General features: G+C 45.1%; 1 protein-coding gene across 1 annotated transcript; it reads right to left on the bottom strand.

Moving 5' to 3' along the window:
* Nucleotides 1-66,709: 66,709 nt before the first annotated feature.
* ATOH8 (atonal bHLH transcription factor 8) lies at nt 66,710-134,239 on the bottom strand. Its single transcript, XM_077816184.1, has 3 exons — nt 133,583-134,239; nt 117,939-118,130; nt 66,710-66,859 (listed from the first exon to the last, which is right to left on the bottom strand). The coding sequence occupies exons 1-3, from the start codon at nt 134,237-134,239 to the stop codon at nt 66,710-66,712; spliced, it is 999 nt and encodes a 332-aa protein (XP_077672310.1).
* Between the last annotated feature and the right edge of the window lie 9,940 nt (nt 134,240-144,179).

The following is a 144,179-nucleotide window of genomic DNA, read 5'->3' as shown; positions in this document are numbered from 1 at the left end:
AACCACAAGTAGAGACTTTGCCATTATCACTTGGTGAAGTTGTTCCAGTGGTCTATTACCCTAATTGTTAAAAATTTGCACCTTATGTCCAATGTTAATTCAACCTTACTTCTAATCTAGCTTCAGCCTCCCGTCTTTTTATCTGCTAGATTAATCAGCCCTCCTCTGTTAGAAACATTCTCTCCCAATGGGTACTTATAGACTGTGATCAAGTGACCTCTTAACCTTCTCTTGGATAAAATAAGTATTTTAGAGAACTGTGCTCCTTAATAAACCGTTGAACCCTACTTCTTATCCTCTGTTTAAAAACTCTTTTTGGAACTTGGTCATTTTAAATTTCGTGCCAGTCCGGTCTTTACGGATGCTATCTACTTGATAGATTTATTATTATTTCCTTATATGTTGCCATAGATGTATGTGATACTGAAGAGAGATGAAAGATTTCAATGATTTGGAAAGTTAATGATGTAATGTTGGGATAGACACCATGGGGCACCTATAGAACAAGTTTATATAGTATATATCTAGCTGTGTGTACACTATAATCAGTTATTGTGTTCTGTGACACAAAACACAACTGAATAAAGGCAGTTCATATACTTCAGAATATCGCATCTCATGATTCAACTTCATGTGAGAGTTTAAGCCTGGAAGATACCCTGGTATAAAAACAAGGGGTGGGATCTTCACAGGGGCCAAAGGGAGTTAGACTGCCCAACTCCCATTGAGATTTAATGGGAGTTGTATGACTGAATTACTTAGGTCCTTTGAAGATCCCAGTCTATCCCTCATATAATATCACCTGTTTCCCTCTCAAAATGAGATCTTGTCAGCAAGTCCTGGAATGTCACAACTTTGTTTTGTGTCCAGGTAATAATGCCAAGATTTCTGACGAGTCTGATACTTGATGGTACTTCTGTACAGTTGGTACTCAGTCCACCCTTAGCTCCATTTTGTGTGAGCTAACACTTTAAATCAAGGACATGCTTGAGTCCACCCTTGTGAGTTGAGAGGCCAGTCGCATGCCATCACACACTGACAGCACAAAAGACACCTGGTCTATACGATTCCTTTTAATCTCTTTCAGGAACAAGGGAATAAATGATAATAAACACTGTCTATAATACCCGTAGAGAGAAGTTCCTGTGGTGGGACCTAGCATTAGGGTTAGAGGGGCTATGGGCTGGTTTTTAAAAGGTTTAAGATAATTATTTGTAGTAACTGTTTAATAGTAACTAGAAAATTGTTACTCTTTTCCACATCCCGCATTAAAGGTACTGCTTTAGCTGGTGTCTGTGAGGAATGGAGGATAGAGGAACAAGAAGACAAAATACTGTTTAAAATACTTTCAAATGAATATAGGACAGTTGCATTATTTAAAATTATTTACAGTATAATATGCCACTCCACCTAAGTAAGGTAACAGTGCTCAGCTGACTGGTATCTCTTATCAGTTATGATATTCAGATAGTAGTTTCCAGTAATAATACCCAACATTCACATAGCCCTTTACCATGCTCAAACCATGGAGGAAACATTGATTAAAATGATTCTACGAATGCTGGCTCTTTAATCTGTGGCAGAAAGTTGGCTGTCTGGGTGGGTGTTTTTTTTAAATTTGGGATTATAAATCCTGCATTCTGGCCTTCAAGTAACCTAAAATAGATTTCAGGGCACCTAGCGGAGGTCTGAACAGCCAGTTATGGGATTTTAGGTGCTAAAGTTTGCAAACGGGACCCTCAACACCAAAAAATACTTTACAAATATTTTTAAACATGCTCTTTACATGAGTAATGTTTGTTTCGGTCAGTTTTAAGAGTGAAGTAAAACTGTTCGTTTTAAAGAAATCAAAAAGGCACGTTAGTAGAATCCATAAGATTATAGAGAGCAGTGATGTTTGATCCTGGGCACATTAAGGCCATGTAGTTTAAAATAACTGATACCAGCACAGAACCTGCTATGAAGCCAAAGCCTCTTTGAGCACCAGTCTCCATATTACAGCATTGAACCACTTTAGGACTACATTGCAAATAGCTTTAATGCGGGGGAGGGGGGCGGGAGGATGTGGCTCACAACAGTAGGACTGTGCAGTTGCTCACTTTGGGTTGCATATAAAGCATTTATTAAACTAGGTCATTTCTTGTCAGCTCCATGAAGGAATAGTTCAGAAATAACTCATCTGGTGGCTGTGGCTGGCTGCTTTAAAGATAATCGATGGCTCTTGTTCACTGTAGATATCTTTTCTTGTTTGCGGTTGGAGTGTGCATCCTTTATACCCAAAGTTAAGTTTTGGCCCTGAATAATGTGATGCAAAGAAAATGTCTACATGGGCCTTGAACAGATAAAGCATTGCTGTTCTTTACCTGTAGCTAACAAATATTACTGATATATTAAGTGGAGAGTTGGAAAAGTCACTGTAGGACTTATAGTGAGGGAGGTGCACGACGTGCAATGATTTTTGCATTGCTCTGTGCTCTGTTTTATACTGAGAGCTTGAGGTTTTTGGTTCCTGTTTTTTGTGGATCTAAAGAAACTCTAGAGTTTCAGGGGTAAAATACGGAAGGATGTAAATAATGGTTTGTGAAAGGTAACATTTGCAAACTCCGACATGATACTTGGCTTGAAAAAGGAGCAGTGTTAGAAGCAGCCAAAGCAGAGATAGTTGGAGGATTTCTACAGTTTTAATTGGACTTTCGTAGCCCTGTGCTGATTGGTTATTTGCTCCAAACCACCCCACCATCCCTTGCACTCTCTTCACCTCACTGACACTCCACACCTGTCCCCCCCTATGCTGTTCTCCCCTGCCCGGCCCCCAGTGTCCCTTCCCTTCAACGTCCCTTCTCCTATCACTTTTCTTTCCATTTAGCTGATCTTCTCCTAACTGACCCCTGCCAGTCAAAGCAAAATGGTCACACTAATATTGCTACAATCCCATTGTTTACTCTGTTTGCATGTTATCAACCTTTTCCTAACCCTTGTGTCTGTCTTGTCTATTTAGGTTGCAAGCTCTTGAGGGGAGGAACTGTCTGCTACTCTGTATTTGTCCAGCACCTAGCACAGTGGGGCCCCATTCTTGGTTGATCCTGAGGCAGTACCTTAACAAACATGATTGATAATTATGGGATTGCCCATTTGTACAATACAGCAAGTAAGTTGAGCAGGATATGGGCTTCCTCAGTGAAACAGCACATCAGAAACCAAATGGATGGAAATCGGATGAGAGATGTATAGAAGGAGGGAGAACCAGCAGATAATACCATAGATGCCAGCTTCCTCTGGGTCCCGGGGGTGCTCATTCCCCCCAATCCACCCCAGACCCCACTCCCACCCCATGCCTTCTCTCAAGCCCCCTCCCCTGCCTTCCCTCTTCCCGCCCAGTTCCAGCCCCTTCCCTGAGCATGCCCCCCCCAGCACTTCCTGCATGCTGAGGAACAGCTGATGGCAGCAGGTGGGAGGCACTGGGAGGGTAGGAGTTGATTGGTGGGGCTGCCAGTCGGCAGGAGGTGAGAGGGAGAAGGAAGGTGTCTGCCAGTGGGTGCTAAGCACCCACTAATTTTTTTCCATGGTTGTTCCAGGGCTGGAGCACCCACGGAGTCAGCGCCTATGGATAATACTTAGTCCTGCCCCAGTGCAGGGGACTGGACTAGATGACCTATCAAGGCCCCTTCCAGTCCTACATTTCTATGATAGCTAAGAGCAGAGGTGGGTATTAGTTTTCACTGGGAGGCTATGTATTGGCTATGAGTTGACCAGCCTCAAAGAGAGGCTCCTTCAGTGCCATCTGGGAGACGGCTAAGTTTTTAAAGTTGTTCTAAAAACTAAAACACAGTGCTTCCAATTAGAGAGTAACACAGAGATGCTGGCTCTCACCCTGGGAAAGAAAGAAGAGCGCAATTTTATGCAAAAGCATCTGTGCCTGCTTAGAATTTGTGGTGCTTGTAGAGCAATGGTTCTCATTGTGTAACCTGGGTTGCAGGGGCCAGGTGGCAGGGCAGCGGCAGCCCGGAGCTGACCCTGGACCCAACCCCCGTGGCGCGGAGCCAGCTGGCTGCTGGTCCAGGACTCCTGCCCTGCGGCTGCTGCGGCCCAGACCCTGGAGCTTGTGGGGCCACCGGCTGCTCTGGACCCTGGGACCCCTGCCACGTGGGGTGGGCCGGCTGCCCCAGACCCCGCGGGGTGGGCCGGCTGCTTGTCCTGGTCCACCGCCACATGGCTGCCCCAGCCCCCGGAGCTCACAGGGCCAGGCAGCTTCCCTGGACCCTGCGGGGCCGGCTGGCTGTCCTGACCCCAGACCTCTGCCCCGGTCCCCCACTGCATGGCTGCCCCAGCCCCCAGAGCTCACGGGGCCAGGCAGCTGCCCTGGGCCCCCCGACCCCACAGTGCTGGGCAATGGGGCAGCCCGGACCTCTCAGCACCAGGCAGCCAGGAACCTGGGACTCCGGCGTGGGCTGACACACTGTACCTCAGAATAACACCCTGTACCCCATGTTCACCACTTTTATGTGGTTATGAAATATATTTTGTACAAAGCATGCCTTGTGAGGTATAATTTGAAAACTCATGAGCTACTGAACATCATTATCTTGTTAATGTGCGTCTCATCATTGTCTATGGAGTTATGAGATTTTGCTATATGTTTACTACTCAAGCACGTTGTGAGTCTGGGGAACGGCCACGGACTAGTTCCTCAGAAATAAAAAAGGCCAATAACAAAGGTCACATACACAGAAGGTGCTAGCAAGAAATTTACAATTCACCCGAGAGATGCTTCCAATCTCATGTACACAGGAGACTGCTTTGTCTATACCCCAGCAGGAGGGTGTTCCTGAAGGAGAGGAGGAGAGTATAAAAATAAGAAACGATGGCTCCTTAAGCCCCTCCCCCCACTTCCCATCTTGACACCTGGAAGCAAGAGCATTTGGAAGACAAAGAGTAGCACCATTGAACTGCAGTAAGAGACGGTCCTAACTGCAAGGCTTTCTGGTCAGTATGAACTGTGAACTGCCCACAGCATCTGGTGGGGTGAAAAACAAAGTTTACTTAGCTTGGCAAAGTTTAGCATTTAGACTGTGATTTTATCATTTTATTTCTTTTTGTAACCAGTTCTAACCTTTTATGCCTGTATCACTTTATAATCACTTAAAATCTATCTTTCAATAGTTAATAAGCTTGTTTTATTCTTTTATGTAAACCAGTGTGTTTTGATTGACCTGTTTGGGGAAATCTCTGCTCAGGTTAACGAGGGCTGTGCATATTCATTTTCTTTGATAAAATGACCGACTTATGAGCTTGCACTGTCCAAGGGGATCTTAAGCAATGTAAGATGCACAGTTCTGAGGTGCAAGGCTGGGGCATTTGTGGGTGTCTCCCCATGTATAGTTCATGAGTGGCCGGGAGAGTATTCCTATAACTTTGTTGGGTGCTAATTGCTGTGAAAGCAAAGCCTCGAGGGGCTGCCTTTCACTAGCAGAGCCAGGTGAGAGGTATCCTGAGCTACAGAGTGAAGGAGGCACAGCGGTTGCACAGCCCAGATTGTACCCCGGGTGATGTCACACCTTCTCTTTCTCCATTATCCTTGTTGCTCTTCTCTGATCATTTTTTTTCACATCAGACTTGCATTTTTGACTCTCTCATATACTGCACAAATGTCTGTTTGTTTTCTAGTCTCCTCTGTTCCACTCCTCTTCTCCACCACCCTCCCCTTCTACTTTGTTCTTATTTTTATGAGCAGGGAACCGCCTTGTAAATCTCCTAATTTTTGAACAGTGATAAAATGGCACCTTTGCCATTACACTATACCAAATCTTCATTCTTCCCCCAGACCTTAGTTTGCAGGTAGCATTCTCTAAAAATGTGCGGGAGGAGCTTCTTTCAATGAGACAGATTGAAGTTGGTCCAATAAACTATATTACCTCCCCCACTTTCTGGCTCTAGTATCCTGGGACCGACGCGGCTACCACACTGCATGCAATGAGACAAATTAGCATTTAGTTGGCAAAGGCAGATTTGGCTAAAAGCTAGTATGGCAGGGTTTTATACTAGTAGGACGTCTTCATTTTAAGGAGAATTTGAGACTCCGGGCCAAACACCTTTTTAAAATATGGTTATAATGGGGCTTTTCATGACCGTGTAAACATAATGGTTCTAGATTAAGTTTAGTTCAAAGATAAAATGTTGTAAATCCTGTCTCGGCACTGGTGGCCAGGCTTTGTCTTTCCGGCTCATGCATTGCTGGCAGTAGTAGGTTTCTGCAATCGGAATTTAGGTGACGAGTTTGTTACTGATGTGTGGAGTGGAACAAAATGTCCCATCGTTGTACCGGTTGGGCACAGATAGCTTGCTTTTTAAAATAAAAGAACCATTCTGTCACAGACTGTAGCGAGCACCCTCTTCTAGCTACCGACAGGGCTGCTGTTAGGGGAATCCACGCCGCAGGACCAGATTGACCCCTGAGATATCCCAGTTACATAAACACACCTCTCTGCCAGAACTTTACCAAAAAAGAATGTAGCTTCTGGTTTACAGTGTTACACTCTCAGGGGCACTCAGTAACTGGACAGCAGTCAACACACACACACTTTGCACAGTCTAACACCTTTATGCTCTGTTATACTTAACCACGTAAAGCATGGGAGAGTACAGATCACATATGGGCTGGGGTCCATGTCTCTTGGGTTGTCCAGAGTCCTTGAGGCCATCTGGGTTCAGGAATGCGGTCAGGGTCCCACCCCCCTCCATGAGGCTCCCACATGCTAGGTGACCTCTCCCTCCTAGAGCCCCTTACCCTGCTTCTGTGATCTTGCTTTCTCCTGCCCCATTCTGCTTCTTCCTCCTGGCTCCTGTTCCTATGTGTTTCTTTATTGAAACTTCTCCTGGCAAATTTCCGCTCCTCCTACCTTCCCTCCTCCATCCAGAGGAATCAGCTAAATTGTTTTTTCTAAGACTGCAGCATCTATTTTGCATAACCTTTGTGAGGTCTAAATACCATCATTAACCTTAAGTATTTCCCTGTGTTTCTGTCTCTGGTGTACATGCTACAGGCTGTGTCCAGCAGTTTTTCATAAGACGACTTCACAACATCAATCAGAATTCTTAAGTTGTACAGGCGTAGCCCCATTCATCACACCAGATATGACTTGAAAGTATTCAGCAAGCAGACGACCGTTGTAAAAAGGTACCATTGTACATAGTAACTTGTCTGACTCCATCAGCACTCTAATTTAGTCTTAAAGGAAACTTCCACCTACAGGACGTAAAAGTTATTGCAAATACAGTGACACCTGTACTGTTCTGTTCTATAAAGGATTTTTATAACTCACTTGTCGGGGTTCCTTCCCCACTCTGAACTCTAGGGTAGAGATGTGGGGACCCGCATGAAAGACCCCCTAAGCTTATTCTTACCAGCTTAGGTTAAAAACTTCCCCAAGGTACAAACTTTGCCTTGTCCTTGAACAGTATGTTGCCACCACTAAGTGTTTTAAACAAAGAACAGGGAAAGAGACCACTTGGAGATGTCTTCCCCCAAAATATCCCCCAAGCCCTACACACCCCCTTTCCTGGGGAGGCTTGAGAATAATATCCTAACCAATTTGTTACAAAATCATCAAAGACCCAACCCCCTGGATCTTGGAACAATGGAAAAATCAGTCAGGTTCTTAAAAGAAGGATTTTATTAGGTAAAAATCATCTCTGTAAAATCAGGATGGAAAATACTTTACAGGGTATTCAGATTCAAAACACAGAGGATCCTGCTCTGGGCAAAACCTTAAAGTTATAGAAAACAGGAATAAATCTCCCTCTTAACACAAGGAAAATTCACATAAAACAAAAGATAAACTAATCTGCCTTGCCTGGCTTACCTATACTGGTTGAAATATTGGAGACTTGGATTAGGATGGGTTGGAGAAGATGAATTTCTGCCTGGCTTCTCTCAGTCCCAAGAGAGAACAACCACGTAAACAAAGAGCACAAAAAAAAAGTCTTCCCCTTCCCCCTCCCCCCCAAGATTTGAAAGTATCTTGTCCCCTCATTGGTCCTTTGGGTCAGGTGCCAGGCTGAGCTTCTTAACCCTTTACAGGTAACAGGATGTTGCCTCTGGCCAGGAGGGATTTTATAGCACTGTATACAGAAAGGTGGTTACCCTTCCCTTTATATTTATGACAACACTCATCACTCTAGTATCAGAGCGCCTTCCAGTAGCGTGTTAAATAATGTGACTTCACAGCTGTCATATGGTCTTAGTTCTCTCAGCCTCTCCCCAGAGGGAGAAGTGGGTGCAGTGGTGTGTGTCTTGTCTTGAGGGGTTCTTTTTTATTTATCTGTTAAAATATACCTGTTGCTATGTGTTTATATGAGAAGAAGCAAGGTCACAGAAATGTGCCTTGCACTGAAATGCAAGGTGGTGAGGTTTGTGATAGACCTTAATTCCTGGAGGAGTTTATTCCACAGGCTGGGACCAGACCTCTGTCATAAATATAAAGGGAAGGGTAAACACCTTTAAAATCCCTCCTGGCCGGAGGAAAAATCCTTTCACCTGTAAAGGGTTAAGAAGCTAGGATAACCTCGCTGGCACCTGACCAAAATGACCAATGAGGAGACAAGATACTTTCAAAAGCTGGGAGGAGGGAGAAAAACAAAGGGTCTGGTCTGTCTGTGTGATGCTTTTGCCGGAGACAGAACAGGAATGGAGTTTTAGAATTTAGTAACTAATCTAGCTGGATATGCATTAGATTATGATTTCTTTAAATGGCTGAGAAATTAAGCTGTGCTGAATAGAATGGATATTCCTGTCTGTGTGTCTTTTTGTAACTTAAGATTTTGTCTGGAGGGATTCTCTATGTTTTGAATCTAATTTCCCTGTAAGGTATTTACCATCCTGATTTTACAGAGGTGATTCTTTTTTACTTTTTACTTCTATTAAAATCCTTCTTTTCAGAAACGGAATGCTTTTTCATTGTTCTTAAGATCCAAGGGTTTGGGTCTGTGGTCACCTATGTAAATTGGTGAGGATTTTTACCAGACCTTCCCCAGGAAGTGGGGTGCAAGGGTTGGGAGGATTTGGGGGGGAAAGACATTTCCAAACAACGCTTTCCTAATAAATAAACCCAGATAAACGTTTGGTGGTGGCAGTGGAAGTCCAAGGGAAAAGGGTAAAATAGTTTGTACCTTGGGGAAGTTTTAACCTAAGCTGGTAAAAGTAAGCTTAGGAGGTTTTCATGCAGGTCCCCACATCTGTACCCTAGAGTTCAGAGTGGGGAAAGAACCTTGACAACCTCAAAACACACTCAGGACTACTCCTCAATCAGACAGCTCCCTGTTTTAACTGACCACTTTAAAATTTCCCATAGGTCAACATGACTGGTCAACATGACTGGTCTTCTTAAAAGCTACATCTTCTATTTTACCGATTTCTGGAGGTTTCCTGGGAAGTTGCTTCACACAGGATTTGCTGTATTTGTAATACTGAAAGCCACTAGCAGGTGTGACTGAAATTCTATATATTTTGGTGTTTCAGAGAGGACAAAAGTATGCCAAAAATACGTTGTAAAGAGAATGTCAACCTTTTTTGGTGAAAAAGATGGACAGATTATTTCCTGAGAAGTACAGCATGAACATATATCCCTTTGTAAAAGAAGACATAAGGAGGCATGAAACTGTGTTTATATACAGTCTCCCATTTGGATTTTGCACATACTCTGATAAACTTAAATTCAGGATCTCTTGGCACTCTTACCTGAGCATGATTTGCCAGAGAGTTTGGAGATGAAACACTGTAAACATTGTGGTGTTTCAGGAAGTGGTGGAACACGTCATGGATTCGAGCTAGACCATGTGCTGAATCAGTTTGTTACTGTTATTAGATATGCGTTTCTCTTCTGTCTGTTACAAGCTAGTTTAACATTTACATTGTTTGCAGGCAATGCTCCCTTTTTCTTTTGGGGAGTAATTAATTCATTAATTTATGAAGCTACATTTGAAAGTACTTATATCAAAATCACTTATGTGGCTTTACATAGTTAAAGTATGATGAATCAGAAAGCAAACTACTTATTTCAGTGAACCTTAGACACCAAATTCCATAGAACTTGGATAATAACAATAATGAGTTGAAAATTGCTGCAATGACAGATAGTGCTCAAAATACACATGAAATTGGTTCTGTACAAATACCTAAGGTAAATAGATTTTTGACCAGTCTAATCTAGGCTCTTGAAATAACCTGTTCCACCTCCTTGTTATCAGGGGGAGTTTATCAATAAAATTTGCTTTTCTAGTAGCAAGGATTTCAGGTGAAAAGATAAGTAGATATTTAGTGTTAAGGTATGTCCACACTTGCAGAGTTTTTGCGCTGTAAGTTTCACTGGTGATAGGGAACCAGTGAAAGTAAAACGCTAGTTTGTGTACTCACTTAATTCCTCAGGTTTCAGAGTAGCAGCCATGTTAGTCTGTATCCGCAAAAAGAAAAGGAGGACTTGTGGCACCTTCAAGACTAACCAATTTATTTGAGCATAAGCTTTCGTGAGCTACAGCTCATTTCATCGGATGCATGCTGTTGAAAATACAGCGGGGAGATTTTATATACACAGAGAACATGGAACAATGGGTGTTACCATACGCACTGTAACGAGAGTGATCAGGTAAAGTGAGCTATTACCAGCAGTGTTTTTCAAACCATGAGTCACGACCCACTACTGGATCGCCTTGATCTGGTCAGCACTGCTGACCAGGATGTTAAAAGTCCCATTGGCGGTGCTGCCCAGCTAAGGCAGGCTAGTGCCTACCTTTTCTGACACCGCGCTGTGCCCTGGAAGCAGCCAGCAGGAGGTGCAGCATCTAGGCAGGGGGGCCACGGGGCTTCGCTTGCTGCCCCTGCCCCAAGCACTGGCTCTGCACTCCCATTGGCCAACAACTGGCCAATGGGAACTGGGGGCGGTGGTGCCTGTGGGAAAGAGTTGTGCGAAGCCACTTGTGCACCTCCACCTAGGAGCTGGACCTGTTCCTGGCTGCTTCCAGGGCGCAGCACAGTCTGCAGTGCCACAACAGGTGGGAAGCCTGCCTCCGCATCCCGACTGCACCGCTGATGGGGAGCCGCCGGAGGTAAGTCCATGCCTCAACCCTACACCCCAATCCCCTGCCCCAGCCCTGAGCCCCCCACCAAACCTGGAATCCGTTCCTTCACCCCAAACCTCCCATCCCTGGCCTCTCCCACGAGCCTGCACTCCCAGCCCAGAGCCCTGACCCCCTCCTGCACCCCTGCCCCAGCCCAGAGCCCCCTCCTACACCCTGAACCCCTCATTCCAGCCCCACCCTGCAGCCCTCACCCCCGCACCCCAACCCTCTGCCCCAGCTCCGTTGGGTCATGGGCATCAACAATTTTCTTCAACTGGGTCCCCAGAAAAAGAGTTTGATGCTTCTAGGGTCTTTCGTTCCATAATCTCATAGGAATACTCTGGAAGGCAACGTGCTGCCCTATATGTGTACAAAACAGCTTTGAGTAAATTGGATTTTTTTTTTTACAGGGTCGAGGGAGAAAGGAGGAGAGGGCATGCGTATACTCCAATAACGGGCAAGCACCAGAAATGTGGTTTGGATTACTCCCTGCCCCGTCTGGATGCTCATCTGAAGCTCTGCATTTTCCCTCCCACTCCGATCCTCTCTCTTGCATTCCTCTTAGTGCCTTGGGAAAACATCAATAAATGATTCTTCTCTTTCCCATCCGCCATGCCCATTACTGAGGTTCTTGTTGTAATTGAGATTAAATGTGCTGCGTTTGGATGCATGGCCTTGTCTATCCAATACTTGTTTCTTGTGATCAAAGGGTCAGAGGGAAGCCTTCCCAGCTTTTGTGGGTTTTCAGTAACTTCTTGAATTGAGGAGGCAGCGGCCTATTGTGCTTTAAGGGCTTGAAGGTGAAGATGAGCCTAAACTTGGTGAAAGAAGAGGAGCCAGTGCAGGGTTTCATTACTGGAAGAATATGATTTTGTTGCGGATTGTGAGACATTCGCATGAATTCCAGAGATGCTGAAGCCAAAGAACATAAGAATGGTCATACTGGGCAGACCAATGATCCATCTAGTCCAGTGTCCTGTCTTCGGACACTGGCCAGTGCCAGATGCTTCAGAGGGGATGAACAGAACAGGGCAATTACTGAGTGATCAATCCCCTGTCATCCAGTCCAACTTCTGGCCGTCAGAGGTTTAGGGATGCCCAGAGTGTGGGGTTGCATCGCTGACCATCTAGGCTATTTGTCATTGATGGACCTATCCCCCATGAACCTATTCAATTCTTTTTTTGAATCCAGTTATACTTTTGGCCTTCATAACGTGCCTTGGCAATGTGTTCCACAAGTTGACCGTGCATTGTGTGAAGAAGGACTTCCTTTTGTTTGTTTTAAACCTGCTGTCTGTTAATTTCATTGGGTGACCCCTGGTTCTTTTGTTATGTGAAGGGGTAAATAACACTTCCCTATTCACTTTCTCCACACCAGTCATGATTTTATAGACCTCTAGCATGTCCCTCCTTAGTCATCTCTTTTCTAAGATGAACAGTCCCAGTCTTCTTAATCCCTCCTCGTACTGAAGCTGTTCCATACCCCTAATAATTTTTGTTGTCCTTCTCTGTACCTTTTCCAATTCTAATGTATCTTTTTTGAGATGGGGTGACCAGAACTGCAGGCAGTATTCAAGGTGTGGGTGTATCATGGATTTATATAGTGTCAAGATTTTAGTGATGAGCATAGATACAGGTCAGGAAGTCGAAGAGAATGGTGGCAAGGTTACCAGTCCAAGGGATGGGAAATATAAATGCCTTTTAAAAACATTAGGCACCATGTTAGCTCAACAGCTGTAAGCTGCAAAGCCACGTTCTACTGGGAGATGGCCTTGACATGTCTAATATTCATAGCACAACAGGGTTGCAGTCTAATGGAAGCCTCTAGGTGATACCATAATGATACTAATAAAATCTGAGCTAGCAGAAGCTGTTGGATTGCACTTGGTCTCAAAAAAGGAGAATGGGGTATATGCCATTGCTCTTTATTATTTCTCTCCCCTAGAAAAAAAGCGCTTGTGAAAAGCATTCGCATGGCGGCCTGGTGGTGAGAGAACAGGTACCGAATGGCCAGTAGCTGTGCAAGCTTCCTCCTGCAGCTCCACTAATGTGTATCAACCCTGTAATAGAGGGATCACCGATCTGGTCAAAGACTAGCTCAGTCTTCAGGCCCATTCAGTCACACGCATCTCCAACAAGAGTAAGGAGATTCCTAGTCTCTAGGGCCTAGATATATTTTAGACTTTTTTTTTTTAAGTGGATTGTTCCAAGGTGGCATTTAAAACCTTGTCAGTTCTTATACAAGACCCTGGGAGATGACCGTCCCATCTGGGCTGCAAGGAGATGGAGAAGAGCTATTAGACCATCCCGTGCAGGCTTAGCTGCTATGATCCTATGAAAAGAAAAGTGAAAGGAACTCCCAGATTTGTTTCGTGACACATTTTTCGAGCAGTTTCCCCCACCCCTCTTGTTTTCAAGATTGGCTGAAGGGGAGCAATTTGCCTATTTCTTTACTACTTTATAATGCAACAGGTGTGCCATTTAGTGGGGGCAGGGGTGGGCTCCTGCTTCCCTCCCCTCCCCCCGAGTTTCCGTACAGGAGGCCTGGGACGGGCACAAGTCCTAGACCCAGGCCGATCTTAATCTGCAGCGTAGCCCGTGTGTGGAATGTGAGTTCTGCAGAGGAGAGGTGCTGCTCCCAGCTTGTGCTCCTGGGGCAGGAAGTCAGCATTTTGTTGATAAACAGAGGCAGGGTGATTAAGATAAGATAAAGGGCTGGTAATTAAATTAAGGATCAGGAAGTCGTTAGATGAGCCTGTAAAACAGGAATCCCTCTGTGGGCAGTGGGGTGTTGATGACAGAATGCAGGGGACTCAGAAGAAATACAGCCAAGGTTACATTCAGGCTCTGTGTCAACCTATGTCACTCAGGGCTGTGAATAAACCACTCACTTGAGCGACATAAGTTACACCGACCGAAGCGCTCATGTGCACAGCTTCTCCCACTGCCCTAGCTTTTGCCGCTTGTAGAGGTGGTTTCATCTATCTGCTTTGGCAGAGAGTGTCTTCACCAGATGTGCTGCGGCCATGCCCCCGTATCGGTACGGCTGTGCCACGGAAAAGAGGCAAGAAAAGAGGGAGATGTGAGGCGGGTAGGTGAAAAGAAGGGGCCAAAACCCAGGGAAGGGAGGGCAGTGGTACAGAGAAGTTCCCACTCTACCTGTGGTGCTTACGTGTGATATCTGAGCGCCTCACAACGTCTAACCGATTTCTCCTCACAGCCCTCGCTGAGGTAGAGCAGTGCTGTTGTCCCCATTGTTCAGATGGGGCACTGAGGCACAGAGAGACTAACAGCCAAATTTTCAAAGGTATTTAGGCACCTAGTGGGATTTTCAAAAGCCCTTAGACGGTTAGGTGCTTTGTAAACCCCACTAGGTTCCCAGCTGCATCTTTGAGTGCCAAAAAAACCTTTGAAACTCTGTCCCTAAGGCACTGGCCTGAGGTCATACAGGAAGTCCGTGGGGGAAGTAGAACCCAGATCTCTGAGGGCTAGCTCCCTATCCACTGAACCAGCCTCTCTCTCTGCTACATGCTGCCAAAAAGGGGACTCTGTTAGTTGGGAGCAAAACCAAGAAGGCCAGTTCTCTTGAGACTCCAATAAACGGTCCAAGGAGGCTGGGAAGGAGGTCATGGTTGACAGCATGAAAAGCAGCACAAAGGTCAGGAAGGACGAAGAAAGAGAGAGAGAATGAGAGTCAGATGAGAGGAGATCACTAAACCCCCCAAGGGGTGGCAGGTTCTTCCCCATGGGGGGCTGTAGAGCAATGCCTGCTGTGCAATTTTACCTTTTAACTGAAAACTATTTTGTTTTGTCATTTTTTGTTCTGAGTTCCAGAAAAGGAAGGAATGAGAAAGTGTCGTATGACTATCAGATGTGTTTATGCCTCAAATTCTTAGGGTTTCCGCTGTAGTCAGGCCAATTCCAGAACAAAGAACAGAAATTGTCTCCACAGAGCCCATAAAGTTAACAATTATTGTCATGATTTGTATTATTCACTGGGCACCATCTGTGTGCTCAGCACTGTTCAGAATATATCAGAAAATCTAGTCCCTGAGCCAATGTGCATAAAATGTGTAGCCCTGGATAAGATGGCTCAGACATTTAAGTATGAAGCATATTGTTCATGAGCACATGTTAATATCTATGAGTGGAGGCACTGACAGCTGTAGAAGTTTTACCTGACTACACACTGGAAGATTTGACTCCCCAACTTTCTTTCAAGGGGAAGAGCTGCCCAAAGCTCCTGTGCCTGTTTGTTTTCCTTTCCTGTCTTCAGTGGCCCTGATATACATCAGAAGTCTCAATTTTTTTCTCAGTTTTCACATGTGGAGTTTTTTTAGTGTTTGGTTTTAAATATTCTTCTGTGAGAACTGCAACTCAATCACTGTAGTATTGTGTTTAACAGCCTTCTGAGTCTCACGATAATTGGTTTTCTTAAGGCCCCAGCTCCTGGAGTCAAGTGGATATGTGATGATTTCAGCCTTCATTCTTAAAGAAAAAATAAGTTCCTAGCCCTCATGGCTGTAGAGAAAGCTTCAAAATGTGGCCCCAGTGCACCCTAAAGGCTCAAAAAGCAGCAGGGAAATAAAACTAACACAAATCTATTATTTTTAAATAATCTCAGGATTTTTAAGCAAATTTCTTTTTTGATGAGCCTGATTCATTATTTTTGAACATTTGGGGTAGGCAACACTGTGAAAGTGACTTGAAAGTGTCAGTTTCACTCCTGTTTAAAGGCAGTTTCTAGTCTATTGTTTGTAGTGATGTAACACCCATAGAGCCCCAGGCAGGTGCAGTATAAACTCATGGGACCTTGCCCTAGCAGGATGGTTCCAAGAGTTAATGATCTAGTCCAAGCTTGTTGACTGCAAAAAGTAAGTAGCCTAAATGATAGAAAGTAATCTAGATTTGTTTTGGGGGGCAATTATTGTATTCAAGAGTTAGTAACAAAGTAAGAATATACTTTAAAATTTTAAACCTAACCAATGTCCTTTAAGAAGTGACTTGCCAAAAGATGTCAGAACATGTTAGTATTGGAGCTGAGTGGGTCTAATATTTATTTAATTTTCTTTCTATATATAGGAATTAGATACAGTGCTCCTGACAGATAATTTCTAAGTTATCTGAAAAAAAACCCCGACACCTAGAGTTTTCAGGTGCCTAAGTAGCCCCTGGAATCATTGTTAAAGTTGCCCCCCGTGAAAATCTGAAATGGTGCCCCTGTTCAAATTTCCTGGGCTGTAATGGAGATAAATCTGCTATATAACAGGACTGAAGACTCAATGCCTCATTTCAAAGCCCAGGGCTGTTATGTTTCTTGCAGTCCTGTCAAAGTGGAGAGTGTCAAGTGGTTCAGAGAACAAATTCCAAGTAGAACTCTGGAGAGTTAAGGCTCTTTAACTGGGCAGACCATGTTTTCCTCCTAACTGAGCCTCAGGCAAAGTAAAGGCATGTAATTCACAATTACGGGATTTAATGGTAATCGAAAGTGAATGCAGAGCACCACCCACTGCCTGACCTGAATACTGCTAAGAATTTTGTAACATGGGCGCAATATCTTCTTATACTGTCACTCACAATGTTAGCGAAGTAGGGCTGAGAAAAAGGAAATATGCTACAGATCAGGGGTTCAAAAACTAGATCAACAAATCCTTTTCTTACTCTTGCAAAATAGGCATGTGGCTATTACTTGCCACTTTGGCCACTGTCCTACTAGAAATTAGTCCTGAAGAGCTCTGTGAATCAACTGTTTGCACTTGCGTGAAGCCCAAAGTAGTGACAATGCAGCCCCAAGACTGACCGTGTATAGAATTAGTTCTAGCCCCATGCAGTACTCGGCAACCAACTCTTAACAGGAAAAACAAGGACAGGACCCAGGTTTGTAAATAACTTTCCATAGCCCACGTCTTGCACTTACCAACATGGGCCAAAGCATTTTGTTTTATCATGCTAGGGCCTTGCTTCATCTGTGTGAGTAAATATGGCTCACCGGGTGGCTCTGATTCCATCCTCCAGGGTCCACTCTCAGTCTAACACAATCTTTGTAATCAATACTGGAAAAAAGGGCAAAGAATCTTCTAAATGCTCTTGTAAAAGAAGCCATGCCTAGGTAGTTCAGGGCTCTGTGCGTGGGGATTCAGCCTCACAGCTGCCTTTATTAACAGTCAAGCTTATTAGTAACTAAGATTTCAATAGTGCCTTTCATCAACAGATATCAAAGTTTTCAACACCCTTCTGAAAGTTAGTTAGACAAAGGCTAAGATTTCCAAAAGCAAATAGTAATTTTGGGGGCCCCACTTAAGACACATTAAAGGGGGTTGGTATTTAGAAAGTGCTGAATATCCACCCTCTGAAAATCAGCCACCTTCAAGGTGTCTCAGGTTGGGTGTCCAAAAATCACTAGTTACTTTGGAAATGTTGGTCAAGAATCATTTCCCCCACCACTGACATGCAGCCTCCTCGGGGGTGGAAGACAAGACAAAGATAAAGCTGCTGAACAGAGGTTCTCAGATCTTTTTAGTGTGGCCCATCTTTAATTGGCAGTGTGGCTTGTGGACCCCTCCCTCATTTGTCATCAAACATGAACCTCCCTCCATCCCATGGGGTTCATCTACCTTCTCTGTGGCAACTGCTTACATGGAGAAAAGACACTAGGAAAGTATTTAATGTAGCATCTGGAAATGAAGAGGTGGACACTAGTACCCTTTGACCAGCCCGCTCTGCACAGCCAACATGCTTGTGTTCCCCAGACAATAAATAGTCAATGGGCCACACTATGGGAACCACTAAACTAGAAAATGTCCTTTAGGGACTAATCCTACACTGACTAGAAGATTGCCTGCATACTCCTATCAAGTCTTTTGCCATCTCCAATTTCTGGGAGGACAGCAGTTTAGGATGGGATGTGCAGAAGATACTGTATCCAAGGGCCAGCAGGTTAGTGAGAGGTTTGCCACTGTATCCCTGAAAACAGCAGACATGCGCTTGCTTCTCCATGTCTCCCACCAGCATCATGGTCCTTCATCCCATGCCATTCCTCCTGCAGGGAACTCCCAACCCAAGTTCCTCAGTAAAGCAACTACAATGTTGTTCAAATCCCACATCTGCTGATAAGTTGCCAGTCATTAATGGGTAGGCAGGTGGCTGGTAGAAATTACTGACTCCTAGTTTATTTAGACTTTTAAAAAAACAAAACCCTTTGATGTGAGCAGTGCTCATTGTCCCTTAGCTAGGATGTGTTCCTGTCATGGCTACCCCCTTCCTGGCAATAGTCCCTTTCACACTCTTGAGTCTGGTCTTTAACTTCTCTGGGCCAGGGACTGTCTTTTTATTTTGGAAGTTTTAACAGGTTTACAAATCATTGCCTTGTCAATATCAGAGCCAAAATGATAGGCAGTGAGCTTGTGTTAGCGAGAACGTAATAATCAGATCTCGCTAGGTCACAGTTTAAAAGAGTGAGCCTCTTTCCACTATCCGGGGCGTGTTGTTTCTGGTCATTTTATTAACCTGAGTGCAACTTCTGATTACACGTTGAGTAAACTGGGCATTTCTACCAAATGTTACTATTTAAAAAAATTGACACGTGTAGTGGGTTTTTTTTGCAGGTGAATGGACTTTGTCTGAGTATGAATAAATGTTAATCAAATATCTAAGTAGCTATTTGTCCTCTGGGGCTGCCTTTTAATGTGTATTTGTACAGCTCCTAGCACAATAGGGGCTGTAATCCTGATTGGGGTGCCTAGATGAAACTACGAATGAAACCATAGTGTCTATTACAAGCATGCTGTAATACTGACTAGATCTGAAGACTTGTAGTGTGTAAAATAAGCCAGACTTTGCCAATTCATCCTGTGTGAGCTATCAGGCAGACCGGTACCTGAAACCCTGATGCACAGAGATGTGATCTGAGCACAGGATCATCATTGCCTTTTCCCCAGATGGCATTCCCCCCCCCGCATCACTTTCCAATGTACTGTGAATTACATTCAATGCCTATGCTTAGAAAACAAAATCCTCAGCCTGCATCCTTGCATGTAGCTGTATGAGGAGACCGCATAGGCACTGACTCTGGAAAAAATAGTGGATGCTCAGCACCTACTGGCAGCCCCGCGGATCAGCTCCTTCCCTTCCCCCAGTGCATCCTGCCTGCCAGCAGCCTCACTGATCAGCTCCTACCCTTCCCTCCCAGTGCCTCCCACCCATTGCAATCAGTTGTTCAGCAGTGTGCAGGAGATGCTGGGAGGGGGAGGGGGAGGGGGAGGAGGAGGGAGAGGAGCCAGGACAGGAAGAGGCAGTGTAAAGGCGTAATGGGGCTGGGTTAGGAAGAAATGGGCAGAGGTGGGGGCTTGGGGGAAGGGGTGGAGTGGGGGTAGGGCCTGGGGCGGAGCCAGGGTTGAGCACCCCCTGGCAACTGGGGAAGTTGGTACCTTTGGGAGACAGGATTCCTGGGTTCTATCCCTGGCTCTGGGAAGGGAGTGAGGGTTTGGGAGTCATGATTCCTGAGTTCTGTCCCAGCTCTGGAAGGAGAGGAGGTTTTGGGAGCCAGGTAAGAGATGATTGTCCCCATAGTTAAACTCCCAAGAGAAGTGAGAGATTCTCCATCTCTTGATGTCTTCAAACTGAGACTGGATTCCTTTCTGGTCTAGTCCAGCACAAATCACTAGGTTTGGTTCAGGGGGAACTGGGTGAAATTCTCTGGCCTGTGGTATGCAGAAAGTCAGACTACATGATTTATTGGTCCCCTCTAGCCTTAAACTCCATGGAGCGCCCCTATCTGGGCGCACAGTTAGGTAGCTAGTTGGTGTTTTGTCTGACAATGTACATGCAGGCACATTGTCAACACGTAACAAATACACTAATTTGCTGTGATTATACAAGGAGTCAGGGTAAAAGTGCACACCCAGACAGCTGGATGCATATACAGCTATGGCATTTCCACATACAAATTAGGCTCACAAGCACATTTACCTCCTTTCACACACACAGCTGCACATGTATAGCTAGGAAGATCAGTCCCTTCATGTTCTTCATTTAACTTCTTGCTCAGTTTGGACTTTGTTTTATTATTTTTGCCAACTAGATGACTCGGTTTGCAACAAGGATCAGTAATAGAGCCCAGCAACCAAAAAGCAGGAGAGGTAATGCACTCCAGCTGAAGCCCCACCATTGCTGAGTAGAATGGGACAGTTACCTCCTGTGTCTTACATATGGCAGTCCTCCTAATCCCAGAATATTAGTCTTTTTTTGCAACTGTATTGCATTGTTGACTCATATTCCATTTGTGATCCACTATAACCCCCCGATCCTTTTCAGCATACTCCTAGCCAGTTATTCCCCCATTTTGTAGTTGTACATTTGATTTTTTTCCCAAGTGTAACACTTTGCATTTGTCTTCATTGAATTTCTTCTTGTTGATTTCAGACCAATTCTCCAATTTGTTAAGGTCACTTTGAATTCTAACTCTGTCTTCCAAAGTGCTAGTGACCTCTCCAAACTTGGTGTCATCTGTAAATTTTATAAGCATACTCTCCACTCCATTATCCAAGTCATTAATGAAAATCTAACCAGCATCATTGCATGTTTTGAGATGAACAATCTGAGCCTGTTAAAAAGAGATCCCAGGAGCTAAGGATCTCTTGTTCTCTCCCTGATACCTTTGCTCCAACATACTGTGACATTCCCCAAAGTACAACCTGGACTGCTGAACAGCTGTGTTCCCTCAATTCTCCAGACTGGGGTGCCCTTTAAACTGCTTTGCTGTGAGAGCAACCACTCCTTGTCTTATTTCAGAGTAACAGCCGTGTTAGTCTGTATTCGCAAAAAGAAAAGGAGTACTTGTGGCACCTTAGAGACTAACCAATTTATTTGAGCATGAGCTTTCGTGTCCTTGTCTTGCTCACACACATGTAGCATATACATTACTCCTGGCTGAGCTTTACTCTGAGGTTCTACTGTAACCACCCTCTAATTTACTCTCCTCTGGGAGCTCAAAAGTGAAGTAAAGGACTGGTGGGCCGTGGAAATGGAACTTCGCTTCCATCCCTAGAAGTGGCCTCTCCAACACAGCCGCACATTGGTGGGACGGAGATGTTGAAGCTTGCAATGGCACTGCTCATGAGAAAGAAACCAGACGCCAGCCCCAAGGCCTGCCAAGCCATCCCCTTCATCAGTCCTAAATTCCATTAGAAAAGCAATCAACCACCACAACCGTAAAGGCCCCCTGCCCCCATATTCTTAGGGACCTCATCCTTTTTCCACGTACTCATTTACCAGTAGCTGGTCCCTTATGCCAAATGCCCCTGGCTGGCTTTTTTGAAATCTGTGCACCTCGGTGAGTTTTTATGGCATTTGGAGACAGCTATGACAGCTGCCACTTACGTAGTTTACAGTGTGTGTTCTCAGGGCTTTACTGCTAGGCTGGTGCCACGATCCCTGCCAAGCCTGTGTGTGCGGTTAATCAGCACTCCCCGAACTAGGCTAGAAGGCCCAACTAATTGAAATCAGTGGCAATTAGGAGACTGAATACCTTGGTGGACCTGGGCTGAAGAATTTGGGCTGGATCCTGCAACCTGTTTCTTGTGAGAATCATCCTAATGTGAGAATCATCCTTTTTTCAATCCCATTCAGCTCAATTAGGGTTGCAGGATGAAGCCTAGAGTTTGTCCTAGTCCCTCCTTACAGTTCTATGCCTCCTGGGGGAAGGAGCTGGGTTGTGACCTGAGACCCTTAGATGGCAGATGCAGTGGCATTGCAAAGAATTATTAGGAACCAGTAAAGCCAAAGTCAAACAGCCTTAGAGCTGATCAGGAAAATGCCACTCAACTAGCAAAGCAGGGGCTTTTAGAGCTTGATTTACTACCATTATCCAATTGCAACTAATTCCCAAATCATTAATCCTTCCTGAGGCTCAGATTGATTTCTTCCTCTCTAGATAAGCTTATGTGACAGTCACCCTCTTAAACTGACACACCAGGAATTGAACCCACGATCTGCAGAGCAAAATGCGTGAGCTGCTACACTTGAGCTAAAGAGCCATAACACACCTGTCCTGTGTGGATTGGCACATGGGGGGACCTGTGGCACACACTGACCAGTGGTTACACTAAATCATGGCATAACTAGTTCTCTCTGGTTCAAGCCTGCATGCCTTACTCCAAGTGCAGACAGTGGGCGTTTGGGCTGAGCAGACTGCAGGCTTTGCCCAATAGCTCAATAGAAGCTGGCCCAGGCCCCAGTTTCACTGCACAGTTGAATTCACCCATGTGTCTTCCTTTAGGAAGGAGCCTTTCCTTGCTTGTTCAATCACAGGGACCTGAGGGCGCATGGTGTGAGATGACCTCTGCTCTCTATGGCCCCGATCCTGCAAGTGGGCTCCTGCACCAACATGGAGCCCTACTGAAATCACTGGGTTTACAGGATCAGGGAAGTGGGGAGTAGGGGCTGATTCACATATTGTTCAGCAGACAGTGCCTCCCAATAGCAGTCAGCTCTCCTGGCCAGGGAGTAGAGGGCCATTCCCCACAGGCAAAAGAGACTTGTTTAAAAAGAAAAGTCACAGGCAGGTTTGCTCTGGATGTCCATCAGGGCTTGGATTATGGAGGATACAAGCTCTTCTTCCTGTTCCTCCAAAGAGTGCTATAACTAAAAATCTGTAATAAATTTGATACCTGCCGCAGCAGACAACACCAAAGCAGCCCTTCCCCCCAGAAATCTTCTTTCTAATGACTTCATGCACTTTACTAACCCACCCCAGGGCAGGGCTATGCTTTGGAGGATTTTATTCCCAGCATGCTTTTCTGGGGCTGTCCCTTTAATTTTGGTAGAGTCAAGCAGCGCTGGCCCTTTAGCAGTGGTTTGGGGCTGTATTTGCCTCTCTTCGAGCTGGTAAGTACCTGTTGTGTTTTTCCTTTTTATCATTATCATCAAGGAGCTCCTATGTTCTCATAGAAGTTGGTTATGTAGCTATGGGGAGAGGCCAAAAAGGAAAGGGAGTTCCCCAAACTGAAAACTCTTACCAAGCTGTTAGAATCCAAACTGGGTTTACAGCCTTTGTTTCTGTGTGTCTGCCGGGAAATAGGGGACAGGGCTGAGCAATGGATGCGTGGCATTGAAGGTGTCCTACCCAGGTGTCTATCCTAGATAGCCTGAATCCGATGTGCGTCACAATACTGGGAAGACAGCTCAGGGCAGGCTATACAAGGCTGGCACAGACCCGGGGTACGGACTCCGGTTGCTAGGCCACACTGTGCTGTCTTGGATTCCAGTTAGCTTGGGCAGGCTAGCACCTACTCTGCTTTTGCTGTGTAAACATATCCTAAGGCTCAGGTAGGAATGGGCTTGCTCTGGATCTAAGATGCAACCTACAACGATTTTAGTTCAGATAAAGGAAAACAACAGTAACGTCTCCACGGGGGGGAAGGGCGTGTGTGTGGGGGGAGGATCACAGGCTGCGGCAGAGCTGAGAACCATTTGGCTGTACACAAGCAGAGTCCTTAGGAGCGTAAAAGCACAGGACACAAGCAAGGGCTTCGCAGCTAGGTAGCTACACTCATCTCAGCACTGTTGCTATTGTTCTTAAATTGCCATTTTTATCAGGGGAGGACACTGTGTTCCAGGGGTATGGGCACAACCCGCCATTGGTGTAGGGTCCTTAATGCACCCCAGCAGCAAAAAAGGGCCAGATTTCAGTTGAAAATCTGACCCCAGATATTTTTAAGCAGAAGTACTGGGTGCTGGGGTAATGGAAGAATGAGGGGTGGGGGCTTTAGGAAAGAGCAGTGCTTGGCTGTAATCTGCAAACTCAGCAGAACCAAAGGAGAGCGAAGAGTTAGAAACACAATTTCTGCTGCAGATGATGGAAACCTATACTCAGCATTTCCACTGATTTTTTTCTCCCCTCCTGTGTAAATAACATGTGAAACTTGGTGAAGCAGGCTCGAGGTGAAGTGTGAAATAGTCCCTGACATTGTAGAACATTTCCCACTAAATCCTGCCTGTACGGCCCATTGTCCTTTCTCAGAGGGAGTTTAGCTGACTCTGCCTCCTGCAGCAGCTGAGGCTGGGTGCTTTGAAGCTGAGAACATGTCAGACAGAGGGGCTCTTCTGGTGTGTCTGTATTTTTCAGTAGACGCAAGTACATCAAGTTGCTGCTACGAAGCGCTGCTGTTTTCTGGAGGACTAACACAGGCAACTGCAAACCAATGTACTGTGATTCCTGAGCTGGGGTAAATCCATGTAGCTCCACTGAAGTCAAGGGAGCTTCACTGATTTACATCGGATGAGGAACCGGCCCCACTGCATCTTTGGCAAGTCTCCCTTTTCTATCTATTACTGTCAGTGCTGCTGGGTCAGATGTCCCTGAAAAATTATTTTACTGAATGTGTTTAAAGTACCTCCTCCACTTCTTCTTCCTCCAACAATTCCCGAGTTTTCTGTATTATTTTAACATGTAATTGTTTAGGGGGAAGGAAGGCAAAGATCAGTGGTTAGGGTACTAAACACTGGGCCATCAGGGGGCCAGTTGGATTCTTTGTCCCAGCTACTCAAATATACAGTACAAGGTTTAATTAATTAGTGTAGGTAATGTGCTTTGCTTGCATGAACAGAATTTTCTGTGTGTGAGATATTGTATTATCATTATTTGTATTACAGTAGCATCTAATGGCCCCAGCTGAAATCTGCTCCCCATTGTGCTAGGAGCTGTACGTAGTATTTTGAATATTTCTGAAATAGGCCTGTATCAAAACCTCTGATCCGAACTGCATCCATATCCAAATTTTACAACTGCCCCTTATCTTTATAATGGGCCAAAATTCTGGATCCCAAACACCCCTTGAACTCTGAAGAGTTTGTGATCCAGGAGCTGGAGCAAGCCCTTTTCATATGGCCTTTGAGTGGAAATATAGGGTCTGATCCCATATTTTCAGTGACAGTTTGCATGCTAAGTTAATGATCATTATAAATCTGCATAGGGGTCAGGAAGGAAATACTTCCCCCGTCCCTCCCCCAGCCCCTGTGCACAGCACTGCAAATACAGCAAGTTGCAACAATAAGGTTTACATCTTCTATTGTAGCATTGGCCATCTGGCACCTCTGCTCAGGATGCTGGTCTTGATGGATCAATCTGACCTAGTCTAGCAAATGCAACTGCCTGTCCCTGGATTAATGCACCATTGCTGTATTGCCTTGTCATCATTAGTTAGACCAAGCCTGTGATGCTAAATTATACCATGACAACTGCATTTTTCAATAGAAAAAATATAATTTCAATTGTATATGATACTAACAATGACTTGTATATAGGGCATTCTGTTTGTAGAGGGAGGTAGATGGACAGAAGGCGGGACTGGTTTCTGGACTTTCATGTCTGATTAGAGCCAAGATAAATGAATTCCTCACAGAGGTGCCCTGCACAGGCCTAACTCATTTCCCCCAGCTCCAGTTAACAGGGTACTTTATATCAGTCGCAATCTCACATTTGTTCCTGATAATACAAGCTTGTCACCTGCCGGTCTCTGGAGGCCAATCTTGCTCCCATTAGAGCTGATGGTTGTTTTTTGCAATTGACTTCAATAGGAACAGAAGCAGGCCCATGTTAGTCTTAATCTTGCATGTGCCTATAATTAAAAAGGGGCTTTTCATCTGTATGTTAGTTAGCTCCTTAAATATGTCAATGCCAGGTGTCCGAGCTTTGTGATGATTTATGCTTCCATTTGGTTGCACCACCCTCATCTTTAATCCTCTGTGTGTGTATCTTTATCAGATCTCTCTCTTTCTAAGCTCTGTGCAGCTTTTGTTCCTGGCAAAGAGCCTGATCCACCTGGGAAGTGCTAGGTACCTTGCAGTGTTGGATCCAAAGTGACATTGCCTGTTTATCTCCTTCCCTGCTACCAAGCTGATTCCTGAGCACATGCAGCCCAGGCAGGGATAAAGACTCCAGGGGAAGAAGCCTGTTAAACTCTATGTGAAAAGGTTAATTATGAACAGTCTGGATTACCTCCCCGACCCCCCTACACACCCACACCCACATTCCACAACTAGATTCCAAGGGCTGGAATGTTACTGTCATTTCTCCGGTGACCCACAAAAGACAGTGCTGCCATAAACTGAGCACACCTGGTAGCCTAGAAACCACCCAGTGTCCCCATGAAGAGATTCTTATGTTCAGCCTAGCAGCTGACCGTAGTCAACATGCAGTGCTCCAGATGAAATGCATTCCTCTCTGAGGCTTTAGAGTCTTCCACAAAGACGTTTCCCAGTTTCACAGTGCTATGGAAAGGGTGAGCCAAGAACAGAACATTTCTCACCCAGCCATTGCGGAAAAGCTGCTGCAAAATACTGGGCAGTAGAATGCACCTGGAGTTATTTTTTATTCTGGCTCTGACTTTTCTCTCTGTCATACACTGGAATGTAGGACTTACCAAACTGGGTCAGAAATGAGGTCCATCTAGTCCCGTAGCTTGTGTCCGACACTGGCTAGCAGCAGCTGCTTCTGTGAAAGGTTCAAGAACTCTGCCGTAGCTGCCCCTCACACTGTAGTTACTAAGTGAGTCCAACCACCATTGCTTGGTGTCAGGGTTCAAAATGCAACATACTAGATGTAGAAGTCACACCTCACTGTGTTTGGTTTGGTTAGGTTAGCTCAGGTTCCTTCTGGATGTCCTGAAAGATATGAAAAATCTGGTTTAAGGTGTGCATTCTTTAAGGTCAGTGATTGTAAATCAGGCTAACTATCACCCAGGCAGCATCCATGGCAGGTGGGTTTAGTGTAATGTTTCTGTATGTGCTTTTGTATAAACAGCAGCGATCTGGTTTATTGATTGGTGGTCTGTAGATTCTTTTTAAAAAAATAAACAACCCAGACAGACAGCAAGTCCAGATCGATGGGGCTTTGTTAAAAGTGCCCCATGGCCCAGGGCAGTGGCGCCATTTGCTATGCAAGAGACCATAGATAGGTTCTTGGATATGGTTCTGTAGTTGGCAGGTGACTGAATGTTTCCTTCCCCAATCTTTAGTCATTAGAGGTGGGCTTAAGTCCTGAAGCATGAGGTTTAATGTCCTTCCAAAATTTGTCCTCATTAATTATGGTACCGATATGCTTGAGAGAGCGAGCCATGTGTTTATTTGCATTGCGGTAGTGCCTGGATGCTTTATTCAGGGATCAGGACCCTATTGTGCTGGGCTCTGGGTGCACACACACACACATACAAACCGAAGAGGTATCTCCTGCCCTAACGACTTCACCAACTGCGTCTATCGCTACGTTAGCACTTTCGTTGATAAAACTTTTGTCTGTCGGGGGTGTGAAAAAAACCACCCCCCTGAGCAATAGAAGTTTCACTGCCAGAAGCGCTGGTGTGGACAGTTCTATGTCTCCCACTGACGTAGCTACCACCACTCGTTGGGGTGGTTTAATTATGCCGATGGGAGAGCTTTCTCCTGCCGGCTCAGAGCAGTTACATGGGAGACCTCACAGCGGTGCAGCTGTAGTGCAGACGTAGCCGAAGAGTGAGTGGGACTCCAGGTGAGGTGGTAACCCCAGACAGACTGGCGGTGCACAAGGCAACCCTTGAATGATTGTAATGGTGTTAGCAGCAGCAGTCATGGAAATTTTAGACTGATTGAATGAATTTTAGATTTGAGAACTCCAGTCTTGGTTATATAGGGCAGTATCAGCTAGTGCTTTTGTAAGCACTTTAGTTAAGGGAAAGGGGACAGAGAACCTGACCTACGGTATTTTTGATTTCACTGAAAAACCCATATGTTTAAATTACAGCAGTGAACTTTCTCAGGGCCGAGTTTCACTTTAGCTTGAGGAATCCAGGGTTGTTTTTCGTTTTTGTTTAGATCGTCTCGTCTAGCAGTGAACAGGGAATCGTTTGTTGGGATCAGGTAGGTGTGTCCCTGAGTCACTTGGTATGTGCCTACTCACTTGTTTGGGGTTAAAGAACATCCTGCCTTCCCTTTCATTGTCTTCGATGTTGTATTTGCTATGTAACCAAGGTCACCAGGTAGATCTTTAGTGCCACTATCACTGTGGGGAGGCTGAGCATGCTGGGAAAAAGATGAGGTTTTAAAGCATGTTAGAAAGTTTGCTGCCTGCTTTTCAAAGCATTTTGAATGGGACATTAAAAAAGGCAAGAAATAAAGCCATAAACCCCTGATGCGCCTCATTTACAGCTGGCTCCATCTTTCCACTGGCCCCCCAATGATTAAGAGACATGAATTGATGATGATGATAGGAAAAGCATTTGAAGCAGGTTATTTTAAAGAGAGAATTTGGGGGAAACCTCAAACTCCCTAGAAGTTAATAAGAGATTCAAAGTTTTGCATAGAGGCTCCATCCTATAAAAGTTCCTTGGACAGGTTGTGGGATTTCTTTCCCATGGGCAGTGGGAGACCTTTTTCCCTTTTCTGTTTGCTGCTGTTGCTAGCATCCCCTGAGTGAGTGTTTCTTTTCCTTCAGACTTGGACATACCTTTCATTGTTTGATGCCCAAATCTGCGGCCTTTAGAATATGAGATGATGGACCCAAAATAAGGGACTTGCCAAAACAAACAATAGTGATGAAAGAGTAAAATGTTGTGAGTTTCTTTTCTTTAACAAATACAATGTGTTCCTTTTTCTCTGTTTATAAACTTTCTGGTCTCCGCTACACCAGTATAAATAGATTCATGATTCCTGATGTCAGTAATTTCCTTTTTGAAATGAAGTGACCAGTATTGCACAGGGTATCCTGGATGTCCCATTGATTTAAACAATGGCACTATAATATTTTCTGGATTGTTTTTCATCTCATTCCTTATACATCCTAACATTTGGTTTGCTTTTTCACACAATGTGTAGTTAGACTGTGGAACTCATTGCCACGGGATATCATTGAGGCCAAAAATTTAACATGAGTCAAAGGAAGATCACCCATTTCTATGGATAACAAGACCATCCTGATTTATGATAGTTAGTTAACAAAAGTTTTGGAAAGGAGATAAAACCTCATGCTTCCCTAATCATTAAGGATTAGGATGAGACCTTTTTTTGGGGGGGAACACGGGGGGCAGATTATCCCTTGACTGCTACTGTGGGGTTCTTGCACCCTCCTCTGAGATAGCTGGTAGTGACCAGGTGAGACAGGATACTAAACTTGGTGGACCTCAGGTCTGATCCAGGCTGGCAGCTCCTATATTCCTAATTTACAGGGCTAACCAGGTTGGTAGCTAACAATATGAAATGTGTACAGAGACCGGCTGGTCCATTGCTCATTAATAGATTAAGTATCATTATCTGTCAGTGAGGAGTGACCATTGCACACATTCCAGTGGCTATCTGATATGGGGTAGTTAAGAATCAGCAGCAGCAGGTTTGTGGGGGATGGATTTAATGGTGAGGCAGGTTCTCCGACAGGTGTTCTGTAGCAGTGAAGGTGTTAGGAGCCATGTTTTAGAGCTGGAGAAACTGAGGTACAGAGAGGTTAAGTGAATTTCCCCAGGCCACACAGATAGAGCTGGAATAGCACTCAAGGAGTTCCTGACTGCCAGCCCTGTGCCCAGGCCACAGAGCCCCTCTTACTGCAGTTCTCTGGAGTGGTCTATGGGCCATTCCCGATCTCTCTCTCTCTCCCAAAAAACCAGGTGAGCAAAACGGAGAGGATTAGAAAAGAATGGAAGGAAGGAAAGAAAGAAATTCTCATGGGCTAAACTGAAGGAGCACAACAAAGAGCCTTGCAGTAGCTGACTTGCAGTAGCTAAATGTTATTGACCCACAAATTCCCATCCCAGCAAAGTCCCAGCCTTGCATGATAAACTGGGTTCTCTGCAGTTTATTGTGCTGGGTCTTTCAGATAAAACCCATCTGGTTTCTGTCTGCTCTGCATGGATGCTCACGATCCCTGAAAGCAGGGTTTGGCCCTATGGTTGTGGGCAAGATTTCCCTTGGTACCATTGTGCTGGTGCCTGCTGGTTGTCTCCCTAGCTGCTGCCCTCCACCTCTGTTGTGCTGCACCTTGTGGAATTTGTAAAGCATATTGGGATCTTTGAAAATGAAGCAACAGAAATGTATTATTTTTATTATATGCACCTGGGCAGGAACAATCTATTCTGCCCAGCAGATGGCAGTGGTACACAGACACACAAGCTAGCGTACTCTCCATATAATAGTTTGTACATATCTAGCATCACCTCTTATCCAGGGACCTCAAGCCAGTTAAGCTTTAGCATAAGCCATATACTTAAATGCTTTGCTAGATTAGGCCAGAGGGTTTAGGAGCTTGCAGGATTGAGTCCTGTTTCTCATTTCCCCAGCTGATGAAGAAAATGACTGAGGCTTTGACCCATAAAATCAGAGCTCTGTGCAACTATTTGGCTAGGCTGGGATAGGTTGAAGGAGTTATTGCAGGCAGTTAACTTTCACACATCTGATTCAGGGAGCATCTGTCTTGACACAAGTGATTTTGGGGGAATGTTTTTGTGGAGTGAAAAAACAAGGTGAAATCCTAGAGTCCTTCCTCAGGTCTGATTCAGAACTTACTCTGGGGAAAGCTGCCAATGACATCAACAGGAGTTTGAAATCAACAGAGTGAAAACTGAGAAAGAACTCAGGGTTTTTCACCTAGACAGAGTTCTCCATAGGTGATGCCAGGAGAAAAACCACTGCTCTACAAAGTGCAGCGAGGTAAAGTTTCTTCACCAGTATCCTCCTTCTCCCTTTTGTGCCTTGCCGGTAACTAACTCCTCTACTTAAACTCTCCATAATGACCAAAACAAAGCAAAACCCATCTGATCTACCAGAGCAGGTATGAGAGTCTGTGTCTGAAGACCTGTGCTCAGTGTAAATTGAAAGACTGGGGGCTGAAATGAACTACCAAGGCTGTCTTAAAATAATCCATTAAAATATGAGAGCATCTATTTCTATACATTAGCATATTCGCTTGCAGCGTGCATTGCAAAATGTAAAGTAGTATCACTTTGCACTCCCGTCTCCTCAGATCTTGCAAGCTAAGTAGCAAGTAGGCTGTTTCAGATTTGGATGGGAGACCTCCAAGGATCTCAGGCTGTTGAAAAACTAGCGCTGGGAATTCAGTAAGTAGCCTTTCCTTCCTGCGTCAATGTTGAACGAATGTCCAGGAACAGGCGATGTCATTCTGGCACCCTTCAGCAGTAGAAATTTCAAAGAAAATATTGACAATAGTAGAGCCTGTAATCCTCTTTCCACAGAACAGGCCCAACACTGAGCACATGGTGTCAGCTGGCACAGGTTGCTCTTCTATTAGAAGTCAACCGTCTGCCATGGCTGTGTCTCCTCCAGAATGCTTCTAAGTGAAAGAACATGAGTGTCTGCTCCACCAGCAGACGATGTCATTGCTACTGTGGCCTGTAGATTCAGAGGGAAAGGAACTCTCTGCCCCCGCTCTGTCGGTGAACAGGGGGAAAGAATGGCCACAGAGCAGCTTCATTTGTATAAGTGTTCTACCCAGAATTCCTCCAGAGACCCTTTGGGAGCCCCCATAACTAGATGCAAACTCAGGGCTGGTCGAGAAGGTGGAGTTGATGAAAAAGGGGGTAAAAGCGTACCTAACTTGTGGCAAGGAATGCATCTGCAGGGAAAGCAGTCAGCTGACAGGTCTTATGTGCTACTGGTTCCCCTCCCCTGAGGATCCTGTGCTGTTGGGAGGGCTTCATGATTAGAGGACTTTGTGACCAGAGCTGACGCTGAGGTGGCTCCTTGACAAGGTGTAATGCAAAGAGGGTTCTTCGCTGAAGCCACAGAAGACAGCCGCAGAGTAGAGTGACCTCTGGTGAGCCCCTCTTACCCTGCCATAAATAAAGCTGAAATAACTCAAGCTGGGTTCAGTGGTGGACCCACAGGACACCAACAGGCCCAGACTGAAGAATTCTGGGGCCCTATGGAAACCGGGGGGACAAGAGGGGACCTTCCTTAAAATAGAAAGAGCATAGAATCATAGAATAGAATCATAGAATATCAGGGTTGGAAGGGACCTCAGAAGGTCATCTAGTCCAACCCCCTGCTCAAAGCAGGACCAATCCCCAATTAAATCATCCCAGCCAGGGCTTTGTCAAGCCTGACCTTAAAAACTTCTAAGGAAGGAGATTCTACCACCTCCCTAGGTAACGCATTTCAGCGTTTCACCACCCTCCTAGTGAAAAAGTTTTTCCTAATATCCAACCTAAACCTCCCCCACTGCAACTTGAGACCATTACTCCTTGTCCTGTCCTCTTCCACCACTGAGACTAGTCTAGAACCATCCTCTTTGGAACCACCTCTCAGATAGTTGAAAGCAGCTATCAAATCCCCCCTCATTCTTCTCTTCTGCAGACTAAACAATCCCAGTTCCCTCAGCCTCTCCTCATAAGTCATGTGTTCCAGACCCCTAATCATTTTTGTTGCCCTTCGCTGGACTCTCTCCAATTTATCCACATCCTTCTTGTAGTGTGGGGCCCAAAACTGGACACAGTACTCCAGATGAGGCCTCACCAATGCCGAATAGAGGGGGACGATCTCGTCCCTCGATCTGCTCGCTATGCCCCTACATATACATCCCAAAATGCCATTGGCCTTCTTGGCAACAAGGGCACACTCTTGACTCATATCCAGCTTCTCGTCCACTGTCACCCCTAGGTCCTTTTCCGCAGAACTGCTGCCTAGCCATTCGGTCCCTAGTCTGTAGCTGTGCATTGGATTCTTCCGTCCTAACTGCCGGACCCTGCACTTATCCTTATTGAATCTCATCAGATTTCTTTTGGCCCAATCCTCTAATTTGTCTAGGTCCCTCTGTATCCTATCCCTGCCCTCCAGCATATCTACCACTCCTCCCAGTTTAGTATCATCCGCAAATTTGCTGAGAGTGCAATCCACACCATCCTCCAGATCATTTATGAAGATATTGAACAAAACCGGCCCCAGGACCGACCCCTGGGGCACTCCACTTGACACCGGCTGCCAACTAGACATGGAGCCATTGATCACTACCTGTTGAGCCCGACAATCTAGCCAACTTTCTACCCACCTTATAGTGCATTCATCCACCCATACTTCTTTAACTTGCTGACAAGAATACTGTGTCAAAAGCTTTGCTAAAGTCAAGAAACAATACATCCACTGCTTTCCCTTCATCCACAGAACCAGTAATCTCATCATAGAAGGTGATTAGATTAGCATGTGATTTACAAGACAATAGCCATCTTCTTCCTTCCCCCTAGAACAGAGTGGGGCGGCTGGGCCCCCCTGGGAGGCATGCTGGACTTGTGGGGGCGTGTGGCCAGCCGTCTCATGGTTTGGTGGTTATGGCAGAAGTGTGGGGGGCCAAACACTAGATTGAAGCTCCATTCGTTCAGGTTTGACCCAACCTCCTCACCTTCATGATAGGGGATAGTCTGGCCAAATCTGACTGAGTGGCATTGGGTCATGGTGCATGGGGTCACAGTGCTGCTCAGGTTTGAATGGTGGGGCAGCCGGGCCAAATTCGAGGAGTGGCATTGAGACCTGGTATGGGGATTTTCAGCAATGTGCAAAAGGTTTTTCCTCCTGGTTTTGTTTTTCCAGTGGTCAGGGCCGCCCCTGAGATGGGAGCCCTGTGCAAGGGCACTGAGTGTAAATTGGGTAAGCCACACCGCACTTCCCGAAAGACTGGAGACAAGTCTGTCCAAGAGCACCTCAGGACTCTGGGACTGTGCTATCCACTGACACCAAACCCTCAGTGAAGTTTAGTGTGTGGTGAAGGCGGAAGTGAAGTGATAAAGAGACATTTGTGTATTGGATGTTAATGCCAGTGGGGAGGGAACCGAGTTTACAGACTGAGACAGATATATTGTTGCTGTCTATTTCCAAGTTGATTCTGTTCCCTTTCCCTCTAGTAAAGTTTTCCTTGCTTCATACACAGACTCGGTGCTTGCGAGAGGGGACTGGTGAGCCTGTCCAGGGACTGTATTTAGTGATCTCAGAAATTCTGAGTGGGTCTCAAGCTGGTGGTGTGTTTTAGTTTTAAGAGGGACCCTTAGCTATTTGAACTGGCCCACGTTGTTGCCGACAATGCCTGGCTGCCAGGTTACACTAGGATCAAGATTACTATTTGTTTCATTTTGAGTTGGAACGGGAGAGTGCTAGAAGCATTGGGTCAGTGACAGTGAGGTCTGGACTCCAGATGTGCAAAAACTGGCAATGCAAGATGGGAAGATTATTTGTAGAAGAAAATTTTGGAAGTTCAGTGCGGTGGGAAGTGGGATACTATCTTTAAAATTAAATTCTCAGCCAAAAAGGAAGGAATTTAGCTGTGGTCCCCATCAGGCCAGGCTCCTGCATAAATTGCTTCTGCCACCCGGCCAGGAGGATTATTGAGAAATCGGCTCCAACAGCAGAATTATCCAACATGGGGGAATTCTGTATTAGACCTGGTCTTGACAGCTAAAGAGGAACTAATCACAAAACTAAAAATTAATGGTAACTTAGATACATGTTATCATGATTTGATCACATTTATAATGTGCAAATGGAATAAAATCCAGACTAATGATACGTATACTTGGTGCTTTAAAAGGGCCAATTTCAAAAAGCTGACAACAATTATGAGCCAGATCATCTGGGAGGAAGAATTTAACACTAAAAAATGTGAATGATAATTGACACTTTACTAGATACCCAAAAAGCCACAATCAAGGAAGAAGGCTATATTTAAAGAAGTGACCCGGTCTAGAGTGGAAGTGACCTAATCGGGTAAAGAATGTGAGCAAAGCCAAACAGCAAAAATTAAGATGTTTATACACCAAAGTGAGGAGCCTAGGTAACAAAATGGAGGAACTAGAGCTACTGGTGCAGGAAGTGAAACCAGAAAACAGAAACATGGTGGAATAGTAGTCATGACTGGATAACAGGTATTGAAGGGTTTGTGCTGTTTAGGAAAGACAGAAATAAAGGCAATGGTGGTGGAGTAGCATTGTATATCAATGATGAGGTAGACTATAAAGAAATAAGAAGTGATGGAATGGATAAGACAGAATCTGTATGGGCAAAAATCACATTGGGGAAGAAAGCTACTAGAGCCTCCCCTGGGATAGTGCTTAGGGTGTGCTATAGACCATCGGGATCTGATTTGGATATGGATAGAGACCTCTTTAATGTTTTTAATGAAGTAAATACTAATGGGAATTGTGTTATCATAGGAGACTTTAACTTCCCAGATATAGACTGGAGGACAAGTGCTAGTAATAATAATAGGGCTCAGATTTTCCTGGATGTGATAGCTGATGGATTCCTTCACCAAGTAGTTGCTGAACCAACAAGAGGGGATGCCATTTTAAATTTGGTTTTGGTGAGTAGTGAAGACCTCATAGAAGAAATGGTTGTAGGGGACAACCTTGGTTCGAGCGATCATGAGCTAATTCAGTTCAAACTAAATGGAAGGATAAACAAAAATAGATCTGTGATTAGGGTTTTTGATTTCAAAAGAGCTAATGTTAAAATATTAAGGAAATTAGTTAGGGAAGTGGATTGGACTGAAGAACTTGTGGTTCCGAAGGCGAAGGAGGCCTGGAATTACTTCAAGTCAAAGTTGCAGAAACTATCAGAAGCCTGCATCCCAAGAAAGGGAAAAAATTCATAGGCAGGGGTTGTAGACCAAGTTGGATGAGCAAGCAACTCAGAGAGGTGATTAAGAAAAAGCAGAAAGCCTACAAGGAGTGGAAGATGGGAGGGATCAGCAAGGAAAGCTACGTTATTGAGGTCAGAACATGTAGGGATAAAGTGAGAAAGGCCAAAAGCCATGTAGAGTTGGACCTTGCAAAGGGAATTAAAACCAATAGTAAAAGGTTCTACAGCCATGTAAATAAGAAGAAAACAAAGAAAGAAGAAGTGGGACCGCAAAACACTGAGGATGAAGTGGAGGTTAAGGATAATCTAGGCATGGCCCAATATCTAAACAAATACTTTGCCTCAGTCATTAATGAGGCTAATGAGGAGCTTAGGGATAATGGCAGGACGACAAATGGGAATGAGGATATGGATGTAGATAGTACCACATCTGAGGTAGAAGCCAAACTCGAACAGCTTAATGAGACTAAATTGGGGGGCCCAGATAATCTTCATCCAAGAATACTAAAGGAACTGGCACATGAAATTGCAAGCCCATTAGCAAGAATTTTTAATGAATTTGTAAACTCAGGGGCTGTACCATATGACTGGAGAATTGCTAACATAGTTCCTATTTTTAAGAAAGGAAAATTACAGGCCTGTTAGTTTGACATCTGTAGTACGCAAGGTCTTGGAAAAATTTTTGAAGGAGAAGGTAGTTAAGGACATTGAGGTCAATGGTAATTGGGACAAAATACAACATGGTTTTACAAGAGGTAGCTCATGCCAAACCAACCTGATCTCCTTCTTTGAGAAGGTAACAGATTTTCTAGACAAAGGAAATGCAGTGGATCTAATTTATTAATTATTATTGGTACCAGATGACATTTTGATTAAAAAAATATAAAGATATAGACTTAACATGTTACATATTAAATGCATTAAAAACTGGCTAGCTGATTGATAGGCCTCAAAATGTAATTGTAAACATGGAATCATCATTGAATTGATATGTTTCTAGTGGGGTCCTCTAGGGATCGGTTCTGGTGTCTGTCTACAATTCAAGAAGGATGTTGATAAATTGGAGAGGGTTCAGAGAAGCGCCATGACAATGATTAAAGGATTAGAAAACATGGCTTATAGTGATAGACTCAAGGAGCTCAATCTATATTGCTTAACAAAGAGAAAGTTAAGGGGTGACTTGATTATAGTCTGTACGTATCTGCATGGGGAATAAATATTTAATAATGGGCTCTTCAGTTTAGCAGAGAAAGATATAACACAGTCCAATGGCTGGAAGTTGAAGCTAGACAAATTCAGACTGGAAATAAGGTGTAAATGTATAATGGTCAGAGTAATTAACCTGTGGAACAACTTATCAAGGTTTCATGGTGGATTCTCCATCACTGACAATTTTAAAATCAGGATTAGATGTTTTTCTAAAGTATCTGGTCTAGGAATTATTTTTGGGCAGTTTCAGGGCCTGTGCTATACAGGAGATCAGACTAGATGACCACAATGGTCCCTTCTGGCTTATGAGTCTATGTATCTATGAAGGTTGTGCATGTCAGGAATCATTATCACAGAGATAAGAGGGACAGACTGTGGCCAGTAAATGCAGGGCATCTGTTGTTTCTGAAAGCTTAGCCTTCCTAAGTGACTCACACAGATGAATGCAAAATTAGTAAGAAGTTCTGCAGCAAGTCAATGGGTAGATATTTAAATGTAAAAAGGGACTTCTTTTGTGCATAAGCATCATTGAACCACAAAACCAGATCCTCACATACAAATGGACTAAGGGCTTGTCTATGTTACCCCGCAGTTGACTGTGGGGTGTGATCTGCAACATGCTCCAGAGTGTTGAGTTGTAACTCCCCACAGTGGATGGTGCATGCATGACCCTATTCGAAGAGGATTGCATTCATGCAAACTAGGAATCTTTTAGTTTGTTCCCCCAGCATCCACACAGGGGAGTTACAGCGCAGCACTTCGGTGCGCACTTCTATTCACGTTCCCATAGTCTGAACTATGGGGCAGCGTAGACATGGTCTTAGATGGTGTTGGGTCTTTAGAATGGTATTCAAAACCTTTCGCCACAAAGTCACTTGTGTGTATATAGCCTGGGACAATAGTAGCTGAAAACTGCTGCCATTTGACAGGTGCTCAATGTCATGCATTGTCAAGATCCCCAAACTAGACTCTACTAAGGGGTATGGAAGAAAATGAAGGTCTACTCTAAAGTTAAAAGTTTTGCCAGCATAGCTGTGTTGGTTAGGAGAGTGTGTGTGTGTTTGTGGGGGGTGGGGAGAGAATCACATGATGTAGCTGGGCCAGCAAACGCCCCAGTGTAAATGCAGATATACTGTTAAAAAAGTCAGTTTTCTGGCACAGCTTATTTCATTTGGAGAGCTGGTATAAGCTATGCCAGCAAGCCCTTTCGAAGTGCAGACAAGGCCCAAGTATTTAACAGTCCCCCTAAGATAACTGCATGGTTTTTCTGCATGTTCTATGTGATATGCCCATAACTAAGGGTTGTCTTGATTCTTTGATGAGGGTAATAGCTGTAGATAGTAACCTTCTCTCTTCACATTGTTCTTCCCTGAACTGCAAAGACTAGACGCCAGGATGAAGAGAAATCAAGTTTATTTTTAGCTATATAGTACAAAAATTACTGGTAAAGTTCACACACACAAATGGAGAGGAGTAGAACTCCTGCAGAGATACAGCGGTCAGCACTATAGATAACCCATAGGTCAGTGGTTCCCAAACTTTAACAGACCGCAAACCCCTTTCACTAAATTGTGAAATCTCGTGAACCCCCTCCTAAAAATGAATATTTCCTGGGATTTAAGTTTAAATTTCCTCAGTGTGATGGATGGGCTTGCTTTGCTCTGCATAGCTCTTGGAAGTCCGGAACCACTGGAGAAAGATAAAGTCTCGGGTCTGGTTTGGCATCAAGTCTGTTTCTGTATTTGGTTTTCAGATGTGCATACAACGAAAACGCTTTCTCGCATAAGTATGTTGTTGAAAATGGTAACAAAACTGCAGCAGCTTTTTCTGCCGGAAGGGGGTACTCGTTTCTTAAACTCAGCCAAAAGTTGATCAGTGACAGATTTCTGAAACTCCTTTTCAGTTCGCAATCACAGGAGATCTCAGTCAATTTCTCCTTTTCCTCAGCGTTCAATATCTGTGTTGAGCAAGTGGTACCATCAAAATGGTTGCGAATCCAGTCATTATTGCCTGACATAGCTGGAAAGTGTTCCCTGAAAGTCCTTTTAGGTGTGCAATTATATTGGTTTTAGTGCACTGATACAACTGAAGTTTATGTGCTGCCAGGAAGTCATGAAGATTACTGAAACACTCAGTTTGATTGTTTTCCAAACAACTTTCCCAGAACTGCAACTTCTTTATCATGGATTCAACTCATTCTTGCACATTGAAAACTGTTATATTGAGGCCTTGAAGAGATAAATTTAGGTAATTAATTCTTGAGAAAATATCTGCTAAATAAGCTAGGCTCTGGAGCCAGACATTATTTTCCATACAGCTGGCAAGGTGGAAAAGGTGGCTGTTGAAAAAAACTAGGATTTCCATTCTAAGCTCAAACAAGCGCACAAGGATTTTGCCCCATGAGAGCCATCTAACTTCAGTATGGGTCAACAGACAATTGTGTACACTACCCATTTCTTCACAAAGTACGTGAAATATTCTGGAATTCGTTGGCCGTGATTTTATGAAATTCACCATTTTCACTGCATTGTCCAGCACTTCCTTCAGTCCCTCAGGCATGCGTTTTGTTGCGAGGGCTTGTCTTTGGATGCTGCAATGAGTCCAAGAGATTTCTGATGCAACCTTTTCTTGTTCGAGCTACAAATCCAGTATACTTCCTTGTCATTGATGTGGCCCCATCAGTGCAAATGCCTAGGCAACGAGACCAATCTCTTTCCTTTTCTTGAAAATATGCATTAGTCAGATTGAAGATATCTTCTCCAGTTGTACATTCTTTCAATGGTCAGCAAAACAACAAGTCTTCTTCAACCAGACCTTCATTCACATAACGTACAAACAGTAACAGAATAGCTAGATTAGCTACATCAGTTGATTCATCCAGCTGTATAGCATAATATGGACTATTTTTCACTCTATGTACAATTGTGGTCTCTACATTATTTAACATGTCATTAATTCTTCGTGACGACATATTATTGGACAAAGGTACCATGTCAATCCTTTTTGCAGCCTTTTCTCCGAGCATGCAATGAACTACGTCTTTTATACATGGACCAATCAAGCTCTCTACTATTGTATGGGCTTTTGATGCTTTGCTACTCGGTAGCTCATGCGGTATGACCCTTCAAGTGCATTTTCATTATCAGTACTTGCTTTGGATATAAAACTGGTAATGTCACTTTTCCTGTCCGCTAATTTTCACTTGAAAAAATCAACAGGCTTGTTGAGTTGTGCAGGATGCCTAGTTTTTAAATGGCGCCAAAGTAGAGAAGGTTTGAGGCTGCTGTTTGCTAGAACATCACCCCAAATCACACACAGTGGTTTTGGACGTTCTTGATCACCAATGCATGTACAGCCATATTTTATATAATTATCATCATACTTTCTTTTCTTTGTAAGTAACTTTCCAGGACCATCATGATCATTAGACTTTAGATTTTCCACAGTGTGGACCTGAGAAAACACTAGCTGATTGTTGCGTCTTTACACTTTCCTTTTTCAGCCACTTATCCATTGAACCTTTGTTCAAAAGTTCTAATAAAAATAACACAGAGAGACTGTTAACAGCCAAGAAACTAGAAAATTAGAGGATTCACTCAAGTCTCACTGAAGCAAAACAGCACTCCAGAGAGAATGACAATTACTGAGGCACCTTAATGCTGCTACACTGGCTACAATGTGCTTCCGACTGGATTGGCTCGCAAACAGCTTTTCTTCCGCCATGAGGTGTGTCCCTACGAGGGTGCCCTGCGAAGGACAAATTAGCATGGACCACCCCCACGTACAGCGCGGCCCCTGCTCACTCTGCCCTCTATGCCAGCTTCCCCTGTCTGACAAGGACAGGGGTCCGAGCTACCACCTGCACGGCTGGGGTCTCAGCTGCCGCCCTGCCCACCACAGGGCTCTGGCTACTGGCCCCGGGCCAGGATCTGGGCTGCCGGCTCTGCACTCCATGGGGCTTCTGCTGCTGGATCCCATTGACCGCCCCGGTCAACTGAGCTCCACTGAGCTTGGGCTGCAGGTCCCGCTGATCACTGGGGCTCGGGCTGCTAGCCCCATGCAGAGCGCTTGAGTTCAGGCTGCCGGCTCCCCCGCTGACGGAGGCAGGGCTTGGGCTGCCAGCCCCAACTGCCAGGCCCCAATCTTCCTGGGGCTCGGGCTGTCTGCCCTGGAACCACGTCCCACCTGCTGCCTCCAATGCCCAGGGTCCTCTGGCTGCCATTAGTGGAATTTTTCTTGCGACCCACCTGTAACATTCTGCAACCCCCTAGGAGTTCACGAACCCCAGTTTGGGAACCACTGCCGTAGGTAAAGGTATATAACCATTACAGGGGAGCACCTATCATTAAAGTTACCTACTTTTTCCAGTATAGACCTTGTTTTCAGTTGCTTATATGTTTGCCAAACTTAAACCATTCAGGTTGAAATTTTCCATGCTGGATGTTTGCCTCAGGTGGATTTTTTTTTAAAATAATCAGTAAAAAAGGCTCTGCCATTGCTCAGAATGAGGTTAGGGGAAAATATGTTGTTTTGCCCTATCAAGGCTCCTTCCCCACTCCGAACTCTAGGGTACAGATGTGGGGACCTGCATGAAAGACCCCGTAAGCTTATTCTTACCAGCTTAGATTAAAAACTTCCCCAAGGTACAAACTTTGCCTTGTCCTTGAACCGTATGCTGCCACCACCAAGCGTGTTAAACAAAGAACAGGGAAGGAGACCACTTGGAGACATCTTCCCTCAAAATATCCCCCCAAGCCCTATACCCCCTTTCCTGGGGAAGGCTTGATAAGAATCCTCACCAATTGGTACAGGTGAACACAGACCCAAACACTTAGATCTTAAGAACAATGAAAAAGCAATCAGGTTCTTAAAAGAAGAATTTTAATTAAAGAAAAGGTAAAAGAATCACTTCTGTAAAATCAGGATGGTAAATACCTTACAGGGTAATCAGATTCAGAACATAGAGAATCCCTCTAGGCAAAACCTTAAGTTACAAAAAGATACAAAAACAGGAATCTACATTCCATCCAGCACAGCTTATATTGCCAACCATTAAACAAAAGGAAATCTAACGCATTTCTAGCTAGATTACTTAATCACTTAACACGAGTTATGAGGCTGAATTCCTGATCTGTTCCCGGCAAAAGCATCACACAGACAGACAGACCCTTTGTTCCCCCTCCCTCCAGATTTGAAAGTATCTTGTCCCCTCATTGGTCATTTTGGGTCAGGTGCCAGCGAGGTTATCTTAGCTTCTCAACCCTTTACAGGTGAAAGGGTTTTGCCTCTGGCCAGGAGGGATTTTATAGCACTGTGGACAGAAAGGTGGTTATCCTTCCCTTTATAGTTACGACATGCCCTTGTTAAAAAAAAATACTTATAACTGGTTTGTTGAGGAGCTCTAGAGCTTCCATGACTTGGAGCAGGCACTTGAAATGTGGTGGGAGGAAGGAGAGGTCAGGGATCTGCCTCTTGCCTTCCCTGTGAAAGTCTACCCAAATCTAGCCAAGTTATAAGTCTTTGCGAATCTGTTTTCACATACCTGCTCAGTTGAGACTAGCTAGAATTTGGTAACTGAATTCTCTGATGCTTCCTTCTAGTTAGCAGGAATGAATGAATTTGGGTAGATAATAGCCAGATGAACATTTTGTTTGGCCACAGAAGGGAATCGGGCAAGCACTTACAAGGGAAAGTACAGTATGTGGGCACATATGTTTAATATCTTTCAGCCAGTACAGTAACAGCCTAGAATAATTTGGCAGTATCACGCCACATGAGAGAATTGTCCTGAAATAGACTGATACTCTTGAGGTTATTTTTGCCGCACTAGAAATTGTAGCCCTGACATCCCATGCTGCTGGATTGTGAGGGGTTATCCTCTGGATTGTAACGGACCAAGGGGAGGATGCTTCACTTCAGTCTGCAGGAGGGGAAGCGTTGAAAGGTGAACTACAGAGGTGCTTTATAAACCAAGCAAGTTTGGAACATGACAGAAGAGTGTAGCATAGGGAATCCGCTCTGGTCCAAAACTCCGGGAGACAGTGCACAGACTGCGTAGAAGGGCCGTGCACTAGTGGTCCAGTGCAGTAGTCCTTCCCCTATGATGCACAGCCTCTCCACAACTCCTTATGAGTTTGCTGTTGCTATGGCAGCCCTGGATGCTATGGGCCATGTGTCACACACAGACTCTTCCATCTTGACATGCGTCTTGACTTGTTAAACATTTCCAAAAGAAAATGTTCACAATGGAAACTTGATTCTTTTCATGATGGTTCTCCAAAGCTCTTGTGTCAGGGTTCAATCCCCACTCTGAACTCTGGGGTACAGATGTGGGGACCTGCATGGCAAGACCCCACTAAGTTTATATTCCACCATCTTAGGTTAAAAACTTTCCTAAGGCACAAATTCCTTTCCTTGGATGGTATTGCTACCACCATCAAGTGATTTAAATAAACATTCAGGGAGGGGCCACTTGGAGCTCTATCCCCCCCAAAATATCCCCCCAATCCTATTCATCCTCTTTCCTGGGAAGGCTTGAGAATAATATACCAAGCAATAGTTTAACAAAGTGAGCACAGACCAAATTCCTGGTTTTTAGGACACTAAAAGAAGAACTTTATTATAAAGAAAAAAGTAAAAGAATCACACCTGCAAAATCAGGATGGAAGGTAACTTTACAGGGTAATAAAGGATGTAAAACACAGAGGACTCCCCTCTGGACTTAACTTTACAGTTACAAAAAACAGGAATAAAACTCCCTCTTAGCATAGAGAAAATTCACAAGCTAAAACAAAAGATAATCTAACACATTTCTTTGTTATTACTTACAATTTCTGTAATTTTAGATTTATCATTTCAGTAGGAGCTGGGTTACCTGCTTGGTCTCTCTCTTTGTCCCAAGAGGAAACACACAGAGAGCACAAACAAAACCTCCCCCCGCCCCCCCCAGCCGCAGATTTGAAAGTATCTTCTTTCCCCATTGGTCTTCTGGTCAGGTGCCAACTAGGTTAATTGAATGGATTAACCCCTTACAGGTAACTGATTGTGTACCTCTGGCCAGGAGGGATTTGATGTTACAATGGAAACTTGATTCCTTGCATGATGGTTCTCCAAAGCTCTTGTTTATCCAAAGTCTGGCCATGTGCCCTGAATTTTAGCCTCAGTGCAAGTAGTCTGTGTAGAAGTTTTCTGTGCCATCATGTGCCAGCAATGCCCCTCTGCCATGTACATTGGCCAAACTGGACAGTCTCTACGCAAAAGAATAAATGGATACAAATCTGACATCAGGAATTATAACATTCAAAAACCAGTAGGAGAACACTTCAATCTCCCTGGTCACTCAAGAACAGATTTAAAAGTGGCAGTTCTTCAACAAAAAAATGTCAGACACAGACTCCAATGAGAAACTGCAGAACTGGAATTAATTTGCAAACTGGACACCATCAAATTAGGCCTGAATAGAGACTGGGAGTGGATGGGTCACTACAGAAACTAAATCAATTTGTTAGTCTCTAAGGTGCCTCAAGCACTCCTCGTTGTTTTTATAAAAACTAATTTCCCCTTGCTAAATACTCACACCTTCTTGTCAACTGTTTGAAATGGGCCACCTTCTTTACATTGGCCTCATTAACACTACAAAAGTGATTTCCAATCCTTCCTATCAACTGCTGAGAATTGCCTGCTTCCAACTTAAACTGAATTGGCTCGTTAGCACGGACCCCTCACTTGGTAAGGCAACTCCCATCTTTTCATGTGCTGTGTATTTATACCTCCCTACTGTATGTTCCACTCCATGCATCTGATGAAGTGGGTTTTAGCCCCCGAAAGCTTATGCCCAAATAAATTTCTTCGTCTCTAAAGTGCCACAACACTCCTTGTTGTTTGTTCTGAAGTTGTAAATCACTTATGCCTGCAGCCCAATTAGCTCATGTAGAGCCCTTTGGCCCCAGTGATCACTTTTTATCCAAAGCCTTGAGTCTCTGTATGAATTTCATGTCCCCAGGTCCTAGGGTGACCAGATGTTCTGATTTTATTGGGACAGTCCCGATATTCGGGGCTTTTTCTCACGTAGGTGCCTATTACCCCCCACCCTGTCCTGATTTTTCACACTTTCTATCTGGTCACCCTATCGGATCCAAACAAACTTTAGCAGAATAATTGCTAAATGCTTAACCAATTTTTTTTTGCAGAAAAGCGTTGGTAAATATGAAGGAAGCTTTAGCAAGATTTTTTTTTTTAATAGGTCTCAATTTTAAAAGGTCTTTTCGGTCTCTTGCTCATCTATTTTAATTTTTTAAGCTGTTTATAAAAAATGTCAAGTCTAGAGATTTGTTTAAGGGTTAAATTGGGTGTGGGGTGGCGGGGCAGAAGCTGTGGTGTCTCCTACAATCCAAGCCCCACCATTTCATGACCTCATAGTAAGTTACCACTCATAGGAGACTATGCAGGTCTTGATAATGAGGGCCTCTCTTCTTTCTGTGTGCTTGGACTAGCCGTGAAGTGGTAAAAAATGTTGATATTTAAACTGCCGTTATTAAGCTCTAGTTTTTTTATAGTGCACATTAAACGTTAAAGCTAAACACAGTAAGGACTCATATGCATTTGGCAAGTCAAAATTCAGAGACCAGGGCACTGCTTAATTTGTAAAGAAAGAGATGCCAGGGCTCAAGCAATTTTTTTACTTTCATGACTTATTCGCAAGCCCAGAGGTGCCGGAGCTATGAACGGCCAAACCTATGGATCCATGATTATAAAGATCAGAATCAAAATCAATAACATAGAACATGGCAAAAATAACTTTTTCTCCCCACCTCTAAGCCTTTTCTAATACGAAGAGCAGCACAGTGAGGGGGAATGGATGGGTGTGGCATGGAACTGAAAGGAGGAGGACGAATTTCTGCCAGATACACCAGAAGCTGGTGGGTCTCTGCTTCCTCTTCAGGGGCTGTATGTAGTAGATTCAAGAGGCATGTTGGTGTCACCTCTTTTGCTGCTAGATGAGTCTCTTCTTTGGAAAGAACTGGTTCCTTATTTGGCAGGAGGAGCAATCCTACAAGAAGGTGTTCGTGACCTATGTGTCTGTGTATGGTACTTGTAAAACACCCATTGCCTTAGTATCTCAACACCTCACAATCTTTGATGTATTTATCCTCATGGCACCTGTGTGAGGAAGAGAAGCACTATTATCCCCGTTCTACAGATGGAGAACTGAAACGCAGAGAGACTAAGCAACTTGCCCTAGGTCTCACAGGACAGCTGTGGCAGGACAGAGAACTGAACCCAGGTCTCAGGAGTCCCAGGCTAGTGCACGAACTCCTGGGCTAGCTTTCATCTCTTAGATGTGAGTTTCTTGATTCTCACTTCCTCTTCTTGCTGTTGGGATCTGCTATGTGCACGTTTTGTTAACATATTATTTGCTAAGCACTATCGATATGCTCAAAAGTAATAAACACTGAGGGCAGTCCCTGCCCCCAGAGAGCTCACGGTGTAACATGCTGCTGTTTCTTGCTTTACCATCCCTGTCTGTAGCTTTCCCCAAGGGGTTCTTGTCCTGCTGCTGAAGCATGAAACCCTCCCATGGCCTTTCCAGTGAACTCTTTTCTTCCTGGAAAACCCAAGGCCATGATTTTATTCTAAGTCTAAGGGCCAGCTCTGGATCGTGTCCAGTGGAATGTGCTGGGGCCTGATGTCTTGAGAAGAAGTGATGGGGGGGAAAACGAGGTGATTCTGGTTCAGTTTCCGACAGATGTGCTTAACACCATTTCATATGGAAACGAGAAGACGTGAGTGTCGCGTTCAGGAGTGCAAAGGAAGTCTCAGTTCACAGGTGCGGGGCTGGATCTTGATCTTGGGTTAGTCTCCTTCAGACCACTCCTTCAGGGTGGTGATGAGGGGTATTTCCTTGGGCAATGCAGGAAGAGAGGGTGGAGTGGAAAGTCTTCGCGGCTGTCCCTCGTCTTCACCTCCAGCAGGATGAGGGGCAACACGTTTCTGGAGTCTGACATGAGACTCAAACTAAGTGCATCTTAGGTTAATGCCCCTGTAGCATACGCTTAGCCTGTAGTGTGTTGGCTGTTATTACACAGCTGCCCACCAGACCTTCCCCTTGGTAATAAGGAGTTTGTAGGTTTCAGCCCTACATATTTATATTGATCTCTATATATGAATTTTTTATTTCAGTAATTAGCTCACAAAAATGTAGGGCTGGAAGGGACCTCAAGAGATCATCCAGTCCATCCCCCTGGATTAAGTGTACCTAGGCCATCCCAGACAGGTGTTTGTCTAATGTGTTCTTAAAAACCCCCAGTGATGGGGATTCCACAGCCTCCCTAGGAAACCTGTTCCAGTGCTTAACTATCCTGATAGTTAGAAAATTTTCTGATTATCTAGCCTAAATCTTCCTTGCTGCAAACTCAGCCAGTTACTTCTTGTCCTACCCTCGATGGACATGGAGAACAATTGATCACTGTCCTGGTTATAACAACCTTATCCGTCCATCATGGTGCTAAGGGAGGTAGGCTTTACAAATGAAGGAATACAAAAAATAGTCTTGTTTAATATTGTCTCATTGTTTTCTTGTACTCCCGTGTCTGGCTGTATCAGTCGTTTGTCTCGTGTCTTATACAGTACTTAGACTGTACGTTCTTGGAGCAGGCACCATCTTTTTGTTCTGTGTTTGTACAATGCCTAACCCAAAGGGGTCCTGGTCCATGATGGAGGTTCAGAGATGCTACAGTAATACAAATAATAACTTTTTTAAAAAGTAAACTTTCTGAATTACATTGCTAAATATATATAGATATAGGAACTATATGGTGTGTGATGTGGCATAAAAGTTTTATTGGGACTTATTGGGGTGACAAGCATACTACAGCATTAATAATATATACACAATATACAATTTTTACCAGGATGAGGTTGGATTGGCTGTATTATCTGAACTGTATTATTCAGGTTTTCTCTAATGGATGCCAATTAAACTTTTATATCACACCAACTCATCATCTATTCTGTATATGCCACATATTTAACAGAAAAAGTACTTCAGAAATATTTTAGAGTTTAACCTTTTTAATGTTACCTATTTTTGGCATCTCTCCACCTGCAATGCCTGCATCTTTTATATAACATGAGGGGGAAGAGAGAAAAAGTTAACTAATGCATTTAAAAAACCTCTAAAATTCTTCCAAGTAGTTTTTTGTGACATAAAAATGTCACAGTTCAATATCATATAACCCTTAAAGTTAAAAGTCGGTGTTGTGTGTCCCATCAGAAAGCTGGAAATCTCTCCTTTTAATTGGCATAAATTTCCTAGTTTTATGCTTGAACAGTTGCAAGATATAGATAACCTTATGACCATGATTTCACCCACTGCTAAATACATCTGCAAGCACTGTTGGGGTGAAATGTGCCAATGGTTTAGGAATGCACAGAAACACCACAAAGGAGTTCAGGTTAGGAAGTGGAGAATACTGCAGCAAATTGACGCTCCAGGGGGAATTTTTAGTACACAGGAATTTGGTTCACAAAGTGGGCTAATACCCCTATTCTTGTGAAAGTGTTACAGGATCTTTAATGGACAAAAGTAGCCAGGACCTCAGGCGGGAAGACAAAATGTAATACTATGGCATTGTTTTAAAACTGACTCAGGAGGAAAAGGTACTACCTACTAACCCTGAACCACTGTAACAGGGTGGCAGGTTTTAGGACTACATAAGGACGCAGAGCTCTTTTGCTTACTCACCCTCATGTCACATAGTAGGTTCCTGCATAAAGATGTCATTATTTCTGATGACTCATGCTGGCAGCCAGGCACTGGTAGGAGTCAGAGCTGGTTGAAAAATTTCAAAATACAAAATTTCAACCAAAACCAAAGATTATACTTCTCATGAACATTTTTGCAAAAATGTCACCCTGTTTTTCAGCAACCCTCTGAGTATCTCTGAGACAGAGGGAAATGTGGGCAGGGACCTGAGATAGAGACATACTGCAGAGAAAAAGCTTAGATTGTAAGCACTGTGGGGGCAGGGACCATCTTTTTGTTCTCTTTGTACAGCACCTTGCATTATGGGGGACTGGTCCATAACAGGGGCTGCTGAGTACTGCCACAAAACATAATAGGAGCAGCCAAGCTCAGGAGAAAGCATAGATGGAAGTTTGTTTGTTAATTAAGTTGGCAAAGGCAGAGCCCGTGACACGGGGGATATGCTGGGATCATGTCTAATATTTATATACACTCTGGAATAGAGTGGAAACTTTGCCTTCTTAGAGCAATCAGCGTAATTAATGCCCATCAGCATGGTTTATGGAAAAGAGGTCTTGTCAAACAGACACAACATGGGTTTTGGATGGGATCACAAGTTTGGTTGATAAAGGCAACTGTGTTGACATTACATACTTAGACTTCCGTAAAGCATTTGTCTGAGTCCTGCATGATGTTCTGATTTAAAAAAAAACACTAACACTACACAAAATAGCGTCACCCGTGTTAAATAGATTAAAACCTGGTTCGCTGTGATCTCAAAAAGTAACTGTAAATTGGGAACCACAGGCCAAGGGGGCTATTTCTCGTGTGGTCCTGCAGGGATCTGTTCTTGGCCCAATGTCTGCTGATATCTTTATCAATAATCTGGAAGCAAATATAAAATTATCAGTAATACAATTTGCAAGATGACACCAAAATTGGTAGAGTGGTAAATAGCGTTGGGAACAGGTCAGTTGTACAGACCAGCCTGGATTACTTCAGGAGGTGGACTCCTTTGAACTGCATGCTCTTCAATGCAGGCAAATGCAAGGTCATACATCAAGGAACAAAGAATGTAGGTCACACTTACTAGATGGGAACCAGTAGCCTGGAACGCAGTGACACTGAAAAGGACCCAAGGGCCCTGGGAAATAACTAGTTGAACATATATTCCCAGTGCAATACTACAGCTCAGAGGGCAAACATGTAGAGCCCTGCATGAATACAAAATTTATATCCGCGACTGTGGATATCCATGGATATAAAGCGGATATCCACGGAGCTGCAGGGCTCCACCGGGAACCGCAGCGGCGAAAGTAGAAACATGTCAGGCCGGCACTCACAGAAGCCAGTGCCCATCCCGGGCAGCTCCTGTGGCTTGGCTGTACCACCCCCAAGCCCTGCCCACTAGAGCGGGCACCAGGCTCACCAGCAACTATCCCCAGTCATGCTAGTGCGTGCAAGCGACTTGCTCGCTCCCGGACTGGAGTCCCTTCCACGCAGCGGTGTGCGTCTCCTGTGCCCAGGGTGGTGAATGGAGCTTCCCAGTTTTCTGGGTGGTGGCTTGAGCCGGTATTTCAGAAGGAACTCCTCTTTGCTGCTGACAACGGAGGGATTAAATGTAGTTTTCTGTGGTTTATGGTAACATTTTCTGGTGTCTGTGTAACCACTGCCCTCCTCTGGACAGAATTGGAACAGTTCAGTTATGTGTGTCAGGCTTTATATTGCTATATGTCATGAACGGAGCGTGTCCTTTAGCAAGTGATAAGGCCATGTTGTTTTTTTTAAATTTTGGCTGGTGGGGTGGCTGGGGGTGGGAGGATCTGAGTTCTATTCCTGCTGTTGCTATGTAGATCTGAATGCCCAAGGCCTGCAGCATAGTGACAACCATAAAGTTCCTAGCTGGCCATGAGTTCATTACAACATGCTCTTTATGGCTCCAAGGATTTGCACCTTTGTGTGGCTTCCTCTCCCTCCCACTTTACAAGACGCTACAGAGTATCTATCCCCTTGACCGGACCACAGCCTCACCACCATAGGTGCTGACCCCCTGGGTACTCTGGGGTGGGAGCACCCACAAAAAAAAAAAGGTGGGTACTGAGTACCCACCAGACACCCGCTGATCAGCTGTTTGGCGGGCTCTGTCGATCGGCTGTTCGGTGGCGGGCAGGAGACGCTGGGGAGAGTGAGTGGGGTGAGAAGTGGTAGGGAGGGGTCGGAATGGGGGCGGGAAGAAGTGGAGTGAGGGTGGGGTCTTGGGGGAAGAGGCAGAGTGGGGGCGGGGCCTTGGGGCAGAGCACCCACCTGGAAAGAAGAAAGCTGGCTCCTGTGCTCAGCCCCGTACCGCAGGAAGCATCTGCTCAGGAAATGCTGAATGTGACATGGAGTTCAAACCAGGTGGGGATTTTAGGCAGGCAGACAGCAGTTTCACAAGTCACCCTTCTTACTGGCTCCTGACTTGTGCAGTCATGAGCAAGTAACTCAAAGAAAACCATGCAGCGAGGTCATACTGTTCTCGCCCGTGGTGAGGGCTGCAAAGTCACGTTTCCATGCCAGTGAAATGATTGGCTTGCCTTGGTTTGGGGCAGTCTGCAGGCGTTTCAGATAGTTCATGTGGTGTGTGTGTGTGCTGGAGGGAGTGGACCGTTACGTTCTTGTCACTTGCCTCCTCAAAGGCGAGGCTCGACATACCGGTTCTATATTATTTCTGATTCCCCTGTGATTCTTTTCTCTCTTTTCCCCTGTGTCCGTGACAGTCTTAAAATCTAATGGAAACAGTATGAGTGTGGTACCGATGAAAGTAGCTCCCCTTTGGATGGGAACTGTGAGCAGAAGAAGGGGAGATCGCGCACTCAGAAAACACTGGGGTGTTTTTAACAGTCCTGTTTCTAACCTCTGGGCTGAGTTTTCAGGTTGCTCTTGGGCGGGAGGGGAGGTACCTTTTCTAGGAAAGAAATAGAGGCGAGAGAATGATGTTCTGTTTAGTTTTCCTAACAAAGGGCCACAAGCAAGGCTGTGGGAGGAGTTAGGTTCCCTGGACCAGATTCTCTCCTGTGCCAAGCCCTGCTTATGGCAGGAGTGAAGGGATGGACGGCATCCGGGAGCCAGTTATAGCTGTCTTTTACTGTCAGCCCTGGCATGAGTACAGCAGGCAACAGAGTGCTCTAACTTATGACAGCTAGCAAGTGGCCCTTAGGGGCCATACCCCAACTGAGAATTTGCACAGCGCCTAGTACAGTGGTCCACGCCTGGGGCTATTGGGTATTACTGCCATACAAATGCTGCTCCTTGTCCCTGACACCCACCACCACTTGCCCCTTACACGGGAGTGTGTGGGGGTGGGGGGGTTTGGCGGAGGAGCCGGGGAATACTCAGCTGGACAGCTGCAGCCACATTGGGGCAGTGCAGACTGATCAGGCCCAAGGGAGGAAATGTGACCTATCATCTTTAGGCCTGTGGACTATCCATGTAGCTGAGGATTCAATGACATTTTCTCCCTCTTGACCTATTCCTGCAGGCAGATCCTTTGAGGCAGAACAGTGCAGCCACCAGAGGGTGCCAAACGTCCCTTTGTAGCCAGCCTGCAGGCTGCCCGTACCACAGAAGACCTGCTGAATTGAGGGCTTTCCCTGCCCCTGGAGGGGCTGGGGCATTTGGATATTTTTTCCCTGCTGGCTGTGATATAGTGAGGGAGGTTTATTCGATGGGGAACGAAGGGCAATACACTTGGGTTGTTGATTTCCCAATCTGGCTTCATGTTTACAGCACATACCTTTTTTTTTTTTTTTTAAAGTTTGGCTTAACTTTCTAACCAGAAATACATCTGAACTGACTCACCTTCATAAAACTTGGCTCACAAGCTAATTAAATAGCTTGGCTTGGACAAACCGAACCCCTCTGCTACCACCAGCTCACAGAATCCAATATTTAAAGATCCGGGGTTTCCGTATATAAGAGTTCAATTGTTTCTTAAAAAAAAAAAAACCAACCCACCCTTAAACCGAATATAAATTTATACATCAGTGAGTTCTTAATTTTCATGGAATTTCTCTCCCCCTCACAGACAGAAGTTGTATATACAGGATTTTAGTATTTCCTCTCCGGCTCCAGCCCCAATTTGAAGGACTGTAAAAGTTTGAACTGATTCCAATAGTGCGTGGTTTGTATCGTCTCTGCTACACGGCAGAGTCAAAACAGCCCACACAGTAACTGACATGCAGTAAATCTTGAAAGGAGCATTTCCTTTATACACTCACACACACACACACACACACGATTGAAACTGAATTATAGTTTAAAAAATAATATTGAAATCTTGTGGTGAGGGAGAGAAAGCAATTTGTGTCCCTTGTAGGCAACTACACTTTGCATATGTGTTTATGGCTGGCATCAAGTTGGTTCATACTCTGAGATCATGATAACATGCTACAAGGTCAGACTAATTTGCAAACATTTATTAATTATTAGCTAATGACCATATGGAATGACTGACTTAGAGATCTTTCCTAGCATATCATTTTGTCAACACACAATTTTTAACCCAAAAGGAACACACAATAAAATTCCAAATAATCAAAAACGTCTTAAGGAATAATGTTTGCAGTGTTGTTGTCATGTTGGCCCCATGATTCGAGAGACAAGGTAGGCGAGGTAATATCTTTTATTGGACCAGCTTCTGCTGATGAAAGGTACAAGCCTTCAAGCTACACAGAGCTCTTCTTCAGGTCTGGGGAAGGAAGCAGAATGTCTGAGCTAAATACAGGTTGGGACAGATTGTTAAGCAGAAGGTGTAACGCAGAGGTGGGCAAACTATGGCCCACGGGCTACATCCGGCCCGCAGAATCCTCGTGCCCGGCCCCTGAGCTCCTGGCCTGGGAGGCTAGCCTCGAGCCCCACCCCTGCTGTTCCCCCTCTCCCACAGCCTTACCTCGCCATGCCGCCGGCGCAATGCTCTGAGCGGTAACACAGCTGTGCTCTGTGCTGTGCGGTGGCATGGCTGGCTCCATCAGCTGCCTGTCTGAGTGCTCCAGGCAGCGCAGTAAGGGGGCAGGGAGCAGGGGGCGTTGGATAGAGGGGAGGGGAGTTCAGGGTGGTGGTCAGGGAGCGGGGGTGTGGATAGAATTTGGGGTGGTCAGAGGGTGGGGAACAGGGGGGTTGAATGGGGGCAGGGGTCCCAGGGGGGCAGTCAGGAAGGAGAGGGGAGGTTAGATGGGGGGGCAGGGGGCAGTCAGGGGCAGGGGTTCTAGGGGCAATCAGGGGACAGGGAGAAGGGGTGGTTGGATGGGGCAGGGGTCCCAGGGGGGCAATCAGGAATGAGAGGAAGGGTTGGATGGGGTGGGGGGTCTGGGGGCAGTACTGGGACAGTGAGCAGGTGGATGGGGCAGGAGTCCCGGGGGGCCATCAGATGACAAGGGGAGTTGGATGGGGCAGGAGTCCTGGGGGGGGCCATCAGGGGGTGAGAAACAGGGGGGATTGGATAGGGGGTGGGGGCTGGGCCACACCTGGCTGTTTGGGGAGGCACAGCCTCCCCTAACCTGCCCTCTATACCATTTCGGAAACCCGATGTGGCCCTCAGGCCAAAAAGTTTGCCCGCCCCTGGTGTAACATATGTGACAGGCAGTTACCTGAAATGAAGTGGGCAATTAGGGGTTAGATTGTTATGCATAAAGGGTTTGAAATGGGCAATTAATGGTTATGAGATAGTAGGATGTGTTACAAACTGTTGTAAAGAGCCATAAAACCAGTGTGTCTTAAGTGTCTAGCAGAGTTATGAATTTAAGTTCCCAGGCTTGCCTTTGTTTCTTTGGAGGACAAGTACTGAGAGGTCAAATATGGAGTGATCATTTTGTGAAAAGTGTTTGCCCACGAGTGACATGGTGTTTACGTCTTTTAACATTTTTCTGTAATAGTTCATATGAGAGTGTTGTGATTGTCTGGTTTCATGCACATAGTTGCTATTGGGACATTTGATGCACTGTATGAAGTACACCACATGCTGTGATAGGCATATTTAGGACCCATGAATCTTGAAAGGTCTATTTTGCGGGGGATTGATTACTGTAGCAGTTGAAATATGTCTGTAGATTCTGCAACTCTTCTGTCAGGGTCTGATACTGCTTTGAGTTAGTGGGCTTTGGTCTGTGGGGACCATACTTCTGATGAGGAGCTTGGTGAGGTCGGGGGGATGGGGTTGTTTGAAGGTCAGAAGAAGAGGTTTGGGAAAGATTTTTTTTAAGATGTGATCCCCATCAACTATGGGTTGTATTTGTTTAATGAAACCCCATATCGGTTCAGTGTGGGGTGGTAGGTGATAACTAGGGGTGTGCAATCAGTAGGTTGTTTTTTCTTTATTGAAGCAAGTTCTCCTGGGGTATTTGGGTGGCCCTTTCCATGATGCAATCTACTTCTCTGGTCGAGTGTCCTTGTTTAGCAAAGGCAGTTTTAAGTGTGCTTAGGGGTGTATCTCAGACTTTCTCGTCACAGAATTTGCTCTGGGTGTAGATAATAGATTTTGTGTGTGTGTGTGTCTGGGATTGCTGCTGGATCTGTGGAGGTAATATGGTGATTGGTGGGCTTCTTATGTATATAGTTGTTTGTTTAAGCTAATCATGGTAGGAAGTTGATGCTGGTATAGGAGTGTGCTAGACAGAGTTTGATGGATGGGTGGTGGTTGTTGAAGTTGTGGTAGAAATCTATGAGGGAGTTTAACTCATCTGTCCAGAAGATAAAAATATCATTGATGTATCTCAGGTATATCATTGGTCCCATTGTGCATTTTTCCAGAAATTCTTTGTCAAGGTGGCCCATGAAGAGGTTGGCATATTGGGGAGCCATCAAAGTGTGCGTTGTAAAATGTGAAGTAGTTGTGGGTGAGGATGAAATGGATGAGTTTGGCAATGTGCTTTGAATAATGTAAAATTCGCATTAAGGTCTCTCTTTAAAAAAATAAAAGGGGGACTAGCAAGATGTGCGCCGAACTTACCCGTTTTATCTCTTTGCTTTTTGTGTGGCACTCCTTCCATCCCAACTTTCGCCTCATTACATTGCAAACCCTTTGGGAAAGGGGTGCTGTCTTCCGATCTCTGCAAAGTGCTTAGCACACTTTTGGCCCTGAATAAACAACCATCATAATACTTGATCTTGAAATGATGCTGCACAATGCAAAATTGTTTATATTTGCATGCTGAGTGCAAAATTCAGCTCAATAATTACCAACATCCTTAACTGCTCCAGGGCATATACTGAGCTTCGCAGGTCTGCTGCGTAATGTTGGATCAATATTTTTCTAGCAATGGTTGTAGAAAGAGTGCATGTACTATGTGTCTCTGAGATTCCAAAATTGCTGTTTTGTGCAGATATGCATTTAAAATGAAGAGAGCTAAATTTTCATTACAATGCATGGGAGAGGAGCGTGTCCAGCCCTCTTTTATGTTAACAGGGAGTTACGTTTGTAACTCCTGGCTCACCATGTTGAATGCTCAGTTCTCTAGGGGTATATCTACACAACATACTAAGTCTGGGTTCTGATTCAGGTTTGAGCTCAAGCCCCCTTCCATCCGCCCACAAATCAATCTAACTTGGGTCAGCAAGAATTCAGGATCTGGTCCTAGGACGCTGCTAGAGGGTGGGTCCAAGCTTTGTCCTGTTGCAGCTCAGTCTGCAGACCCTCATCAGAAGGTCTGTGTAGCGCAGTATGAATGCTTAGCATGGCTGTGAGACCCAGGTCCAGCAATTGTAACACCAGGTTTACAATGCACTGAGGATGCTCAAGCCCGGGCTTGGAAACACTGAGTCCACAAGCTCGGATCCCGCAGACCTGGGTTTACAAAGTAGCGTAGACATGCCCTAGGAGGTTGAATGGCAAGAGAGCTTGAGATCTCAAAGGCTTTGATTTATCCACAAGGTAAACACTGGGAGGTTGAGAAAATAGCAAAGTTGTTATGCTGGCCTAACAGTGGATCTCCCCTGGGCTGGAGAGCGAGCGAAGCTGCTTTGGCCTTCATGGAAATGTGGGAGTGGAAGAGATGGGGAGGAGGGAAGAGAGAGACTGAGGAAGAGGGGAAATAGAGTGTGAAAGGAGAGAGACACAGTGAGATGGAAGAGGAGGGAAAGAGAAGCAGGCAGTCCAAGAAAGACAGTTGGTTGAATTTTTACACACTAGGCTAAATGGTTGAACTTCGCCTTTGGGCTGGCTTCATGACTGAATGGAAAAATCCATGTGTGTTATACCCCGTGTTCAGCCTCCTCAGTGGGTTGGCCTCTGTTAATGGAGCTCTATGGCATAAGTTTCAAAGCATGTTCTATGAGATAATGGAGCGACTTCTTGCTTACCCAGCAGGCTGGACAGATGCCAAGGGGTTGCTTTTGGAATTGTAGGGTGGGCCATTAAGGATGGGGGTTTAACTCGTGCCATGGTTTGAAATGGTGCCTTAGTTCATTTGTCTACAATACTTCTCATCGCCAGAGTTTTAGATTAATTTAATTAGCGAATTAATGCTGGGAGGAGGCTGGGGAGATTACCTGCCCCTTAGTATCTATCTACATGGTAACGCAAATAACTTTTGGCTCAGAAAGAGCTAATCTGGGGTCTCGGGTCTGCATTTGGACTGGAAAAGGCACCTCCTTAAAACATCTCAGCTGATCTCCGCACACGGTGGGCCCTCATGCTGTCCTTGATCCACCAGAGTCTAGGGCACTGCTGGGACAACAGTGCACTCTGCCTTATGATAGCTGTGGATCTCAGGTTCGTCGCAAGCCAACCCCATGTGGGCAGGCTGAAAAGTGGGGGAAGAAAGTGGAAAATTAGAGTGTGGAGGGGGAGGTTCATCCCCCTGGAAGATGTTAATACACCAACTGCCTTCTCCTGCATGGAGGATGGTTTTAAAGCATTTCAGAGCAAAGGGATAGGCTGGGGTTTAAAGGCCTGTGTCTGGCTAGCATAGTGGCTAGGGGTCCATGTGGCCCTGCTTCTTTCAGGGAGGCTAGCTCCACTGGCAGTGCATAGTGCCTGCTGCAGATGGTCCCTGGGCTGGGATACAAAAGGCAAGGCAAAGGCTCCTTGCATTCTCCCCTCCTTCTTTGCACACCTGTGCATGGCCAAGAGTTCAGGCCAAAGAAAATAAGTTGGTCCCCTGTGCATCTGGCAGTGGGGTATTTGGCCAGCTAAGCTAACTGAGTTCTGTTAGACAGCATTAAACAAGCAACTAACCCAACAAACTTCGCCCCCCTTCCCCTTGTTTTTGTCTCCCACCAGACACAGATGGAAACATGTAGTGTATAAAAAATATTCCAGAAGCATTGTAATCTCCAACACCCCTTCCTTATCAGGGTATTCCCTCCTGGGCTCTCTGACCTGTGCCCATTCACAGCCTGATCTGCCCAGCCAGCGCCCTCCAGAATCACCCTCCCTTTTGTCCCTGATACATGAGACCAGATATGCAGTGTGGGTGGATTTTGTAATGGTTTGGACCTGTTTCTATACAATGGGACAGCAACGGGCGTTCTTCCTTCCCTCGCTACCTCTTTCTCCTCTGATTAACTCTTCTTTTCCATCCTTCTCTCTCTACAGCTCTCCCTTTTGTTCCTGTTTCTCCTATTCCTATCTCCCACAAAGGTTCACTTTTCAGCTGCTGACTTACAGTTCACACAGTGTGATTATGAACTCCAAGACTGGATCTTGCAGCTGAATGTTCATACAGGCCATTTTCCAGGCATCCAGCAGCTTTAACAACCATTAGAGGAGTATAATTCCCCAAGCCACCTTGGGTCACTTGACATGCAGGTATTTCAGACACTGCACATGCCTACATTAAACATCTTGGTGCTTATAAACTGAGGATTTTCATGTCATGTAAAATAGGTGTTGAATCTTGTAAGGAACCAGGCTATGGTAGCACTTCATCAGAGTCTGCAAGTGAGGGCACTGGAGCAATTATGGCTCCATTTCCAGCTGGGCCTCATGACGACAGGGACTTGGAATAGTAGGAAAAGTCTGTTGCTCCACTAATGAGGCACGGGGTTTTTTTTTTTTTGGTTTCCTTTTCAGACTGGTTCCCTGTTAAGACATTGTGCTGAGCCAGAAGCTCTAATGCACCATGTACAGGGCTCTGTGCCCAAGGGGTCACTTTAAAAGAGTTTACCTCGTCAAGACACCCTTTTGGGGCCGATGGTCTCATGGCAGCCAGGAGCTGTGGGTTCTATTCCCAGGCCCATCACCCAACTTGCTGTATGACTTTCAGTGGGTCTCCCATGGCCTGATTTTCAGAGAAGCTTGCAAGGCGACACACAATCCCAGCAACTTCCATTGGCTTTGATGGAAATGGCACGTGGTCAGCAGTTCTGGAAATCAGGCCTTTAACCCTCTGGGCCTTGGTTTTCTCATTTCTAAAATGAGGATAGCGATACCTGCTGCACAGGGGTGTTATGAGACTGAATCCAGTCGTGTCTGTGGGGTGATTTGGGACTCTTGCACAGAAGGTCCTAGGGAAGGGCAAGGTATTAGCACCACTATTCACTTTTGCCAGTTTTCAGCAACATTCTTTTTAAGTGGAGTAAATGAGACCACCCACTGTTGGCGCCCCCTTGTGGCCAGGTGTGGCACAGCAGCTCTCTAGGTCGCTCTAGCACTTTGTGGTGGCTTCTCTTCCAGTGACTCATCCCTCCGGGAGGGTCACCATTAAGTCTACCCCTTCCAGGGTCACAGTTGTCCAAACTAAATGTCCCAAAATGTCTTTAACAAAAACAAAATCCTTCCATCTTCTCTGGAGCTATTCCTTAGCCTGTCTTTGGGGCTTAGCCTGCAGCCCCTCTACTGCGCTCAATAATCCTGGTGTTGGGCTCGTAGTCTTCACTACTTGGGACTGGATTCCTTTACTCTGGATTATGGCCCAGGGCCCTGTACTGAACAGCGAAGTCTGCTTCTTCCACTGTGCTGTGATTTTCTGAGGGCCACTTCCTACCCAGCCTCTTAAGTTCCTCTATGTGTTGCCCAGTCTCTACCCTGATTAATCAGGGTCTCTAGCAGGCTTGCCTGCCTAGACAACTTTCCAACCTCCTCTGAGTTTCCCAGTTGGCTCTCACTCCAGCTCTTTCCCGAGCTGGGCTTTGTCACCACTTAACCCTGGCTCTCCCCTTTACTGCAGCTGCTTTCTGCTCTTTATGGGGAATTGCCTGATATTCTGTGATTGGGCTGACTTACTCTCCAGCCCACGGGGCAAGCCACCTTGTTACAAGTCGATTTGGTGATTGTGAAAGTTGCCAGACTGACACTCTGGGGGCGTGTGGGACACACACATAAACATGCTTAAAACTGCCTTCACTAAACAAGGACAGTCCGCCAGAGAAGTAGATCTTGTCATGGAAAGGACCACTCAAGTGAATCATAGAATATCAGGGTTGGAAGGGACCTCAGGAGGTCATCTAGTCCAACCCCCTGCTCAAAGCAGGACCAATCCCCAACTTTTGCCCCAGATCCCAAATGGCCCCCTCAAGGATTGAACTCACAACCTTGGGTTTAGCAGGCCAATGCTCAAACCACTGAGCTATCCCTCCCCCCCCCAACTGGGAGCCCTGGGAGAACCTGCTTCAATAGAGGGGAAAACAAATACCAACTCACTGATCGCACACCCTTTGTCACCTACCATTCCACACTGTAACCAACACAGGGTCTCATCAAATAATCACAACCCAACTCCCTGCCCTGTCCCACACATACACTAACAAGTGGAAGAAAACTCTGGCACATTAAATCTTTTTAACCAGGAAGGCAATAGAAAATACCCAACCAGGTGCCACCCCTACACCCACCCGAGGGATTAGAACCCTGGGTATTTTTCTCCAATAGCCCACTGTAGCTGAAGAAAAGCTGGTTGCCGTAGCCAGTCTCTCATCCTCCATGTAGACTAGCTACTAGGGGGTAGTCTCTTATGCATACTCAAAGCCCATAGTTTACAGATAGACCACAGTAGGGCCGAGAAAGTGTCCAGGCTCATTCCCCATTCAAACCGTTGGGCTCTGTGTGGGACTGACCTTCAGTTGTTTTAAAGACTATGCAAATCTCTGGTTGGGAGACAGTGGCAGTCAGCCTGGAATGGCTTTTTATGTAAGACAGAGAGACATTAATAGTTCAAGACAGCTGCATGGATTAATACCTTGCAGGGTGGCTCTTTGTCTTAGTGCATGGAGAGGACTGGTATTTGGCACACTGTTTTGTTGCATATTTTGTGGTCTGGAAGAGGTCTTAACATCCCTTTGTAATGCAGTCATTCCATAGCAGATCTCATCAGTGGAACTGAGAGCTCATCTGCAGAACTGACTGAATACATGGTTTTGAAACCACATTATACTTTCTTGTGACATTGGTACCCGTGGCGCAGCAGCGTTGCACCTAAGAATTTATTTCAATCGCAGCTACTCAGACAAGGTAGGACTCACACACAGGGTTTGCTTCTAGGACCTGGGGTTTTAAGTAAAACAACAAATGTCATCAGACTCATTAAAAGAGCTGAGTGAAACTTTTTGGATTAATAGTGTTTTCACCGAAAAATGCAGTTTCTGTCAACTGAAAACTATTTGCGAATTTGACTCAATTAATTTCAGCTGAGGGAAAAGCTTTTCAGGGCCAGGTTCAGAAAAGTGTATGTGCATACATACATGGGTGTGTGTCCCCCTTTAAAACTGTTAGCCCAGTGGTTAGGGCATTTGCCTGGGGTGTGGGAGACCCAGGGCCAATGAGAAAGTGAGAACCATTCTATAGCTTGGTGATTCAGGCACTCACCCGGGAGGTAGGAGAGGTGGATTCAAATCTTCTTTCTGCCTGATTCAGAGACGGGATATTCTGTCATGACCAGGATGAGAGAGACCAGACCTAGTGGTCAGATCAGGAGTTAGGAGTCAGGCCGAGTCAGGTACTAGGGAATCAGAGTCCAAGACGGGCCAGAGGGTGAGCCAAGAGGAAAGCACAAGGAGGCAGGTAGGGTCAGATTACTGGGAGATCGGGATCATGCACCAGATGACAGACAGCAATCAAATAGCGAAGTTGAGGACAAACCAGGGTTGGAAGCCAGAGTCTAGGGTCTATTGCAAGCCGGGTCTGAAGAAGAAACAGGCAGGTGGTCTATGTTATTGCTCAGGCAGTTCCCCTTCATGGCTTTCTGGTTTAAGAACTGGTATTGGCTCAGTTCCTAGTGGGCAGTACTTCCTGCCAAGCCCAGCCTCACAGAGTCCTCCTCTGGGAGCCCAGTCTAAGCCCCCTGTGGCAATGCAGAGGCATCCGCAGCACAGAGCCCCTCAAGTTCCAGCCCTGCAGGTTATAACATCATCCCCCCATCAGGCTCCCCTACAGGGTGGTGCTGGCCCAGGTTTGTTTGGGGTGTGGACATGGGAGTCAGGCTCCCAAGTGCGTTCTTTGGGGCCCTAGCCTTCTCAATCCACCAGATAGTACAGGTGGCTGCGCTTCCATCAGGAATTGAGGATGGCACGGACTTCATATTCCTTGTGACCCTGGATTTTGATTTGTAGAGGTGACAGTGTGGTTCAGTTAGGGTGACCAGACAGCAAATGTGAAAAATTGGGACAGGGGGTGGGAAGTAATAGGAGCCTATATAAGAAAAAGACCCAAAAGTTGGGACTGTTCCTATAAAATCGGGACATCTGGTCACCCTAGGTTCAGTCAGGGAAGGTGTTCTCAATATAGAGCTTCAGAAGGGAGACATGGAAAACTGGGTTTATTTTGAGGAACTTGGGAAGCTGGAGTTCGAAGGTAACCGGGTTAATTAGTTGGGAGATTGAGAAGGATTCCGGGAACTGGTGGTCCAATTTGTGGGAGAGTCGCCTTGTCTGGAGTTGTTTGGCAATGAGCCACACATTCTGGTCTACTGTAAATACTGGAGCGTCTTGTTGCTGACGGTCCATGTGCCTCTTGTAGGCCTTCCTTGACTCTTCTAGGTGGTTCTTGAGTTCTTCCCGAAGATGGAGCTGTTGAACGCAGTCAGTTGCAGCAGGGTTTGGGGAGGCTACTAGTAATGCCAGGTGGAAAAGGGGAGGGAACCTGTATTTAGCAAAGAAGGGGCTCCGACCTGTGGAGGCATGGCCAGCTGTCAAGGTTCCTCCCCCACTCTGAACTCTAGGGTACAGATGTGGGGACCTGCATGAAAAACCTCCTAAGCTTATCTTTACCAGCTTAGGTCAAAACTTCCCCAAGGTACAAAGTATTCCACCCGTGGTCCTTGGAATGGCCGCTACCACCACCAAACTAATACTGGTTACTGGGGAAGAGCTGTTTGGACGCGTCTTTCCCCCCAAAATACTTCCCAAAACCCTGCACCCCACTTCCTGGACAAGGTTTGGTAAAAAGCCTCCCCAATTTGCCTAGGTGACTACAGACCCAGACCCTTGGATCTTAAGAACAATGAACAATCCTCCCAACACTTGCACCCCCCCCTTTCCTGGGAAATGTTGGATAAAAAGCCTCACCAATTTGCATAGGTGACCACAGACCCAAACCCTTGAATCTGAGAACAATGAAAAAGCATTCAGTTTCTTACAAGAAGACTTTTAATAAAAAATAGAAGTAAATAGAAATAAAGAAATCCCCCCTGTAAAATCAGGATGGTAGATATCTTACAGGGTAATTAGATTAAAAAACATAGAGAACCCCTCTAGGCAAAACCTTAAGTTACAAAAAAGATACACAGACAGAAATAGTTATTCTATTCAGCACAATTCTTTTCTCAGCCATTTAAAGAAATCATAATCTAACACATACCTAGCTAGATTACTTACTAAAAGTTCTAAGACTCCATTCCTGTTCTGTCCCTGGCAAAAGCAGCATACAGACAGACACAGACCCTCTGTTTCTCTCCCTCCTCCCAGCTTTTGAAAGTATCTTGTCTCCTCATTGGTCATTTTGGTCAGGTGCCAGCGAGGTTACCTTTAGCTTCTTAACCCTTTACAGGTGAGAGGAGCTTTTCCCTGGCCAGGAGGGATTTCAAAGGGGTTTATCCTTCCCTTTATATTTATGACACCAGCATTGTTGTAAGAAAACTCTGCATATGGCAGAAGTGTGGACCAGTTATCCTGATGATCATTTAGAAAGTACTAAGTATTCTTCCAGTACTTGGTTCACCTGTTCAGTTTGTCCGTACATTTGGGGGTGGTATGTGGTGGAGGTGGACATGGAGAGGGCCAATAGCCTGAACATTTTGTGCCAGAAGTGAGAGGTGAACTGTGGGCCTTGGTTGGAAACTGCAGTCTGAGAGTCTGTGGCGCTAGACTACTTTGTGCAGTAGGAGTTGGGCAGTAGCCTCAGCAGAGGGCAGTTGGTTGCAGGGGATGAAGTGGGCCATTTTGGTCAGGTGGTCCATACCATTAAGACTGTGGTGTGGCCAGACACTGGAAATTCCACAATAAAGACTAGGCTGATGATGGACCAAGGCCTAGGTGTAGACTACAGGGGTACTAAGGTGCCAAGGGGTCTGGTTCAGTGTTTCTTGTTACACGCACAGCACTCACAGAAGTCCACGTTTGCTTGGACCTTGGCGGGAGGTCTTCCAGCAGCCAAAGTGACTCACCATCGGAGTGTCATGGCACAGCTGTAGCACCTCCAAGTGGGTGTCCTGGGCAAGTGAGTCTTCTTGCAAGGCAGACCAGATGAGGGACAGCTGAATTGTGGCATTGGCAAAGTTACCAGGCTTGAGGAGATAAGGGGGCTCAGAAGTCAGTTATTTTCTTCCCAGATAGTATTCCCCCTTCAATGATAGAGCATTGTCTTTCCCATTTCACTTTCCCAGGCAGTAAGTAATTGTAAACTTGAACCAAGAAAAGAATAAGGCCCACCTTAACTGCCTCTGATTCAACATTCAGACCTTGCGGAGGTAGTTGAGATTCTTATGTTCAGTGAAGACCTGTACTGGGTGCTGAGCTCCCTCAAGGTGGTGACACCATTCTTCAAATGCAGTTTTTATGGCGAGCAGCTCTTTGCCCAGTATGTTATCATTTGTCTCAGCCAGGGTAAGTGTGAGAGTAGAATACAGACGTTTCTGAAGGGTGTAGAACTGATTGGTGTCCGCGTACCTGCAAGAATACCTCCCCTAGGGCCGCACTGGGTGTATCTGTTTCCACTATAAATGGATCAGTGGGGTCAGCGTGTGCCAGGATTGGGGCCATAGTGAAGACAGCCTTTAGCTGGTGAAATGCAAGCTGAACAGAGGAGGGAAGTCAAGGGAGTTATTAATTGGGATAAGTTAGTGATGAATCTTCTATAAAAATTCACAAAGCCCAGGAAGCGCTGAAGTTCCCGAAGGGTCCAGGGTGTTCTAAAGTTGCAAATGGCTTCCACCATCTACGGATCCATCTGGATTCCCTCTGGGGAGATGATGAACCACAAAAATTCAATGGTGGCCTGGTCAAAGGTGTACTTTTCCAGTATGGTGCATAACCTATGCTTCTGTAGTCTCCCGGGGACAGACCTGACATGGTGGTAGTGCTGAACTTTGTTATCTGAAAATACCAGGATATCATCAAGGTAGAGTATCATGTACTGGTACAGGATATCCCTGAGCGCATTGGTTAAGCCAAACAGTATCACAAGTATTCAAAGTGCCCATACGGGGTATGAAAAGCAGTCTTCCATTCGTCCCCATGCCTTATGCACACTTGATTGTATGTCCCCCAATGATCTAGCTTCGTGAAGATCCTGGCAGTCATCAGGCAGTCCAGCAATTCCAGAATGAGGGGATGGGGTACTGGTTATGAATAGTCACTTGGTTCAATGCATGATAGTCTACACAGAGGCATAGTGATCTGTCCTCCTTCACAAAGAGGACTGGTGCCCTCTGCTGAAGAAGTAGATCCCTGAATGAAGCCCTTGGCAAGGCTTTTATCAGCTCTGGTTCAGACATAGAGTATATCCATCTGTAGGGCCCCTTTGCTCTGGGCTATTGGTCTATTGGGAAAACGTAGTCTCTGTGAGGGTACAGTGAGTCTTCATTTTTCTTTTTGAACATATCCAGGTAGTCGTGGTACTTGTCAGGGAGGCCGAGGTTCTGGCCTGGAGCTGGCCGGGGAGGCTGAGGTTCTGTCTGGCTAGCCCATGCCATCTGGGGTTCTGCTTCTGAAGATCTCCTCCCATCCTGGGGCCCTTGGGATGGATCACTTGGGGGTTGGTTGCTTTGTTGGAGGCACACTTTGTGACAGTATTCAGAGGAGAAGCTCTTCTGCCACCAGGAAATACACAGGTCATGCCACTCTGACCAAGGAATGCCAAGAATTATCGGGAAGAATGGGGAGTAGATCACATCAAAGCATACTGTTTCTCTGTGCCCTTCCATTATGGCCTGTAAAGGGATGGTCTCTTGAGTCACTGATCCTGACAATAGGGGCAACGCATCAATAGTCTCCACAAGGTCCAGTGCGGGTTTTGACTGGAGGGGGCTCTGGAGGGTTTGGGTGCCTCAGCATCTATAAAGTTGGTAGCAGCCCCAGAGTCTATCTCTGCTAGTTGTGGGGGGGCGGTTCTGCGGCCCCTGCCTCAAGACTTGCACCTGCAGTAGTAACTGGAAATCGGGGGATGCACTGTGGTTTCCAGGTTGGGTTCTACTTGAGGGCAAGGGGTGGTTTCAAAGCATGGAGCTCTGGTAGTGCCCTGGCTGTACCCCACCTCTGGGTCTGGGCTGGTCTGTTTCCCAAGTTCTTCTGATCTGGGAAAGAGGCAAGGATATGTCCTGGTCCCCCACAGTAAAAACAGAGGTTCAGCTGTCATTGATGTTTTTTCTCCTCTGGGGTCAGACATCGGCAACCCAGGTTGACCTGCATGGGTTCCGGACTCAGCTCTACAAGGCCTTGGTGTAGAGGGTAGGCCTGGGGGTGTCAGGTCACCCCTCCTTTCTGCCTTCTGTTCATGCAGCTGAGAGTCAACGCATTGGGTGAGGTCAATAAAGGCGCTAGGTGGGTAGGGTTTTCAGCACGAGTTAGTTAATCTTTTAGCTCGTTATTGAGCCCTCACCAGAACTGGTAAAGTTGAATTGCCTCATTCCATTCAACATCAGCCACGGGCCGTCAGAAATGGGTGGCATAGGAGGTGGCTGGCCCTTGCCCCTGGTGAAGCTTCCAGAGGGCAGCTTCTGCAGAGTGGATGTGATGCGGGTCATTGAAGATGATGACAAAGTCTTGCAGGAAGGCGTCCAGGTCAGAGAGCACGGGGCGGTTCTGCTCCAACAGTGGGGAGGCCCAACTGAGCACTTCGCTAAAGAGCAGGTTGACTGCTGCATAGTCTGCTCTATGGGGTATACTTGAGGGCAGAGCAGGAAGAGCAGCCTGTATTGGTGCTGGAAATCCCGGAATTTTCAACAATTCCTGTCGAACCGTTCAGGCAGCGGCAACACGGGGGCAAGGTCTGGTGATGCATGGTCTGTTCAGGCACGTAGTGTCACTGTTTCTCTCTGTAAGTGGGAGAGCTGCTCCTTGGCAGTGAGCTGCGCCATCTAAGCTTGCGACTGGGCTGGTTGCTCGCATGCTTTGAGAGCACATTGCAGAGCATGAGTCTGTAGTGCGAGGTTCTCTGCCTGCAGATGGGTGACCCGGACCCTTAGGCAGCTATGTTTGGAAGGTGGCCCCATCTGTGGAGGGGTGGTTGGATATGGGGAGGGGTGTGAAAATGGTCTGAGCAAACTGTTACGAGCAGGATGAGGGTGGTCAGAGCAGGAGCTGGGACTTGGGAGTGAGGCCACGTCAGGTACCCGGAAGTGAGAATCCAAGCTGGGTCAGAGGACAAACTGAGAGTCAGGCATCTGGAGGCAGGCAGGGTCAGGTTGCCAAGAGACCAGGGTCATGCAGCAGGTTACAAACAGCAATCGAATAGCGAAGTTATGGACAAACCAGGGTCGGAAGCCGGAGCCTAGGGCCTATTGCAAGCAGGGTCTGGAGAAGAGACAGGCAGGCAGTCTGTGTTGTTGGTCAGACAGCTCCCCATCATGCCTTAAGTACTGGTATCGGCCAGTCCGGGGGCTGTGAGGAGCCGCCACTCAGGTCCTGATGAGTGGTATTTCCTACCGAGCCTCATAGAGTGCTCCTGTGGAAGTCAAGCCTAAGCCTCCCATGGACATGAGGAGGCATCAGCAGCCCCAAAAGTCCCAGGTTCCAGCCCTGCAGCGTATAACATATTCCTAGTTTCCAAGGCCAGAAGGCACCATATGATCATCTGGTCTGATCTACTGCATAATGCACGCCATAGAACTCCTCCCACCCCCCAAATTCCTAGACCAGATCTTTTAAAAAAAACCATCCAGTCTTGATTTAAAAATTGTCAGTGATGAAGAATCTACTGCAACCCATGGTAAATTATTCCAGTTCTTAAATACCCTCACTTTTAAATATTTACGCCTTATTTCTGGTCTGAATTTGTCTAGCTTCAACTTCCAGCCGTCGGATCGTGTTATATCTTTTTCTGCTAGATTAAAGAGCCCATTTTACATATGTGTTCCCTGTGTAGACACTTATAGACTGTAATCATGGCACCTCTTAAAATTTCTCTTTATTAACCTAGATAAATTGAGCTCTTTGAGTTTATCCCTATAAGGCGTTTTCTCATCCTTTAATAATTGCCACTGCTCTTCTCTGAACCCTCTCCAATTTATCACCATCCTTCTTGAATTGTGGACACCAGAACTGGACACAGGATTCCAGCAGTAGTCCCACTAGTGCTGAAACAGAGGTAGAATAACCTCTACACTCCCACTCGACATTCCTCTGTTTATGCATTCCAGGATCGTATTAGCCCTTTTGATCACAACATCACTTTGGGAGCTCATGTCCCCCATGACCCCTAAATCTCTATCATTCTCTGCTTCCCGACATAGGGTGCCCACACTGTGTAAGTATGACCAGCATTCTTTGTTCCTAGATGTTTACATTTATCCATATTAAAACATACATTGTTTGCTTGCACCCAGTTTACAAAGCAATCCTGATTGCTCTGAATTAATGACCTGTCCTCTTTATTATTTACCACTCCCCCAAATTTTTGTTTCATCTGCAAAATTTATCAGTGATGTTTTTGCTTTCTTTAAGAAAAGGAGTACTTGTGGCACCTTAGAGACTAACCAATTTATTTGAGCAAGAGCTTTCGTGAGCTACAGCTCACTTCATCAGATGCATCCTGTGGCAAATACAGAACATGTTTTTATATACACAAACCATGAAAATGGGTGTTGATCACTGCAAAAGGTTTACTCTCCCCCCACCCCACTCTCCTGCTGGTAATAGCTTATCTAAAGTGATCACTCTGCTTACAATGTGTATGATAATCAAGGTGGGCCATTTCCAGCACAAATCCAGGTTTTCTCCCCCCGCCCACACACACAAACCCACTCTCCTGTTGGTAATAGCTTATCTAAAGTGATCACTCTCCTTACAATGTGTTTGATAATCAAGGTGGGCCATTTCCAGCACAAATCCAGGGTTTAACAAGAACGTCTGAGGAACGGGGTGGGGGGGGGTGTCTGGACCAGGCTGAGGTTGATGGTGGGATGGAAATTGTTGAAATCATGGTGGAATTCCTCAAGGGCTTCTTTTCCATGGGTCCAGATGATGAAGATGTCATCAATATAGCGCAAGTAGAGTAGGGGTGTTAGGGGACGAGAGCTGAGGAAGCGTTGTTCTAAGTCAGCCATAAAAACGTTGGCATATTGTGGGGCTATGCAGGTACCCATAGCAGTGCCACTGATTTGAAGGTATACATTGTTCCCAAATGTAAAATAGTTATGGGTAAGGACAGTCTCTACGTAAAAGAATAAATGGACACAAATCAGATGTCAAGAATTATAACATTCATAAACCAGGCGGAGAACACTTCCATCTCTCTGGTCACGCGATTACAGACATGAAAGTTGCGATATTACAACAGAAAAACTTCAAATCCAGACTCCAGCGAGAGACTGTTGAATTGGAATTCATTTGCAAATTGGATACAATTAACTTAGGCTTGAATAGAGACTGGGAGTGGCTAAGTCATTATGCAAGGTAACCTATTTCCCCTTGTTTTTTCCTACCCCCCCCCCGTTCCTCAGACGTTCTTGTTAAACCCTGGATTTGTGCTGGAAATGGCCCACCTTGATTATCATACACATTGTAAGGAGAGTGATCACTTTAGATAAGCTATTACCAACAGGAGAGTGGGTTTGTGTGTGTGGGGGGAGAAAACCTGGATTTGTGCTGGAAATGGCCCACCTTGATTATCATACACATTGTAAGGAGAGTGATCAATTTACATAAGCTATTACCAGCAGGAGAGTGGGGTGGGGGGAGAGAAAATCTTTTGTAGTGATCAATACCCATTTTCATGGTTTGTGTGTATAAAAACATGTTCTGTATTTTCCACGTTATGCATCCGATGAAGTGAGCTGTAGCTCACGAAAGCTCATGCTCAAATAAATTGGTTAGTCTCTAAGGTGCCACAAGTACTCCTTTTCTTTTTGCGAATACAGACTAACACGGCTGTTACTCTGAAAACTTTCTTTAAGGTGATTGATAAAAATGTTAAATAGCATAGGGCCAAGAACCAATTCTTGCAGGACCCCACTGGAAACACACCCACTCAACAGTGGTTCGCTGTTTACAGTTACATTTTGATACCTATCAGTTAGCCAGTTTTTAATCCATGTAATATGAAGCCACATCTCTTACCTCCCAGGCGAATGCCTTAATCTCTTGGCTATAGAGTCATTCTTATACTCTCTCTCTTTGTCCCAATGAATATTTAAATGATTATACAAAGTGGATCAGCTTCAACAGGAGAGACTGTGAGCAACTCATCCCAGAACAGCCTAGTAGTCAGAGCACTCACCTGGGGGGGTGGGAAGGAAGAGGAAGATCTGAGCTCATGTCACTGCTCCAGAGTGGGGTTTTAAACCTGGATCTCCCACATACCAGGCAAGCGCCTTAACCCTGGCTGAAGGGCGATCCAGACGCATACACATTTATGCCCTTAATTTTCCGAAACTCACCAGACTTTTCCATTTTGCTGACAAATTCCAAACTTTTCCGGAACTGAACTGAATATTTTTACTGATTTTTCCTTTGGCTGGTTAAACCGAAAAATCAGTTATTTGCCCAGCTCGACTCAAGATAAAATCACCCTGGAGTGGATAACACTGTATATGGGTTTGGTTTAAATATGGTTTTAAAAGTTTGTACGTCAGTGTAATGAGTCATTGGTACATACAGAGAGAGACCATGGGCATCAGTGGTGACTGGGCTTGGGATGTTCAGCAATGGCCTTCTCCATTAGGGATAAAAGAGCCCCTCTTGAATGGCGCGTAGCTTAGCAGGCTATTACAATCACTTGCCAGCTGTTAGGAGCCATGATCGTATGCACTAAGCCACTGTATTGATTAGTGCATTTTACACAAATCATAATACAAATCAAAAACATAATATCATGGACCCCAACGATCCCCTGTGCTATAGCTTATTATTAAATCACAGATGATCTAATTTGTCCTCTTCATTATGCACTGGCTCTTTCATGTACCTTGTACCTCCTTTCCAGCATCCACTTATTCTTCACACTGAATTAGTTGCTTCAGCCTAGATCATTACATTGGCATCTCCCCACCTTGCCCCTGAGCCTATAGTTTCAAATAAAGTTGCTCTCACTCAGCTGGAGGGACTTATCTGAAAGCAGCTCCCTTTGAAGAGTAGGAAATCTATAGGCCCCAGCCCTCTGCATGAAAAACAAATGGCAAGTGGAAATCTACGTCGTGTGGGACCAATGAGGCTGTTGAGAGGAGCTAAATGTGCTGTGAGCTCTACTCAACACGCCCAGTCCCTGTATGTCAGGAACAGGAATTCCTGACCAATTACTATTACGGTAATTACCTGCGATGACATGAAAACACTCAATTGTGCTGAGGTTGGGTTTTTTTCTCATGTGCATTAGGGAACAGGAGCCCAGGTTTGAAGAAAATAAGAACAAGCCTGAAGAGAGAGGATTTTACGTTCTTTACAATCATTACGGAGTTAAGCCTCTCACTCTCATTGAGAGACATAATGGTACTTGGAGGGGCCCCCAGCTATGGCAGCTGGGAGTGAAGCAGAACAGCCCCCTGACTGTGAGCTGCTGCAAAGGCATGTGTGGCCAGAGTGAGAGCAACTGCAGAAGAGAAGAGCAGCTTAGGGACCTGAGCTCCGCTTCTCTTCCAGAGCCAGCAATGGTGGCTTCCCCTCTGCCTCCTGGCTGGACTGTTGGAGACCCCTAAGAATGGCAGGAGCTGTGAGGATGGGTGTTCCATTCCATTCTATCACCCCTACTTCCCTTCCATGATCTCAACCAAGTCCCCAGTGCCTTATTACAACCCTTATTACAACCCCTCCTCAGCTCCCAGCAGCCCCTACTGTAGTGACCAGCAGTGGCTGCTGTGTGTTTTTAAAGAAGTGTGAGAATGGGATGGGTGCTGGGGAAAGGAATAGCTTAATTAGTCCCGTTCCAGCACCCCGAAGCCTGTAGGAGGTACCCCTGGTTCACCTTCCCCCATAAGGTCCCCAGCCTGGAAACTCCCGGTGCTTTCAGCCCTTCTATTTTCTTCCAATAAAGAAATGGAAAAATATACTTCTGTCACTCCCAGTCACAGTGTGCCAGCTGCCCAGGAGGTTTTATGGTCAAGGGACCACCACGTTCAACCTCTTTTCCAGGACCTTGACTGCTATGAAGTCTAGCAGGGAGGCTGCCAGACCTGCTTGTCTTTAAAAGCATAGAAATGGAATGGGAAAGAGCCCCGGCTGCTCTTGGAGATGTATGTACAGCTTGGTCACATGGTCACCTTCTATGTGGTGTAGCCTCAGTGGCCAAAGCCTCAGATGTGGGAGTGGCAGAAATAAAGTAGGTTTTTTTCCTTTCTAAAGAGGGGGAAGATGAAAGGGTCAGATTCCTTGGGGTGGGGATACGGGGTATCAGGGTACCTGAGGTTGGAACAAAGGGAATGGAGCAGCACTGAAGACCCTGATGCCCCACCTCAATCTTTCTCTAAAATGTGAGTCAGACCAGAACTGGAAGGAACTGGACACATGTTGTCAAGTATTAGGGGGTAGCTGTGTTAGTCTGTATCCACAAAACCAACAAGGAGTCTGATGGCACCTTAAAGACTAACAGATTTAGCTTATGCCCAAATAAATCTGTTAGTCTTTAAGGTGCCACCAGACTCCTTGTTGTTTTTGTGGACACATGTTGGAGGTTTGCTAAGGAAGCTTGTTGAAGACTCGTGACGAGGGGAGAGAGGACATCACAAAGAGTGGGGAATGCCCTCAAATGGTTCAGAGAAATGAAATTGTGTGCTTGGGACTGTGACTCAGGAGATTTGGGTTCTGTTCTGTTCCTGCCTCCCGCACAGCCTTCCTGAAAGATCTTGGCCAAGTCACTCATTCACCATCTGTATAATGGAGATAATACTTACCACCTCACAGGAGCAGTAGGGCTAAATTAATGAAGGTTTGTGAAGTGATCTGATACCCTGCTGAGAGGGGCCAATACAAGGTCCTGCATAGGCAGATGGCTTAGCTTGGGTTAATGAGTAAAATGTGTTACAGATTGGACAGGTGACTAAACAATTTCCATCTTGGTAAGAATAAGAACCTGTGGCAGAGGTAAACCCCAAAGGGTAGCTCTCAGCACCTCTGCCTGAAATGACTCACTCCTAGCAGTGGGCCTGAGCTGGAGATGAATTTTCCAAAATTTGGAGATATTTGGTTTGGGTCCATCTATACTGAAAACAGTGACTTACACCAGACTAGCTGGGTTCAGAGTGAAGAGAGATGGGAAAACATGTAACAGAAAGTGAGCTCTCCACTCCTTCCCTTGCATAACACTATCTCATAGCATAACCATTTGTTAACCCTTGTTAACTCATTGTTTTAGGCACAATGGCCCCAACAGCCTCATCGATGTACGCTGCTAGACGGAGGCTGATAATATGAGGTCACGCTTCTTGAGAAACAAGCCTTTTATTTCCTCCTCACCTCCACATGCTTCACAAATGCACCAGATAAAGAAAATTGGCCTTACGTTTGCAAGGGTTGGTTGGGAATATCTTGCATTGCTTTGTGTCTTTTAGTCATCATCTCCTTGACAGTTAAGGTCGGTATGTCACTAGGGATATTTTCAGGCACGTTGAGGCTGTCAAATGTAAAGTCTTAAATGCTAATAGTAATGGAGATTTGAATCTCTGCTACTTAAACACACTAGTTTCATGATGTCCTCAAAGAATAGGTTTTACAGCTATATCATGCGAAATAGATTTTATTTCAACTCCTTAGGGAGAGGAGGCAAAGGGGAAAGGAGGAATAATTCTGGTTGCATATCTCCTTATCTCTTCTAGCTCCATTGTCTAAATCATGTTTCTTCTCTTTGCCTCCTACTTATTATCTGTTCACATGTGTCCTTGATTTTATCAGCTGAGAATGTGCCTATGTGTAGTCTACGAGAGACTTTTTTGAACTGGCACCCTGGGGCCTGCTGCTGCTGTTGGCATTTTGGGGTGGAATGGGGGTGGGGGGGGAGAGGAGGAATGGGGGAGAAGAGAGGACTGGTGGGAGGGAGAATGAATCAGATCCAGAACTCAAAAATAAAACCACCTCATTTTTCGTCCTCCTGATTAACACACTGGTTTATTTGCGTGTAATGATGACAAATGATACCGGCATCTGATGCAGATTCAACATTGGTTTGTACCCTTCAATTAAAGCTCTGCATGGGACACAGTTAAAGGAATTATTTAAGTACTCTTGGAAGAAAAGTATTTGACAGGGATAAGCCAACAAGGAATTGGAAAAAGCATGGCCTTTTATTTCCTAACAATTTATTCTGAGTCATTAATGTGTGACTGCTTTGTTTACTACCTACCATGTTTCTAGATCATACATATTTTATTCTCATTGCCCTCTCTGTTTTACTGAATTACATGCTGGGCCTGATACAGCATTTGGTTACACCAGTGTAAATCGTGAGGAACTTCACTGAATTACATCAGTGTGAGATCACCAGTGGGCCCACTTTCATGCAGACGGCTGTGTGGCTATAGTGTTTCCAACTCTTGCCATTTTTGATGATTTTTCTAAAGCCCAAGCTGGTAGTCACTTGCTTATGTGAGAATCTCAGTGTTTATTGGTAAAGTAAATTTCTAACTTTCAAGGTTGTAGGGTAAAGCTTGAAAATATGATCAATATGTTCCTTTAAAGACGCAAAACCCACAAAGCCAATAAAAAACCCTCAATTTATTTTTTAAAAATCTAATGGTTTTTAATCCAATCTTATTTGAAGGACCTGACTTATGATTTTTGAATGCTAGGGGTTGACCCTATGGAATTCCAATGCTTAAATTATGCTAGGCTTGGAACACCTGTAAAAGTCAATGAGAGTTTTGGGCATGAAGTGGCTATAGCATCAGACTCTCTGTGCATTTGAGATGGGCCCAGATCTGATCCACTCTGGAATTTAGGTGTTTGTTTTAGATTTGAATCCCTAGAACTGGTTTTGATTCTGGGTGGTATCCTGTTTGAGTCCCTTGAAGCTCTGACAGCACTTCTTGCGTCTCCAAGTACAGTAACTCCTCACTTAACGTCCTCCCGCTTAACATTGTTTCAAAGTTACGTTGCTGCTCAATTCGGGAACATGCTCGTTTAAAGTTGTGCAACGCTCCCTTATAACGTCGTTTGGCTGCCTGCTCTGTACACTGCATGTAAGATTTTGTGGAAGAGCAGCGACTTTACAAGGGAGCATTGCACAAGTTCCTCTTCTCTGCTTCCTCCCCCTCCCTCCCAGCGCTTCCCCCACCACCAAACAGCTGTTTGGCGGCGCTTAGGACTTTCTGGGGGCGGGGAAGGAGCGGGGATGCAGCGTGCTCTGGAGATGAGGTGGAGTGGGGGTGGGAAGAGGTGGGCCTGGAGTGGAGCGGGGATGGGAAGAGGCAGGCCTGGAATACCCACAGCAAAGTCAGTGACTGTTCTTCTCCAGGTAAGCTGCCACTGCTGCTGCGAAGGTGCTTCCTAGCCAGGGATGAAAGTAACTTAAAGGACTTACCGGTACTTCGGAGTCCTTAGGAGGGGGAGGGGCCTCTACCAGAAGAGGCGTGGCCTCTACCGGAAGAGGCGGTGCCTTTACATCCCCAGGCCCTTTAAATCAAGATTTAAAGGGCCCAGGGCTGGGACTGTGGTAGCAGCAGCTGGGAGCCCCGGGCCCTTTAAATCACCCCCGAGCTACCAGCTGCAAAGGCGGCTGGGAGCCCCAGGGTTCGGGGGTGATTTAAAGGGCCCGGGGCTCCAGCTGCCACTACCGCAGCAGAGCCCCAGGCCCTTTAAATAACCATCGGAGCCCTGGGGGCTCCCGGCTGCCACTGCTACCCCGGGGCCCCGGGCTCTGGTGGAGCTTTAAAGAGCCTAAGGCTCCATTGCAGTAGGCCCCCGAGGGCTCCAGCAGCAGGGCTTGGGCGGCGATTTAAAGGGCCTGGGGCTCCAGGTGCCTTTAAATCATCCCTGGAGACTGCCGGAGCCCTGGGGTAGTAGCGGGGCTCTGGAGGCTATTTAAAGGGCCCAGGGCGGTAACGGCGGCTGAAGCCCCGGACTCTTTAAATCGTCCCCGGAGCCCTGCTGCTGCTCCGGCGGCTATTTAAAGGGCCTGAGTCGGTAGCTGCGGCCGGAGCACCGGGCCCTTTAAATCGCTGCCCGAGCCCCGCCACCACTTCCCCAGGGCTTTGGCAGCAGGGCTCTGGAGGCAATTTAAAGGGCCCGGGGCTCCAGCCACTGCTGGGAGCCCCAGGCCCTTTAAATTGCCACCTGGGGAAGCCGATCCGCTCTGGTACAGCGCACGGGCTCTTGCTGGTATGCCATACTGGGGCGTACCAGCTTACTTTCAACTCTGTTCCTAGCGTCCTTGCCTGCAACGGGCGGTGCCCGTGTGGGGTAAGCCAGGGGCACTTCCCAACCACAGTACAGTACTGTACAGTATATAATGCCTTTTGTCTGCCCCCACAAAATTTCCTTGGAACGTAACCCCCCTGCCCCCCGCCGCATTTACATGAAATCTTATGGGAAAATTGGATTCATTTAACATCGTTTCACTTAAAGTTGCATTTTTCAGGAATATAACTACAATGTTAAGTGAGGAGTTACTGTAATGACTCAGCTGGGCCTCAGACACCCAGTTATACCCCAAAGTATTCCCTATGAGCAAGTTCCCGGGAGCCTAGGTTGGCTCATCTCCGTAGATGGTCACAAGCAGCCATGCTTTAGCTTCAAATCAGCTATATGCACATTCACCAAAAGGCCTCCTCTGAGACAACCTAACAACTAAAATAAGATGAAGCTGATCGCTACTGGATACTTGTTAGCATGTGTAGCACCATTAGTGCAGGGCAGGGGTATGATGGATACTATCTTGGCTGACATTCGGGGGCTCTCCAGAGTTAAAAGGACGAGCTGCTACAGTTTGAGCTAAAGCCTCAAGGCTCTGTAGCTGGGGCTATAGAAGAATTCTTATCCTTTGTGGATCGGCACAGAGGGGGACATGTAACACACAATGACCGGATGGTTACAGTGGCTTCTAACAAGCTTCATCCATGTGCAGCGGAGCACAGAAAGCAGGCCAACGAAGTGGTGACCAGGGCACTGAAGGATGATTGTGGGATGACTGCTCACTGTGTTGGGTTGTAGGGTACCAGTGGTTCTCTCCTCCTTGGCACTGCATCAGTAGATATTGGCGTGATGGAGAACCACCTGCTGACCAACCTTGTTAGAGACCATTCCAATCCAAATAGTGCTGTGAGCCCCTGTGCCTTTCTGGATGCTCTGGTGTCTGAGGCACGGTAAAGGAACTAGTCAGTGAGCAATAAGCCATAGTTCTGTAGTGCAGAACTAACATTTGTAGTGAGTGGGCCCATGGCTTTGCACATCATAAAGTCTAGCTTCAACCCTGCAGAGCGTTTTGCACTTTTTTTAACCCAGCCTGCAAAGAGAAATGTATTTGCCAGTGGAGCTGTGCGAAGGCTGGAAATGCCATTTTCCAAAGGATGGTGAGAGGTTTAAATCTGGCTTCACTTTTAATCTGGGTGAAAACCAGAAATTTCAAAAGTCTCCACAAAAGAAAATTCTAGGGGGGAAAAAATTGCTTTTGGTTGGTTGAAATGGTTCGTTTTGGATTGGACTTTTTATTTTGTCCTATAAAATAATGTATAATTTACAATTTTTGAAAATGAAAAATCAAGTAATTTCAGAATGAATAACTGAAACTTTTTGTTCTAACAATGTCAAAATGGGACATTTTGACCCCCCCCCCCCCTTTTAAAAATGAAATTCTGGTGAGATTGACAAAGTGACCATGTTTCATTAAGTACGTTGATTTTGATGGACCCACGTAATCCAATGAAACATAGTTCCTCCAACCAGCTGTACATACCAGCATGTCTGTTTCTGCCATTCTTGTTAGTGATTCAATCAGCACATCTGTTAATATTCCTCCTTTCTCTCCTCAGTTTATGGATTTTATTTAAATGTTACAAATCTGCATGTGTTACCTTTTATCTATAAATGAAGATGGATTGCTGGATCAGGCTGGATTTGAATTCATTTCTCTGTTAAAAATTTGTAATGCTATTTAAAAGGCTGTGTGAAGTTCAAGCACGTTCTGGGCTATGGCATTAAGTGAGCTGCTCCTTTTGGTGAAATTATTTCCGTTGCATTAAATTAAGTAATTTAAGATGTGAAATAGTTTATGTAAGCCGGGTCTGAATGAATGCTTCCCTGACAGCTAGCTGGAAGAGGGAGAGTCTTGGGTGTGTTTATGTAAATATATTTTGCTTCTGCTCTGCTTACATATTCAGCAAAAAGTGATCAACTTTGGCTGGTGGTGGGCAGGGCTGTCCTAGCCATTTTGGTGCCCTATGTGGTGGGGGGTGGCCCCAGGCCTCCGTGGGGGGTATGTATGTGTGCGGCCCCAGGCCTCTGTGGGGCGGGGCAGGAGCAGGCTTGGGGGGTGGGAGGAATTGCCCCCCAGCACAAGCCAGTGGAGTGGAGCGGGTTGGGGCCAGGTCACTCCACTTCCTGTCACTCGGTGAGTGCAGGGCAGGCCCGACCCTGCACTCATGGGGCGGTGGGAAGTGGAGTGACCTGGCCCCAGCCCACTCCGCTGTGCTCCCCTGGCTCCCAGCCTTGGGGCTTGGGTGGCAGGGGGGATCTGCCCCCCAGCACTCACCGGTAGCTTGGCTGGGAGCCAGCAGGGCGGAGCGGGCTGGGGCCGGGTCGCTCCACTTACCACTGCCCAGTAAGTGCAGGGACCCAACCCCTGCTGCAGCCCTCAGGGGAAGGGATGGAGTGGGGGCAGGGCTGGGGTGGAAATAGGCAGGGTGGGAGAGGAGCAGGGGTGGGGGCTTTGGGGAAGGGGTGGAGTGGGGGCGGGGTTGGGGTGGAGCAGGGGTGGGGGCCATGGCAAAGAGGCGGAGCAGGGGCTGGAGCAGCACGCAGCTGCGTAGGGCACCAGGAAATTTGGTGCCCTATGCAGCTGCGTACTTTGTGTATGGGTAGGGACGGCCCTGGTGGTGCGTACAAATCACCTTAGTGCTGAATGCAGTGGTAGTGAAATATGATTACCAACTTTGTAACTATTGTAGGAATACAGGAAAGCAGGACTGTGCGTAATCTGTCCCAAATGATGGTGCTTAACCTGTCACCCTCAGTTGAAGGACCCTCGTTAAGTCAGGGATTTGAATGTCAACGCTCTGTGAAAGTAAGAGGGGTGGGGACAGGTATCCCCAGCCAGGAGGCTGCACACCCTCAAGGGTCTTCTCTAGATTGGTTTAACCTGTTCAAAGAATAGAGCTAAGTAGGTTTAATTAGGGGCCTCTTTGTTATGTTAAATGCCCAACCAGAGCTAAACTCAGTTGTGGTAGGACTGTGTTTCTGCCCTGCCTGCTAAGAGCTGAAATCACTTGAGATGGGGCACTGTTTCTGCCTGGCCTGCAAAGAGCTAAAAATTACTACAAGACTGATGTGCAGAGGTTACAGCAGAGAGGCAGGTGGCAGCAGAAGGTGACTGACAGTCAGCTGGTAAATGAGTGGCTGGTGTGGCGAGAGGCGCGATGGGCAGCCAGCAGGCGGCTGGTGGAGAGGTGTAGCAAGAGCGGCGAGCAGGCAGCCGGTGTGAGCGGCCAGCAGAGAGGGACGGTGAGCGAGTGCCCGAGCAGCAGCACCAGGGGAAGGTGAACTCTGCAGATGCACCTCTGAACTCTGGGTCTGCACTGACCAAGGACAGCAACTGTGAGTGGGGAGCAGAGAAGGGTCAGGCATGTCAAAAGAACTTTTGGGTTGCTGGAGTTGAGAACTTGAGGGAAAGACATTGCCCAACCTGCTTGGCGGTGGGTCTTTTACTCATGGTTTATGTTTATGAACCCTGTTTGCGGTCTTTTCCCAAATTAACACCGAGTTACTTCCCTCCTTTGATTAATTAAAAGTTTATTTTCTACACGGAGACTCTGTGCTTGCGAGCGGGGAAGTATTACCTCTCAGGGCTTGCCTACATTACCCGCTGGATCTGCGGGCAGCGATCGATCCAGCAGGGGTCGATTTATCGCGTCTAGTCTAGATGCAATAAATCGACCGCCAAGTGCTCTCCCGTCGACTCCGGTACTCCACCAGGGCGAGAGGCACAGGCGGAGTCGACGGGAGAGTGTCAGCTATTGGCTTACCGCAGTGAAGACGCCGCGGTAAGTAGATCTAAGTGCATCGACTTCGGCTATGTTATTCACGCAGCTGAAGTTGCATAACTTAGATCGATCCCCCCAGTGTAGACCAGGCCTCAGAGGCGCTCAGGGGTGGTGTGTAATTTTCCCAGGTTATTGGGTGGGGGCTCGAGCCAGTTCAGTGTTGTATCAATGGAAAGGTATTGAACCTGGCCCTGGTTGCTGCTGGCTCCACCTGGCAGAAGGGTTACATTTAGATATTAGCAATGCTTTATCACTCTAGGGTCACACACTTCATTGCTCATGTAGGCCTTGTGCTGTGTGCTATATAATTGCATAAATGCAGCTGGCTTTTTAGATTTAAGGACCATCTCAGGGTGTGTCTGCACTTAGAGCTGGGGGTGTGATTCCCAGCTTGAGGCAGCATACCCATGCTAGCTCTGATTGAATTAGCAAGATAAAAATAGAGTCTAGCCTTGGCAGTGGAAACAGTAGGAGAGGCGAACTGCCCCCAGAGCATACCCTTCTCTTTAGCCTCTGAGGATAGGACAGGAAGCAATGGATTTAAATTGCAGCCAGGGCAGTTTAGTTTGGACATTAGGAAAAACTTCCTAACTGTCAGGGTAGTTAAGCAATGGAATAAATTGCCATGGGAGGTTGTGGAATCTCTGTCTTTTGGGATTTTCAACAGCAGGTTAGCCAAACACCTGTCAAGGATTGTCTAGATCAGTGGTTCCCAAACTAGGGGTGCCGCTTATTCAGGGAAAGCCCCTGGAGGACTGGGCTGGTTTGTTTACCTGCCACGTCCACAGGTTCGGCTGATCGCAGCTCCCAGTGGCTGCAGTTCACCGTTCTCGGCCAATGGGAGCTGCAGGAAGTGGTGCAGGTCGAGGGACATACTGGCTGCCGCTTCCTGCAGCCCCCAGTGGCCTGGAGCGGTGAACCGCTGCCACTGGGAGCTGCGATTGGCTGAAACTGTGAATGTGGCAGGTATACAAACTGGCCCGACCCGCCAGGGGCTTTCCCTGAACAAGTGGCACCCCAAGTTTGGGAACCACTGGTCTAGATAATACTTAGTCCTGCCAAGAGTGCAAGGGACTGGGATAGAAGACCTCTCGAGGTCCAGTCCCAGTCCTATGATTCTATACTGGTTGTGGCTAGCCCCTCCCACTGTTCACGCTGCTGAGTTTACACTTTTAGCATGCTACCTCGATCAGAGCTCCCGCAAGTATGTCTCCACAAGCTGGGAATCACACTGCCAGTTCCAAGAGCAGACATACCCTCAGAAGGTATCCAGGGGGGCAGGATCATAGCTTGACTATCCCCAGAAACTGAGGATGTAGCAGTGGAAGTTGAGGCTGGAAGGGTTGTGACACTAATGAGTTCCCCACTGGAACAGAATTGGTGAAGTCTCGCCTAGCTAACAGACTCCACAGAAACAATATGGAATTGATTGGATGCAGTGTTCAAAATTTACCATGTAACATCCACACAGAGAAATACCATCAAGCTGAGTGTAGGGCCATGCTTTGCTCAGCCAGTATCATTACTTTGCACTTCCATAGCGCCTTTCATCTAAGGGCTGTCAAAGCCTTTATGAACATTAATTCACGTGGCACCTGAGAGGTAATTACCCTCAGTTTACGGATGGGGAATCTGAGGCAGGAGGGTGAAGTAAGTTGCCCACGGTCAGACATGATGCGATTCTTCCCTGTGCATAAGTCCTTTGCATCACTAAAGACGCCCTGAAACCCTGTCTTGGGCACCTAAGTAGAGCAGAGATTTTCTGCTCCACTCTCCATGGAGCTCCCTGCAGGGTCGGGGCCATAACTCAGAGCTTCTTCACTGTGACAGAACCAACTGTAACGGGGTGGCTGCCACCCGAATGCTCCCGTGTGACCAGGGGTGCCTGTGCCTCCCTCGTCTTCCCCTCCTTGAGGGCTCCTTAAACAAACCCCAGGCAGTCTTTATCATTCAATCACAGCCCTTCTTGGGGCCTGGGTTCTTTATTTACAAAGTTCCAAAGCAAACACAAAACAAATTTTCCACCTTGCCTTAAGCTGGGCACAGCCCTTCCTCCTTGAGGAAGTGTCTCCACTGCATTTTCTTCCACAGCCCAATGCCCTTCAGGGCCCATTGCAGACCTGCTCTCCCGCAGCTGCAATTTCCCTTCCAGCTCTGCCCCCACTGAACTCCCTCTGACCCTTGTAGCCCAGGTGCAGTCCCACCCCCCTTCATAAGCTCAACTGCAAGCACCTGCTCTGGTACAGGGGAGCTGGATCTATTTTGAACCACAGGGGCCAACCCCCACCCATCCTCAGCCACTCTGAACAGATGCTGCTTCCAGTAAGTTAAAAGCAAGGGAGGAGGGCGGTAGTGGAAATTTGTTTCTGGCTTCCATTATGTGTCCAAACCCTACTGCAGTCGATCATATTGTACTGCTGATTGTTATGCAGGACTCTGCTTTGAAATCAATAGCCCAGTATATTTGCCTCCAGTAAAATGGCTTGTTTTGCTTCTTTCAACTTTATTTTGGTAATAGGCAGAAGTGATGAAAATATTGAGGCTCACAAATTCTAGTCTGGGTCTGTGCTGTCTCCGAGACCCTCCGCTCCTGTGACCTGAAGCCGGTTTTCTTTGTCAGATGATTTTGTGTTAGTTACATTGATAATTACACAGCTGGGCAGTGGGAAATCATGTCCGGTAGCTGACGCCTGGCTAATAGCTGTTGGCTGTGTTTAGAGACCTGAGGACCTGCTGTAATAACACCATCACTTAATTAGACTTTTCCTGTAATTGCCTTGGATGGCAAAGGAATTATAGCTTCCTAGATGCTCTCACTGTGTGAAGCAGAGGTGGGAAAAATTAGTCTTGGTAAAGGCTTACTTAGTCTGGTGTCTGGCTTTGCCCCTACCTCAGTTTTCTCCTCTTGGGGTTCCCAGTAACTGTACCCAGGCTCTCACATGAGTCCGATAACACCCCTTCTTGGTGTCTGGTTTATTAAAACAACATCACAGCTCACATGTGAGTTTAAATCCAAACAAGTCCTTCCCCAGCTACACAGTTTCTTCAGCCCCTTGCTGGGCTCAGCAGTTCTTTCCCAAGAATTCAGGTGCTGGTGCCTCTGGTTTTCCTCAAGTCTCTTCCCTTTTCAGTCTTCTGCTTCTGCCCCTCACTGCAGGTAGGTCCAGGCAGGCTTCTCCATCTAGCTGGTATGGAGAAATTTTGCCTGTTTTAAGGCTTAAGGCCATCCTTCCTCTCTACTTAATGTTGCACGTGGTTTGTGGTCTTTAGGACTGTATTAGTGACACAGGAATCTCAATGTGGTCTGAGGTTTAATTCACTTCAGCGAAATATCCACAGTTCAGAAGCTGAGGTGAACATAGCTGAAAATCAGCCTGGAAATATTAAAAGAATAGGCTCTCTGTGGGATTTCAAGTGCATCTGCCAAGCTCCACAGCTGAATCTGGACCTATAAAGGCTAAGGGTCATTAGTAGAACTTGTTACAAATGTGGGTCAGTGATATTAGAATAAGATTTCTTTTAATCATGAAGACTTTAAATATTATGAATTGATTGTGAAGGGCCTGTTGTTTTTTCCCCAAAGACGCAGAACACTGTCAGCTCCCACTGTCTGAAACAGTCTGTGAGAGGTCAGCACCTCTGGAAATCAGACCGTTAAGTATTCTGGGCCAGGTTTTGTCTTCCTTTACAACAGTGCAAGCCCATTGGAGTCGAAAGAGTATCTGAGGGCAGGATTTGGCCCTGGTAGATTTTAATTTCTTTCAAAACCAACAGCGATCACTGGATGGAATGTTTTTTGGGGACCTTCTCACACGAGTGTGTGCACAAGCTTGAGATGAAGAGCCTGATTCAGACCATTTGCTTTCCTGATGTTGTACTCACATCAGGGCTGTATGTCTTTTACAAATCTGGTTAGCTGGCATGCCCAGTATGCTTGCTAAAACAGTTTAGCGTAGGTGTTTCTAGGCCTCATGTAAGCAGACCATAGAGGAGTTTTTAATCAAAAAGTGAATGACAGGAACTGGCCTAAAAGCCCTGGAGATTGACAGCTACTACGTATCCCCACAGTTGGTATCTTCTCCCACACCACATCACCAATCAGAGGCATTGATTGATTGCGGGTGCTCCAGGGCTCAAGCACCCACAGAAAAAAAACCCAGTGGGTGCCCAGCACCCACCAGCCACAGCTGCTCTGTAGTGCTGCCAATCAGCTGTTCAGTGGCTGGGGGAGGTGCTTGGGGGTGGATGGAGAGCAGCAGATGGGAGCCTTGGGGGAAGGGGTGGGAAGATGTGGAGTGAAGGCCGGGCTTCGGGGGAAGGGCGGAGAGGGGGTGGGGCCTCAGGGCGGAGCGGGGTTGGGGCACCTCCAGGGAAAAGCAAAAGTGCCTCTGTCATCAATAGCCCTCAACCATGACCTGGCTGAAATATTGAAATACCTCTGTGGAAGGCAGGGTAGATTAGTCTCCGAGCCCATTTGATCCTTGGCCTCCTGGCTGACACTGCCAACTCTGGGGACAAATAGTGGTGGCTGAGGGTTGTTTTTATGTGGCTGTGTTCAAAATTGGTTTGAGACCACCAAGCCCATTTCACGCTGGCCACCGAGCAGTTGTCAAAGGGTGATGACTTTTGACCACTACTGTTTTTGTTAACAGGAAAAATAAAACCATATGTTGCATAAGGAGATGTACAAAACATTTTTTTTCTCTAAATCCCAGCAGACAAACTGTCAGCAGCAGAAGTATTTACTTTGGTAATACAGCTGGGCTCAGTCCCAGGCTCATTGTGTTTGTGCATGCCTTTTCTCCACCGTGCTTCAATAACACGCTGATTGCCAGGAGGGCGAATGAATGCATGCTGCATGATTTCTGTTATTAGGCCGATCAGTTACAGCAGGAGACAAAGGGCCGGAGTCAACAAAGGTAACGCTACATAGACATGGCTCAGGCATTGAGCCTGATGGAATTAATGGAATTCCTAGTCATCAGTGCCTTCAAGAGCAGTTTGGGCTGAGTGAGGATTGCAGGATTTGGCCTTCTGGACCAGATCATCAGCTGGTGAGAATGGGAGTAAATGGAGTGGTGGCTGAGTTGTTGAGTGAGTGGTGATTGAATTAGAGGGGGATGAAGGGAAGGTGAATCAGGGTGAGTAGTCAGAGAATGGTGGGGTATATGTGTGTGTGTGAGAGAGAGAGAGTTTGGCTTCACATGTGATTGGCCCCTGTCTTTCTATGGGGTAAATTGAAACCTCAAACTTTGAGCACGTTTGGATCCGGGGCCAAGCTTAGCTCTACCCATGACATCAATACAAAGATGTTACATTGGTGTCACAGCTGCCTGACGTCTGGGCAAATGTACGGACGTGAAATCAGCCCATCCATTGAAGTCCTAGCAGCAGCACCGTGTTGTCGGTTGCCGACGCCATGTCGACGGCAGTGTATGCAAGACACAGACTGACTTTATGATATGCTGTTCTAGAGATATTATGATGTCAGTGCAGCTGGGGTGAGTGATATCTCACTGTAACACGCTATTGACATTGCAGTGTATGCCCCCTCCATAAAAAAAATTATGAAACATCTGCTTTACAAAGTGAACTCCTGTAGCTATTTTGTTTTATGCTTTCCAATGAGGAGAGCCACCTATCCACACCAAAGGCTAAGGAGCTATAATGTTTTAGATTCTTTTTTAATGGAGTGATTTTAATATAGCTACAGCTGCATGTAAAAAAAAAAAAAAAAAGCAGCTGAACGTGTGAGGAAAATCTCTGTTGATGGCCTCTCTACATCTTAAAAATACCATAGTTGATCTGAATTGTTTCTTAGAAAACACATTTGTGTTGGGCTTGGAGGAGCTAAGGCCAAGTTTTGGCTCATAGCAGATCAATGTGTTTAGAATCCTAGGAACCAGTGATGCAAAGCTAATTTCAGCTGCTAGCAGGGCCTTATCCTGAGAAGGGCTGTGCTTCTCTTGAAAAGCACTGAGGGCTCCCTTCTTCAAAGGTGATGATTCAGTTCCAACAGAGTGTTTGGTGCAGTGTGTTACACAGACATAGAGAACCCCTGACCTGAGGAGCCTACAGTCTCCAAGATAGATACATACCTAAAAGATGAGACACTGTGAAAAATCCAGGAATGCAGCTAACTTTGACAAAACATTTTAATTGGGTGGATTTAGGGCTGGTTGGAAATTTTCCACTGGAAATGTTTTTGCATAGAAAACTGGGGTTTTGAATAACAGGTTTTTTTGTGAAAAATTTCTGCTTTCCGTGGAAAATTTCAACTTTTTGCTGAAAAACTGAAAACATTGTGGATTTTGGCTGAAAATTTTCAGTTTTTGGTGCAAACCATGAATTTTTCCATTTTGTTTAAATTGATCGTGGGGGAGAACCCCATTTTCCTACCAGCTTTTTGTGAAATTCTCAGAAGACTCAGCTTTGGCCTAATTCTGTTCCTATTGAGATCCAAGGGCATTTTTACCAATTGACGGGAACGGGAACAGGAACAGAGTGAGACCAATGCTGTGCACGTTTGAAACGCTCACCCTAAATGATAATTTCGCGGAGAGCTCTCTGCCACCCATCCCTTAATGTGTTCAGGTGTATAAATAATAGAGTGACTTGGCTGATCTCAACACCATGGGATTGGCAGACAGGGGAACTCTCATCTAATTAAGATCTAAATAATGCACTGCAGGGTACCATATCTGTGTTTGCAGTAGGGCTCAACAAACAATGGGCTTGAGTGCAAACACTAGGCAGCGCTGCTCCATTCATGATCATGTATTTTAAAACTTTTGAAGGTCTTCTCATTATTTGGCTTGGTTTTCTTTGCTAGGCCAGAATCTCACAAAGGAGAGAGTCTGCCTGCATGAAAATAATCAAAGAATTAAAATGTTACATGGTCTTCCTCTGCCCAGCCTGGTGACCGTACGTGTATTATGCACTGTGACACCATCCATGCTGCATGGAGAGCTTTCCTGAAAGCAAAGAGAGCGCCTGTGTGAGTTTATAAAAGCTTTTCCACAATGTCTCGGATTGAAACATCCTTTGAACGTGCATCTCACAGAATGTTTTTCAGTGATGTCAAAATAAGCATCAGTCAAGTCAAAGGAATTTGGAACGTATTACATGCACATTTGTGTATAGTTACGAATAGGATTTTAACAGTAGTAGAGACAGGGTCTTCAGAAGTATGGACCCTGGTGCATTCCCCCTTGGCAGATGTAGGCTGAGATCATCAGAACCAGTGCAGAAGGATGGAGCTTCACAGAGGCAGCCATGGCCTCCTACAGATCGCAGGGGATGTGAGCTAGATTCCCAGTCTGTCCCGTATTGGGGGCAAATCCCAGCCTCCATCCCCAATGGAACAATTCAGGAGTAAACACCAGTTCTGATGTGCTTAGGACACCCAGAACTGTGAGCCTCTGTTACCGCTCTGACTTAGCAAGAGCTAGAGCTTTGCTACAGCCAAGCTATGTGTCAGCTCTCTGACACATCAGCCTGCCTGCCTTGCCAGCAAACTCCTCAGGACTCTGCCTGTCCAAACCTTGCCCTGCAGGTAACGATCAGTGAAACCCAGTTCCTGAGCTCCCCAGAGACAACTCCCTGCAGTGTCTAGACCTTCCCAGGGGATGCTCATGGAAATTATGTTCCATGCCTCCAAAGAAGCAGAGCACACCCCAGCTGGTGGGTTTAGCTGAAGGCTCACACTTCACTTTCATACACAGCACTGAGACAGTTTTGGAATACAACAAGAATATGGTTATTGAAAAGAACAGAGATTTAAGTGATACTGAGTATCAGGAACTCAGCTGCCTCTGAGCTCGGTTTGCCTAGCGACCCATTGAAATCGGCTGCGCCCAATAATGCCTCACTAAGTCACTGTGCTCCCTGAGCAGTCAGAAAAGCCACCAGATCCCCATTTAAGCCCTGTAGCAACCACAGCGTAGTGGCTGCTCAATGCCTGCAGCTGTGCCAGCCCTGCTTCTTGTCTAGCCCTTGCCTCAACCCTTCCCTGTTCTGCTCCAGCTCTAGTTCTTGCCTATCTTTGAACTCCTGGCTCCGAGCATTGGCTCATCCCCTGACCATGCCTCCGGTCCTGCCCACTGAGTCTGCTCTGACCACTAGGCCAGACTTCTGCTCCAACCACTAGGTCTCACTGCCCACATCTCGGTGTGTGACACTCAGCAAGAGAAAAACAAAACAAAATAAAACACGCTTTCCAGTGACTAAAACGTAATCTTAGGAAGTTACAATCTTTGCCTGAGCAGTTTTCTTACTTACATCAAGTTACCAGCATCCCTAGCCCGCCGGGGTAAGGGATCCAACTTTCCCAGGCTGGAAGGGTCCTGTGCCATGTCTTCCCTCGGTGATGGATAAGCTGATTAAAAAGAGCAGAGATTTTGCTCCTCCTATACTACACAAAGTCCATTACCTCTGCCTCAAAAGCCAGGAAGGCTTGCTGGGGTGCAGATTCTGTCCCCCGGTACGATTGTTAAATGTTCTTCTCCGCCGCTTGTTGAGCTTGTTGGCTTTGTTCGCCTTATATGTAAATGTACTTTCATTGTCCTCTGTCTGTAACCAAACTGGTGAATCCACATTCCTTTGTCTAGGGTGGGGTGGGTTCATGCTCTGCCTCCCAAACATATTTTAAGAACATATTTCCAGCACACATCTGTGACTATTTGTACGCAACCCCTACATACATCACACAATGATTTTCAGGACCAGCGTGTCACCAGTTTACATCTGATAACGCCTTACATGGTGCCTTTGAGATACATATGACAACAGCATGTTGGGTCAGTGAGTGTGTCGAGCCTGAGGTGAGTTACAGTAGGTGGGCCCCTCTGCCAGTTGGCATTGAGGGGCTCCCAGGATCACAATGCCATAAGAGAAACCTTAACTGCTGGTGCTGCTTTCTTTCTTTGTATCACCATGCTGTCTAGGGTCCTATCCATGGGCCAGGAACCCACAGGAGGGGGATTTCCAGGCCCTGAATTTTGCTAATAAGAGGGCAGACGGACAAACAATCTCAGCCATGCAATCACTACTGACATGAGCAGTGTACTTAGATAGCACAGTGAAGAATGGACGGACTGATCTTTTGAGTTCAGTAGGACTATTCACCTGAGTAAGCATTAATTCCATGAGTAAGAGTCTGCAGGCTTAGGCCATGGATGGAATTATCAGGCTTCCAGCTATTTGCAATGGGTCTTCCAGATCCTTTGTGAAGTTAGCAAGGTTGTACTGTGCGTGCAGTGTGACGCTATGCAGATACAAGTTTGACAACTTTCAATTTCATGAGCCTTGTGCAAGTAAAATATTATCCACAAAAGCTGCATTCATATAGGGTTTTTTGAATAATTTACATCTTTTTAAGGAAGAAAAGGTTAAGAAAGGAACTAGTGGATTTATCTGACTGTGATGGTTGCATTTGGTTGGTAATATGTTATTTAGATTGTAAGCTCTTTGAGGCAGGGACTGTTTTTGTTCTGTGTTTGTACAGCGCCTAGCACAATGGAGTCCTAGTTCATGTCTGGGGCTCCTAAGCACTATGGTAATACCAATAATTAATCATCATCATAATTATCTGCTTTGTTAAATAGTTAATGCTAATAAAAAGTTTGAACTCAGAACAAAAAATATATAGTTTGCATGGTTTGGGATTGTGTCCCTCATTATAGAACATAGGAAACTGAATAGACAGAGATAGAGCTGAAAGGTTTCAAGAGGTGCCAGTCCTCTTCTGATATTTTCTGATAGGAAAATAAGTGACTTAGAGTTAGCAAGATAGTATTAAAAATATATTTATACAAAGCCAAACCATTCTTCCTTCCTCGAACACAAACTTTGCTCCCTGGCACTGAGCACTACTGTTTTCAAAGCAGTCTTTACCGGCTCTCTAAAATCACAGGCAGGCACAATTTTTCAGTTCTAGTATTTTGAACATGCTAACCCTCAGATTCATGCTCCTAAATCCTACCAAATGTAGCTTGAAGGCATTCACATGTGAAGACCTTTGCACCACTCCAAACTGGAATTGCAGTTTTGGAGGCAGAAGACTGTCGCTTATTGCCTGTGCAAGTTGTTTAATCTGTTAGGGAAATTTCAGTTAGTGCTACATGATTGCCTCTTCATTATCTGGGAATAGGGGAGAGTCTGTGAGTGGTGGATAGCTGTCCAGTCCTACATAAACACATCGTGAACTGGTTAGTTACCAGAGCAAAGGAAATCTTCATGATTTTTACATTAAGGATCTAAGGGTTTTTTGTTTTTTTTTTAGTTTGTGCTGTTTTAAATGCTTGAAGTGGAAGAACACCTTTCAAGTGTGTCAAGCACATGCTGTCCAGATATATTCAACTACAGGCATCTGAAATCCCCAGATCTATCATTAGCAGGCGGCTCAATTTCCTGACAGACAGCCCCACTGTTTCTTTTAAAAAAACAAATAGTCCATTCCCTTGTTCTTTATTACAAGCCCTCAGTGGTGAAAGATCAGGTTAAGGACTATTTAGAAAAGCTGGACATGCACAAGTCCATGGGTCCAGATCTAATAAATCTGAGGGTGCTGAGGGAATTGACTGATGTGATTGCAGAGTCATTGGCCATTATCTTTGAAAACTTGTGACGATTGGGAGAGATCCCGGATGATTGGAAAAAGGAAAATATAGTGCCCATCTTTAAAAAGGGAAGGAGACCCGGGAACTACAGACCGGTCAGCCTCACCTCAGTACCTGGGAAAATCATGGAGAAGGTCCTCAAGGAATCCATTTTGAAGCACTTGGAGGAGAGGAAGGTGATCAGGAACAGTCAACTTGGATTCACCAAGAGCAAGTCATGCCTGACCAACCTGATTGCCTTTTATGATGAGATAACTGGCTCTGTGGATATGGGGAAAGCAGGGGACATGATATAAGTTGACTTTAGCAAAGCTTTTGATGCCGTCTCCCACAGTATTCTTGCCAGCAAGTTAAAGAAGTATGGATTGGATGAATGGAGGTGGATAGAAAGCTGGCTAGATTGTTGGGCTCAACGGGTAGTGATGAACAGCTCGATGTCTAATTGGCAACCAGTATCAAGTGGAATACCCAGGGGTCAGTCCTGGAGCCGGTTTTGTTCAACATCTTTATTAATGATCTGGATGATGAGATGGATTGCACCCTCAGCAAGTTCGCAGATGACACTAAGCTGGGGGGAGTGGTAGATACACTGGAGGGTAGGGATAGGATCCAGAGTGATCTAGACAAATTGTAGGATTGGGCCAAAAGAAATCTGATGGGGTTCAAGAAGGACAAGTGCAGAGTCCTGCACTTAGGACGAAAGAATCCCATGTACTGCTACAGGCTGGGGACCGCCTGGCTAAGCAGCAGTTCTGCAGAAAAGGACCTGGGGATTACTGTGGATGAGAAGCTGGATATGAGTCAGAAGTGTGCCCTTGTTGCCAAGAAGGCTAATGGCATACTGGGCTGCATTAGCAGGAGCATTGCCAGCAGATCAAGGGAAGTGATTATTCCCCTCTATTGGGCACTGGTGAGGCCACATCTGGAATATTGCATCCAGTTTTGGGCCCTCCAGTACAGAAAGGATGTGGATACATTGGAGAGAGTCCAGCGAAGGGCAATGAAAATGATCAGGGGGTTGGGGCGTGTGACTTAAGAGGAGAGGCTGAGGGAACTGGGCTTGTTTAGTCTCCAGAAGAGAAGAGTGTGGGGGGGAGAGGGATTTGATAGCAGCCTTCAACTACCTGAAGGGGGTTCCAAAGAGAATGGACCTCGACTGTTCTCAGTGGTGGCAGATGACAGAACAAGGAGCAATGGTCTCAAGTTGCAGTGGGGGAGGTCGAGGTTGGATATTAGGAAACACTATTTCACTAGAAGGGTGGTGAAGCACTGGAATGGGTTACCTAAGGAGGTGGTGGAATCTCCATCCTTAGAGGTTCTTAAGGCCCGGCTTGACAAAGCCCTGGCTGGGATGATTTAGTTTGTGTTGGTCCTGCTTTGAGCAGGGGATTGGACTAGAATACCCTCTGATGTCTCTTCCAACCCTAATCTTCTATGATTCAATGATTATTGATGGTTGATTCTTAATTTATTTGAGGCGATGGCACCTGTACTGTAGGTGTGTAAATGCACATAATCCGCTGAATTCAGTTCAGATATGAAATGGTACCATCCCTGCGTTTAATATACATATATATGTGCTACATTATCCACAACTAATTATTATCTGCAACCACATCTGAAGTTAAACAGCACACAGCAAGGTAACGTCTCAGTTTAAGACAGGAAGTAACAAATTCTGCACGTAGTTGAAATAGCAGGAGGGATGTATAGTTTAATTCTTAGACTAAAGGAAAAACTTCCACCATTTAACTGTAAATGCACTAAGAGTTACCCATAAAGGTCTGTTTATTTAAGCACCAGTTCTGCATACACTTATGCATGTGCTTTAACTTTATGCATGTTAGAAGTCCCTTTGATTTCAGCAAGATTACTCACAGGCATAAGTGTTTGCAGGATCAAGACCTTAGAGACTGATATGCACTTGATAGATAGCAATGACTCCAGTGGTGTAAATATATTTTCCAGTGCATTACAGTAGCTTTTAGCAGTTTGTTGGTAAAGCGTACTGTCCATGTAGTTTATTGATAAACCTCCTGGCCAAACTGTGCTCTCCCTTTCACTGATCACTGTACATCTGGAGAAACACCACTGAGATCAGTCAGAGTTTATCTGGATTTACACAAGTGTGTCTGAGAGGAGAATTTGGCCCTGAGTACCTGGGCAACTTTGGTCACTCTTAAAGTCACATTAAGATCCTTGGATGATAGCTGCAAAGTATAGTTACTGATAATGAAACAAAAATATAACTAGGAGACGTCTACCTTTTAAACTGCTGCCTGACATAACTGGAGAGACATGCCAAAGACTCCATAGAAGTCCGTTAGGGACTTTGCTATTGTTATTGATTTTTATATGGAAGGTTCCCAGGTACTATGGTGATGGGTGGCAGGATAGAACTTAGAGAGAGATAGAGTGTCTTGAAAAACTCTCAACTCTTGGACAGAGAGCGTAAATTAAAGTCAGTGCTAATATTTACAACTGATTTACAAAGGCCTGAATACACATTCGGGTTAAATGACCCCAACAGGCTTTCGATCTAGAATTAACATTATAAAATGGTTTCTTTTGGGGTTTTTTTGCTTGTTTTTATTTAATATGGTTATTATGGCTTTTTAATCCTTTGAGGTGGACTCATGAGCTTGTGTCACTAGGAGCTAATGCAAAGCAAGGCTTAATGCTAGTGGGGCATCTGTCTCAGGTCCTGCCAGTGTGATAATCACTGAAAGCAACGTTAGCAGAAACATTCCTCAAGTCTAATTCTACCTGGATCACTACCTCTGTCACTCCCCCAGGTCCTGATGCGTGTTTTACTGTCCACTCTCACTCACTGCCTTCCTCTCACCAGTACTGCTATGTAATCAGATGGATTTGGGGCTCTCAAACCACTAGTCTGACGATCAAAGAACAATTTGCCTGTCCCCCTAATAATGGCTATTCTCTGGTAGTGAATGCTCTGGTTGGTCTAGGGGACCCTGTATGTAGCATAATTTTCTATAATTACCTAAATTTACACCGTAATCCCAAGGCTATTATATAGGGTATAGATGTGATTATTTATATAACATATTTGGACCTAAGAACAGCATATATATCATTACACAAATCATTCATGTCACCATGCTGATATTTTTTTATAAAGGGTAAGTACATAAATTACTAATCATTACAATACAGTTATATTACAGCTGCAGTGTAATTAGTGCCCCTGTGACATATAAAAGGAATAAATGAACTCTACGTAAAAGCTACAAAGACCACTGAAGTCAGAAATACAGTACTTTAGAGTGTGTGAAACATTCAAATAATGAAAATCCAGGCAAAATAATATACCCTTACATCATACATAAATAACTGTATACATCATAATAGTCTCATTGTTCTATTTTGCCCCGCTATCTATTTGTTGTATTTACCTGTTGTGTCTCATCTCCCTCTTAAATTGCAAGCAAGTTGGGGCAGGGACTATCTTTTTGTTCTGTGCTTATACAGCACCTAGCATAAAGGGTTTGGCCTGCTACGCGCTACCACAATAGAAATAATAATAATAATAATTAATATACAAACAGCTGTTAGTACAGTCATGTTCTGGCAGCTAATTAGTTCAGTGGGTGACCAAACAAGAAAACAGAGTGGGTTAAATCATGGGTCAGCTCTTCCAGTCTGTCTGGGCTGTGCTTGGCAGAAGATCCACTCTAGATGTGGGGGGAAGGTGGTTTTAAGGCATTTTTATGCTCCCTTGCATCCTGGCGGTGCAGATGCCCGTCTGATACTTGGCAAAGTTAGAGCAGTTTGAGAGAGGCAATGCAGCTGGCATGGGACTTAGGATCTGGCTCTACATGTTGTGAATAAATTACCCAGTGAAAGTAGTAGCCCTTTTATCTGTCTGGGAATTATTTATGAACCAATCCTTATTTCTGCATATGTGCTGATTTGTAAATATTTGCTTCATAATTTATGGAAATAAATGTCAGCCCTTGGGACATTCCAAACCCAGCCACTTAGGCTATTTGTGATGCTTTGCTTGTGCTGGATCACTGACAAACTCATTGATTTCACTGGAGCTAATATGGATTTGTACCAGTGGAAATGAGTGGAGAATTTGGCTCTGAGTCTGTATTCTGTGGCTAGAGACTACCCTAGAGCCATGGAGATACTTGAAAAACACATGAAAATATGGACATGCAATAGAGAAAAATGATGGTTTAAAAACAGAGTCTTCAACAGAGTTGTGCCAGCAAAGACTTTGGCTCAATGACCGGACTACATGTTGATATCTGCATTATTAATGCAAAAGTAGATTAAAAATGGTTTTGAATAGAACAGCTGAAGGACTAGATTTACATTACCTTTCCAATAAGTAATGGAAACGTATGGGGCCAGCTTTTGCTTTATCACATCAGTATAAATCCAGAGTGACTCCAGGGCCTCTGTGGAGTTGCTTCATATTTATACCAGGAGAATCTGATCCCTTAGATTTTTATGTTACAGGAATTGTAACACTGGTTTCCATTTAACCAGGATTTTATCAAGAAGAATTTGCCAGATCCTCAGCTGGCATAAATGAACATGGCTCCATAGACAACAGTGGAGCTACCCCGGTTTATACCTCTGGAGGATCTGGACCTCCAATGGTAAAGGAGGATTTGCAAACTAGAAGAAGAATGAAGGATTGTTCTGATTTTGCTCGAATGTGTACCACTTTTACATGGGTGTAACTTGTGTTAATTTTGACAGAATATATGGGTGCAAAGAGTCAGAGGTGGTAACTCAACCCTGTCTCTGTACAGCATTCGCAGTTTTAAACAAGGTTTGGAGTTCTGAGTACAAAGACCTTGGCTTGCTCATTACCATGGTAAACACACTAGAAAATTCATGCCAAAGGTTAGAATTTTATTGACTGAGACACACAACAGGCAAAGAATAAAAAAGAGACAAAAAGCATTGAAACTGAAATTGAGTGAGTACGCAAAGCAAACTTAATTAAAACCTATCAAAGTCTCTTTTTAGAGCGAGGGAATATTGATTAGAGTCTTTTATTCTGTCAAGCAGTCCTCCTGGGGGGGGAAGAAAGGGTAAGTTCTGCTGTTCAGTTCTCAGATATTACCTCACCCACCTGTCTCTCTCATGTCCTGGGACTGACACAGCTACAACAACCCTGCGTTTAGTTCTCAGTCAGGAATGACAGTCACTTTCCTGCTTTCGACAAAACAGATACAGAAGGGCGAGAAGAGAGAGGACATTAAAAGACAGAGAAATGCGGGTATTGTTGATAGTCTCAGGATACAGGGTGGCTGGTCAGTCACAGATGCTTTGGGCTGGCAGGTTGGCCGAGACACCTGTTTTTCCGGATCTCTTCTTACCTCCCTGGACAGGGACATTATTTAGTTGGTGGGGTCAGGTCCTTCTCCTTCACTAGTTCTTCTCAGGCTGAGCAGGGCTAGTTGGGTTGCTCCATCTCATTGTGCTGGTGCTGTAGCTGATTTCAGAATCAGAGAGAACCGAGAGAGGAAGAAGATGGTGTGGGGAAGGGGGTGGAAAGGGTATGGGAAAGGCAGAGCAGGATCTCACATGTATCAGGCTGGGGTCCTCACTAATGCAGTGTCATAGAATCATAGAATATCGGGGTTGGAAGGGACCTCAGGAGGTCATCTAGTCCAACCCCCTGCTCAAAGCAGGACCAATCCCCAATTTTTGCCCCAGATCCCTAAATGGTCCCCTCAAGGATTGAACTCACAACCCTGGGTTTAACAGGCCAATGCTCAAACCACTGAGCTATCCCTCCCCCTTAATGGTCAGGCATTCCCACTGTCTAGAAGTAGCAGTGGAGACATTCAGGCTCAGGCTGGAGCCCTGGTTCTGAAATCCAGGGAGGGAGAAAGGTATCAGAGCCCAGGCTCCAGCCTGAGCTTGAACAGCTATACGGCTATTTTAGCTCCATAGCGCGAATCCTGTGAGTCTGAGGCCTGATCTACATTACAGGATTAGATAAGCTCCCTTGCGTCAGCCTAGCCGTAGAAGTGTCTTCACTTAAGTTTGGCTCCTGATTTAGGAATATCACCTCCCCGAGCGGCACAGAGTCACGGTTGATGTAATTAGGTCAGTATAGATGCTGCACTGCATCGACTGTTCCTGGCTTTCAGGTGCCATTCCACAATGTCCCACACTGACAATACAATTGATACAACTGCTCCTGGTGACGACGCGCACCGTCGACACAAATTGCCAAACGTGCACACGCACACAAGTGATTTCATAACTACGGTGGCTGTATGCTGGTGTCAGGTCGACATAACTTTGTATTGTGTGTAGACATGACCTAAGTCAGTTGACTGAGTTTGAGATTTGCTGTGGTGGGTCTTTTTTTGCAGTGTAGGCATATCCTCAGATACCATAGTAATGAGGGTCAGGTAAGTACCTAAGATTAGACTTGACTATGTCAGCTCAGCATGAGGCTGAAGGGAATGAAAAAATCCTATGGAAAGGAGAATGTTGAACACTAGTAGGTGGAGAATATGATTCTTAGTCTGTGTGCACTTTATATATAGATTGTTCTCTGCTTACTGTATTTCATTTTTGATTAATGAACATCAGAGGCTCTGAAATGGGAATTGTTGACATGCAGTATGCACACTGCATTTTCAGAGGTCCATCCACCTGTCTTTCAATCTGAAAGAGTTTGTTCTTTTTTCTATAATATTATTTCTCTCTCTTGGAACTAAAAGTGGTGTCATGCACATTGGAAAACATAATCCCAATGATCCATACAAAATGATGGGATCAAAATTAGCTGTTACCACTCAAGAAGGAGATCTTGGCGTCATTGTGGATGGTTCTCTGAAAACATCTGCTCGATGTGCAGAGGCAGTCAAAAAAGCTAACAGAATGTTAGGAATGATTAGGAAAGGGAGAGACAATAAAACAGAAAATATCATGAACTACATAAATACATAGTATGCCCACACCTTGCATACTGTATGCAGTTCTGGTCAGCCCATCTCAAAAAAGATGTATTAGAATTGGAAAACGTACAGAGAAGGGTAACAAAAATGATTAAGGTTATGGAACAGCTTTCATGTAAGGAGAGGTTAAAAAAGACCGGGACTTTTCAGCTTGGAAAAGAGACGACTATGGGGGAACATGATAGATGTCTATAAAACCATGAATGCTGTGGAGAAAGTGAAAATGAAGTGTTATTTACTCCTTCACATAACAAGAACCAGAGGTCACCCAATGAAATTAATAGGGAGCAGGTTTGAAACAAACAAAAGGAAGTACTTCTTAACACAACGCACAGTCAACCTGTGGAACTTGTTGCCAGAGGATGTTGTGAAGGCCAAAAGTATAAAAGAATTAGGTAAGTTCATGGAGGATAGGTCCATCAATGAATATTAGCTAAGATGGTCAGGAAAGCAATCCCATGCTCTGGGTGTCCCTAGCTTCTGATTGCCAGAGGCTGGGAAAGGATGCCAGGAGATGGATCACTCAGTGATTGCATGTGAAGCACATGGCACTGGCCACTGTCGGAAGACAGGGTACTGGGCTAGATGGACCATTGGTCTGACCCAGTATGGCCATTCTTATGTCATGTTTACCATGTGACTATGCAAATAGACACACACAAAGGAATAATGCCTTGATTCTTCTCCTGCATAACCCTATTTACTTCAAGGGAGTACCCCTGATTTACACCCCTGTAAAAGAGAGGAGAATCCAGCACTATGTATCAGTTTTTAAAAGGTATTTAAGCACTTAAAGATACAGATAGGCACCTATAGGGATTTTTGCAAATCCCACCAGGCACCAATCAGCACTTTTAGTCATCTAAATACCTTTAAAAATCTGGCCCCAAGTAACTACCTTTTCCAGAACATGTTTAGATGTACAGGACTTTGTCATCACAGATCCCCCAAATTTGGGGTCACACTAAACCACAAAATCCAAGATCTAGCTTTTGAACACCAAAAATGTGGGGCCATTAGGAATTGGAACTGAGCAAATAATTGATTCTGTTTGGTGTAGGGGCTGAACCAAAAATACTGAAATTTTTTGCTTTCTCTCACCAAAATGAAAAACTGGAAAAAAAAAAATCACTTTGGACTGAAGAAAATCTTTCATTTACTCCAAAATTAATTGTCTGTTTGTTTGTTTTTTGTTTTGTTTTTGGGTGGTTTTCACCTTTTTGTTGTGTGTATTTTAAAACACAAAGATAGCTCAATTTCTAAAGGAAATGTCATTTCAAAACAAAGTCAAAATGTTTTGATTTGAAGTGGTTGAAACAAAATGTTTTGACTTTTTAAAGAAAGTAGATTTTTCAGCTGAAACTATTTGTTGAATTCAACCCAAATTCGAGAATAGTTTTTGGAAAATTTACTATTTACAAAAACTAATAATAATAGTAATAATAATCACCCAATTCCATTAGGAATCTGAGTTTGGAGTTGGCTAACTATGGAGATGGGGATCATTGGCAAAATTCAGATTTGGGTTTGTATTTCTGAAGTCAGAAGGTTTGGCATTTTCATTTGGGTCCATCCTGAGATAATCCATTTCAATTTGTGGGTTGGTATGTGAAAAGGAAACCAAAGCAAGAATAATAGGATTTTTGACCCCAAAAGCCTAATGCTGCATTTCTTGCATACCTAAAACTCCCTGAACGATGGATTAAAATGGAACATTGTGAGACTAGTGTAAGGAGGCCTGATTGGACAGAGACAACTGAGTAGGTGGGACAGACTCCCATCTGAGGTAGGGGAGTCAGGCAACAACAGGGCTAGATTTTTGCCCAGCTCTATATGGGTGCCTGGCTTCACGCCAGTTTTCAGGATCACACAGTCACCCTACTAATGTTATAAGGTTTAGTTAGAATTAGGTGGTTCTTAGAGTTGCTGCTTACATACCTTGGTGCTAAGTGTCTTTTATATACATGAGATTAGATAGATGTGCCTCCCTAGACACATTGAATCTGTTTCGTCTATGGCCAGATGGTCCAGCCCAAAAGCGTACAGAGGACTAAATCCATCCTAATTTACTGATTTTCTCTGGTCTCAGTGGGGTTGCACAGGGTGTATTGCAAGACATTTGCCACTAAATGTCCAGGCCTGTGGCAGCACTAAATTTCTTCTCTATTTGCAGACTTACAAACCCCAAGCATTCAAAAATCATGAGTCAGGATCCCCCAATATGAGATTTAAAAAAATATTCGGGGCTCATTCCATTTGCCATTTAGCTTCATGTTCTTAGGATGTACTGGGGTCATACTTTCAAGCTTTTCTCTGCAACCATTATGTCTAGAAACTCTTTTAAAAAAAATTGAAAGATGAGCTTTTCACCTAATTATGTCCCTTCAGGGGCTGCGGCTTTAAGAAAACCACAGAATATTGCAAGACCCACGATAATCTCACAAGAGTTTGCAAAACTATATTTGCAACCTGGCGTCCCTTTACTGAGGTTGTCCTTTTTCTTCATGAGTCATTTTATAGAAGTGTTGAAAGAGGATTTCTGTATTGTGGAAGGATTCTTACCTTCAGCCTTATTCTTGTATGTGTGCTTTTACATTATTCTTGAGATACATTGTCTACTAGCACTGTATGGAGTTCCACTGAAGTCAGTAGGATCTCCTGAGATGTAAATCATCCCAGAATATGGGCTATATTCTGCTTTCTGCTCTGCTCTGCTCAATGTAAATCTGGACTAACTCCACTGATTATAATTAGCTACACACCAGTATAGCTGAGATCAAAATTCAGCTTTGTATCTATAGCTGCTGCTAGCATCAGCATCTGGTACAAGACTAGGTAACATCTCAATGAGTTGTTTGTGTCAGAACATTTATTTAACATGTAGGTACAGAAGCTCTCATGGAATGCTGCTGTGTATCCTTTGCTATTGAAACATACAACCTCTGTTTGTTTCACATAGTTTAAGCTCCATTTCACACCCCCTGAAAGCTCATAATGAAGAGATGGAGGTGATAGTGTTGTCACATTTCTAAGACCTGCTTTCATTGTTAAATATCTCTGAAATCTTCATGTTTGCTAATGTCATTCAGAGATCATTTAGACCTGAGTGGTACAGAGCCTGACCAGGGCAGATGCTATCATATCCTGTATGATAAAGGGTACCGTGTGAACACTTACAAGGTGTGGTGCTTTAAGTACAGATGATGTGTGCTGTTATTGGCATGGCATACCTTACCTTTTGCATTATAGCCCATAACACCCAGGAGGTCAGAATCTGATCTCGGGTACAATATACTGGTGTAAATTTGCAAAAATTCCATTGCCTTTAGTTGAGTTACTGTGCTCTGGATTTACAATGCTGTAACTGAGATCAGAATCTGGCTCCATGAGCCTATAGTGGCTAGACTTAGTAGTCCTGGTGAGCACCACTCTGTGCTGTAGTAAATTCATTTTCAAACTAGAAACCCTTTCGCCTGGATCAGCTCATCATTACTTATTGAACATGTTGCCTCTTTTCATTATGGTCGGTCATGGTCAATTACAGTTGAGCTCTGGCAAATTGTTCATGTGTAAATTAAAAGGACAACAGTGTCGAGGAACAAGTTCAGCTTCAGGGCGCACAAGTAAGCAACCAGGAAACATGCAGCTTCAGGACTATGTTCTGTTCTTTACTTTAAACCCTGCAAATCTCAAGATTTTGTGTAACTGAACCCAAAAATTGAAAATAAAGTCAAGGTTGTGGGAGAGTTCTCTTTTGAAATTCAAATACGCAATGTTTGTATTCCCATTTTTCCTTACCTTCAACTCACGTATTTATTTGGGCTGTTGCAAGGAAAAGTCCACTTGCCAATGGAATTTCCCTTCGGATATGCTCTGCAAGAGTGCATGGGGGTGTTAGGCACGTATGTCATCTCTTAGATCAGCTCACTGAGATAGTGTTAAAAATGTGTAAAAAAAAAAAATGGACTGTTTATATTAAGGCTTTGTCTTCACTGGCACAAAGGTGTCTTTTTTTTTAGAGAGATAACAAACACTGGGTAGTTATCTCGCATAAAGCACTGGGACCCTTTACCGAGAGGTAGCTAGTCAAGATCAGCACTATACTCCTGCCTATGGGTGACCTTGCCTAATTTACCTCGCAGAAAAAACTCCAGTGCCTTGTCTCCATTATGTTTTTACAGTGGCATAAGTCACACTTGTGTTAGTTATCCCATGGTAAAAACTCACATTCATTCTCAGTGAAGACATGGCTTAGGGCTATCTATATTGCCATATTGCTAACTTTGCTGGCAATGGTGTTGTAAAGCGGTGGTGTTGGGCAATAACTATTGTAGTTCCCTAGTTTTAGGTAAATTTATCCCATTGAGAGTCCAGAGTAGAGCTGAGTGAACATCTACAAAATATTTTATGGACATTTGAAGACCTGAAATTGCTTTTGTTCTGGCAGTATTCCTTTAGTATTGGCTTTTGGCGAACATTTCTCTGCAGGACTGTATGGCAGGAGCAGCCAATTTAATGTGAGTTGTAGAGAATATTAGAAGAAAGTGAGTTTTGGAATTTGTAAGTCTGAATCCTGATTCTGTGTTCCCCCACGATACCATGTGACCTAGATATCCAACCAGAATGCAGAAGTATAGCTCAGCTTTCGACTCCTGCATACTTGCAGCAAATTGCTCATGCATTCGTTCCTGAAAAAGAACTATTAGCAAGTAATGAATAATGAGTAATTAATAATTATTAATTAACACACCTTACAAAATGGTGAACTGCTTCTGGACAATTTGTGATCAGAAAAGGAAACTAAATTTCTTTAAAAAGTGCCCACCCTGAATCTTTCACACAGCTCTACTCCAGAGCAAACAGAGAACTAGCTGTGCTTCCCCAACGACATCTAAAACAGCCTGGGCTGACTGAGTAAGTCTTATTTCCCACCAGTGGTTCCAAGCCGAATTCTGTGCATTTACCCAAGGAGAGAGCAGGTTTATTGCTAACTGAAGCGGAGTTTGTGACTAGGCCCGAGAGTAAAACTTCCATCAGGACCCGTAGGTACCCACGTTCGCTCATGTGGTGGTGTTCCCTCCTCCCTGCCCCTCAATCCTTCAGTTCCTTCCTGGTTTTCCTATCAGCTCCGTTAATTCACCTCTACTGTACCAAATCCATCAGTTCATACCTCCCCCCACATCTTCCTGGTACCTCTCAGCAGTGGGTTTTCAATGCTGCAGCAGTTCTCTCCAGTATCCCTATAGTGATTGCTGATAACACCCCACTGGAGATTTCTGGTTGGTTGCTCTGCTTCTGGTAGCATTGCTCAAGTATGCTGGGACTCCGAAGCACTGTGCAGGCTCTGGGAGATATATTTACACCCTTGAATGGGAAGTATCATACAAAAGCCTCAGTCATTTCACCAGGGAATTCTTCCATGCCCGCACTGGAAACCTGCATTCCAGTGAACAAACCCTCTACCCAGTGCTCAGTCACAAAGGGTTAGATGCTCTTCAGGGCGGATACCATGCAGCCACTCAGCCTTCATATACCACCTCCTCAGGGAGCAGTGGGGCCACAAAAGCCCAGAGAGACCTCTTTAAGTTGGTGAGCTCATACAGAAAAATAAACGGACGGCAACTCATGAGTTCAGGATTTTGTATTGATATCAGGTCAACAGTTTAGTAGCACAGAGTCTGATCTCCCCTCTGCACACACACATAATTCCTGCTGAGGCTGCTAAGAGTTACATGTTCATATAACGAAGAGAAGAGACCCCCTACCCCACCCAACTCCAGACATACACACACAGGGCCAGGCTGAGATCTGTTACACTGGAGTAAATCAAACATAAGTAAACCTGATTTACACTAGTGTAACAGATCTGAATCTGTCCCCTGAGGTATAACCTTTACCCTTAAGTGAAAACAAAATATGTTAATCTCCTTTCTTTACAAACCCATATTCTTTTACTCTGACACTGAATTCTGTCCTCCATCACTAGCAGATGTCTTGCATATGAACTGCATTACCTATAAAGTTTGCTTACTCCAAGCAAATGGTTCTTAATTTTTTTACTTCAATTTGAAGCGAAAAATACAGTATAGGATTCAAATGCCTTTGCATTACATGGGTTTTTAACTACTTAAAAAAAACAGCCAAAAATGACTTCACAAAACCGAAACAAAACTACTGAATTGTTTTGCTACACACCATGCTGCCTATCTGAACTGTCTTATTGATTTTTTTTTTTATTGCTTTATGTGGCACTTTTTATTTATATATTTATATTTAAAAAGCATAGATCTGGTTTCAGCTCTCACTTTGTGTCAGTATTTCTACCCTATGCACATGTTTCCCAGCAGGAAGAAAACCAGGTAATTGCCAAAGAAATAGAACAATGAAATCGCTGAGAGAAAGAGAGATCAACTCTGGAGCAAGTGTTGGTGTGTCCTGGCTTTTTCCGGCTGTGAATGCTGGTTCCGGGGCTGCAAGTAGATAGATATGAACAGGAGAAAAAAAAAAAAGAGGAAACTTTTACAGAAGGATTCAGAAATTCAGATTTGTCACTGATTAAACTGGCCCACTCAACATTACCTAAACGGAATTTCTGAGTTTTCTTTGACTCAATGATTTAACGTTTAAGGCAAAACTAGACGCAGTGTAGAAGCTCCATCAAGTCTTTGGCACAACAGCTACAACAACAACAACAAAATGACTGTACAACATGAGCCGAGAGGGTAACATTTCCCAGTTAAGCAAAGGGAAAAGTGCTAAATAAATTGCACATACTAAAAGGTGGCTGGCTTTAAAAAAAAAAAAAAAAAAAGGCATCTCCATTTTTTTTTCCCCCAGAGATTGAGAAAGTCCCACTGCCAACTGTCGTCTTGAAAAGGGGTCTTTGCAAAAAGCTGCAGTTTTCATCTGGATCATGCATCCTTTGCCAAGAATGGATGGAACTCTGGCTGGAAAGTCTTCTGAATCATCCCTCCTGGTTTTTACTCCTGGAAAGAAATGATACATCACAGCAGTAAACATATTGGTGAGTGGGGAATTCTTTCAATGACACCAGGTGCTTGTTCTTTAAAGGCCCAATACTATGTCTATAAAAGTCCATGGCAGTGTTCCTCCCATTTACTTCAGTGGGGTGGGCTCAGGGTTAATTGCTCTGAGAAGGAAAGGTTAGGTGAGCTCAGCAGAACCTGAATGATATGGTGTCCCAAGGATGGAGGCACAGAACATTAAGGGCCAGATTCTGCTACCACTATTCCTGATGAGTAGCATCTTACTGGGCAGGGCGTCCCCTTGAAATCTGTGGGGCAGATGGTGAATCCCAAGGTCACACTATCAAGCGTGGAGCCCCCGGCTCTCGCTGACTTCAAAGCTTCATTGTGAGTACGGAGTTTGCAGGACATTTCACAGAGTGACATACTACTCAGAGAGAGCCAGGGTGGCAGAATCATGCTTGGATCAGATCCTTGTTGAGCTGGTTCAAGTTTTTCACAAGACTTTTTTTTTTAATGAAAAATGACCTTTAAAAAAAAAACTTTTCCATGAAAAGTTTCTTTTTTTTAAGCTTTGATTTTTCACCAAAAAGAGTAAAACTATTTTTTACATATTTTGTTTTTCCCTTCTTTTCCCCTGCCTTTCTAGTGGCAAAATGGGAAAAGGGGGGAAATGAGGAAAAAGGGAAGCGAAAAGAGGAGCCCCCTCCTCCCAGGAAACTGAAAAATGTTGGGGAAAATGGGTTTAGATTTTTTTGCAAAATATACTTCTTTTTTCACGCAGGTCTCTTGATTCCCCCCCACTCGTCAATGCTTCTACCCCCCCATCTCCTTCCCTTCTTCCCTCCAACCTTTCTTTCCTCCTATAAATCTCATTCTCTTCTCCTCCACAAATCCTCTCCATCTCTTCTTTCTCCTTCCTGACCACTGTACTTAGAGCGGCAAGCCCCAAAGTCCCATGGTAAAATGCAGGGATGTCTTGCCAATTGTATTTCTCACTTTCACATGCACAAACTAGGGGTTCCCCTTGGCCATGTGCCAGATGGGTCCCCAAAAGCAAATTTATACTGAAAATGAGAATTTATTTGCAAGTCATCAAATTGTAGACGCTCAGATACCACAGTGATGGGCGAGGCCTAAGAACTTGGCTAGAACAGAACAGAATGGAGTAGGACAGGCATCTTGAAGAGTGAGTGTGTGTGTGTTTTTAGGGAGGGACTGTGGCAAAGGATAAAGGTGCTGAATCCAGCTACAGCTGCTAAAAGCTGAAGTGATTGTAAATACAAAACTCATATTTGAAAAGCCTTGTGAATTTTCAAAGACCTCTCGGGATCTGTTTTAAGTTTCAGAAGTTGACCACGGATTTATAAATGGAAGGGAAACTAAATGGGACAACTTGGATTTGTGCGACAGAGTGACTTGAGTTACTGCATTCACCTTTGTGGTCGGCGTGCTTTCCGGCCTTCAGAAGTCAAATGTCCCCCTTACGTTCGTTTGAGCATAAATCTGTTAATCACATGAGTGACAGACCTAGTTTGGGAATTTGCACTCCGCTGTGGGATGTTACTGCAATGCTTCATTACTGCATCACAATACACAGAACTCAGAGCTGTGGTTTCAAACATAGAGAAGTCGCTCACAAACCCAATGCAGAATACCCACTAAGCGTTTCCAAACAAATTTTAGTACAACTGAGACCTTTTGTTACTCCCAGTGATTCAGGCTCCTAAATTCCATTTTCAAAAGCATCTTTGGCACTTAAAGGCCAGATTCACAATGGTAATGGGTGCCTAACTGCCTCTTTAGGTGCCTATGTCTAGCATTTAGGCACCACGGACGTTCTCAAAACCACCACTTAGCTGCCACCTACCTCTGTAGACACCTAAGTTTCTTCTGATGGGCATGTGCAAAGCCACCTAAGATCTGATGATGACAAGCAGCTCAGCCAAAGCACAAGTAGGATTCTCTTACTGTGTGTCCCCCTGCATATCTCACCAGCAGAGCCTGATCCTGAAGGAGATCTCGGAGCATGCTGACAGTTGATGTGTCACACTGAATATCCAATAGCCTAGTAGTTAGGGCACTTGCTTGGGCTGTGGGAAACCCATGTTTGAATCCCCACTCTGCCAGATATGGAGCAGGGACTTAAGTTTGATTCTCCCACACCCTATGTGAATGCCCTAATCACTGGGTGTATAGTCAATCTCTCACTGAGATGCCTTTGAAAATTCCACTAGCTGCCCATCTTCAGATTTACAAATTCATTCTGGCCCTAAGTCAGTTTTAAAAACGGGACTTTGGATCCCAAGTCACTGAAGCACTTTTGAAAATTTTACCTTGAGAGTTAGTGATGAGAAATAAAAAAACCCATAAGAACAGCTGCGGTGGGTCAGACCAATGCTCCATCTAACCCAGAATCTGGTCTTCTGACAGTGGCCAGTTCCAGATGCTTCAAAGGCAATTATTGAGTGATCCAGCCCCTGATGTCCAATCCCAGCTTCTGGCAGTCAGAGGTTTAGGGACACCCAGAGCATGGAGTCTGGATCCAGGCTTTTAATATAGCCCATTATAGAGCTACCGGCCAATTGCAAAAATTAGATTGTCTGGGTTCAGATTGTGAAAACTCTCATATTCCAGAGTTCTGGTCAGTTGCATCTCTATTCAAAATGTTTAACAAAGCCATCACATAAATGCAATTAAATTATTCCCAATACGCATTTGTTTGTTTTCTACACTGAAAAAAGAAACAGATGCCTCCCTAAAGTTCTTTAGGGCAATGAAAACACAAAGAAATAGGAGAAATTACTCAGTCAAAACATTCTTTTAACAGATTAAATGGTAACATCGAGAGCTCAGAGTGAAAATGTTTTTGGTGCCACTCAAAATGTTTTTTAGTTCTTGATGAGAATGAAAATGTAAGGATTTGACTAGGGAGAGGCAGGATCTCTTATTTTAGCAATGATGAGCTCAGTTTTTCAAACCTGGGTCTCCAGTTTGGGATTTGAGCACTCACCTCAACATGGAGATGCTTACATTGGTTCTTATGGCACCTAAATGCTGATTTGAGTAACACAATGTAGAACAAGTGCCCCGAATTAGTTTTGGAAATCTGAAAGCTGTGATCTGAGCTTTTGAATAAATTAGTATTTGCTGGCAGAAGGACAGGCAGACCATTGTATTTACCTTAAACTATTTGGTAGGAAAATTACCTCTTATTCTGTGTTTGTTAAAAATCAAGACATTTTATGACACATGTAAATAAATATTATTATTAATAATTACCACAACAACATTTGGTTGTTTAAAGACTGCTTCATTCCTTATGGAATCAAAACATAAAACAGGAAAGGGGGCGAGGAAACCCTGGAGAAATGAACTGCCTCAGTAATGGACAGTAGAAAAATAGATTATCTTTGAGTCCCATGCTGTAACCTGTAAACAGCAATCTTAGTAAGACAGACCTTTGCCATTGCAGAAATAAATTATCTAGAAATAATCTTTGGAGAAAACAAAAGGGAACAAAGTAGGGAACCTTGCTGCCTGGACATTAGAGGCATTTAGCTTGGAAACAAGCCTGCGGGACTGGCAGCCTCAGATCCTAGTCCAAAACCTGGTGAAGTCAATGGAAAGACTCCTTGTGGTTTCAGAGGGCTTTGGATTGCTCAATTTTGTGAATTAGTAAACAAATTGGGATCATAACAGGTTCTGCGTTAATTTGTTTTGACCCACTGTCCTTTATAGATTACTACGTAATGCACCATCAATAGATGTTGTGCAATGCTGCTTTAGTAATAGGAGATCTCGTTGCAAATCTTTACTATGAAATCTTCTGCTGAGAGGCATGGAAGGCCAGCGATATTTATGTGCAAATGAATGGATTAGCCAAGTGCAGATAAATTACGTTGTGTATTCAAAAGGAAGGCATCCTATGTGATTTGACGTTGTAGGATCTTTGTTGGTTACACTGGCATTCCACTGATTCAGTGTAGCTACTCCTCATTTGCACTGGTCTAAGTCAGAATAGAATCAGCCTCATTTGTTTCCCAGCCCCCCTCTCGTCTCACAGTAGTCAGAAAATTCTAAGGCTGATTTAATTAATAATAATAAAAAAACTCACATGGAAGTCCCCTAATTCTTGAACTTGACAATTTGACTAATGACCTTACCCAATGGGCATCATTGGGAAGCATTTCAAATGAAGTGGTTTCAATAGACCAAGACGCCTGCGGAATCTGGTCGGTTTGTGTTCATTAACTTCCACATAAATGAGGGCCAAATCCTAGACCCAGTGCACAGTCTCTGTACAAAGGATGTGTGTGGAGGAGATACGTGTAGAGGTCATGGGAGAATCCTCCACACCAGGCTGTGGAACCTACAGCTACAGGAGACCATGCAGCTGCTGTATTCTCTCTTAAGCAGGGATATTGGGGTTCTTTGCTAGATCTACATAGATCACCACCCTTGCTCTTGTCTATCCTCCACTGGTCATCGGGTCAGCCTGAGGAACTGTGCTTATTGACACTTGGGGTATGTATGCGGGCTCTCCACATCCTGTCTTTTATGCAGTGGAAAGACTCCAGTGCTAGCCTTCTGCTCAACATCATTGCATCTTGAGTTGTTGATGGAGCAGAAGGGATGTGATCTTGAAACCCCACTGGGCCAGTGCAAATGTGAGGAGTGCAGCAATGGAATCCATAGAGGTATGCTGGAGCCCTGAGAATCCACTGCCGGTGAAGGGTAGAAGGGCTGGTGAACCCACTTAGACTGCCAGTAGACTCCACCCCCTTACTGCCCCTCTTCCACAGACAGCAAGATCAATGGTGGCAACTGGGCTCACTCACAGCATCCAGGTGGTAGACCAGCTCCAGACAGAAGAACTGCTGGAGCATCTTAAGATAATGCTGGCTTGCAGCAATAGCAGGGGTTATGCTGCATCCTCTTGGAGTGCCTGCTCTTTAGCGTTCTCCCCTTTGGCACCTACACTGCTCCAAATGGTAGGTTTATCAAAAATGCATGATTGCCATGCAAGGGCTGGTGGTGGCTAGTTACTGGGGGGTGCACATCATTGTGTGTAGCTGCCTGGTCTCTCTACCTAATTCAGATGGCCGTTTTGTTCCTGGCTGTGCTGCACAACAGATGAGGGTGTAACACTTTAGACAGTGGAGCCTGGGCTGTCCTGAGGTGTCTTGGGATGGCTGAAAGTTTTGAATTGTGTGGGATTGGGATCATAGAATCATAGAATATCAGGGTTGGAAGGGACCCCTGAAGGTCATCTAGTCCAACCCCCTGCTCGAAGCAGGACCAATTCCCAGTTAAATCATCCCAGCCAGGGCTTTGTCAAGCCTGACCTTAAAAACCTCTAAGGAAGGAGATTCTACCACCTCCCTAGGCAACGCATTCCAGTGTTTCACCACCCTCTTAGTGAAAAAGTTTTTCCTAATATCCAATCTAAACCTCCCCCACTGCAACTTGAGGCCATTACTCCTCGTTCTGTCATCTGCTACCATTGAGAACAGTCTAGAGCCATCCTCTTTGGAACCCCCTTTCAGGTAGTTGAAAGCAGCTATCAAATCCCCCCTCATTCTTCTCTTCTGCAGGCTAAACAATCCCAGCTCCCTCAGCCTCTCTTCATAAGTCATGTGTTCCAGACCCCTAATCATTTTTGTTGCCCTTTGCTGGACTCTCTCCAATTTATCCACATCCTTCTTGTATTGTGGGGCCCAAAACTGGACACAGTACTCCAGATGAGGCCTCACCAATGTCGAATAGAGGGGAACGATCACGTCCCTCGATCTGCTCGCTATGCCCCTACTTATACATCCCAAAATGCCATTGGCCTTCTTGGCAACAAGGGCACACTGCTGACTCATAGCCAGCTTCTCGTCCACTGTCACCCCTAGGTCCTTTTCCGCAGAACTGCTGCCTAGCCATTCGGTCCCTAGTCTGTAGCGGTGCATTGGATTCTTCCATCCTAAGTGCAGGACCCTGCACTTATCCTTATTGAACCTCATCAGATTTCTTTTGGCCCAATCCTCCAATTTGTCTAGGTCCTTCTGTATCCTATCCCTCCCCTCCAGCGTATCTACCACTCCTCCCAGTTTAGTATCATCCGCAAATTTGCTGAGAGTGCAATCCACACCATCCTCCAGATCATTTATGAAGATATTGAACAAAACCGGCCCCAGGACCGACCCCTGGGGCACTCCACTTGATACCGGCTGCCAACTAGACATGGAGCCATTAATCACTACCCGTTGAGCCCGACAATCTAGCCAGCTTTCTACCCACCTTATAGTGCATTCATCCAGCCCATACTTCCTTAACTTGCTGACAAGAATACTGTGGGAGACCGTGTCAAAAGCTTTGCTAAAGTCAAGAAACAATACATCCACTGCTTTCCCTTCATCCACAGAACCAGTAATCTCACGATAAAAGGCGATTAGATTAGTCAGGCATGACCTTCCCTTGGTGAATCCATGCTGGCTGTTCCTGATCACTTTCCTCTCATGCAAGTGCATCAGGATTGATTCTTTGAGGACCTGCTCCATGATTTTTCCAGGGACTGAGGTGAGGCTGACTGGCCTGTAGTTCCCAGGATCCTCCTTCTTCCCTTTTTTAAAGATTGGCACTACATTAGCCTTTTTCCAGTCATCCGGGACTTCCCCGGTTCGCCACGAGTTTTCAAAGATAATGGCCAATGGCTCTGCAATCACAGCCGCCAATTCCTTCAGCACTCTCGGATGCAACGCGTCCGGCCCCATGGACTTGTGCACGTCCAGCTTTTCTAAATAGTCCCTAACCACCTCTATCTCCACAGAGGGCTGGCCATCTCTTCCCCATTTTGTGATGCCCAGCGCAGCAGTCTGGGAGCTGACCTTGTTAGTGAAAACAGAGGCAAAAAAAGCATTGAGTACATTAGCTTTTTCCACATCCTCTGTCACTAGGTTGCCTCCCTCATTCAGTAAGGGGCCCACACTTTCCTTGGCTTTCTTCTTGTTGCCAACATACCTGAAAAAACCCTTTGGTGAGGAGAGCCAGCTCAGGGTTTCTGTAGACGGCTAGGAGAAGTTCCCCATGCCAAAGTGGACAATTCCTCTTCTTGTCATGCTAAGCTGCTAACCTCAGGGAAGCAGAGTGGCTATTTTTAAAAAGCAACCTCTGCTTTACTCAAACAAGAGAAAATGGGAGCCTGAACCTTACTTACCAGAAACCCCAAGGCATCATGAACCGCCACTGAAGAAATGGAGTTCAGATGATCAAGACTTCACTACACCTGGTATTTAGCAATGTGACCGCTGATACGTGTTACAATCATCAATACCCTGAGTTTACTGTCAGAACAGCAATCATCTTCAGAAATCTATACAATTCGTGTGATAGATCTTCAAGGGCTTTACACTGGGGCTGTGTCTCCGTAATAGTCCTAATGCATCACATCACAGTATCTGAGAACAATTCATCTCTAAGCAAAATGTTTCAGCGCCATACAACCGGTGCCTTGCGCTAGCTATTCCTTTTATGCTAGAAAATCACCACTCGTTTGTCCCAGGAGTGGGGGTAGGGAGGCTGCAGAAAATGCTGCCTAGAAATTGGAACAGAATTAAATGTTGCATAAATTAGTGCTGGATTCTGCAAAGGAAAAATTAAGTGGCATTAGAGCACGGCAAGAAAATCACTAGATCTGTATATATCTGTACATTGTGATTTTCTTGCTGTATATAATTTCAACATGATGATAGTATAATATAGCTACATTTTATTTTTAAGTCCGCATATACATAGATACAATTGTAATTATATATATATATATATTTAGTTTCTAATTTTTAACTGTGTGTGTACACACATACATAGGGAATTAAAAATAAGAAGCTAAATTCCGGCAGAAAACTTTTTTTATTGAGCTCCAACTGTTCTGCTGTTGTTCATAACCCAGTTTCCTTTCTCACAAAGAGACCTTTCGCATGGTTTTTCCTTCTGCCTCTATAACAGCTGCTCTCAGTGTTGTATCCTGAGTGATGATGAGGTTCTGAAAGTGTTTTTTTGGAACAGATGGCCAGGAGAGAGCTGGGGAATGTGCCAGCAGAAAGCTGGGGAATGTGCCAAATCCTGCAGTGACTGAGTGCTTTGGGTTCCAGCTCGCGTGCCTTTCCCCTGCCCTCTGCCCTAAGTGGCGCCAGCAGGACTTCCCAACTAGCACTCTGAACATCTGGAGTCTGCGACTGCCAGGAGAGAGAGGCGGGGGGAAGGCGGGGGGGGGGGGGGAACCCTCCCTGCTCCAGCTTAGCTTCCATGTACTCAACAACGTTACTGACTAACAGAACAACTAATCAAAAACAAAGAAGAGGGGGAGGGAAAGAAAAAAGAACCTTGCAAGCTAAACAGCTGCAGCTGCACAGAAAAGCAAACTTACCCACTGCATTGGGTTAGCAGCTAACAGTCTATTCAGAAAGGTAACGAAACAAGCATCGTTCCAAAAGTTTGAGCGTGTGGTGGCGGTGGAGCTTGGATGCGAGGGGTAGCCCACCCAGCATCGTGTGGTGAATTAGCTGAGTGGGATACTTAGTGAGGTGCCATGGAGAGGCTGGCCTAGGGGAATGCCACAGCCGCTGTGTGTGCCGTGGAGCCGTGCTCAAGGGTAGGGATGAAAGAGGGTTGGGAGTGAAGCCTGTAGAGAAGGCAGCAGTATGGCTGGTGTATCCACAACTTCGGAGATCCACTGGTCAAATCCTCTTGCAGACGCAGCAGCCATCGCACAGATCATGAGCTGTAACAGCAGCTGGGTTAGTGCTCTGTGGCCTGAGATGAGGATATGGCCCCCATGAAGTCCCTTGTGCAAAGCCATTTACTCAGACTTTATGTCCCAGGCATGGCCTGTTTGTAGGGATGAGTGGGGGAGGAGGGAAAAGAACAATAAAAAGGATCATTTGTGTTAGTGGCAGAAGAAGGATCCATAATCCAACGTGTGTGGTTGTGACTGTGTAATGAATGAAGCTTGTTTGTATTGTGTGCCACTCTTCTACACAGCAATAGTGTGTGGTTAGCACTCTATCAGGGCCTGATCCAAAGCCCACTGCAATCAGGGGAATCTTTCCATTGACTTCAGTGGGCTTTGGATTGTGTTCTGTAGGTGTGTGTGGAATGCAACATAAAATAGAAAAATATAATACGTATTCTCATTTCTGACCCACCCTTTGCTTTTACTTCCACAACACTCACGATAATGCCAACAGAGAGCTCTTCCTGTGAATAGAGGACAGGATATTCCCTATCCCACTGTGTCTATTTCAAAGGAGCTTATTACCCCATCTCTGTAAGATATGGAGTGGGACTCTATGTGCCGAATTCTGCCCATGAATGAGCATCCAGGTCTTCCATTCAGTGGGATTCATGCATGTGTTTTCAAGAGCAGGAGGTGGCTCAAATGATTTATATAACAGATTGAAAGGCAATTTTAAAAAATGAAGACGTTCATGAGAATCCTCTGTCCCGCTTTGCTCCCCATAGCCCATGGCCATTTATTTCACAAAGAGGCATTTGAAGTCCTTCATTTTACCCTTGGTTCCTTTTAAATAGGATCGCCAAACACCCTTACTTAAGTCTCAGCTACAAGAGCAGCATAAATTGTCAGATCACCTTGTGTTTTAGCCTTGTTAAGAGGAGCATTGTCTAGCATAAAAGGTTTCAAAGGATAGATCCAACTCTTCTAATTAAGATAATGGAGTGGAAAGAAAAAAATCCATTGTTTTTCCTATTGCAACAGCAAAGTCTGAACAACAGTCTAATATCCAGAATAGCAGCTAATTCAACATCTAAAACAAAGCAAAAGGCTACACATCATCAGCAAATTAAACATCTGGAGCCGCTGCCTATCAAAACAAACCCAAATCAGCTATTTTTTGTGTGAAAAGCTCATGGTGCCATAGCACATTCTGTAAACTGCTTGAGAATTGAAAGTGAGAGTGACATGAGAGAAGGAGACAAGCCCCAATAAAATAAAGAAGACAGCAGATAAAGGTACAGGGGGATGGAGTGAATTGAAGGAGATTGCTTGGGGACTTGACTGTCTTTACTTGGCTCGTTATAACTTTAAAGAGCAAGGAACAAACAACCCAAAGTCGATAATTCAGCAGAACCACCCAGAGAACAGCAACTTTTGAAAACTGATTAAAAACACACAGAGATCTTGGAAAATGTGCCGACTTCAAAATTAATGAGAGAGCAGTGGTTTTGGTCCAAGACACTGTATCCTCATCCAACAGTCTAAGGAAGACCCCCCCAGAAGAGAGATCTTTTTAGACCACCTGAAGTCCAGAGCTCAGTTCTTTTATGAACAAATATCCCAGCCTTTTAATTTAATAATGATTTCAGTGTTTTCATATCTGATATTTACACAGCTATGGATTATGGGCCTAGAGGGAAGGCAGAGGAAATTAAGCGGATTCTGATTTTAGGTATAAAGAAGTGGGTTTTTCCTACATTTAAATAGTTTCACCTCACCCCATTTTTAAATGCTAAAGATCACAGTCTTGTAATGTAAAGGTCCCAATCCAGAGCCCTTTGATGTCAAAAGGAGTATTCCCATTGCCTTCAAAAGGCGTCAGATTGGGCCCTGAAAGTGACAAAACTGTCCTTGGGTGTACTTTCATTGGTGCCAGGTGGAGCTTCCAAACTCTGTTAACCGATAGAAGCGCTGGTTTGCTCTCAGCGCTCTGACTGGTTGTTGGAATTATTGATTTGTTAGTGTGTCCAATCAGTGCCTCTTAGTTTTGGCCTTAGCCTTGACTGAACACCTCTTTGCCAGCATATTAGGAAATACTGACCAGGATAACGTGACACTTGTTGATTCGGCTGGAAGAGTTTGCTTTGCTGGATAGAGACTACGGGCCTAGCTCTGGCCTTGGGTAAACCTGAGGATGTTTACTGAAATGTTCCCCTGCCCAGCTGGGACCCTAAACAAAAACATTGTGTTTGTGAGACTGAGAAATAGAAACTGATCAGTCTGGTATCATTGGTATCATTGTGTAGGAGACAAAGCCACCCCCCCGCCCCGCCTCTACTTCTGAGCAGGCATGTGGGAAGACCTGGGCTTGCGTTTCTTTGGGAATGTGAGGGTTAGAAAGATTTTGTTTTGTGGCATGATTATTATTGTTGCTGACTAGTGGTTGTATGTGAGGGGGGAATGTGCTGCTGTCCGGTGAGAGTTTCTGCAAATGGGAAAGATCTTCTTTTATGTTCGAGTGAAACCAAGAGAATAAACAGCATAAATGGCAGGATTTAGATGTTTAATTGTTTATTAAAGAGCAGTCCAAACCTAAACCGCAGCTCTGAACACTCGTGAATCTGGAGTGGTTTGAAATCTGGAACTGAGATTTATATCTTTAACCCTTCTTTTAGTTTCCATAATCTCGGAAAATGGTTCTCAAGCTATTGGAGATCCATCCTCCAAAAAACTGGTCTGCCATCCACCATCTCCTGCTCCTCTGCAGCTTGGTGGGGTGCTGAGTTTGGGGCGAATGGGGCACTGGTTCTGGGCTGTGCCTCTCTTCTCTTGCCCCACCACCCCACCAGCCATCAGCACTATTTGAAAAGGCTGTGAAGTTGACTCTAGTGGGCCTGTCCTCTGCCACAGACTCAATGCTATGCAGGAGAAGAGGGAGGAAGGGATGGGAATGCTGCCCTGTGTGGCTGAAGAGGACGGCACAGGGGCAGGATGACAACAAGAAGCACAGAGAGGAAGAGAATTGGTCTCTTTCTGCCCCTGCAATGGTTTCTTCTCACCATGGAATTACGCCATTTTTTTTCTTAACCTGTGGGATAAGACCATCCAGGTGATCCCTTGCAACCTACCCCACTGGTTAGGAAACAATGACGTAAAGTGTTAGCAAGATATGTACGGAATATCTAAGTTGACTCCGTCCTCTGGACCTTTCAGCGTGTCTCAGTCTGATATCTGTCGATATTTTAAATAGTAGCCATCTTGGCGCACGGGATTTGTCTTTTTGTGTATGTCTTGTATGGGACAGAGTACAAAGGTGTGCTAAGTCATAAATATTAATCGTGTCAGCTAAAGGAAGGGGCCAGGAGAGTGCAATTCTGTTTTATTTATAAATTGGGTTTATGAAAAAAGTATTTGTTGGGGAAAAAATGAGGAAACCTTTCTGAATCAGAGGTAGATCTTACTACAGCAGAAGAAGGTGAATACTGCTCAGCTTAGCTGTCCATTCATCCATTAAAGTCCTGCTGATTTATTATCCTGCATGACAACTGGGTACAGAATGCGGAGGGAAGTTCAATTCAAGTTTACAAAACTCTTTTTGTCGTAAAACTCTGAACAAAGACATCAATCACTCTTTTAATTTACCCATGTCACTTTCCAAGAGGAAGACTGGCAGAATGCTCAGTTTCCTCTTTAACACGGCTTGATGATGATTTCCCCTAATTGGTTCAATGTTAAGTAACCTGAAGGAATGCAATATGTAATTAGATTTAGTGTTGTTTCCCCCAGATACCCATATGTTCTTCAGGTCAGACATCTCGCTAATGTGTTTATATGTACAGCGTCTCCATTAGCTACTTTTTGTTGTCAGACAATTTTTTTTTGCGATAAGTGTTAGATTAAACAAAACAGAAAACACAGCTGAGTGATTGTGTTTTATGATCTACAAAAGGCAACCCAGGGCTGGTTTGTTTTAACAAATAACAGCCACAAGACAACGCTAATAGGATCGTGGTCATGTTAAAGTGTGATGGGCAAGTAGCGAGAGGAAGAGCTTGGCCCAGAGAATAGGAAGGATGGAAAAGTTTTTGATTAGAGAGGAATGTGGTTGTTACAAGATCACACAGATCGGGGCGGGGAGGCGAAGAAAACCAAAAAATGGGGAAAGAATAAGGAATAAAAATAAGGAAATGTTCAAAGGATGGAGAAAGAAGGAAACCACCTTGGATTATTTGTGTTATTTTGTTCTCTTGAAACATACCTTCCTTTTTTTAGATCTCCCTTCTGCCTGCAAGGTCCTAGTGCACTGCTCCACGCATTCTGAGAAGCTCATGTTACTGTGGTCAGCACTGTAATCCATGTCAGCTAGTCTGGCCAGGGAAAGGATATAGTTACAGGCTATTCTCAAAATAGCCAGTTTGGACAACTTTTGACCATAAGAATAGCAGGGAACCTAGAAAGGGTAACAGGAAAAAAAAAATTAGGCCAGACAAACAAAATATCTGTGCTTGAAGGCATGACAAAACAATTGTAGGTTATTTATTTAGCAGTTGTTTAACATAAATAGGAGTTTGACTGATAAAAATCCATATGGTGCCATCAGGTTTTTTTAAAGAGAACTCCCCTGCTGATCTCCATGGGAATGAAACCAGTGTGAAGGTTCTTGATTTCAGCTGGGGCAATTCTGCTTAAAATCTGATGGTAGGATATGGCCCAGCATGTTTACTCTAATTCGATTTTGTGCTCAGTTGCCTGGCTGGTTTCATTTGGATACTGCAACCTTTGTGCCAGATTCTGATCCGCCCACTCACACTGAGTAGCACCTTACTCCACAAGCAACCACACTGACTTAAACGGGACTCCTCACAGAGTACAGTGCTATAGTGTGAGTGAGTGAGGGGATCCGAATCTGGCCCCTTGAGCTTTGACAACAGCAATCAGCACTTACAGCAGATGTAGAGGCAAAAATACAGCATCGTTGCTGAGTAGAACCGTGAGACAGTCATTCTCTCCCAGGTAATCCACACGCCATAAATCTGATGAAAGACCCAGCAGTCTCACCCCATTTTTCAGCCAAGATTTAACAGCAGAGGGCTGTGGTGAAGTCTTCTATTACTAATAACTTAAGACTTTCACAGAACATACTCCTGAATGTTTTCTAGTATAATATGAAGTATTTGAAAAATAAGAACTAATAACTAATAATAATAAATTAATAAAAATAACTGGCACCTGAATAAATAAACAAATTACAATAGCCTTGATTTATTTAAAATCATGATCTGGCAAAACTCTTAGTACATGCTTATCTTTAAGACATGAGTAGCACCCCCATACTCAGGTCCAATTTTGAAGAGAACTCTCCTAGCTGAAGTCCATGGTATTAATTTTGTGCTTTGCTAGCCTGGAGCCTTACTCACCAATTTACAGAACTGTCAGTGGGCCCTGCACTCAGTGAAAATCAGTGAGATTCTCCTGCATACAAAAACTTGGACTCTGAGGCCTGGTCTACACTACAGAGTTAGGTTGATGTAAGGCAGCTTGTGTCAACTTAATGATGTCAGTGCACACATGACAGCCTTGCTGCTGCCACTGTAAGTACCCTACTACATCAACACTGTAACTCCACCTCCACGAGAGGCATAGTGCTTATGTCGGAGTGGTTAGGGCAATATAGTGTCCGTGTAGATACTGCATTACTTAAATCAACTGTTGGCTGTCACCCCAGGGAAGGTGGGGGGGGGGGGCTCTAAGGGACCAGGAAGCCAGGTCAGGGGGCAGCTGGGCTCTCAGTGGGGAAATGCGGACGGAGCCCCCACGCTGCCTCTCTTAAGTTGGTGGAAGTGCTCCTGGTGAGGATGTACACCACCGACAGAAGAAGGGCAGTGAGAACATGAACCACCACAGTAATTACTGTGGTGGCTGTAAGTTGACCTAACATAGGTTGACTTAAGTTTGTAGTGTAGACGTGCCCTGAGTTATTTATCTGAAACCCATCCCTGTACGTTAGTTACCCAGGCTGTCTGTCTTTCTGTCAATCTAAGATTTTATACTGTACCCATCACCGGAATACTTGAACTCTTCTGTAGCGTCTGACTGCCCAACAGAGTCCCTTTCACTCTGATCCTGGGGATGTTAAAAAGACAATTGGGGAAGCTTCCTTTGTGCTTTTGCCCTTCTCATCCATGTCTCTCCCCTCAGGTTGTCTCCAGGTCCATGAGCAGATAATGCAGAGCGTACAACCAATACTCTGAGCCAAATTCATCCCTGGTGTAAAGCTGTTGATTTTAATGGAGGGATTACATTGGCCCTCCATGTCCAACGTGTTTGCCAAACACATAGTCTCTCGGCTTGTAGGATGTGGGTTTGTATGATGAGACATCCAGGCGTATCTTGCACTTCTCCAAAAGCAAGCCAACAATCTTCACAGAATTTTCCTCACATTTTTTAAAATGTATAGCACAGTATAGGCAATAGTGGGGATGTAGGGAACCTGCTCTTCTTTCTCTCGCTGGAAAACCCGTCTTCCACTTGGTGGCATTCTCACAGCACATGAATCAGGGACCCGCTTTAATGTTTACTAAGTAATAGAACCACCTCCTGTGTTCTGTTGTATTGGTGTGCTGGGGAGCAGTCTCCTTCCTTTATGCCAGAAGCAAGCCAGGATAGCTCTACAGGAGCACTCAAAACATTCTCATGTAAGAGTCGTGTTAAGCATTGTCCATAATGCTCCACAGTAAATCCATGGCCTGGCTACGAATGGAACACAAGAATTCTATTGGCACTTAGTCTTGTGTTCTTTCTGCTAGATCACAGTTTCTCCCAACAGCCTGTTTACTTGGCTTTCAAGAGCTCCCTGCCTTCTCTCAAGCCTTTGTTGACACTTGCAGCTACCCACTGTGCTTCACTTCCGGTAGCACCTTGCCTACAACTCCACAATGGTCTTAAGCTGGGCATTTTTCTTGTTAAAGGAGAATCCATGGCAGCGACAAAAACAAAATATCTGTTATCATTGGCAGGATATGACGGAGCCAACGAAAATCTTGGATCAGACAGAAGTCACAGCTGATGATCAAAGCAATATGGAGAATAAAATGGAAGGTTTCAATGAAAAGTGGGAACGATTTCAAAGTTAGAGCAAGAAAGTTAAATCAAGTGGAAGTAAAATGGACCATGAAATACTTGAGGCTGATGCACACGTCAGCCAGTTACAAAAAAAAACTGGAGGAAAATATTTTTTCCCTCCTTTCCTTCCCCTCCCCCTCTTTTTTGTTATGGTAGGTTTTTTTTGTTGTTTTTTTTAAAAGAACAAATTATTTTGTGAGCCATGTTTGTTACAGAAATCACCAGCTGGGATTAGAAGACACTTTTTTCCGTACACGGTGACAACATATAAATTGGAGCAGCCCCGAGAGAAGGGTTTATTCAGGAGTGTGCACACCCGGACAGTTTCAGCTTTTCAGAGAAGATCAGAGAGCAGGATGGTGGGTGCAGTACAGGAACACAGACAGATACAGGTTTTCTCTATAGTAACAATGTTAGAATAGCTTTTCCCGAGGAGCACTTCCTATCTTGACTCAAATTTAATGGCGGAATTATAAAGAGGCTTGTGTGTTAATTATTAAGAGAGCTGAGACACAAAGTTCAGACCTGGTCTGGATCCAAACATTCCCCAAAGAGGGGGAGTTCAAATTAGGGTTTTGGTATTCGCCCATCTGTAAGAGAAAGCCAGAAGTGGGCTGACGGGCATAGGTGTTGCAAGCCCTGGCTATGCACAGGTGGTGGGGAAGGACTCTTAAAAGCAGGTTTAAGTGTCAAGAACAGATTCTGTATTAGAGTATTTAGAGATTTATGGCCCGATTCTGCTCTCACTTACATTGGTGTAACACCAGTATAACTCCACTCGTGTTAGTGATACACTGATTTACCCAGGCATGAGTGAGAGCGGAAGCAGTCTTCTAATTTACTCTTTTAAAGAGAGCAAACCTTTTGGCTCATCAGATCTCAGAAGCTAAGCAGGATCAGGTTTAGTTAGTGCTTGAATGGGGGACATACAAAGATTTTGGATGAACATAAGAACAGCCATGCTGGATCAGACCACAGGTCCATCTAGCCCATTATCCTGTCTTCTGACACTGGCGAGTGCCAGATGTTTCAGAGGAAATGAACAGATCACAGCAGTTTATTGTCCCCTATTGTCCAGTCCCAGCTTCTGGCAGTCAGAGGCTTAGGAACACCCAGATCATGGGGTTCTGTCTCTGATCATGTTGGCTAAGAGCCATTGATGGAACTATCCTTCATGAACTTACCTAATTTTTTTTTTAACCCTGTTATACTTTTAGCCTTCACGGCATCCCCTGGCAAGGATTTCCACAGGTTGACTGTGCAATGTGTGAAGAAGTACTTCCTTATGTTTGTTGTAAACCTACTTCCCATTAATTTCATTGGATGACCCTTGGTTCTTGTGTCATCTCTTTTCTAAGATGAACAGTCCCAGTCTTCTTAATCTCTCCTCATACTGAAGCTGTTCCATTCCCCTAATCATTTTGTTGCCCTCCTCTCTGTTTTCCAATTCTAATATATCTTTTTGAGATGGGGTGACCACAACTGCACACAGTATTCAAGGTGTGGGTGTATCATGGATTTATAGCATGGCATTATGATATTTTCTGTCTTATCTATTCTTTTCTTAATGGTTCCTAACGTTCTGTTGGGTTTTTTGACTGCTACTGCCCATTGAGCAGATGTTTTCAGAGAACTATCCATTCACTATGGATGAGTTTACTCATAAATGCATGGGCAGGAGGATTTCTAAATTTCAGATGACGACAGACACTTAATTAGAATGTTCCCTTCATCGCTCTTCCCCCCGCTGCTTCCCAGCTAGTAGCACGGCCTCCAATATTACGTATAGAGGAGTTAGGAGGGAAGATTTCTCTAATATGAAAAATGCTGTTGTCTGCCAGAAAGGCAAGGAAATTGGCACTACCCAATATTTATCTATGTTAAGAAGACACTGGGCTGGTAACCCAATGGCAGCTGAAGTTTGGGCCCTGGGATTAATTAGTTAAATGTTTGTAAAGTATGTTGGTGTCCACAAGGGCTAAGTACTATTATTGTTTCCTTGTTCCCCAGATAAGGCTGGAAGCAATGCAGAGAGCACACTGCAGAAAATGTACCATAGGGAATAACTCTGCATTGGCAGGAGGATGGATGGGATGGGATGTAATGTAACAGGTCTGTTCCATCTCTGATAGCTATGATTCAGAGGCAATGCTTTTGGAACCCAGAGATGCTCCATTTGAAGCCAGTGGGAAGTTTGCCATTCAAGCTAGCTCAGGTAGGGTAGCCCGTGGGAAGCCAATGGGAAGTTTGCCATTGGCTTCACTGGATTAGGACCAGGCCCTCAGCCAGCTCTGTGCTCTCTTGTGTCCGATCCTGTCCCATCCCACTTAAGAAATAAATATGGAAGATGCATCCCATTCTCATCACTGGAGGGAAGGATGCTGTGACCTGAGGCCATTAAGAGTGGTGTGGAGCAAAGTAAGGGGAAGTCTACACAGCTAAAGCTACACACGGGCTGCCCTACCTGAGCTAGCTTGAATCCAGCTAGCACGGGTAATCACAGCCGTGAAGGTGACGCAGCACAGGCTAACAAGCTTGGTGTGTACCCCAGGTCTGGGAAGGGCTTGTTCTACCTGCGCAGCACTGTCTTTGCTGGAATTGTTACCAACCCTGACTGGACTCCAGTTAGCCGGGGTAGGCTAGCTTGTACACAGCTTTTGCTTATCCTAAGTGGGGGAAGTGGTGGGTACAGGATCCATTAACAGCTTCTTCAATTAGTAGGACAATAGATATAGTCACAATAACTGGCCAGATCCTCAGCTGGTGTAAATTAGAGGCGCTCCAATGATTTGGATAGAGTTATGCCAGTTTACATCAGATGAGGATCTGGTCCAATATTTCCTTTCCATTACCAAAAGAACATGTTAATTTTTGTACAAATACATTATGAGCTCATACAAATAAACACTATGAATCCCGTTCCACACTCTCTTTTCACTGGTGTAAATCAGGAACTACTCTAGTGAAATCAGTGCAGTTACACCACTCTAACACTGTGTAAGTGACAGAAGAATCAGGCCCTGGGTAGAGCCGATCCTGCTCTGTTGCGCTGCTGTAAATCTGGACTAACTTCGCTGCCTTGCGTGGACTCGCTCTGGAGTTACATAAGCATAAATGAAAGCAGAATTTGGCCGCACCTGTAGAGTTGATAACGCAACGTTAAGCAGTAAAATGTACGTGCTAACAATACACTATAAAGCAAGACCTCCTGACAGCAAACTGCCTCTACAATGTGCCATAATAAGCTGTTGAATTTGCCTATCTTTTAATTCCTCTGGTTTATTTTTGTGCTGGGAGTTAAAATATTTTAGAGCCCCACTGGGAAGGTAGTTGGCTGGCTTCTCGATGAGTCCTTTTAGAACGTGCAGTGTAACTTAACTGTCTCATTGTTTGTGTTGAGCAATATGCCAAAAAAATTTCCAGAAGGTTCACATGAATGTCTAGTGCTTAATAGCGCTGACTTTATTATATCCCTCCTTCCAACCTGAGATGAGTTAGTGCTTCCACAAGGGTTCAGCGACCTCAGTGGGGTACTGGCAGGTTAGAGGAGTGAGGAGGACTGTTGGTTTTAAGCTCCCACCCAGGCTCAATGCTGGGTCAGGTGGGGTGAACTGTTCACTGGATTTTCTCCTGGAAGAAGCTGACCTACTGCCTCTCTCTCTCATGCATAATTTCCCTAGGACTTGGAGAAAGGCAACATCATGTCTGGGACAGCAAAAGAGGCAGCTGACCACCTTGACAAGTTTAAGAACATGTCCAAAATATCGTCACATGTTCCCAAATTGTTATTTAAAGGGACGTGTTATATGAAAAGGGCTGTGGATGAGCGTGTTTGGTTTTGTCTGATAGCACGTGTGGGTGGGTGCGTGTCACAAAATGTATGTGTAAACAAACAAGAACTAGCACAAGCCACGGATTTTTTTGGTTTTGTTTATTATAATTCTTTGGATATGGATTTTTTTTTTTTTTTTTTTTTTGCTGTTACATTATCTGCCGTGATTGCCCCAAGTGCGCCTGGGATCCCAGATCATTATTTGTTTTGTTTGTATTCTGGCAGTACCTTGGAGTCCCAGGCACACAGCTGCGTCCCATTGTGCTAGGTGCTGTATAGGGCTGGTGAAGAATGCATGTGCACAGGGTTCACATATTCTAGATGATCTGGTGGTACCTTCTGGACTTAAACTCTGTGACTCTGTGAGCAAGGATATCTCCAGTGCTGCAGCCTGTCCACTGCTCTCTAAGAGCTTTCCCATAGCTAGATATGCCTTATGCATGTGCAGGTGATTTACAGGTATAAGATGGCAGGCACTGCTGTATAGTGCATAGGATTATTCCTACAAACCCTGATGTTTATTTCAGGTATGGGACTGGGCCCTATTGGTGTGTCTACACTGTAGCTGCAAGTGTGCCTCCCCAGCCTGGGTAGACACGCCCTCCATGGAGACTCACTCCAGCTCAGCTCAAGCTGAAAATAGCAGTGTGGACGTTGTAACACCAGGAGCAGTGCCGGTGAGCCACCTGAGCTTGGACCCAGGGGGCCAAATTCAGCTCAGGAGTAAGTGATTAAGCTTCACTGAAGTGGCACCTGTTTACACCAGGGCCAAATTTGGTCCCCCTGATCCGTCTGACTCATTTGCCAAACCAGGATTATTGTTCTCCTTTTCTGTGAGCATCTCTGCTGCTGCTCTGGCCAGTGTCCCCAGGTGTCTGTCAACAGAGCGCCTCCTGGAAAACAGCTTCTCAGGCAGTGCTGGCTGCCACGTGGGAAAACCCTACCCTCTCACCGAGGAGCAGGGTCCTGCTTCCCTGTGCCTCCCTCTGCATATGAGTGCTGCTCTCCAAGTTATGCAGGGGGCAGAATTAGATAGGACTGGGGCGATAACACTAACGTTACGGATGAATCAAGCTGTGGCCAACACACAAATTGGTCAATGCACAAAGCAGACGCAGGATGTGAATGAAGGTGCTGACAATTACAGTATTGCTGATTCGGTGCTTGGGCACTGTCCCACCGTAGTTGCTGACGAGGATAATTTGAGAACAAACTAGGGTCAAGCAGGGACTGGGGGTTGGATCCAATACCCATTGATGTCAATAGGAGTCTTTCCTCTGATTTCAGTGGGAGTTGGAGTGAGCCCGAGGGGAGAGGAAAGGATAACTGACTGTGTCTACAGCAGAAAGAGAAAATACATATGGTCAGTCACAGGATTTTGTATCAGGTGACAAAACCAATTAGACATTAAGCAACAACAGACACACGGCTGTTTTCTTTGTGTAACATTTTCCTGAGTTTGGGGAGGTGTGTTGGAGTTTTCTCTGTCTTCTTTACTGTCTTCTCCCTTGTTCTGTTCTGTTATCTGCCTACTTTAGATTGTGTGTTGTTCATGGCAGGGGCCTTGTCATCTCCCTCTGTATGTACCCCCCATGGCACTAGAAATCATAATAGTGTCACTCAGAACTGGTTTAAACCGCTTCCGGGCCCAGATTAACGTTGTGATATTCCGTTGCCAAGCACAATGGAAATGCTACACCTGGAGCGCTCCGTTGGGGGATGCGCCTTGAAGGCAGGGATCCTCCCTTGGGGCCACATTCAGCTCTTGTCAAAGTCAGTGGGAGTCTCTCTGCTGACAGCACCGGAGCCAGAACAAACCCTGTCAGGCCGGCTCCAACCCACAGTAAAGTCAATGGGAAGCTTTTCAATGACAGCCGCTCAATCCGCTCCTGATGATACACACTGTAAGTGATCACAGGAAAGTTCAGTCCTGTGGAAGTGGGATCTCTTTTACACTCATTTAACTACCAGTGAGTAGCAGCCAAGGGAAGGACACTGACACCAGCAGACAGCAGTGAAGGAATGCGAAAGGGTGGTGAATTCAGCTCCCAGTAGCATAGAAAGCTGTGAAACCCATGAGTAAAACATCCCTGGGACACACCTCAGCCTGGAGAGTGGGCCTATCAACTGCTGAAGAGAAAGAAAGGAGTACAAATGTGGTGGTGGAAAGGTTTAGAAAAATGCTGACCTAGTTCAAGGCGAAGAATGAATCTGTGGAAACATCTGCTCCCAGCACAGCGACTCCAGCTCATTGGGGCTCCATGGACCATATTTTTGAGGAGGAGTTTGAGACGAACATCAAAAAGCTGCATATGTGCCAATGTGGGCAGTTCTCCAGATCAGACAGAGAGATGCACGCCTCCCCTCCTATCAGTGGAAATCTTGCTGCCATTTGAGTATTCTCAGCTCTTAAACGGGCTGTTCCAGAATTCCGCACTAGTGGGATGCAAATGAATGACATGGTGGAAGACTTTGCCACTTATTCTGGCACAGGCATCTCTTGCTGCAAAACTGAATTTGTAAACTGCAAATTGTTGCTGGTTACTGAGATAGCTTTTACAGTGTCTCCGGTTCCTAGCCCAAATAGTAGAGTGTTTGAAAACATGCTGGCGTGGGTGTTTCATTCATTTTGATGCCATCATTCTACCTCATTTGAACATGGTTTGGCCTGTTCTGATCTCACTTTTACATTATTGTAAACCTGGAGTAGCTTCACTGAAGCCCTTAGCATTTCACCAGCATAAGTGAACTCAGAATGAGGTGAGATGGAACTTTGTTCTCATTAACAAAGCACTGGAGACATGTCTTCTCCCTCCATAGCATCTGGGCCCCTGAAAGTCAATGGCCACCAGGAATGACGGGGGTGCAAAAGAGTCTATGGAAACAGAACCTTGTCCTGTCACGTGCTCAGATACCATGGTGATGGGCGCAGTATAAGAACCGGAATAGAATAGAAAATACCCACATTGACATCACTAGGACAGGCAATGGAAGCCGAACATTTTTCAGTATGGTGAGCTGAGCGTTAAGGGGGGAAAGGCCATGGCCCTATATTTGAGGGTCTATAGCAGGAGTGGCCAAACTTACTGACCCTCAGAGCCGTATACGATAATCTTCAGAGTTTGAGAGCCACAAGACATGCACAATCTGCCCCATGGGGAAGTGCCTGCTGGGGCATCGGGCTTCAGCCCCGATACCCCCACACGGGTCTAAAGCCCTTAGACACCCCACCTCGCTCCCCGAGTCTGGTAGGTGAAGAATGGGGTGGGGAGGCTTGGGAGCCTTCGTAAACCGCACTTTAACTGTAAAAGAGCCATATGCGGCTCATAAGCCACAGTTTGGCCGCACTGGGTCTGTAGGTTGTAGCCCTCTCTGCCACCTGTGAGACAAGGCAGCAGCAGAGAGAAAAACTCGCAAAAGCGTTTGCACTATTTTAAAGTGTTTTCGTGCATGCAGATAGCGAGGCCCTTTTCTCATTATCCCGGCATGGAGCAGGAACTACTCTGTCGATCCCAATAGTCTTTGTATTAGTGGGAAGATGTTGCTCTGAGGAAAGATCCACAGATATCAGGGAATAACTTTTCCAGTAGCCACTACCAAGAAGTCACTTGTGGAAATCTCTAGGGAAAGAAACGGCTATTTGCTTGTGTACCGCTCCATGAATGCTCTCACAGCATTGTTGTCTTAGCAGCTAGATACTACAGAGTGGCTAGGCATTCTGGTGCCAAGATACTGTAGTGATGGATGCATTAGAAATGCAGGGAGAGAGAAATTCATGCTACTGGTGGCATAGATACAAACGGAAGGGACCCAGTGTAGCGCAGCAATACCCAAGTGCTGCTCTGGTTTTAAAAAGCTGAGTCGCTTTCCAGAATATACAACTGCCCTTCTAACTCCCATCTCGGAGGAGAAGTCTGAACAGGGGAGCAGAATGGGAATAGCTAAGTACTTAACGACATGCCTGGACTACTCTTTCCTTCTGCAAAACAACTGTGGTTGATTCTCCTCCCCACCAAGCAAAAAACAAAACAAAAAACAGCCTTACTGCCATCTGGATAGCTAGCAAATCCAGCTGAAACATGTGTGCCATATGTACACAGCTGTATAGTGTACGTATGCCGCTGCGATCCATCTGCCCAGCATGCTGCATACCAGTTGCTTGACTTAGGGTGGGCTGGGAAGGAGGATTCAGGAACAGGCTGGAAAGAGAGAACATATTGCAGAGAAGCAGCATTTTTCTTCTCACCGCACAGGATTGGGCCCCAGGCGGCTTAGTACTTATAAGCCTCTGCTTATGTGAGCACTCTAGCTGAAGCTGGTGCTGTGTCTTATATGGGATCAGGCCCTGTAGCCCCAAACAATTACTTCATAGTCGAATAGACTGCAACTCTGGTGAGCAAAGTCTATTTAAATCCATTTCACCACACGTGCAATCTGAATGTATGGCTCTGTTGCACTCGCTTTCCAGACTGCACCTCCAGTTGCTGGTGTACAACGTGACACCTCTGCTTTGATTTCAGAGCTTCCGTTCCCTTCCCAAAGAAGGAGTGTAGGGCTGGGAAACAGACTCAGCAATGGTGACTCTCTTCTGCGCCACTTGCCGCCCAGCCTATGGCGAGGTATCGGTTTCAATGCTTCAGGGAAAGAATCCCAGCTGCTCAAGAGATGGCTGCGTGATGACAAGGAAGGAATGGAGGAATAACTTAACAAAAACTGAGGTCCGTGTGTAACCTTCTCCTAGTGGGCAGAATATGGGGATTACCTCCTGTCCAGCATGCTGGGGGTGGGCATTAAGGCTTCACTTAGTTGAGATCTGCCAGTTAATCTCTACAAATGAATCTCTGTATAATCCCTATCTGAGCTCTTTGCCCAGGAATGCAAAAAATGTCAGGCAGTTCCTTACCTATGGATGCCTATATCATGCCACAATGGAAGCATATTAAACTTGCTCTGTCCTATATACAGCTGTTGAGTACAAAACCGCTCACCACATCTTGAAAGTTGAGTTCAGGGCATAGGAGTGGGAAGGGGGGTAACTAAACTCTGTCAGATTTTTCAGATATACAGTGTGGGCCTATCCTTAACTGCTGTCAGCTCCACTGAATTCAGCATGCTACAGAAGAAGTATCTGCTATAATTTTCCAGGTCTATCTGAATGACTCCCGGAAGGCCTTGCCATTTTGCCATCAGATTTGATATGGGTGATGCAAGTTGGAAGCCAGTGCTCTGCACATGGACAGGATGGTTGCTCATCCATTGGATCTTCCCTCTTGTCACATGTAGTGCCAAGCACATTGTTGGCGGTTAACGAAAAACAAATCAAAACATCACTAAATGATCCACTGACCTACTCCCCTTCCCCGCATCGAATTGCCAAGAAAACCTGCCAGTGCTTTTCTTAAGGGAAAACAAACCTCGTCTGGGGAATGAAGTTGTCTGTCCACAGCCTAGGCACCAGTCTGTTCAAAGTGCTTCAGCACTGACCTGGGGGCAGCAGCTTTGGGGGTGAGCGGAGAGCTTAGGCTGCTTTCCATGTTCACTTGATCCTTGCATTCTCAGCTGAACCCAGGGCTGAAATAATTTATGGTGATAGGGCCGAACCCAGGAGTTTAAAGACTTTGCATGAAATGCCCAGTTCCCAGAAGAGTTGGGCCTCAGTGTGCTGCTGGCTTGGTTTCTGCTTGAGGTCGGCAAGGATGGAGACTGCCAACGAGTTGGGAAATTAGTGCCACTTTCCATTGTTGGGTTTTTTTTGTTACCTGGATGCCTATCCATTGAGAACTGGACTGAGACAGTCACATGCATTGCACACAGGTCACCGAACAGCCAAAATGGGGCAGCAGTTTTTGAAAACAAAAATATATCAAGTGTCTACTTTAAATTTACAAAAGGCTTAATTTTGCAAGACTCCCTCTTACTGTGTGTATGCACAGGGCCTAGCATGGTGGGGCTACAATCTTAATTGAAGCTTTCGGCTGCCTCCACAATATAATCAATAATAATATCTTAACGTAGGGACAAGTCAGTGACTTTACACTGAAAAACTGCCTCATGATGAGCCTAATCTTGTTCCATTGAGGTCAATGGCAAAGCTCCTGTTTCTTCAATGGGATTAACAATGGTCCCTGTGTGTTCCCAAAAGTGGATAATAAGGCGGGGGGAATTAACCAGCCACTCTGGGATAGGCAGCCACCCATCCTTAAAATCAAAATCATCCTTCAGAAGCTTTTCAGGCAGCATAGCTAGAAACCTCAAGAGATATTCCTTAAAGGCAGAGCACTGAACAACAAAGTAACCACGTACAGAAAAACAGGGCCTGATCCTGAAGCCTCTCTCAGGTGACCCAATGGAACAGTGCACATGAGTAAAGGCTGCAAGATGGAGCCCAAAGGGTCTGATTCAGAAACCCTGCAAGTCTCACTGACACCAATGGGCCTGTTCATGTAAGCAAGGGCTGCAGGACCAAGCTGAAAGGACCTTCTGGGAAATGTGAATGCTCAGCACCTCTCAAGATCAGGCCCCTACTTTGACAGGGAACCTTATGTGACCCTGCCTGCTGTACTCTTCCTTCATATCCTTGGAATGCTCTTACTGGCCTTTACAGAGAAGGCAAAGGAACAAAAGCTGGCCAAGCGTGGAGAACAGTTTTTTAATGGCTCTCTGCTTTCACCAGGCAGGCCACTACAGTGGAAAACAATTTAATTAGTCAACGAAGGGAAAGACTAAGCACTGAAAAGTGCAATTTTGGGGCTCACAAAATGTGACTAGGTCAGAACCTGCCGTTTTATTGCACTTCGGGGACTGGTTTTGAGAACAGCTCAGCACTCATTGCAGGCTCCAGTCCCAGCTCGCTCTCCTCTTTCTTTCACAGGGCCTGTCTACTCAGCACATTTTGCCAGGTCTGGAGGTCATGTTATAACCCTCTTGGGTCTGTCTTGCCAGTACAGACAGGACCAAATGATGTTCTAACTGTTATAGCCCGATCTCTACAGGCACTAAACTACCTTAGCGTCTCTGTAGACACATCCCAACCTACCAAGGGTGCTACGTGAACCAATTCATTAATGACTGTGGAACTCTTTGCTAGAGGATGTTGTGAAGGCCAAGACTATAGCAGGATTCAAAAAAGAATTAGGTAAGTTCATGGAGGATAGGTCCATCAATGGCTATTAGCCACTATGGGCAGGGATGGTGTCCTGAGTCTGTTTGCCAGAAGCTGGGAATGGGCGACAGGGGATGGATCACCTGATAATTACCTGTTCTGTTAATTTCCTCTAGGACACCTAGCATTGGCCACTGTTGGAAGACAGGATACTGGGCTAGATGGACCTTTGGTCTGACCCAGTATGTACTGGGAGGTGCTCAGATACTGTGGTGATGAACACCACAGAAAACCCTACAACTAACTAACTAACATGAAAGGCTTCACTTTTGCAAGGTACATACGCATGTGGACCTATTCAAGGGGTCAGAGTTAGGCACACATGCCCCTTGCTGAATGGGTCCAGTGTCACCAGATAGGCGGATAGATGTGCTTCCTTCACACTAAGTTGCTTCACCCAACATCATGTTCAGAAGGTGACCATGATGCAGTGACATTGTCCTGAGCATTATTTAACATTTCAGATGTTCTCTTCTGTGCTTGAAAAAAGTTTATATTTCCCATTCAGGCAGGATGATGAGAATTTTATATGCTTTTTTAAAAGAAAGCTTGTTCTTCACATTGGCTTAAAGGGTTCCTTGAAGATGCATCATGTAGAATGATGAACTAGGTGGAGGATGTCAAAGAGGCCTAAGGGGCTTAGACACCCAACTCAGAAGTCCATGGGAGTAGATTTCCTCCCTTGTGTCTCTTTGAAAATTCCCAGCCCAACTCTTCCAGGTAAACAACAAGAGTGAGGTGAGCTATTGTGTCATGAGGTGGGATTTAGGCTTCATCATGGCTCACAACTTTGGCAAGCAGTTTGCTACAGTTCTCTCTCCCACCCCCTGCCTGGTATGAATAAGCTGCCCATATAAAAAGCCAGTGTGATTTGGGGGGTGTGTGTGGGGGGTTTAAGAGTCCATTTTCAATCCTTAGCTGCTCTAACGTTAAAAAAAAGTTTTGATAACCACTGACCAGCTAGGTGAGTACTATTAATGGCTCTTGCACTCTGTCCTTATCCTGGCTCCACTAAATCAGGCTGTATTTGTATTGTCATAATAACCTAGAGTGAGTGCAGGCGACCCCAAATAAAATTGAGTTTCTGAGCTTGTTCAACACACAGAAAAAGTAAAATATCTCTGGGAAAATGATAGAAGTAAGGTGAGGTGTAATCAAGAGGACAATGAACTTGATTTAGGAAGATCTAGTTTATGCCCAGCATGAAACCCAGGTGAATTCTTCTGAGGAGAGGAATGCTGCATCCATGAGCAGTTTTGGTGCTGAAAAAAGGCAGCGTTAGAGCCAGAGTTTTAAACTGTCAAGTAATTAGCCCATCCTGTGCAGAATTAATACCCTTTATTCCATCAAACTACCCCCTCCCCTCCCCACCGAATCTCATTAGGAATGCAAACAACAACTCTCGGGCACAAACCGGTGAGTGACCTTTTGGGTGAAGTTACGTGACAAAGGTCACGGAGAGCGCACCCGCTGCGTGGCATGCCCCCGCAGCAGGGCATCTCGCGCAATCAGAGGCGGATTTATTAGCATTTCATTTCTTTGGCCGGCAAATGTCTTTTAAACGACCAGCGGAGAGGCGCACCCCGGAAGCCGATCCCCGGCTACACCCAGCAAAACCTCAGGGAAGAAGGAAGAAACAGCGCGGGTGGGTTTCACTCTCTTTCTCCTTTGAAGTCAAACCCCTTGCGGGGGAAGGGGAGAGAAGACATGCAGCGGAGCCGGGCCAGGCAGGGGGCTGCCCCGGTGTGATTTAGGAGCGGAGGGGAAGGGGAGGCGAGGCGGGTACCTGTTTTCGCAGCGCCTCGAAGGCGGCACTGATGGTATGCACCCGGGTCCTCTCCCGGGCGTTCGCCAGCAGCCGCCGGGTCTGCTGGATGGCTTTGATCTCCGAGGAGACGCCGGCCGTGTCCCCCAGCCGTTTCCTCGGCGATGCGGCGGGATCCGGCGAGCTGCTGTACGCTCCCTGTGCCGCCGAGCCGTAGGCGCTTTCCAAAGGGCGCTGCGGCGGGCACAGGACGAGCCTGGGCGGCAGGCTCGGCTCCGGGCACGGCGGCAGCCCGTTCAAAGCGGCCGGGGGCAAGCCGGGCTCTTTGCGCAGGGGCGGGCAGGCGAGCCCGGCCGCCGGGAACGCGCCTTTCCGCATGTCCAGCGCCCCGGCGGCGCTGCCCGCCCCGCCGCCGTCCGGGAGCTGCGGGGCCGCTGCCCCCTGGGAGGGGCCCGCCCGGCTGTCGGGCACCAGGCTCGCGGGTCTCTCCAGCAGCCTCCCCCCGCCGCCGCCGCCGCCGCCGGCCACGCGCTCGCGGACTTTCAGCGCCACTTTGAAACTTTTGCAGCCCTGCGCTGGCGGCTCTTTGTGCTTCCGCTTCAGCTTCTTGAGGCCGCCGAGCTCCTTCACGCACAGGCTTTGCCACGGCTCCTCGTCCAGGAGCTGCATGTTCCTCATGCTGGGAGCCTGTCAGGGAGCGCCTGCCTCGCTCGCTCTCTCAGGTCGCTGGCTCCCCCCCGCAGACATACACCCTCCCCCCCCACCGCCCGGCTCCGCTGCTGCTGCTGCTGCTGGGTTTGGTGCAGCGGTGTTACCACGCGGCCCCGTGCAGGCAGGGCGGCGGTGGGCGCCCGCCCGGAGCCGTCAGAATGTCAGCTGAAGTCCCGGCCGCCTTGGCCGCGTTTGTGGGGAGGGCACGCCGCGCTCCATCTGTGTTTGTTTAGCCTCAGTTTACACAGAAGCCCCTGTGAGCGAGATCAGTCAGCGCGCCGCCTGTGACAGGGAGACTGCCTCGCACAGCCGAGAGACTTCCCAGCCTTGCAACCCCACAGATGAGCTTTAAAGAAACAGGAAGCATTCCCCCCCCCCCCCCAGGCAACAGCTGTGCTGCCTATCTCCTTTGTTCAACCCACCCCCACCCCCCCAGCCCCACGACTTGCTGTTTCATAAAAGTCTGTTTCCTCGCGACACACTGGCAGAGACAAACTCTCACCCCTAATAGAGACACATACTTGCTTAAGAAGAAAAGGAGGACTTGTGGCACCTAAGAGACTAACAAATTTATTTGAGCATAAGCTTTCCTGAATGCATCCGATGTAGTGAGCTGTAGCTCGCTAAAGCTAAAGTCTCTAAGGTGCCACAAGTCCTCCTTTTCTGTTGGCGGATACAGAGTAACAGGGCTGCTACTCTGATACTTGCTTAAGAGCAATTCATGATGTGCCGCCTTTTACATGGAACAGTTTCCCCCAAAGCTTCCTAAATTAATGGTGGGGTGCCTGGTTTCCTGCAGTCCTTTTCTCCTTCCCTTCCCCACTGGTCAGGGGTCTATTTCTTTATTTGTTTTTATTTGCTAGCTGAAGAGGGTTGTCTTGGTTCTAGCCTAGGGTTGTCTTGCCTAACGCTGCTATCAGCCTCATTGATCATTCACATACAAGGGGAAGAAACTGATCTATACAGTATGAAAAGCTGGGGAGGTGCTTAACTTGACACATTCTTCTTAATTATGCCAGCAAGAGTTATTTGACCTGGGGGAGTGAGAGCCAAGGCAGTCCTGTGATTTAGCAAATATCTATCTCTCTGAGACAGGCTAGGCATTTCTGTCTTCTTACTTCTCAGATCTCTTCTGCTGCTGCTGCTTTGGTACTGAGTTTAACTCTGCTTTTAAGCGTCTTCTGCTGCAAAGACCGTTTGTGATTTTTTACAGACGAAACCAAGGAAACCTTGGTGAGTGATTTCAGAGTAGCAGCCCTGTTAGTCTGTATTCCCAAAAATAAAAGGAGGACTTGTGGTGAAAGCTTATGCTCAAATAAATTTGTTAGTCTCTAAGGTGCCACAAGTCCTCCTTTTCTTTCTTGGTGAGTGAGTTACTTGTTGTTATTATTTATTAGCACGCTGGTCATAGGCACTGTACAAACACATAGTAAGAGACAGTCCCTGAAGACCATACAGCCCAGACAAGCTAAACAAAGGGTATTTCTCTCAAACAGAGGTGTAGAGTGGTGAAGAGACTTGCCCAAGGTCACATCAGTGACAAAGCTGGGAATAAAAACCCAGGGTAACATCTTCAGAAACATTTCGATGACCTAGCATAATGACCATTGTAGCAAGTTGACTTAGACACTTGGAAGCTGAAGTCTGCGCTGCAATTTAAAACATGCAGCGGAGCCATGCCAGCTACCTGGGACTCCCCAGGCTCGGGCTAAGGTGCTGTTTAATTGTGGTGGGGCCATTTGGGCTCTGTCTGGCACTCGAACTCTAGGACCCTGCGAGGGGAGGGGTATGCATCGCAAATAGCCCCTTAGCCCAAGCCCCACGAGCCCAAGACAGCTGGCACGGGCCAGCCATGGGCATCTAATTGCAGTGTAGACCTACCAATTGGAAGTCCATGAGACTTAGGCCCCTATGCCGCTTAGGTGTTTATGAAAATTACCCCCGATGTCTTGACGCCCAGTCCAATGTCCTGCCTACTAAACCACACTGTCTCTGCTATTAAAACACAAGACCCAGGAGTCAAAAGAACTAGGTTCTGTTCCCACCTTGGCCACGGTCTTGCTGGGAAAATTGCTTTAATTCTCAGTGCCTCAAATTCCCTATGTAGATAGACAATGAGGAGTCTGGTGGAACCTTAAAGACTAACAGATTTATTTGGGCATAAGCTTTTGTGGGTAAAAAGACCCAATGCCCAAATAAATCTGTTAGTCTTTAAGGTGCCACCGGACTCCTCGTTGTTTTTGTGGTTACAGACTAACATGGCTACCGCTCTGATACTAGGCAGATAGGGAACTTCTGTATTTCATGCACAGTTGTGAATATTAAGTGATGTCTTTAAAGTGCTTTGAGATCCTCAGATGGAACGTGCAAAGTATAATTACTAATTAATAATAGGTAATGTAACAACCCTGATATTCTATGATTTTATAATACTTGAAATTTTCTCCCTATTTTTGACTTCTAGTTCCTATTTCTTTTAAAGATGAAGGCTGATGTAAGGATTTTCTATAGGCATGGCTTCCCCCAAATTCCCAAAGTGTGTGGGGTGGGGGAGGGGGGAGTGATCTCACCAGCAATTCTCCGCATGCTCTACCTCAAAAGTTACCCTATTAATTCGCTCAAGAAGTCTATCTTTCAGCGGAGGGGTAACACCAAATTTTTTGTGGTCATTATAGATTCCATGCACTTCTCACAAAAGTAGAGGAGTAATTATGCCTACCTAATTCCCACTGCTGTTTCAACTGGACTCAGTGGACCATTTTCTCTGTGGGTATAAATTAGTACAATTAAAATCGATGGCGCTGTTCCAATTTACACCAGCAGAGAACTTGGCCTTGTATTCTTCTTGGCTCATTGCCCTAACTGAAGTGTATTGGAACTGTGTGCTGTTAAATAGCTGTTCCTCCCATTTGAGAGGTGACTAGATTGCAGACAGCTTCTAAGAAGAAACATAAACCTAAACATTCCAAATTATACAGTTTTGTGTCAAACCATTTCCCTCTGTGCTGTAGTATTATTATTTGTATCACAGGTGTGCTGTGGGGGCAGAATCAGGGTTCCATTGCGCAAGGTGCTGTACATACATGTAATAACAAGAAAGTTCTTTGTCCCATATGTAACTCACTGTTCAGTGTGTGCTACAAGTCCCCATCTGAGCCTGATCCCTGGAGACTATAACTGTGACAGCTGCCAGCTAAGGGACTTAGGCCTTATGTATGCACAAATTTGAAGTGGTTTACTTAAATCAGTTTAGCTCAATTGGTATGGTTAAATCAGTGCAAGCCCCTGTGTGGACACTCTTATTTTAGTTTGAGTGGCTTATTTCTGTTTAGCTTAAACATGTTCCTTGTCAGCTTAAACAAAATTGAAATAAGACCAGTTTAAACCAAAATAAGAGTGTCCACAAAGCCTTCTACACTGGCTTAACTAAATTAGTTTAAAATTACACCTTAAATTAAACTGATGCAACTCTGCCTGTCCTTTAACAGCAGTAGCTGTTAAAACTCCAAACTCTGAGATCTTGGTGATAAACATGGTGATGATTTTTATCTTTGCATGTAACAAAAAATACATGGAGAAATCACATTGCCTATAGAAGAGGAGGGGAATATAACAGATAATATAACCCTTTGTCTGTTGGTCATTTAACGTCAGGCTTGACTAGATATAGAGTTGCACTATTTTAATTTAAAGTGTGATTCAAAATGGATATAGGTAAGCTGGTGCAAAAGGCTGTGTAGACACTTTTATTTCAGTTTTAGCCTGATTTATTTCAATTTAAAGTAATTAGGAATCAACTTAGCTAAACGGAAATAAGCCACTCCTAATATCCACCCAATTTTGGCTGAGTTAGAAGCCTCTGTTAATTGTTTTGTGCACTTTCTTAGTTGAAGTTTATTAGAATTTGGCAGCTAAACTCTCTGAAGATTCCATCTGCACTGAGCATGCTCCAGCTCAGGGCTGCAGGAGCCAAGCAGGACTGTTCCTGTAATTCCTCCTCCTGGCTGCTAAATGTTGCCTCAATTCTGGGCCAGGCACTGAAAGCAGGGAGGTTAGCACTGAAAGCAGGTTAGCTAGAAGCGCTCCTCCTGCTGGTGCCCAGGCAGCGTGGAGGAGAAAGAGGAACAGCCTCACTTGAGTGCAGAGTACACACTCACTGTAAGACTCACACTCACTGTAAGACATGCTTACACCCGTAGAATATCTGGGGAGACCCTTCATTTACTCATACAGGTCTAGTCTGCTGTTAATACTTATTGCCTCACGTTTCACTTCCTCTTGCCTCTCTCTGCTCTACTAACCTTTATGTTTTTCTTTTGGGGTCTAATCAGGCCCTCCAACTTTTATAGATTCATCAATTTTATGGCCAGAAGGAAACATTATGATAGTCTAGTCTGATCTCCTGCATAATATAGTTGATAGACTGTCACCCAGCAGTTCCTACATCAAGCCCATAACTGCTGGTGAATTAGAGCATATTTTTTTAGAATGGCATCTAGTCTTGATATTTTTGAAGTTGTTTACTGGCTTACTTCTAATTAACATACTAAGAAGAAGGTATGAGATCATCAAAATAGCTATCCCCAGTATTACACTATTGTCCTTCCCTTTTCAAAAGACTCCAGACTTCTAATAAGTACGGTTTAAAATATCTAAACATATTAGTAAAGGTGCTTTATGGCAGTCATGTTAGAAATGAATATCCTTAATATTTATAAAGAATCCAGTCCTTTCTCAGGAGTCCCTGAATGTTGAACATATAAATACTAAAGCTGTTTAAAAATTAATAGGAAACAATTTGCTAAATTTCACTAATTTCCCCCCCTACAAATTTTTTCATTTAAATTCAAAATGTTGACAGAAATTTTCATCCAGAAATCAAGATTTGTAAAATAAATGTGAACCAGCTATAATAAATACCCTTTTATTCTAACTCATACTAGTTGTGTTTTGTTTTGAGACACTCAATTGCTATTCTAGGTATCAACAATCTTTCTTGAAAACTCTAAGTTGGTTACTGATATCTGTGTAATTTTATCAAATTATATTTCTATACCTTGCCAAATATTTTGATTAAAGTTGCTCTTAAATATATAAGGCTGCATGGAGTTAGTACCAGGTAAATAAGCCTAAAACCTCTGCATGGCATGGTCAACTTCAAGGCAGATGACGCAATGAATGTGATCATCAGATTTTTGCCACTATGCCCCTGCAATAACTGGGTTTGAAGCCAGGGGGTGGACATCTTTCCTCCTTAAATGCCATACCTGCAAAATAGAGAAGGAAGTACTGGTGTACTGTGGGAAGTGCCAGACCGGGAGTGAAGGAAATACCAATGAAACACCAGACCAAGACAGCTGCTGAGCCACAAACAAAGACGTTTGTCCCTGAAACAGAAGAGCCAAATACCAAGTAGCCTCAAGGCTGCCTGATAAAACCTTAGACACAAGAGCTCCTTAATCCATGACTGGTGCTGGAGCGCTGGGAAAGCCCACCAAATGAGAATACCTCTGTAGGGCTATGGGGCCAAAACAGAGTTGAGGCAAAGCAGTGCTGGGCACCAAAACTGTCAGCACCAAAGCAGGTATCAGCTCACTGAGGGGAAACTAGGTGCTAACACACTACAAAAGTGTGCTAACACACACCAGGCAACTGCCTCAAAGATCTGGAACGCATGAACTGGAGCTGACTAGAAGGTAAAGGATAGCTGACCTTTATTGCTGGGATGCTGATGAAATGGAGTGGTGATTGATGAGAAGCCATCTCCTGCTGGGAGTTCTCTGGTCAGCTGCCATCAAGAAGGAACGGACTGAAATGTTTGGAGGACAATCTTTATATTTGAGAGGGTCTGGCTCGTACTGTTACTCTGCTGCCACGGCCTAAGAGCTATGGGAGTTCTGCCAATCTCATGGTAAAGTGCTAAGACTCCAGAGTGAAAATCTGAACAGATGGTATCTTTGGAGAAGTACTATTCTATTCATCCAGCAGCAGAGACACTGAATCACAGAGATGGTAAAAGAGATACCCGAAGTCACAGACTACGTCTGTAACAGAGCCAGGAATGAAACCTAGATCTCCTGACTGCCAGCTCTGGGCTTTAACCAAAAGATCATCCTTTCTTTCCTGCTTGTAAGCCAATCACCTCATCAGCTATCCTGCTTTCATAAAAGGCTCTGTGGGGGAAAAAAGTGGGGTGTTACACAGAGCACATGCAATTCTAGAAGCCGATGCTGGAAAATGAATTCTTTTCAAAAGAAAAAAACAAATAATCTAATGCCAGCCTGGCAAGATTTAGTAGCGGGGCTCATCAGGATGTCCTGAAGGATCTTCTTCCAATCCCTTTGCAGAGTATATGGGCCAAATTCATATCGGCTGTAAACAGGTACAATGAAACCGATTTCAAAAATAAACCAAAAGCATATGCAAACTAACTGATGGAATATACATCACAACAAAGCTATACAAATGTTTCAAAGGTGATTCAGTTGGTAACCTTTTTATTCTTTCTTAAAACCAGAGCACACTTCTAAATCCTAGGAAAAATTAGAACTCTGCTTTTGTTAAAAGAAATGCTGTACACTCGTGAATATATTTTTTTCAACTGTCCTCCTTAGACAGGGATATTTTTAAAACATTGTTGGAGAGCAAAAACGGTCTGATTTGAACTGACACAGTGGGTATGTCAATGTGAAGTAGAGTTATCAAAGTGAGACTAATACTCCATCTTAATTTTTCTTCTTTAACTTTTAATTGTGGTGCTATGCACTGTGACACTGTTGTTAGTAGTCTGACAGCATTTGCATTTTAAAATCCTCTTTCTGAGGTTATAACATTAATATATCTACATATAAAATGAGAGTGGGATAACTTTTTTTTCAATATAAATGCCTTCAGGAGCACATTCTTTTATTATGAAGGTTTTTGTTTTTTTTTTTTAAAGTTCTTGGCAGCCTTCTAGTTTGTCCAGTCCCTGACCTAAAACAACTATTTTTATAGTTCTACGAAAAATACATTTATAAAATCGGCAATTTGAGACTATAAAAAGAGAGAGAGAAAAGGCTGATGAATCACATAATTATTATTAATGAAAAGAAAAGAATATCTCCCATTTTAGGAGAGCCCTTGTAGTATTGCTAAATACCCATAAAAAGTAGAGGGGAAGTTGCTAGAAAGTGTAAAGTCAATGGTCTCTCCTCAGTGGGTTTTGGTTTTTTTTGTTGTATTTTTGGGGGTTTTGGGGTTTGTTTTTTTTTTTTTCAAATTTTTAAGCTATTTGGAGATTTGGCAAGCATACATGGGCAGGATTATAGAATAAACCACTTGGATAATATGAAACTGTACATGGACAGTGAAATGAGGTAACAAATGAGCATTATTCAAACCCAATATATATTGTAGTCATATTTGCCATGGATCTAACATCATTTTCTTTAGAAATGCTTGCTTTTTACATGATATATTCAATATCCATTGAAGAAGAAGATGCTTATGACCATTTGCAGCCTGGTTATATTATCTCTTTTTTTCTCTTATACTAAATTATGAGATTTTGTCCTACTCGTTTGGGTTATTTTCCTTTTTGGCTTTGCTTCCAAAAATGAAATTTGGCCCATTTCTTCTTCATTGGGATTTGAAGAAGGCAAATAGGAGCTTCTGCAAAACATACATATTGGAAAAAATGAATTCTAATGCTGAAAAAGAGGCAGAGACCAAGATTTTTAAAAATGGGTACCAGTCTTGCAAGATGAGGTGCTGTATCCTGCAGTGATGCTGAAAAGTACTCCGGTGTCATGGTAGATAGCCAGGTGAATAAAATCTCCCAGTACAATGACGTAGTTAAGAGGGCAAACGTCGTCCTTGGGTGTATAAACAGTGGAATATCAAATAAGAGTAGGAATGAGGTATTATCCCTGTACGTAGCATTAGTGAAACAATTATTAGAATACTGTGTCCAGTTCTGGTGTCCACACTTCAGAAAGGATGTTAAAAATTGCTTACAGGAATGATTTGCTATCTGGAATGTATGTTTTATAGCGACACTTGGCTAAACTAACTATTTTCAGCTTCTTACAAGAGAAGGTTAAGAGGTGGCTTGATTGTGGTCAACACGTACCTACCTACATGGGGAAGAATTTTCTGACAGTAGGAGAAAAAAGACATAGCATGATCCAATGACTGGAAGCTGAAGCTAGACAAGTTCAGATTAGAACTAAGGCATACATTTTTAATATTGAGAGTAATTAACATATCATGGCACATGCTGTAGCTCAAACAGAAGTTATGGGCTTGATGCAAAAATTACTGGGTGAAGTCCACTGGTCTGTGTTATTCAGGAAATCAGACTCAATAATCGTAATGGTCTCTTCTGGGCTTAATAACAAGCTCCTAAACCTCCTAGGTCCTAAACAACTAAGTAAGTGGCCCGTTTTTCAAAAGTGCTAAGCATCCACATTTACTTCAATGAGAGTGGATGGGTGCTTGATACTTTTAAAAGTCAGGCAGCTTATTTCCTAAGTGCCTAAATTTGGCTGTAGAAGTCTAATTTTAGGCACCAATTTTTGAAATCTGAGCCTGAATAAATATAATTTATAATATCTTTTAACCTGCGTAAACTGGAGTTACCAAGTCCACATTGAAACCAATGCGCCTACTAAAATGAAGGCTGCTGAGTGGAAACCCAAAGACACCCATAAATTAGTAGCTGCTACCTCCCAGAAGGTTTAGACAACCAGTACTGACTTAGGTCTGGTCTACAATAAAAAGTTAGGTTGAAGGAAGCCGCCTTAAGTCGACCTGTTCATTTATGTGTCTACACTACTGGTCCTTTATGCCGCCCTAAGTCGCCCCTAATGTCGACTTCTGTAATCCACCTCTGCGAGAGGTGTAGCACTTAATTTGATTTTCATGGGTCCAGTGCAGACGCAGCGTTGTGTAAGTCGACTTAATTGGCCTCCAGGTGGTGTCCCACAATGCTCATCTGTGACTGCTCTGGGGATCATTCTCAACTCTGCTGCACTGCAGCCAGGTACATAGGAAACAGCCCCTCCTCTGCTAAAGCCCCAGGAATTTTTGATTTCCCATTTCCTGTTTGATCAGCATTGGGAGCATGCCAGCTTGAGCACAGCTGATCATGGAGACTACATGCCCCAAACGCACTCCAGCCTGGTCTGCACAGGAGGTGGTGGATCTCATCACTGAGTGGGGAGAAGAGTCTGTGCAGGCAGAGCTCCGATCCAGCAGAAGAAACACTGACATCTATGAAAGATCACTTGTGGAATGGGGGAGAAGGGCTACACGAGGGACGCACAGCAGTGCCATGTGAAAATAAAAGAACTTTGCCAAGCGTACCATTAGGCAAAGGAGGTGAACAGTTGTTCTGGTGCTAAACCCCACACTTGCTGGTTTTACAATGAGCTGCATGCAATTCTCGGGGGTGACCCTACAGCACCCCCACAAGCAATGTGGACACCTCACAGGTGTGTGAGTCTAGGGACAATAAGGAGAATGATATGGTGGAGGAGGAAGAGGAGAATGGGAGACAGGTGTGTGGTGGATCCATTCACCCCAAGAGCCAGGAAATATTTTTAACCCTGGAGCCCTGTAGGTTGCAGGATATCATGGTGGCTGACCGTGATGCTGGGAAGGCACCTCTGATGAGTATACAGTTACAATCAAAGTCCAGTTAAACTTTAGTGGGCAGACACATTTGGTGGTATTGCATGTTTACTGTGAAGAAAAAGCAAGGTGCTGTGTCTCTCTGCTTACAAGAGGCCGCTCCAGCTATGCAGAGGATGGCCCCCGGAAAAGACTGTTTATGTGGACTGGGATAGCCTGGGAATCCTCCATGGATATCTCTAGGAAACTTTCATGGAGATACTCTGCAATCCTTTGCAGAAGGTTTCTGGGC

This window comes from Eretmochelys imbricata, chromosome 4 (genome assembly GCF_965152235.1).
Source record: "Eretmochelys imbricata isolate rEreImb1 chromosome 4, rEreImb1.hap1, whole genome shotgun sequence".
Classification (NCBI taxonomy): domain Eukaryota; kingdom Metazoa; phylum Chordata; order Testudines; family Cheloniidae; genus Eretmochelys; species Eretmochelys imbricata.
The sequence above is the reverse complement of the archived record's forward strand: the minus strand, read 5'-3'. Positions and strand labels throughout refer to the sequence as shown.

Excerpts from the sequence above, each read along its gene's own strand:
- ATOH8 (XM_077816184.1), bottom strand. The coding sequence starts at position 134,239 with ATGAGGAACATGCAGCTCCTGGACGAGGAGCCGTGGCAAAGCCTGTGC. Across the intron at positions 118,131-133,582 it reads TCGAGGCGCTGCGAAAACAG|GTTCCCTGCTATTCTTATGG; the intron begins GTACCCGCCTCG and ends TACCCTTTCTAG. Across the intron at positions 66,860-117,938 it reads GGAGATCTAAAAAAAGGAAG|AACCGCCCCGTGCTCTCTGA; the intron begins GTATGTTTCAAG and ends CTGTTGGAGCAG.